General features: G+C 35.4%; 9 protein-coding genes and 2 pseudogenes across 10 annotated transcripts; 4 read left to right on the top strand and 7 right to left on the bottom strand.

Annotated features, from left to right (window-relative positions):
• The window catches only part of LOC120201497, a 5,746-nt pseudogene extending 535 nt beyond the window's left edge, over positions 1 to 5,211 (top strand).
• Positions 5,212 to 37,703: 32,492 nt separating this feature from the next.
• Positions 37,704 to 44,924, bottom strand: LOC120201498 (squamosa promoter-binding-like protein 8). Of its 2 annotated transcripts, none has more exons than XM_039202094.1 (4): positions 44,905 to 44,924; positions 38,669 to 39,349; positions 37,998 to 38,173; positions 37,704 to 37,899 (listed from the first exon to the last, which is right to left on the bottom strand). In XM_039202094.1, exons 2-4 carry the CDS (start codon positions 39,343 to 39,345, stop codon positions 37,733 to 37,735), a joined length of 1,020 nt encoding a protein of 339 aa, XP_039058025.1. In that variant the 5' UTR covers positions 39,346 to 39,349; positions 44,905 to 44,924; the 3' UTR covers positions 37,704 to 37,732. The 2 variants fall into 2 exon arrangements, with proteins under 2 accessions (XP_039058025.1, XP_039058024.1); XM_039202093.1 differs by having other exon boundaries at positions 37,704 to 37,905; positions 38,001 to 38,173.
• Positions 44,925 to 49,198: 4,274 nt separating this feature from the next.
• On the bottom strand, positions 49,199 to 51,023 carry LOC120201499 (malate dehydrogenase, cytoplasmic-like). The gene is made up of 7 exons (XM_039202095.1): positions 50,981 to 51,023; positions 50,429 to 50,587; positions 50,155 to 50,330; positions 49,798 to 50,078; positions 49,593 to 49,728; positions 49,388 to 49,499; positions 49,199 to 49,311 (listed from the first exon to the last, which is right to left on the bottom strand). Exons 1-7 carry the CDS (start codon positions 51,021 to 51,023, stop codon positions 49,217 to 49,219), a joined length of 1,002 nt encoding a protein of 333 aa, XP_039058026.1. The 3' UTR covers positions 49,199 to 49,216.
• A 16,512-nt stretch (positions 51,024 to 67,535) lies between these two features.
• Positions 67,536 to 68,514, top strand: LOC120201491 (homeobox-leucine zipper protein HAT3-like). Its single transcript, XM_039202089.1, has 2 exons — positions 67,536 to 67,747; positions 68,262 to 68,514. Exons 1-2 carry the CDS (start codon positions 67,683 to 67,685, stop codon positions 68,512 to 68,514), a joined length of 318 nt encoding a protein of 105 aa, XP_039058020.1. The 5' UTR covers positions 67,536 to 67,682.
• Positions 68,515 to 69,424: 910 nt separating this feature from the next.
• Positions 69,425 to 71,066, bottom strand: LOC120201480 (actin-related protein 2/3 complex subunit 5A-like). Its single transcript, XM_039202080.1, has 4 exons — positions 70,844 to 71,066; positions 70,685 to 70,757; positions 70,491 to 70,591; positions 69,425 to 69,695 (listed from the first exon to the last, which is right to left on the bottom strand). Exons 1-4 carry the CDS (start codon positions 71,002 to 71,004, stop codon positions 69,560 to 69,562), a joined length of 471 nt encoding a protein of 156 aa, XP_039058011.1. The 5' UTR covers positions 71,005 to 71,066; the 3' UTR covers positions 69,425 to 69,559.
• Positions 71,067 to 71,960: 894 nt separating this feature from the next.
• LOC120201490 (palmitoyl-protein thioesterase 3-like) lies at positions 71,961 to 81,131 on the bottom strand. The gene is made up of 11 exons (XM_039202088.1): positions 80,917 to 81,131; positions 80,166 to 80,250; positions 79,634 to 79,685; positions 79,370 to 79,537; positions 79,165 to 79,215; positions 79,038 to 79,120; positions 78,291 to 78,371; positions 77,869 to 77,955; positions 72,598 to 72,691; positions 72,422 to 72,538; positions 71,961 to 72,295 (listed from the first exon to the last, which is right to left on the bottom strand). The coding sequence occupies exons 1-11, from the start codon at positions 81,011 to 81,013 to the stop codon at positions 72,023 to 72,025; spliced, it is 1,188 nt and encodes a 395-aa protein (XP_039058019.1). The 5' UTR covers positions 81,014 to 81,131; the 3' UTR covers positions 71,961 to 72,022.
• A 5,992-nt stretch (positions 81,132 to 87,123) lies between these two features.
• Positions 87,124 to 92,387, top strand: LOC120201489 (ethylene-responsive transcription factor 13-like). The gene is made up of 2 exons (XM_039202087.1): positions 87,124 to 87,134; positions 91,589 to 92,387. The coding sequence occupies exons 1-2, from the start codon at positions 87,124 to 87,126 to the stop codon at positions 92,385 to 92,387; spliced, it is 810 nt and encodes a 269-aa protein (XP_039058018.1).
• An 11,490-nt stretch (positions 92,388 to 103,877) lies between these two features.
• Positions 103,878 to 124,153, bottom strand: LOC120201487 (COP9 signalosome complex subunit 7-like). Its single transcript, XM_039202084.1, has 10 exons — positions 124,060 to 124,153; positions 123,763 to 123,926; positions 122,800 to 122,875; positions 122,054 to 122,142; positions 121,677 to 121,766; positions 121,387 to 121,431; positions 121,230 to 121,300; positions 120,882 to 121,020; positions 120,500 to 120,597; positions 103,878 to 103,889 (listed from the first exon to the last, which is right to left on the bottom strand). The coding sequence occupies exons 1-9, from the start codon at positions 124,151 to 124,153 to the stop codon at positions 120,505 to 120,507; spliced, it is 861 nt and encodes a 286-aa protein (XP_039058015.1). The 3' UTR covers positions 103,878 to 103,889; positions 120,500 to 120,504.
• LOC120201488 (transcription factor TCP5-like) lies at positions 106,978 to 107,418 on the bottom strand. Its single transcript, XM_039202086.1, has one exon. The coding sequence runs from the start codon at positions 107,416 to 107,418 to the stop codon at positions 106,978 to 106,980; it is 441 nt and encodes a 146-aa protein (XP_039058017.1).
• Positions 124,154 to 134,482: 10,329 nt separating the features above from the next.
• LOC120201486 (phospholipase A(1) DAD1, chloroplastic-like) lies at positions 134,483 to 135,886 on the bottom strand. The gene is made up of 2 exons (XM_039202083.1): positions 135,769 to 135,886; positions 134,483 to 135,672 (listed from the first exon to the last, which is right to left on the bottom strand). The coding sequence occupies exons 1-2, from the start codon at positions 135,884 to 135,886 to the stop codon at positions 134,483 to 134,485; spliced, it is 1,308 nt and encodes a 435-aa protein (XP_039058014.1).
• Positions 135,887 to 143,393: 7,507 nt separating this feature from the next.
• LOC120201484 overlaps positions 143,394 to 144,179 on the top strand; it is a 1,726-nt pseudogene continuing 940 nt past the window's right edge.

Raw genomic sequence — 144,179 nt, 5'->3', positions numbered from 1 at the left:
AAGAAGCAAAGTCCTATAAGAGTAAGTTATAGTTCTTGTTTTTTGAGTGAGAGTGCTCTTAAATTTGTTTGAGTTTCAATAAAAGTTGTTTGTGTGAGTGTTTTATTTCCAACAAAGTGGCATCAGAGAGAGTTGGAAAGATCGAAGGTCTCGACGAGAGGAATCCGATGCCGCTAGAATTTTCTCAATCTGAGTTCTGACGCACCGCCACGCACCGCCGGAAGACTGCTGCCAGAAAATCGAGTTGACTCACCGAGTTGAGCCGAGTCAGCCGAGTTGGAGCCCTTGACCGAGTTGTCCAAGTCCCTCCAAGGTTTTTTTCAGCGTTCCGGATTTTACAAAATCTCATTATATTGAGAGATATGGCAAATGGTATGGCACCATTCCAAGTTCCGACACTCAACAACAACAACTACGACAATTGAGTATCAAATGAAGGCACTTCTTGGATCACAAGATGTGTGGGATATCATAGAAAGGCTATAACGAGGATGATGATGTTTTTGCTACTCTTACACCATATCAAAAGACAACTTTGAAGGATTCAAGAAAGAGAGACAAGAAGGCTCTCTACCTCATCTATCAAGCATTATATGATGATGGTTTTGAAAATATTTCAAGTGCAAGCTCTAGCAAGGAAGCGTGGGAGAAGCTGCAAACCTCTTACAAAGGATCCGAGCAAGTGAAGAAGGTTCGTCTCCAAACATTAAGAGGTGAATTCGAATCCTTAAACATGAAAGCATCTGAGTCTATTTCAGATTATTCTCAGAGTAGTAGCTGTTTCTAATCAATTAAAAAGAAATGGTGAAAAGTTAGACGATGTGAGGATAATAGAGAAGATACTCCGTTCGTTGGATCCCAAATTTGAGCACATCGTCGTGACGATTGAAGAAACTAAAGACTTGGAAGAAATGACAATCGAGCAACTCAAAGGATCATTGTAAGCATACAAAGAGAAGCATAAGAAGAAGCATAAGAAGAATCATGAGTTTACTGAGCAACTCCTCAAGCTGCAACTCAAAGATATGCATGAAAGCCAACGCAATGATAGAAACCAACGTGGCCAAGGCAGGTAGAGGCATGGACGAGGTGGAAGTCGAGTGGACGAGGCTGGAATTACAACAACAACATTCCAACACACTATGAGAAATGAGAAATCAACACGAGGCCGTGGAAGAATCAATCCGAACTCAAGGCATGACAAATCTCAAGTTCGATGTTATAATTGTTAAAAGTTTGGGCATTATGCTTCAGAATGTAGAGCTCCCAACAATAAAATTGAGGAGAAGGCTAACTACGTGGAGGAAAGACAGATGGCAAAGAACTCTTCTTCTAGCACGAAAGGAAACTGATGGTGGCCAAGCAAATTCCTGGTATCTTGACAGTGGTGCAAGCAATCACATGTGTGGAAGGAAATACATGTTCGTGGAGCTAGACGAGTCAGTAAGCGGAAATGTTTCGTTTGGAGATGATTCCACAGTAGCAGTGAAAGGGAGAGGTAACATTCTTATCCGTTTGAAAGATGGGAGGCATCAATTTATTTCAAATGTCTACTATGTGCCCAATATGAAAAGTAACATCTTAAGTTTAGGGCAACTGGTAGAGAATGTTATGATATTCACATGAAATTATAATCTTTCTATAAAGATGATAAATAACTTCATTACTAAAGTGCTGATGTCAAAGAATAGAATGTTCTTGATCAACATACAAAATGATGTTGCAAAGTGCCTGAAAGCTTGCTATAAAGATGCATCATGGCTTTGGCATATTCGATTTGGGCATCTCAATTTTGGAGGTCTAGAGCTGCTATCTAAGAAGGAGATGGTGAATGGACTACCTCGCATCAACCATCCTGACCAACTTTGTGAAGGGTGTCTAGCTGGGAAACAATTCAGGAAAAGCTTTCCAAAGGAGTCAGAGACAAGAGCCAAGAAGCCACTCGAGCTCATCCATACCGATGTGTGTGGACCGATCAAGCCGAGCTCTCTCAATAACTATTTTCTTCTCTTCATTGATGATTTTCAAGAAAAACCTGGGTATATTTCTTGAAACAGAAGTCAGAAGTTTTTGAAGTCTTCAAGAAGTTCAAAGCAGCAGTGGAGAGAGAAAACGGTAGAAAGATCAAAGCCATGAGATCTGATCGAGGTGGAGAATTTACTTCCAAGGAGTTTCAAGAGTTCTGTGAAGCAAATGGAATTCGTCGACCAATGACAGTTTCTAGATCCCCCCAGCAAAATGGTGTGGCAGAAAGAAAGAACAGAACAATCCTCGACATGGCACGAAGCATGCTCAAAAGCAAGAAACTACCTAAGGAATTTTGGGCAGAGGTAGTAGCGTGTGCAGTCTACTTGACAAACCGATCTCCAACAAGAAGTGTATGGGGAAAGACATCGCAAGAAGCATGGAGTGGAAGAAAGCCTTGCATTTCCCATTTGAGAACCTTTGGAAGTATAGCCCATGTTCACGTACCAGACGAGAGAAGAACGAAGCTTGATGATAAAAGCGAGAGTTTTATCTTCATCGGCTATGATGGCTAATTCGAAGGGTACAAGTTGTACATCCAAACAATAGAAGTTTGTGATTAGTCGAGATGTTGTCTTCAACGAAGAAGGAGAATGGGATTTTAACTCTCATACAGATGACTTCAATTTCTTTCCTCAGTTTGAAGAAGATGAGCAGACAATGAGGGAACAACTAGATGAATCTCAACAAGAGCTTGCAACTCCACCCACTTCACCAACATCAACCACTCAAGGAGACTCATCACCTTCGTCATCGTCAAGTAGGAGTCAAAATGAAAGAGTTTTGCAACGCACAATAAGCCTTAGAGATCTCTATGAGGTAACTAAACGACAAGATCTTACATTTTGTCTGTTTGCCGATTGTGAACCAGTGAGCTTTCAAGAAGCAGTACAAGAAAAGAAAGGAGAGATGCGATGGATGAAGAATCAAGGCCATCGAGAAGAATGACACATGGGAACTTACCTCACTTCCCAAGGGACATAAGGCGATAGGTGTCAAATGGGTGTACAAAACAAAGCAAAACGCCAAAGGAGAGATTGAAAGGCACAAGGCGAGGCTAGTTGCTAAAGGTTATAGTCAAAAGGCTAGAATTGACTATGATGAGGTATTTGCTCCTGTTGCTCGATTGGAGACTATCAGACTAATCATTTCTTTGGCAACTCAAAACAAGTGGAAGATACAACAGATGGATGTAAAGTCCGCCTTCCTAAATGGAGTTCTTGAAGAGGAAGTTTACATTCAGCAACCATCAGGCTATGAAGTCAATGGGAACGAAGACAAGGTGTTGAAGTTGAAGAAGGCTCTTTACGGGCTAAAACAAGCACCAAGGGCATGGAATAGCCGAATTGAAGTACTTCCAAGAATGGCTTCAACAAATGTCCCTACGAGCATGCTCTATATATCAAGATCAAAGATGAAGATATTTTGATCGTGTGTCTCTATGTGGACGATTTGATCTTCACTGGAAGCAACCCAAGCATGTTTAATGAATTCAAGGATGTGATGATAAAAGAATTCGAGATAACAGACATGGGGCTCATGGCGTACTACCTTGGCATTGAAGTTAAGCAACAAAATGATGGAATTTTCATTTCACAGGAAAGCTATGCAAAGGAGATACTGAAGAAGTTCAAGATGGAGAACTGTAAGCCAATAAGCACACCGGCACAATACGGGATCAAGATGACCAAACATGAAGAAGGCGAAAGTGTAGATCCAACATTCTTCAAAAGTTTGGTAGGAAGTCTACGCTATCTAACTTGCACGAGACCCGATATTCTTCACGCAGTTAGATTGGTTAATCGCTATATAGAATCTCCAACAACCACCCATTTTAAAGCCACAAAGAGAATTCTTCGCTATCTGAAAGGTACAATTGACTTTGGCTTGTTCTATTCAGTTTCTAACGATTACAAGCTTGTTGGATATAGCGACAGTGATTGGGGTGGAGACATAGATAATCGAAGGAGAACTACTGGATTCGTATTTTTCATGGGAGATATTGCGTTCACATGGATGTCAAAGAACAACCGATTGTCACATTATCCACTGTGAAGCGGAATGTTTGCTGCTACCTCATGCGTTTGTCATGCAATTTGGCTTAGAAATCTATTGAAGGAGATAGGTTTGATACAAGAAGAGCCTACCAAGGTTTGTGTCGACAACAAGTCAGCCATTGCCTTAGCGCGAATCCAGTATTCCATGATCGAAGCAAGCACATTGATATTCGCTACCACTATATATAAGGGAGTGTGTTGCAAGAAAAGATGTGGAAGTTGAATACGTGAAGTCACAAGATCAAGTTGTTGATATTTTTACCAAGCCACTGACCAGCGAAGACTTCTTAAGATTAAGGAACCTACTAGGGGTCACGAGATCAATTTAAGGGGGGTGTTGGATCATAAACTTGATCCATTATGGGAGCCTAAACCCAAACCCAAACTAAATTGATGTCATTACTTACATCATTTAATTAAAGATGTCATTGTTTACATCATTTAAGTAATGATATCATTGCTTACATCAATTTAGTTAGGTGAGAGTTAGATATTTGTTGAATTTGTAATGGTTTAAATTAGTTTATTTGTGTGGTGTAGGATTGTTCTTGAGTAGTATAAATACCCCTTCCCATTTTAGTTTTAAGCATCAAGAAAAATTAAGAGCTTCTAAGTGAGTGAAGAAACAAAGTCCTATAAGAGTAAGTTGTAGTTCTTGTTTTTGAGTGAGAGTGCTCTTGTAATATTTGTTTGAGTTTCAATAAAAGTTGTTTGTGTGAGTGTTTTATTTCCAGCAACATCATGGTTTCGTATAATATATAAATTTCATCATACCCCATATTCATAGTTTCTTCTTTTATTGTATTGCTTGAATTGAATGATTATCAACTTAAACAATTGATTGGTTTTGTTAGGTATTGCAACAACACCTACAGCGAGTTCGCGGAGCCAATTGAAGCGTGTAATTGGTGCCAAAGCGAAGAGAGAAATTCAAGAGTCAAGACACGGAAGCTTTTCAAAAAAATCATTGTCTAAAAGAGAAACTGGAATTATAAACCGATCCGAGTATACGGCTGAAAAAATCAAGCAACACCATAGTGGTGATCCTTATAAAGGAAAGACCAGCGGGACGCCCTCTCCAAGGTCTGCCACTCGCAGGTACAAGCTTCTCAAGGATGTCATGTGTTAAAAACACTTGTTTATAAGTTTTCATCCAATGTTTTCCTTTGAACATGTACAAGCTTCTCAATGTTTACAAGTTGTCATTAGGCTTTGTGATTATCCAATTAATGCATTACATGTTAGTTACATGGGTCCAATAAAACGCTTGTTAAATTTCTATTGATTGATGCCTCCTTTACAATCTATTCGCTGTGGTTCTTCTCGTCTTTAGGTTTTATTTATGTTTTTAATCTTTGGATTATTTCAACTCTTTCAGTAATAGTTTACTGCACAAAATCATCTTTCTTCCAATCATGTTATTGTTTATTTACCAGCAGATATAACTAAAAACTTTTATCTTTTTGTGCTATTAATGAGCTTTTCTAATTTAGATTATATTTATATTAATCAATATCAACTATGAATACACATTTCAAATAAATTGATTTGCTTATTTACTTATATATTCTCAGTGTCATTGATCATCTAACTAGGGTTTATTTCTTCGCAACTCAGAAAGGGTTATTGGGAGGTGTTTCAACTTCATTTGCATCCCGTTTGTACTTTGTACCTACTAGTATTGAATATATGTTCTTGGTCAATTACCTTTTAGCTGAAGAATTCATAGTACCTAAAGGCTAAAGATGCGATTGAAGCTCTTCAATTGCTAGACCCTCCCTTATCATTATTTTCAACAAAGAAATAATTAAATATGAATAACTGTGTGGGGAATGGGTATTTTTCTTTTAGGTCATTCATTCGAGTCATTATCCTTTGATAATCGATAATCATCCTTGAACGATTGTACTGCAATCTTGACCCTTACCCCATAGCTGACCATTTATGAGAAACCAACAAAACCCTTTCTTATTGGGGCTCTTGAAGTGCCAATGAAACCGTGACCTTGGTTAATTTTCAAATTTCACTTACCCTCTGTTGCTGGCACCCTCAATGATTTCGCTACCGAATATCTCACTCTGTCTGTTGTTTTTTCTTCTACTTTTCCTCCACAAGTTTGGTGTTAGCTAGCTAGTCTGACCTATTCATCTGAACAAGAAGGAAACTCACCAGATATAAACAAATCATTACTCATCTTACCTTATATGTATACTTCCCTTTCTTTCCAAACAATCACGAAGGGGATCACATGGTCGCTGGTCGTTAGTATTCATATTGCACGATCATTGCACATTACCAACGACCGAATATATATGATTCATTATCTGGGTATCTTAAAGCGTATCTTTGATATTATTTTCTTTTTCATTCATTTAAAAACAAGTTTGTCCTTAGGGTTGCATGTGAGCTCAAATTCAGTTAATTCAATTGTTTAGTCTCTTATTAGGCTCTCATCTTTATTTAATGTCTTAGAAAGATTTGACTATCTGGTTTTGTACTTTGATCATTTTTTATTTCTTTTTAGGGTTCAAAAAACCAAGAATTTTGTTTCCATCCATGTTTCTATATTTTATTTCACGTGTTCATAATTATGATCTAAGCATGCAGGAAAATAATGTTTTTTTTCAGAGTATCTGGGCCTTGAATGTTCCTCGTAGTATTCAGATCAGCTCATGCCACCAGGACACAGTACAATTGGGCCTTTTCCGAGTAAGTAAAAAGTCTGGGTTTCAAATGTTGGTCTAGAATAACAAAACACAAGTTAATCCCAGCTAGAGCCTAGAACGGTGCCCATGGATGTTTTTCTTTCAGTTATTCACTAGGGTTGTAGTTGGAACCCATCCTAGACCAATCTTGATGAAATATCTACATCAAAGTAGTAATAGTCGGGTAGCCCTGAATCTATACGTGCATGCTTTTGCTGTATGATAAAACTTTCGGCAGATGAAGTAGACTAAATGCAACAGTATTTGGGGGAAGGGGGGATTTTTTTGCATCCTTGGATTCTTTTACCCCGCATTGAGGAGATAAAAGCTTTTGGGCAACACCCGCTCCTTGCTGATCATAAGTGTGAAATACAATACAGGAGGAGATAAAAGCTTTTGGGCAACACCCGCTCCTTGCTGATCATAAGTGTGAAATACAATACAGATTTTAACTTGAATAGGAGGATCTTACCGCTTTGACTCAACAAACGTTAATATTTATTTCTATACTTGGGATCGGATCCAAATTCAAATAAGAGAATGTTCCCTCCATAGATTTTAAGGCCAACAATGTTATGATCAGGACTCAGACTATTTAAATGGTCCCCTCTTGCAACTTATATAGAAAAATGGGGCTGGTCCCCACTCCCCACCTCTTCTTTGATTGGGTTTCATGAAAACAAACATTAGTCTCAGACGATGGAATTTGGAGATATGGATCCTCCATCAACTTTGAATACCCCAATGCTTCCGTCTTTTTGACTATACATATCTTTATGACAAACCTGATGGGCGGTGGAACAGAACAAAACCCATTGCTGCTTTAGGTATTAAAAAGACGATAAATGAGATAGCTTAAGAAGTTGAGTTGGGAATTGGGTTTTGATATTGGGAAGTGGAATCAGTATCAAGTTGGCAGGAGGAGGACGCAATATGTTTAGCCATTTTTACCGAAATATCAGCCTTATACGTAGTAATTACCTATCAGGCATTTTTACTAAAAATATTATTGATCTAGCACCTTTTCTAACATGGCGCGGGTTCTGTCTGAGCTGGAGCCACGTAAGGAAAAGGTGCATATCGTCATCCGCGCCTTCGCAGGATTCTAACACGTACGAAAGGCGTAAATATGCACGTTGAATTATTGGCACTCCATTATTACCCGAGCCTGAAAACTCGGCTTTTAAACGCTCCCTCTCCCCTATAAATAATATTCCCTCTGAATGCAAACATCACCACACCAAAATTACTTGCTTATTCTCACTTTTATTAATTCCTTCTATCAAGTAGATTTTGTTATTGTTCTTAAAAGATAAAATTATTTTTGATTATATTATATTTATTTTATATTTAATTATTTAAACAAATTTTATTATACTAATTATTTTATATTATTTTTTACGATTGAAAAATTGAAAAGTATGATCATACCTCAAGACATTTTGTCGATACGATAACAATATGAAATTGTGTTATTTAAATTATTGTGAATTTTTTTAATTTTTTTGAATTAGTTTATATTTTAATTTATGTATTATTTATTTAATTAGGCATATTTCAGATATAAGACTCTCGCTCTTTCAAAGTCTAAAAATGACATGTATTTCTATTATTGTTTATTATAATGAATAAATTCAAGAAGATGAAACTGGTGTCGTCTTCGCATCAAATCATTATGTCAAAATATCTTTTGAGAGAAACATTACTCTTGAGGAGTTGATCACTAAAATTTCAAAGAATGTTCATGTTGGAAGTACTAGAAGACTGTCCTTACTTTAGTACAGATTTCCAACTGCGGTATTTCTATTAACTTATACAACATTCAAACTCTCCAAAGATAACGTTGTTGCTATGATGGTTGATTCTCATAATCAATATTCAGACGCTGATACACAGATGTATGCGATATTTATTGAAGTGTATGCGGTTCGTGGTATGTCATTATGCTCCCACTATGTACTGGCTCAACAAGCTGATCAAGTTGACATCCCAACTCAAGTAATGTGTAATGATTTTAACTCGTTAATGGGAAATCTACATCATGGGGCCATCCCATCAAGTTCAATGGGAGACTTTTATCAGCAACTTCTTACGATCTATACCGAGGGGGCTCCATAAATAATTCTTATGACAACATCACTTCCAGTTCAAGAGGAAGGTATTCATCTACAAATTTATTTGACCTGAATATGGAGATGCTCTCAACGCAACAATCTGTGCAGTACCCATGTTGAGATATCCGAGAGAACCAGGTTTGAATCCCCCTTCATACATTTCACCATTTTAACTTTGCACCAATCAGAGAGTGACACATGTTATTCTCTAATTGGTTCGATTTAATAATATAAAAATATAAATAATAATAATTGGATGACTTGGACGTCAATGTCAACTTTCTCATCTACGGCGCGCTACGTCAGCATCCGACGTTGACCTTCAGTTGACTGAAGATTTTCATACAGCGTGAGTTATTTTTTACCCAAAAATAAACGTTTGGTACCCAAATGATCCAAAAAACAATACAGGTAAATTTGACACTACTGTCAAACATTAGGGTTATTTTGTTGTATTATGCCTAAATAAAAACTTTACAATTACTGGTAAACAAAAAAAAATAAAAATATTACAAACTAAACAACTCTATCGATGTTTGCATCTTAAATGTGTTTCACATAGCGGTGTTTGTCTGTGTCAATGAGGATTTCTTCATATAACTTGTTCTTCTTCCTCACTCACATCATCATCATCATCATGAGCAGCTACATTTGGTTGATGAAGGACGGATGAGGGAGTAGCACCTCCATATAATGACTCTAGAGGTGTATGATTGTTTATCCCACAGCTCATAGAAAATTGTAAAAACTATGAAAACACTGAAATCGATGAGTGCGAAAACTACATCAGAGGTGTTTGTGTATGCGGTCCACCTTCACCAGCCAAATGAGCAGCATATTAACCCCACGTTGGATCTACAAGCATGGAAGTATAATATATGTCATGAGGGGTCACAAAACTATGCGGTGGTGGCATCTGATATGTATATGGTGGCATTTAATATGACTATGGTGGCATTTGATATGGAAGCGGTGACATCTGACTCGAATGCAGTGACATCTGAAATAGTTGTGGTATCATATGATACGGCTATAATACCATCTGAAATAGTTGCGGAATATACATTAGTGTAAACCGTAGCTGTTGTGATAGTCTGGTGCTACAGCTGAGGACAAGACGGAACCGTCTGCTCTCCATCCACAAGTCAGGGACGATGATGTTGTGACGGTAAGCGTCTTTGTTGGTATCGATGAATGCTCCCGCCTAGTGTTTTCTCAGAAAGTATGAACGATTTCTCGTTCGTGTTGAACCATTCATAATAATTATCTGCAACCAAATAATGATCCACATAAATGGGTTCCGTACGGGGAATGCGTCCACATCGGTCCTCTCATATCATTACCATATGATGTGCTTCAGGATCCAGTCGACTTATATTTTACCCCGTTTATCGATGATATGAATATCGTTGAGATTCTTAGGTGCTTTCGGATTAGATTGTAAGAAATCAAATTGGTGGAGCACGCGAATAGTAGGATGTCACTCGACGATAACATAATATATCAGATGGAACACCGTCATCCAGACATCTAATGGGTCTCTCAAGTGATGTGTAATGTAAATTCTCATTTCTTCAGTAGAATAAGTAGCTCATTGAAACTAAAACAAATATATATAATTCTTATCAAAATAATATTTTAATTATATAATGATAATTAAAAGTAAATAATAAAATTTAAATACATACATCTGTACCAGCCTTCTGATCAATGAATAGCCGAATTTCTTCCAATTCATCAGGTAAATCCCGATGATCTTTTCTTGCACTTGACTTTTCAATGAAAAAATTTCATTATATATTCAACAAAATTATTATTTATATATGAATTCATTATTAAAATTACCTCTACAATAGGGGGAAGACCAACGAGTTTTTCACGACCAGATATAAAAAAAACATGTGATACCACGCCCAAGACTGGAGAAGAATGAGACATCTGCTGATAGCAATTTTTTTTATAATCAATTGCTCGACACATTTCCCTATACAGAAATACCAAAACTGCATAGCCCTAACTGAGTGTGCCGACAACATGAAAATCTGCGAGGTGATGCAACCACATACAATGAACTTGGTTGCACGATTTGTCAGGCATCAAGATCCCTCCTATGAGCTGTAATATGCAAACTCGTGCATACATTTTAACATGTTCCTCGGAAGCGTCGCGACTCAAATGTATAAAAGTTGTATCCAACCAATTTAACGGTATTCGGCCACCGTTGAAATTAGGCGAGACACCTCCAAGATACTCCTCGCACAAGGAATGTCAGTCACCATCTGTTACCCCAGAAATCACATCCCCATTTACCAGAAACCACAAATGTATGAAAACATCCTTCAGCATAATCGTGCACTCTCCACACTGAAGATGAAATATGTGTGTATCTAGTCTCTACATCTCAACTAGTGTAGAAATAAGGTTGGATTCAAGGTTACAATGCCCTTCATATTTCGATACATAATCGAATCCAGCCTCGGCTAAATATGGTCAGACACAAGTAGGTATCTCTAACTTAACATTACGAATGAATAGATCTAATAAACGATATCTCTCCTAATTTAATATATAGTTTACAAATTAAAATATAAACTAATTCTAAAAATTAAATAAATAAAACATTCATAATAATTAAAATAACAACACAATTTAAAATTTTTACCGTATCGGTAAAATGCCTCGAGATATGATTCTCGTTTAAATGTAGCAACTCGTCTTCCATTTTATAATATCAAAAAGTAATAAAAACAAGACAATAAAATTTAATAAAATAATAAATTATTAAATAATTCTAATATAATATAAATTATGTTATCTTCTTAATATAAATATTAATAATAGGAATAATGAGATAATTTGATATTTGATGTGGTTTGAATATTGTTTTGGGTGTGATATTTATAGGTCGTAGATGGTAATTCACGCCTTCCCCTTACGTGACACCAGCTTAGACATTACCCACGAAAGTGCGAATAGTGATTCACACTTTATTGTCACCATGTGAGAATGATACTTGTAGACACCTAATTTCGCCCTCATATTATTACGATCATACTACTATAATATATTTATATATTGAATTATCTCATTATAATTATATTATATGGTATGTATAACACATGTTTTTACATGTTTTGTAACAGGTCCCATATTACAACAAGTGCTAAGCCCAATACACAACAAGCCTGTTTACAAAAGAGGTAGCCCAACGGTTCAGGGCCTGAACCAGCCTCCAAGCCCGGATTAGCTAGGGTTTTCGAACCCTAGCTCGCCCATCTTGCTCCAGCAGTCATCACCAACGCCGCAGGGAACCTCCCATGAACGAGTTTCACGGCCGCACGTCTCATCACCAGCAACCCCGTAACATCCGGCGCATGAAACAAGGACAACCACAAGCATTAGAATCCTAGTTCAAATAGGATGCTAAAAATAGGTTTTTTTTCAGATTATAAATAATACATGTAATCAACAGAGAGGGGGGGATCATAAAAATACCAGAAAAAACCATAGAGCACCATTCAAGATCAAGAGGAGCGAAATCAAAAATCGATACGCGAAAATAGAGAAGAATCAGAAAAAGCTAGAGAAAAAGTGTGAGGATTTTGTAAAAGAAAAAAGAGAGAAACCCTTAAAAAACCGAGGCTTTCGAAAAACCTCCCTCAGATCTTTGTATCGCCCCCGGCGAATTTTTTTTTCCCGATGAAATTTTTATTTATTTTCAGATCTACTGTTTTTGAGACTTCTTTGCAAGAACTAAGTTTATATTTGCACTCAGTGGAGAAAAAGGAATCGAAAAGTGTTTGGTTACCTTTTTAGTCGCCGACGAACGGCGGTCGGAGCTAACTTGCGGTGGTTGGTGGCAAAGTGACGGGCGGTTTCTGGAATTTTAGATGAACACGAAACACCAAGTGATGTTCAGAGAATTTTGAAAACAAAGGTTTAAGTCCAAGTTTTCTTATGAAAATGGAGTGAATTATATTGTTATAATTTAAGTTTTATAGTTTCATTAAAATACCCATCAAGGCTTTCGTGTTTTTAAATGACCAAGGGAAAATCATCGTGGTCCCCTGTGTTTTTCCATCATTTCATTGATCCTATTCTCATATTTTTTTTCTTTCTGATTTAGACATGTATTTCTTCTTCAATTTCATGTTAGTCCTCCTACAGCTCATGGTCTTTACTTGGAAAATTTTACTCGGGTCCCTGCAACTTTGTTTTCATCTCGATTCTGTTCATCATTCCATCGTTCGTTTCATTTCATCCCTGGGTCTACATGTGCATTTGTCGGTTGGTCTTGTCCCTTCCTACTTTTATTCCCTTGATATCTGTTCCAACCAAGAAAGAAAATTTGAATATTACATTTTGAATAATTAATTTTTCTTCTGCAAATTTAGATTTTTGATTCAATCCTTTAAATCCGAGATAGCTTCTATTACACTCCTAACTGTCAAACGTATGGCTATCTTCCCAGCTATTTGAATTTACGTGCTAGGCCATCATTGCTTTGTGCGTTTGTGCACATTTCATATGATTTTTTATTATTTTTTTTCATTTCTTTTTTATTTTGATTTACTTTCATTTCTATTATTATTATTTTTTTTCTCCTTTATTCCATTTGATTTGTTTAATATTTATTTATTATTTTTTATCTAACATTTTTATTTTTTTAGAAACTCTCAATCAATTAAAGATAGGTAATTTGAATCGGATTTTTAAATTTTAATTTCCGCAATTAAGACAATCAGAAAATTAATTGGTACCGAAAGGACAGTTCAAGGGTGCTAATCCTTCCTTGACCGTAACCGACTCCCGAACCCGACACGTTTCTGGTACAACGCAGATCATGTAAGATGGTGTCCGACCCACCTAAATCCGTTTTAAAATGGTCGGTGGCGACTCTAACCCAATTAATCCAAGTCGAAGCCCAATTCCGGGGCCCAACCGAAAGACGGTTGCGACAGCTTGGCGACTCCGCTGGGGACAGGTAAGTGAGTCAGGCCGAAATTAATTTTCGGTTGTCTTTTATGCGAAAATGGTAAATTTAAATTTATTTATTCGATTCTAGTTATTTACCTTGATTTTTTCAAATAATAGTTACTAACATTTTTTAACGATTTCAGATTTTTCAAAGTTTTCATCAGGCTCTATACCCGAGCTCCAAACCCTATTTAAGTGGGGTGAAAGCGACGCCTTCGTGTGAATTATTCACCGTGCGGGCCTAGCAGTAACCTTCGGGATTCATATACCTTATGTCTTCGTGTGGATTTATTCACCGTGCGGGCATAAGGGAATGTGTCCTCTCGAGTTTAACTTAGTTCACACAAGCCTGTGATGGGCTTAGGACTAAGGGTCTGGTAAGCCCAAGGGGGCACCAGTAAGGAGAACTCGAGTACCTTTTTAGAACCTAAATCGGGAAAGTACAGGGAATTAGAGCTCACCCCAAAACCTCATTCCAAACCCTAGGCTGTTTTGTTTCTTGCTTTATTTTCTGTTCAAAGCATGCGAACTAGACAAATATGCGTTTAGGATTTGTTTGAGTTAGCATACGGATAAATCATGTCCGGGTAGGAATATTAAGCATGTTCTGGTAGATACATGTGGGGTGGGATCTTTCTTTTTATTATTGTTTTGATTTACCTCACTAACTCTTTTATTTTTTATTTTTTTTGTTCTCTTTCATTTTGTTCTCATCATTCGCATCATTTAAAACGATGTGTTGATCCACCAAAAAATGTGTTTGTTAAACATGAATAATCTGCATTAATGGACAAAGGGATTATAATACAAAGAGATAAAAAGCTCAGAAGCCCAGCTGTGGTCAAAGAATACTCGGAGGCAAAGGGTGCAGGGGCAAGACGAGGAAAATGTTACTGACCCGGAGAGTCTTTTCGAAAACTGCGAGATCAAGATGGCGAAACCCTAGCTAAGCTGGAGATCATTATTGATAAATTCTAGAAACAAGTCGATAAACTTTGGGTGGAGGGCTCCGATGGCACTTTCGTTTGGAACAAGCTCGACATAGAGTGAAAGCCGGCGATGCAATCCTTCGAGACTTTTTGAGGGCAAGCAGCTCGTTATTTGCACATTTTAGCCAAAGGAGCAGGAACGGATTGACAGGGTATTCAACCGGTGACAGACGAAGGCAGAAGACTAGTCAACCTATCAGAAGTTGTTCGGGGTCTATGCCTTCAAAATATTTTTGTCTCTTAAGACGTAACACTTTTGCCCCAATAAGGATTATTTATAATAACAGGTACATTTTTTGGATCAATGCCTCGAACATTTCATGCATCATGCATTCAGACATATTGTGTATTTGATATTTTTCTTACATTCGCATTATTTCCCTTTTTTTACATTCACATGTCTCATCAAAAATGAGAACATTTTGATCCATGAAGCCCCGTACCCCAGTAGTATGATGAGAACGCTCATTGCGAAAATCATAGCGGAGTCCCAGGGCGCACTATCGAGATTACTCCACAATCAAGAGAATCATACATAAATACGTAACAAGAATCGGATCGCTTCAACAACTTGGGGGCATCCAAGTGAGGAAGACCATTTCATCATTTGAGACATTCGTTGAATTTTTTTTTTTTTTTTTTCATTTTTTTCTCAATTTTTTGTAAGGACTTTTAATAATTTATGTTACTTTAAAGAGTTAAACAACGAATCACATTTGCAAACTTGCAATTCTTTAATATCATCTGAATTAAAAAACTCTGAAATGGTTCAAAGTTACATATCTTTGACGAAGTAACATGATTTAAAACAAGGAATTTGACTTTACCCAGAATATACACCCAAACACCGTACCCTGCTCTTGTAATTAACCAATAAACATTTCCTTTCATAAGTGTGCGGACAACATGGGCATCCTTTTTTGCATATGACATTATTATACTTTTATTTAAGACGTTCAGTGATGATACGATCTTCACAGGAATAGTCGAGTAGTGAATCTAGCTTAGGTCAGGTTGCTTGAAATTGAACTCTAAAGATGAAATTTTTTACTTTCAACAAACACCTAGACTATAACAGGTTCTTCTTAACAATCTTAAGAAATTAAATCCGTAAAACTGAGCTATTCCACTAAGGCAATTGGTTACAGAGGAAACTCGAAAGCCCTGGCTTTATGAATAGATTGTATTCAAACCATGACATTGCTCGGACACTTGGCAATTCGGTGTTTGCTCCACTGCTCTTGTCAGGCTGAAAACTCTGTGATGAGATGAACCCTTCAGTGAACTTGATAAAACTAATTATAATGTTAAGTTGTCCCTCTAAAGCAATTGGTTAAACGCCCCGGCTTTATGGATCCAGCTTGCCAGATAACGACAAATTAAATCAAATTTATCTGAGCAAGAAATTTTCGGTAATGTTGAACTAATGGAGTTAAGGAACACCTGTTATAGTCGACTACACACGAGCACTCAAGAATTTCATTTTTAGACCGATTTTTCGCACTGCCTTTGTTGGAGGAGCCTACAAAGCTTGAACAAATGGAAGATTTCAGAGGACCGAAATAAAATGTCTAGTAATTGGTCATTCTAGTTGCGTCATTATGTCCGCACCCAAATGAAATGCCAAAGCATATTTCGATATTTAAAAAATAAATGACATTTTGGGTTACCAAAACCTTAGAAAGGAGGCTAACCTAAAGCCAACTCATCCATTTGAACATTTGTCAAAGATTTGTAACTCTGAAAGTATTAAAAGAGCTCTTGATTCCTTTGATATTTTTTTGAACTCATATTTACAATTTGTTCAATTGCGAACAATATTTTACAACATTTTTATCATGTCTCACCTAAAACAAGAAAAAGGAGAAAAACATTTTCAAGCAGAACAGTCTCAGATATGAAAGGTATGTAAAGCCAAAGCTCGGGAAGCAAATGGGGCACGATCCATTCCAAGAACTTGATTGACAGACAAAGCACGAGACTCCATCCAGAAGATAACACATAATTCATCCATATTGCATGCATCTTAAACATACTTAGGTGCATCACATTCATCATTTTAGCATACACGTTTTTGCAGCTTTTAGAGTCAAGTTTTGACTTCAGGATGAAGGATACTCGATTCTCAAGTGCCTTCAAAGAAGGATGGTGGTTGATTAACTCGACAGTAAGAAGCTACACCTCAACCGAATTGACATCTTAGAACCAATTTCAGATAGGTTCGAGAACCAGTTCAAAACAAATCCAGTTCAACTTCACGACGAAGGGACCGCTGGTTGTCAATAAACAATTTCCCAATATCAGAGCCAATTTCAACTTCACAGCGAAGGATATTGGACTCCAGACAACGCAAGTTCAACTTCACGACGAAGGGACCGCTGGTTTTCAACAAATAACTTCTTAATTTCAGAGCCAATTTCAACTTCACAACGAAGGATATTGGACTCCAGACAACGCAAGTTCAACTTCACGACGAAGGGACCGCTGGTTGTCAATAAACAATTTCCCAATATCATAGCCAATTTCAACTTCACAACGAAGGATATTGGACTCCAGACAATGCAAGTTCAACTTCACGACGAAGGGACCGCTGGTTGTCAATAAACAATTTCCCAATATCAGAGCCAATTTCAACTTCACAGCGAAGGATATTGGACTCCAGACAACGCAAGTTCAACTTCACGACGAAGGGACCGCTGGTTGTCAACAAACAACTTCTCAATTTCAGAGCCAATTTCAACTTCACAGCGAAGGATATTGGCCTCAAAACAACGCAGCTTGCATTGGATTTCAACCTCACGACGGGGGATATCCAATTCTCAGGCTCAACTTCACGACAAAGGATTTCGTTCCGACTCGACCTCACGACGAGGGAGTTATTTCATATTTCAGTTCAAATTGACAAATCAGTCTTCATATCGGATTTTAACTCTACGACAGAGGATATTCGATATGGACGAAATTTGTGTCTTGTAATCTTTGCTCTATTTTCGTTACACGATAATGAGCAAAGAGGGGCAGCTGTAGACACCTAATTTCGCCCTCATATTATTACGATCATACTACTATAATATATTTATATATTGAATTATCTCATTATAATTATATTATATGGTATGTATAACACATGTTTTTACATGTTTTGTAACAGGTCCCATATTACAACAAGTGCTAAGCCCAATACACAACAAGCCTGTTTACAAAAGAGGTAGCCCAACGGTTCAGGGCCTGAACCAGCCTCCAAGCCCGGATTAGCTAGGGTTTTCGAACCCTAGCTCGCCCATCTTGCTCCAGCAGTCATCACCAGCGCCGCAGGGAACCTCCCATGAACGAGTTTCACGGCCGCACGTCTCATCACCAGCAACCCCGTAACATCCGGCGCATGAAACAAGGACAACCACAAGCATTAGAATCCTAGTTCAAATAGGATGCTAAAAATAGGTTTTTTTTCAGATTATAAATAATACATGTAATCAACAGAGAGAGGGGGGGATCATACGAAAATACCAGAAAAAACCATAGAGCACCATTCAAAGATCAAGAGGAGCGAAATCAAAAATCGATACGCGAAAAATAGAGAAGAATCAGAAAAAGCTAGAGAAAAAGTGTGAGGATTTTGTAAAAGAAAAAAGAGAGAAACCCTTAAAAAACCGAGGCTTTCTTTCGAAAGAAACCTCCCTCAGATCTTTGTATCGCCCCCGGCGAATTTTTTTTCCCGATGAAATTTTTATTTATTTTTCAGATCTACTGTTTTTGAGACTTCTTTTGCAAGAACTAAGTTTATATTTGCACTCAGTGGAGAAAAAGGAATCGAAAAGTGTTTGGTTACCTTTTTAGTCGCCGACGAACGGCGGTCGGAGCTAACTTGCGGTGGTTAGTGGCAAAGTGACGGGCGGTTTCTGGAATTTTAGATGAACACGAAGAACACCAAGTGATGTTCAGAGAATTTTGAAAACAAAGGTTTAAGTCCAAGTTTTCTTATGAAAATGGAGTGAATTATATTGTTATAATTTAAGTTTTATAGTTTCATTAAAATACCCATCAAGGCTTTCGTGTTTTTAAATGACCAAGGGAAAATCATCATCGTGGTCCCCTGTGTTTTTCCATCATTTCATGTTGATCCTATTCTCATATTTTTTTTCTTTCTGATTTAGACATGTATTTCTTCTTCAATTTCATGTTAGTCCTCCTACAGCTCATGGTCTTTACTTGGAAAATTTTACTCGGGTCCCTGCAACTTTGTTTTCATCTCGATTCTGTTCATCATTCCATCGTTCGTTTCATTTTCATCCCTGGGTCTACATGTGCATTTGTCGGTTGGTCTTGTCCCTTCCTACTTTTATTCCCTTGATATCTGTTCCAACCAAGAAAGAAAATTTGAATATTTACATTTTGAATAATTAATTTTTCTTCTGCAAATTTAGATTTTTTGATTCAATCCTTTAAATCAATCCGAGATAGCTTCTATTACACTCCTAACTGTCAAACGTATGGCTATCTTCCCAGCTATTTGAATTTACGTGCTAGGCCATCATTGCTTTGTGCGTTTGTGCACATTTCATATGATATTTTATTTTATTATTTTTTTTCATTTCTTTTTTATTTTGATTTACTTTCATTTCTATTATTATTATTTTTTTTCTCCTTTATTCCATTTGATTTGTTTAATATTTATTTATTATTTTTTATCTAACATTTTTATTTTTTTAGAAACTCTCAATCAATTAAAGATAGGTAATTTGAATCGGATTTTTAAATTTTAATTTCCGCAATTAAGACAATCAGAAAATTAATTGGTACCGAAAGGACAGTTCAAGGGTGCTAATCCTTCCTTGACCGTAACCGACTCCCGAACCCGACACGTTTCTGGTACAACGCAGATCATGTAAGATGGTGTCCGACCCACCTAAATCCGTTTTAAAATGGTCGGTGGCGACTCTAACCCAATTAATCCAAGTCGAAGCCCAATTCCGGGGCCCAACCGAAAGACGGTTGCGACAATACTAAATCAGTAATATTTAAGAAAAAGATACCTTATAGGTAATTATTGCCTGTAAGATGATATTTAGGTAAAAACGCCATATGTTTAAGCTTCTAAATAAATACAAGACAGAGAAAACTGATAGAAAGCCCTCTCCTGGAATGACTAATGACTATGATGGAGACTGCTTTTTCCGTCGCAACATAAACAGGTAATCCTTTTTTATTTGCTTTTTGTATCATCTAATCTGGGTTTCCTTTTTCAAAACGAAGCGCCTACGCATGCCATTCCCAAGATGTGGTCGCAATCAAAGTTACCTAATGTATGGTGTATTTGGAGGAACATCTTTGACAGTCTCCCCTAATCCAATTTCTTGTGTGTGTTGCATTAAATGTAACTACACTTACCGACTTCAGTATTTCTCCAACCTATTATGACTTCACTTTTCAAGTTACAGTTGATCTGATTTTGTCGATTTAACCACTCTGTGGCGTTGCAGGTATCTCCTTTTTAACTTTTTGTCTAATGTGATACATCTATAAGGCTCTTTGCCTTTGTTTACATATAATTAAAATTATCTATTTAAACAATATTTATAACCATATAAAGTATGGATATAATTTTACCTACCTTGTAGATTAGATAGATCCACCCAAAGGAGTTTTAGAAGTGGCTTTACTTACTCTTTGCTTTTATTGTATTGTTGTTGTCATTTATTATACTAATACAATAGTTGCATCAGTCTTAATTATCTCATAAATTTACTCAGCATGCTTGTTTTCTAGGGTAAATATGCTTTTGTTTGATTGAATGAGAATGTGAATACAAATAGAAGATAGAAAAGACAGTTATTTTCTACGGTTATATATAAATACAAATTATTTTAAATTAAAACGAGAGAAAGTAAAAATAATACTCCATAAGTTAAGAATTAAAAATTATTGTATTTTGAAAAATAATACACTTTGTTTCCATTTTATAACGAGATATGAATAAAAAAAGTTCAAATATCATTATACTATATAACATTTTAGAAATTTCAACAAATATAATTTGGAATCAACGAGTGTCAGAAGCAGTCGACTCGCGTTCAAAAGACGCTCGATTAGTGCATAGTAGGCATGCACAAAGTCGGATAAAAAATTGATTTAGATCGGATAAAATTTGATCCGGTTTTTCACCTAGTAAAAAAATCAGATTTTAAAAAAATCGATTCGGATCTTAACCGGTTTGGAGGGTCGAATGGTGTAACCGATGTAACCAGTTTCAGTTTGAAAAAAATCGATTTTTAAAAAAATCGGTGGTGGTGAGCAGTACTACTCTTGTGCAATCTGTCTCTACTCATCCTCTTGAAGGTTTTGAGAGTAATGCTGAGCAACACTACTCTTGTTCTGTTTTATTTGTTCTTCATTCTTAAACACTCTCATCAAAGCACATTCATCACCATTTCTTACAAGCTTTCATTATCTTCCACTTAATCGCATTAGATCCTCATTTAAGCTCCATTTCAAACACACCTATCACAAATCAAAACTAATCAAAGCACAACTATTCTAGATAAATTATGTGTATTTATAAATATTTTATGCATGTGAAGAGCATATACACAAGACACTCATCAACGATAAATTAAAATACTTAAATATTACAATGTTAAAATTACATCGTCATCAATTGAAACAAAGTTTACGATAATTGAAATACTTAAATACTTCCAAGTTCGATAAATTCAAATACTTAAAAACTTTCAAGTTCGATAATTGAAAAAAGTTTACGATAATTGAAACAAAGTTTACGATAATTGAAACAAAGTTTAAAAATAAACTACATCGCCATTTCTTCTTCATCATCTTTGCCTTCTTCGTTTGGAGGGGATATTCCAAGTTCGACTTCTTCAATGTGTAAGTTTGCTTCCAAATCGGCATAAATTACATCTTCTAGGGTGGTGATATGTTGCTTCCGAGCCGCTCCATCCAAATAATTCTTCAAACAAATGCATACTTCCACCGACTCGGGACTCAGTCTTGATCTCCGTTGCGATATAACCCTGCCACTAACAGAAAAAGCGGATTTCGAAGCTACCGTAGAAGCTTGGACGGTTAGTAAATCAAGGGCCATGGCGGCTAGAATTGGAAATCGTGCTTCCTTTTCTTTCCACCAAGTCAAAATATTCAAACTTCCAAACTCTTCAAATGTCATTTTTGATAGAAAATCGCATGAAATGTAATTTCTCAACTCGCTACTTGGGGTAGTAGTACGTGATCGTTTGGATTGGGAATTTACTAGAGTGTTAAAAAGTGACAAATTTATGTTACTTGGACGTCTACTAGATGATTTCGCATTCGTTCTCATTTGATCATGTATTACACTACTTGATCTGTATTTAGTTAAATAAATTGCAAACATATCTCGAAAACATTTGTTAAAATAATTTATTTGGTTTTGGACAAAGTTGGGTTCATCATCGGTTAGATTAAAAGCAAACACAATTTGTTCGATTAGTGTTTCAACCCCGCCAACATTTAACGTTGGGTTTAAAGCGGCGACACAAGTAAAAATGGGGGGAATCTCCTTAAAATATTTTAAAAGTTTTTCCTTCATTGCAAAGTCAATTTCTTGAAAAACATCGGTTTCAAATTCAAAGTCATTTAGTCGGTTATCCAAAAAAAATTTGATTATAAACTAACGGGCTAGTAGGGTAATAAACACCAGATAAAAAAGTTGTTGCATTTTTAAAAACCCCAAGCAAATCGGTTATTTTGGCTATAGTTTCCCAGCTCGAATCCGGATAAATGTTTGAATATGGTCCCTCTCGAAAAGCCGATCGTGAAATGTTTGCAATGTTTCATTTGTCATAAGGCGGTATGCATCATCATCCAAGTTGAGTTCCAACGAGTTGGAGAATCCAAATTAGGACCCAAAGCTTTTTTATTAACCAACTTACAAAATCGTTTATAATCATTTAGTTTTTCGTTGTTGTTACAAAGAACCGATTTTATCATTGCTTTAAATTATAATCTAATCGGCTCAATAACCTCCAAACCGGCTTGCACGGATAAATTAATTATGTGTGCAACGCAACGGGTGTGAAAAAACGCAACCGGTATTATGAGAGGAACTCCAAACGTCGCATGTAAGCGACACAACATAACGGTATTCTTGGAATCCTAAAATCATTTTTTCCCTCGCCGTAAGCCACATTTTTATAGCATCTCTTCTAAGGGTAGTACGACTTACTTGAGTAAAACGTGGTTGCATTAGTTGTTAAATTGTTGCCGTGAAATCTTCATCATCAAAGTGGTCGAACGGCAATGCTTTTGTAATCACGAACTTTGTAAACGCTTCTCGTAATTTTTCGTTGTCGTAAACAAAAACACCACATTGTTGTGTAAGATTCGATTGACTTGGATCCGATCTTGAGCGAAGTGCCTTGCATGATTTTGTAAAATGGTTCTTCAACGTTGTGTTTCCTTCCAGTGCAAAAAACTTTAGACAAAGTTTACAACGCGCCTTCCTCAAGCCATTTGACATCTCACATAAATCGTAGTGATCCCAAATATATTTGTTTCGAGTGTGTTCAATCACTCTCACGACTTCAAGGTTTCCCCGGACGGAAGATTCAGCCGTGTTAGGGTAAGTATTTGTAGCCATGATGAACAAAAAATTACAAAAATAAGATTTGAGAGAAGTTTAGGTATTGTGTAATAAGATTTGAGAAAGTTATAATCAACCAAATACAACCCCAACCTATTTATATATATTTAGGGTGGTAAAATGGTGATTTGTTAAGAAAAAAATGTCACAAAAACTCCCCAACGGCTATATTTTAAAACCCCAGACTGAAGTTTTTATTATAAAAAACTAATTTTTATCCCGTTTTTAATCCGGAACCGATTATACTATCCAATTTTTAAATATCCGATCCGGTTTAAAAAAAACTAATTTTTACCAAATCTAATTTTAATTTTTTTACGCAAAATCGGATATTCAAGTGCAGAGTTAAGAAGAATGATCTCCGCTGAAGCATTGAGCTCCCATTCGAAGCTTACGTAGAAAATGCATGCAACTTAGCAGTAGTGACATTAACAGTGTAGCACACGATCTTTGGACCGTCCTTTACCTCTCAAGGAATTTTTTTTGGAATAATATACCTTCTCGTAGTTTGTATCCAAGAGCCAATTAAATTATATCCTATAGAATTTTAGAATTATACTTTTAAATAAAATTAAAAAAAATTAGATTATAAAATTATAAAACATAATTTTTTTAATTGGATCAATACTTCCAATTCAATAAATTTCTCTTAACAATAAAATTTTTCTCAATAAAATCAAGTTTGTTTGTTTTTTTTTGTTATAGAACACGGTATTCTATATTCTATAGTAGCAATATTCTATAGAGTTTTAAAGGATATTGTTGATTCTAGTCCATTCATTTTATTTCAGACGTAAAATTTGAATCCTTTTTCCCTTAAATTCTTGATAGACACGAGATTCGGATCCGATGAATTTTGATATGACCCTACCTTATAGAAATAGATTTTTCTTTTAAAATTCGGATTTAAGTCGGGTCAGTTGAGTTATAAGAGAGGGGTTAACGGGTTCAGGTTAGACATTAAAAATATTTGATGCAACCCGACTCAAAATATATTTATATATTTTTAACATATTTATGAGAATGTCGCTATATATATTTTAGGGTTTCTTCTTCTTTTTTATCTCATATGCTCCTATACTGCTGTTCCAACAATCTTCTCTAATATTTCTCTCAATTCTTTTTACTTTCCTATGCTATGTGTGTTTTTTCTCCTCTATTTATCTTCCATTTCCCATCTTCCTTTGCTCTTTTATTTCTTCTAATTTTTAATTATTTTTTCATTGAATCTGAAATTTTAAAAACTTAGAAACTAAAATCTTGAATTTCAAATCCAAATATACTGATTCGGTCAAAAGTGATACAGAATCTAACCAAAGTCGTAGATTCAAACATAAGGTATTTTTTTTTATAAAAATCATTTTCCGTTATATTTGAATTTAATATTTTGTGAATTTCTTTGGAGTATAAATTACTTATATTTCAATCCAATTTGATAAATGTTTAGGAATCATTTTTGAAATTCTGAATTTCTAATGGCTTGAATCTATTAAGCGGTTGATTGTTTTTTTTTTTCATTTTGAATGAACCCCATTTTTTGGGTTAAATCGCTTGATCTGGGTGTAATTGTTGAATGTCGGGTCGAATCGGACCAGATTAGGTTTTTACATAAAAAAGAGGTCAAATTCAGGTCAGATATATTCTTTTCAAAGATGGGTCGAATTTCAGGTGGAAGAGTATATTAATTATGTCGGAGTCGAGTGGTAAAAAATTCAACTCGACCCAACCTATGCTCATCCCTATCTAGAACCCCACTTGTATTCACTCCTACAATAGGGTGAGTAAAACTCGATTCGACTTGAAAAATATATTTTTTTCCAATTTTGAGTTATTCGAGTCGAGTTATTCAAGCTATTTGAGTCAACTCGGATTATCAATTCAATATTCGAGCTAGAGTCGAATTGAAATTTAAAAACTTCAAGTTACTTGAAAAACCAAAAAATTGGGTGACTATCTTAACAGTTTTACGATTCAGTCCCGAATTTCCTTATTCCTCATTCATTTTAAGCTCTTTTTTACCAAATTTGAACCACATGCTCCTAAACTATCGTACAATACGTATGTTCTTTCAATCCCTCTTTTTTATAAAATTTAAAAAAAATCAATTTAATCCCTCAAAATTTCATGATTTTCATATTTCCTCAATTCATCCTTCATTTTAAGTCCTTTTTTATACCAAATTTGAAGCTCATTCTCCTATACCACTATAGAAAACCTATGTAACTTCAATTCCTATTTTTTTAACTAAAAATATACTCTCCTTTTATTTAGTCCATTAACTTTCCATTTTACTTAATTTGGTATTTTGACTGTAATTATTTACAAATTCTTTCTTTCCATCAATTCTTTGTCTCTTTTATACTTTCATCAATACTTGACCCTCAAAATATATTCTTGAAAATATAATATTGTAAATATATTTATAATTTTAGATTGTATTTGATATATTAAATAACATTATAATGTGAAAAGAATATGAATAAAGATCTTATATGGTTAGAGAAATTCAAAAAATTGGAATCAATCCTTAGCATAATATTATAAATAATTATAATAAATTTTGTATAAAAACTCGAATAACTCAACCCAAATTTCTTAAAATCGACTCGACTTAAAAAAATTAAGTTAGTTCGAGTTAAAAAAATACGACTTGTCAACTTGAATAACTTAAAATTTGTTGACTCGACTCGATCAAATGCTCCCCTATCTACATATGAACTATATAGATTAAATATATTGGCCGAAATAAAATAATAAAATATACTTATAATAATCATGTGATGATTGTGCAACATTCATTATTATATAATATTTAGAATTAAAATTTATTATTAATTTTAAAATACATTTTAAAATCTTTTATAACAAAATTTTATAATATCAAAATTGCGATTAATAAATAATTCGATGTTTATAAAAAAATGTGTGATGTAGTAGTATATTTAGACTTTTAGTTTAAGATGAAAAGCTTAAATTTTGCTAACATAACAAATTTATGGATCTAAACACGACCAGAAATATAAGACTTGTCTATTTATCGATTGAAGTGATTGAACTATAAGTGAAATAACAAAGAATTTAGGATTAATATGCCACTTTAAGTACCAAAATCAACTATAATAGTGTTAAAATAATTCGTTAAGTAACATGTGTTACGTTATGATAATTTAGAATTTTTTATTTAATATAAAAACTTAAAAATATAATTTATTGTTTAAAAAACCCTAGATTTTTAAAAATCTTTAAAAAAACCAAAAACTTTGAAAATCTTTATTTTAATCCTTATACCAACATCGACCATTGTTGTGTCACTTAACTGAATCTTTTAACTGATTTAAAAAAAAATTTGGTTGTCCTCCAGGTTCCAAGGCTTCGCCTTGACTAATTTGGACCGATTCACATCGCTCACCTGTCATTGTTGGGTGAGTCTCATAATAGAGATTTTATGCATACACAAGAATAGAATACCAGGATAGGATACATGTTTTAAAGTTTTTTTTTAAATAAACTCTTTAAAATTACCAGGATACAATAAGTGTCACTTAATTGAAATTTTTAGGAAAATCGATAGAGTTTAGATATTTATTTTTATATTAAGTCGAGAATTTATAAATAAACTTGTATTTGACATCCATTTGATATTTTGTTATATTTTTATTTATATATTTGACTATTTTTAAATCATATTTAATTATATTTTATCGAGATCTGTTAAAAATTAATTATTAAATGTTCTTTTAAAATAATTATATGATTAAAATAAAAAAGTAGATTATATATCAAATTAATAATTGACCTTTAAATAAAATATCTTTAACATTTCTCCAATAAAAATCAGAAATAAATTAAAAAATAAAACATTTTTATAGGGTTGAAGGGTTTTGAGGGAGATGTTCTGTAGTAGTTATCAAACATCTCTAAAAAATCAGTTGCAAGCTTAATCAGCCTTGGATTGGCCCACCTTCAGTCGACTTCCCACGTGCTTCTTTCACCTTCTTTATCTGTTAAACTTGCAGCTTTTCTCAGTCTCCAGCTCCCATAACTCCCCATTGGAGGGGTACAATACATTAACGAAGAACCTAACTCTCCTCTTCTTAAAGCTTTTTTTTTTTTCAAAATAAATACATGTTTGGTGTAAAACTATCAGAGGATGCTTAAGTCCTCCCTGCTTACACAAAACAGGAAAAGGTAAGCCAAAAAAGCGGAAAAAAAACAAGTATGGCAAAGCCATCGACTGCTATGGCTTGATTAATAGTTACAGATTTGTTATATAGATAGCTAGGTAAAGGCACTACGGACACTGCGTTGGCTCCGTTAGGCTTTTAGAAGTATTCGTTGTTTTTATTTCTTATATTCTAAAAATGTTTGTATTTTCTATTTGTTGATAATTAAAAATATATATGTTCGGTAGCGTTCAAAAAATGTTCGGAAAAAGTAAAATTTTATTTTCAATAAGTAAAAACACACTTGGTCTTTACTCTCTCTTGAGTCATGATAGAAGCATAAGAAATAAAATAAAATAAGTTTTATATTTATGAGAATTCGAGCCAAGTAAAATATTTGATATTTAAGAATTACTAGAAAAATGAATATTTTTTTCTTTAAAAACAATTAAGGACTAGTCAATTCATAAGTTTCACTTTAAAAAAGAAAGAAAGAAAATATGTGTAAGATTTTTTTTTTCATATTTTATTTCTTAAAATTTAAAAGTGTTATGATTATGGTTCACTCCAAGTGCAGATAGAGTTGTTGTACTGCACTAGAGCTATCTGTTATGAGGTGTTGAGCTATTATGAGGTGTTAAGAGTTTGTTAGTGACCTCATCAATGCTTCACCATCACCGCTCCTCTTGTATATATGTGATCTGGTCCCCTTTGGGATATTACATGTTGTATCAATAAAGTCTTGAGAGTGTTGCCTCTCTTTCCTTAGTTTCTTTATTAACATGGTATCAGTTGCAGCAGGTTCGGTTTGGTGATTTCTTTGTGTTTCTGTAGCTAGTGCTTCTCCGGTGGCAGGTGAAGTTACAGACTCGTTAGGGAGTTCATCTTCTTCCACGACGGTTGTTCAACATCTACCGAAACTTGATATGCTCAAGCGTTCAGAGAATAACTACATTCTTTGGAAGCATCAGGTCTTGTTGATTGTGGATGACTTTGGTCTTTCGAAGTTTATTTTTGCTCAGTTTTTTACCTCAGAGCAGTTTTTGTCAACTACAGATGGTCTTTTGGTTGAACACCCTTAATACCTGGTCTACCGACAGCTGGATAAGCTCCTAGCATCGTGGTTGTTATTGACGGTGTCTTCTGAAGTGTTACCTCATCTGATCAGACTCACGACCGTCGGTGAGATCTAGAAAGCGACATCCAGGCTATTTGGAGCTCATTCAAGTGCAAAAGTTTCGACTCTACAACATTCTCTTCACTCTCAAAAGAAACGTGATCTGACGGTCAAAGAGTTTTTGGCAAAAATCAAGTTGAATTATGGTTTTTTTTTGTTGCTGGCACGGTGATTATAGAGCAGGAGTAGATTAGTATCATCCTTGCTGGATTGCGAGTGGAGTTTGAATTTATTATTGCTATTGCTTCGAAGGAGGTTGTTACTCTTTCATGTTTAACAACTATGCTTCTTAATTGTGAAGCTCGGCATAAAGAGTTTGTTACTGACAATCTAATTATTCAGGCGAATGTTACGTCTCATGGTGTGGCTTCGAAGGATGATGGTGGTACTGTGAAATTGTTACTGTTCCTGTTGGAAATGCTATTGCTTCTGATGGTTTTACTTGTCCTGCAAGAAGTTCTGCTAATTTAGATGCTTGTCCTGTTGGTAATTCTCTAGCTCTTGATTTTGGGTGACACTCTTAGTATCTTTTCTGGGGATTGTGAAAATTCTCTGTTAGATTCTATGAAGGATTTTGTTAATGATCTTTGTGGTAGGGGTACTGTTACTAGATGCTTGTCGAGTTCAATCCAAGAAACTGGAGATGATTTTGAAGATTCTCTTGATTAGGCTGTTAATTCCTCACCAACATATGTTCCTAGGGTCCCTCCTTATATGGTTTCAGTTGATGGAGGGCACTTTAGTTAGTAGGCTGTACATGAGCCTGACAATGATACTATACGTGGGGTGGTTAGAAATCTCGGTAATCATCACTCTATGGTCACCAGATGTAAAAATGGGATTTAAAAGCCAAATGGATTCTTTGCTACTTCAAAACACTCCAGTTCTGATTGTGAACCTCAGAACATAAAGGAAGTTTTTTGGTATCCTCACAGGAAGAAAGCCACCTATGAAAAATATGATGCTCTTTTAAGGAATAAGACTTGGTCTCTAGTTGAGTTACCAGCTTATCGGAAGATTGTGAGTAGCAAATGGATCTTCAGGTTGAAAAAGAATACTGATGGGATTGTTGCCCGGTGTAAAGCTAGGCTCGTTGCTAATGACTATTTGCAACGTGCTAGTCATGATTTTCATGAGACATTTATTCTTATTGTTAAGCCAGCCACTGTATGAACCATTTTGTCTGTTGTTGTGTCGAAGAAGTGGAGTCTTCGGTAAATTGACATAAACAATGCTTTTTTTAATGGTGATCTTGCTGAAAAGGTGTACATGACTCAACCTCCTGGGTATGAGTAAGGTGACAAGATTATGGTGGTTTGTAAATTGAAGAAAGCCATCTATGGTTTAAAGCATGCTCTAAGAGCCTGCTTTGAGAAACTTCGAGGTCATTTGGTGTCATAAAGGTTTATTTTGTCTAAATCTGATGCCTCCTTATTGTTGGATCATAAACTTGATCCATTATGGGAGCTTAAACCCAAACCCAAACTAAATTGATGTCATTACTTACATCATTTAATTAAAGATGTCATTGCTTACATCATTTAATTAATGATATCATTGCTTACATCAATTTAGTTAGGTGAGAGTTAGATATTTGTTGAATTTGTAATGGTTTAAATTAGTTTATTTGTGTGGTGTAGGATTGTTCTTGAGTAGTATAAATACCCCTTCCCATTTTAGTTTTAAGCATCAAGAAAAATTAAGAGCTTCTAAGTGAGTGAAGAAGCAAAGTCTTATAAGAGTGAGTTGTAGTTCTTGTTTTTGAGTGAGAGTACTCTTGTAATATTTGTTTGAGTTTCAATAAAAGTTGTTTGTGTGAGTGTTTTATTTCCAACAAAGTGGCATCAGAGAGAGTTGGAAAGATCGAAGGTCTCGACGAGAGGAATACGACGCCGCCAGAATTTTCTCAATCTGAGTTCTGACGCACCGCCACGCACCGCCGGAAGACTGCTGCCAGAAAATCGAGTTGACTCACCGAGTTGAGCCGAGTCAGCCGAGTTGGAGCCCTTGACCGAGTTGTCCAAGTCCCTCCAAAGTTTTTTTTTCATTGTTCCGGATTCATCCGTGCAATCGGATTTTACAAAATCTCATTATATTGAGAGATATGGCAAATGGTATGGCACCATTCCAAGTTCCGACACTCAACAACAACAACTACGACAATTGGAGTATCAAAATGAAGGCACTTCTTGGATCACAAGATGTGTGGGATATCATAGAGAAAGGCTATAACGAGCCTGCGGATGATGATGCTTTTGCTACTCTTACACCAGATCAAAAGACAACTTTGAAGGATTCAAGAAAGAGAGACAAGAAGGCTCTCTACCTCATCTATCAAGCATTAGATGATGATGGTTTTGAAAAGATTTCAAGTGCAAGCTCTAGCAAGGAAGCGTGGGAGAAGCTGCAAACCTCTTACAAAGGATCCGAGCAAGTGAAGAAGGTTCGTCTCCAAACATTAAGAGGTGAATTCGAATCCTTAAACATGAAAGCATCTGAGTCTATTTCAGATTATTTCTCAAGAGTAGTAGCTGTTTCTAATCAATTAAAAAGAAATGGTGAAAAGTTAGACGATGTGAGGATAATAGAGAAGATACTCCGTTCGTTGGATCCCAAATTTGAGCACATCGTCGTGACGATTGAAGAAACTAAAGACTTGGAAGAAATGAAGATCGAACAGCTCCAAGGATCATTGCAAGCATACGAAGAGAAGCATAAAAGAAGCATGAGTTTACTGAGCAACTCCTCAAGCTGCAACTCAAGGATATGCATGAGAGCCAACGCAATGATAGAAACCAACGTGGCCAAGGCAGAGGTAGAGGCCATGGACGAGGTGGAAGTCGAGGTCGTGGACGAGGCTGGAATTACAACAATAACAATTCCAACAATAACTATGAGAAAGGAGAAAGCTCAACACGAGGCCGTGGAAGAATTAATCCAAACTCAAAGTATGATAAATCTCAAATTCGATGTTATAATTGTCAAAATTTTGGGCATTATGCTTCAGAATGTAGAGCTCCCAACAACAAAATTGAGGAGAAGGCCAATTACGTGGAGGAAAAGACAGATGGCAAAGAAACTCTTCTTCTAGCACGAAAGGAAACTGATGGTGGCCAAGCAAATTCCTGGTATCTTGACAGTGGTGCAAGCAATCACATGTGTGGAAGGAAAGACATGTTTGTGGAGCTAGACGAGTCAGTAAGTGGAAATGTTTCGTTTGGAGATGATTCCACAATAGCAGTGAAAGGGAGAGGTAACATTCTTATCCGTTTGAAAGATGGGAGACATCAATTTATTTCAAATGTCTACTATGTGCCCAATATGAAAAGTAACATTTTAAGTTTAGGGCAACTGGTAGAGAAAGGTTATGATATTCATATGAATAATTATAATCTTTCTATAAAAGATGATAAGAATAACTTCATTGCTAAAGTGCCGATGTCAAAGAATAGAATGTTCTTGATCAACATACAAAATGATGTTGCAAAGTGCCTGAAAGCTTGCTACAAAGATGCATCATGGCTTTGGCATCTTCGATTTGGGCATCTCAATTTTGGAGGTCTAGAGCTATTATCTAAGAAGGAGATGGTGAAAGGACTACCTCACATCAACCATCCTGACCAGCTCTGTGAAGGGTGTCTAGTCGGGAAACAATTCAGGAAAAGCTTTCCAAAGGAGTCAGAGACAAGAGCTAAGAAGCCACTTGAGCTCATCCATACCGATGTGTGTGGACCGATCAAGCCAAGCTCTCTCGGTAACAATAACTATTTTCTTCTCTTCATTGATGATTTTTCAAGAAAAAACCTGGGTATATTTCTTGAAACAGAAGTCAGAAGTTTTTGAAGTCTTCAAGAAGTTCAAAGCAGCAGTGGAGAGAGAAAGCGGTAGAAAGATCAAAGCCATGAGATCCGATCGAGGTGGAGAATTTACTTCCAGGGAGTTTCAAGAGTTCTGTGAAGTAAATGGAATTCGTCGACCAATGACAGTTCCTAGATCCCCCCAGCAAAATGGTGTGGCAGAAAGAAAGAATAGAACAATCCTCGACATGGCACGAAGCATGCTCAAAAGCAAGAAACTACCCAAAGAATTTTGGGCGGAAGCAGTATCGTGTGCAGTCTACTTGTCAAATCGATCTCCAACAAGAAGTGTATGGGGAAAGACACCGCAAGAGGCATGGAGTGGAAGAAAGCCTGGCATTTCCCACTTGAGAACCTTTGGAAGTATAGCCCATGTTCACGTACCAGACGAGAGAAGAACGAAGCTTGATGATAAAAGCGAGAGTTTTATCTTCATCGGCTATGATGCTAATTCGAAGGGCTACAAGTTATACAATCCAGACAATAAGAAGTTTGTGATTAGTCGAGATGTTGTCTTCAACGAAGAAGGAGAATGGGATTTTAACTCTCATACAGATGACTTCAATTTCTTTCCTCAGTTTGAAGAAGATGAGCAGACAATGAGGGAGCAACTAGATGAATCTCAACAAGAGCTTGCAACTCCACCCACTTCACCAACATCAACCACTCAAGGAGACTCATCACCTTCATCATCGTCAAGTGGGAGTCAAAGTGAAAGAGTTGTGCAACGCACAAGAAGCCTTAGAGATCTCTATGAGGTAACTGAACGACAAGATAATCTTACATTATTTTGTTTGTTTGTCGATTGTGAACCAGTGAGCTTTCAAGAAGCGGTAAGGGAAAAGAAATGGAGAGATGCGATGGACGAAGAAATCAAGGCCATCGAGAAGAATGACACATGGGAACTTACCTCACTTCCCAAGGGACATAAGGCGATAGGTGTCAAATGGGTGTACAAAACAAAGCAAAATGCCAAAGGAGAGATTGAAAGGAACAAGGCGAGATTAGTTGCTAAAGGCTATAGTCAAAAGGCTGGAATTGACTATGATGAGGTATTTGCTCCTGTTGCTCGATTGGAGACTATCAGACTAATCATTTCTTTGGCAGCTCAAAACAAGTGGAAGATACAACAGATGGATGTAAAGTCCGCCTTCCTAAATGGAGTTCTTGAAGAGGAACTTTACATTCAGCAACCATCAGGCTATGAAGTCAAAGGGCATGAAGACAAGGTGTTGAAGTTGAAGAAGGCTCTTTACGGGCTAAAACAAGCACCAAGGGCATGGAATAGCCGAATCGACAAGTACTTCCAAGAGAATGGTTTCAACAAATGTCCCTACGAGCATGCTCTATATATCAAGATCAAAGATGAAGATATTTTGATCGTGTGCCTCTACGTGGACGATTTGATCTTCACTGGAAGCAACCCAAGCATGTTTAATGAATTCAAGGATGTGATGATGAAAGAATTCGAGATGACAGACATGGGGCTCATGGCGTACTACCTTGGCATTGAAGTTAAGCAACAAAATGATGGAATTTTCATTTCACAGGAAAGCTATGCAAAGGAGATACTGAAGAAGTTCAAGATGGAGAACTGTAAGCCAATAAGCACACCGGCAGAATACGGGATCAAGATGACCAAACATGAAGAAGGCGAAAGTGTAGATCCAACATTCTTCAAAAGTTTGGTAGGAAGTCTACGCTATCTAACTTGCACGAGACCCGATATTCTTCACGCAGTTGGATTGGTTAGTCGCTACATGGAATCCCCAACAACCACCCATTTTAAAGCCGCAAAGAGAATTCTTCGCTATCTGAAAGGTACAATTGACTTTGGCTTGTTCTATTCAGTTTCTAATGATTACAAGCTTGTTGGATATAGCGACAGTGATTGGGGTGGAGACATAGATAATCGAAGGAGCACTACTGGATTCGTATTTTTCATGGGAGATATTGCATTCACATGGATGTCAAAGAAACAACCGATTGTCACATTATCCACTTGTGAAGCGGAATATGTTGCTGCTACCTCATGTGTTTGTCATGCAATTTGGCTTAGAAATCTATTGAAGGAGGTTGGTTTGATACAAGAAGAGCCTACCAAGGTTTGTGTCGACAACAAGTCAGCCATTGCCTTAGCAAAGAATCCAGTATTCCATGATCGAAGCAAGCACATTGATATTCGCTACCACTATATAAGGGAGTGTGTTGCAAGAAAAGATGTGGAAGTTGAATATGTGAAGTCACAAGATCAAGTTGCTGATATTTTTACCAAGCCACTGACCAGCGAAGACTTCTTAAGATTAAGGAACCTACTAGGGGTCACGAGATCAAGTTTAAGGGAGGGTGTTGGATCATAAACTTGATCCATTATGGGAGCTTAAACCCAAACCCAAACTAAATTGATGTCATTACTTACATCATTTAATTAAAGATGTCATTGCTTACATCATTTAATTAATGATATCATTGCTTACATCAATTTAGTTAGGTGAGAGTTAGATATTTGTTGAATTTGTAATGGTTTAAATTAGTTTATTTGTGTGGTGTAGGATTGTTCTTGAGTAGTATAAATACCCCTTCCCATTTTAGTTTTAAGCATCAAGAAAAATTAAGAGCTTCTAAGTGAGTGAAGAAGCAAAGTCTTATAAGAGTGAGTTGTAGTTCTTGTTTTTGAGTGAGAGTACTCTTGTAATATTTGTTTGAGTTTCAATAAAAGTTGTTTGTGTGAGTGTTTTATTTCCAACACTTATTTGTAAAAAATGTGGTGATAGCTTGCTTTATTTTATTGTTTATGTTAATGTCAACATTCCCATAGAGAATGATAATGCTGAAATTCAAAGGATTGTTTCTGATCTTGATAAGGTTTTTTCTTCTAAAAGATTTTTGTAAACTAAATCATTTCTTGAGTTTGCAAGTGTCATATAATTCAGAAGGGATTTTCTTGAATCAACGTAAGTATATTGAAGAACTTATCTGTCGGTGTGGTTTAGATAGAACAAAGAGCTTGTCCACTCCAATGGTGTCAAACTGCAAGTTGTCTGTCCATAATGAGACTCATATTGTTAACCCCACTGATTATAGGGGCATTGTAGGTTCCTTGCAATATATTATCGTTAGGAGACCTGATATTGCTTTTGCTGTGAATAAAGTCTGTCAATTTATGCAGTATCCTCTGGATGAGCATTTTTATGCTGTGAAACGTATTCTAAGGTATGTTCAGGGAACTTTAGATTATGGTCTCAGATTTACTAAGTCTTCTCGGTTGTCAATCACAGATTTTGCTGATGCTGATTAGGGATATGATGTTGATGATCATCAGTCAACAACGGGGTTCTATATTCCTTTAGGGGCGAATCATGTTTCTTAGGTATCGCGAAAACAAGTTGTTTCTCATTCCATTGCTGAAGTAGAGTATCGAAGTGTAGTCTGTGGTGCTACGACTGAGGTATTATGGTTAGAATTCTTACTTAAAGAGTTGCATGTTATTTCGGAGGTCAAGCCAGTCTTATGGTGTGATAATTATAGTGTTGTGGCAGTTTCTGCTAATCTGGATATGCATTCAATGTTTAAACACGTTGAGATGGATCTATTTTTTTGTTAGAGAGAAAGTTACATCAGGTCAACTGATGATGGTTAATGAAGTGCCTGCTTATGAGCAAGTTGCTAACATTTTGACAAAACTATAATGAGGGGTTTTGTTTAATCATTTTTCTAGGGAAGTTAAAGGTTCGGGCCATAGTGTGAATGGTTTTGTTGAGGTATTATAGTTGGCTTGTTTGTTGTTTTTCCTGTTGTTTTGTAGTGGTATTTTTCTGTGCGGTTGTTTTTCCTTGAAGGATTTCTTGATCTTAGGAAGTAGGGTGAATGTTATGAGTATGGTTCACTCCAAGTGCAAATAGGATTGTTGTACTGTACTGGAGCTTTTTGTTATGAGGCGGTTGAGCTATTAGGAGTTCGTTAGTGATCTCAGCAGTGCTTCATCATCACCTCTCCTCTTGTATATATATGACCTCGTCTCTTTTGGGATATTAGAGGTTTTATCAATAAAGTCTTGAGAGTGCTACATCCCATTCCTTAGTTTCTTTCTTAACCAAAACAAAAAAATGTTTTACAAAATCTTGGTACTTTAAGATGCATGTGATATCTCTCTTCTAGGTCTAAACCAGCCGCTTGGTTACAAAAATCATGTAAACACGATATAGTGGTGTGTTTTATCAATTTATTTCAGTGGAAAAGGAATTCGTGAAGTAGCCGGCGCTGTCCACAACTATATGTGCATTATCAGCTTACAGCTCTTTGATTTGTTGTTTTCACTTGAGAAAATTCCTTAGGACTGAAGCCATCATTTTAGAATTACGTATTCTCATTGCGTGTAAAGCGAAAACCCACCATCATCAACATTCAACATGCATACATTATTCATTCTCGGGCTTTCTCTTCCATCACTTACAATTTCAATTTATGTAATTCATTTCTACATAGCTAAAATTCTCATTTACATCATAACTTTGTTAACCATTAATCATATGTCATGACTGCACACTGCATTTTCATTTACATCATAACTTTGCTTTTTGTTCTTTTCTTTTCTTTGCATATATCATGACTGCACACTGCAATTTCAGCCAAAATTCTAGTACCTAACAATCACGTTCCAATAACGCAACAAGTAAACCTGACACGTGCGCGCTAACTTGGCATACTGTTCCTTGCTAAATTATAATTCTACTAAACTACACAAAGTCTACCATGCACAAAATTAACATAAACACTGCAAATTGCAATTCAAGCTACACATAATGTAACTACGAGTTTACGAATATATTTTCAGCCAAAAAAATTATATCTTCCATTGGTCCAAAGTCGTTGATGTTTATAGTACAATCAAACACCGACAAATATTTTTGACACAAAACACTGAAATTTCAGAAAGAAAGAAAGAAAAAGTTTATTAAAAAAAGCTAATTATTTGGCTTATTTCAAATCTCGATATGCAACTTCAATGGCATCTCACCTATCACTAGTACTAATCATCCATTTGAGAAAAAAAATGTGCTTGGTGGCGATGATGATGATGAAGATACCGTTGCATTATAAGGACTTTGCCTGAAATAATCCAATGACATTCGCGGCGGCGAAACTGCCTCTGTTACCGATGAGGAAGACTGAACCCCAGCATCCGACGGCTGCGGTGACCCTATTAATATCACCAAAACGAAACAACACGTTTAATACCAAGAACAAACCTCAAAAAAAGTATATTTACAGAGAGAAGCTTTCTGAAAACGACTTTACTTTGGTGGTTATCAGAGGAATTCCGACCGTTTTCAAGCTTCACCTGGTTTTCCTGATTATTGGGTTCTTGTTGGTTCTGCTGCTGTTGTTGAGATTTTCTCCTTCGACGATTATGACCTGCTAATCTCTTTCGACAGCTACGCTTCCCGTTGTCGAACTCTGAGAGGAGATGGAATCTGTACGAACCGACCAACGTTAATCAAGCTAAGCACTGATTGTGGTAATTATTAACTATTTTTAATTCTAGACCAATGAAAATCATTAGTCTGAGAATATGATTGATGGGGCACTATTGTCAGCTCAATCATCATCCATAAAATAACTGGAGATACAAATACTAGCAGCAGGAAAAAAAGGATTTTGGGAAAACTGATAGAGAGTGAAAATATGAATGCATGCAGAGGGTGTTTCTGTATTTTAACGCTCACAGCTAATACACTAACATGATAGCATCCTACTATAATAAGTGCACTGCAAACGATACGTAGATGGAAAGAACATGGAGCTCTTAGGGAAGTGTATAGTATATACCCTCGGGATCACCCTATGTACGGGTAGCCGATCATTGGCCTTCACAGACATCTACAGGGGCAGTTCCATCATTCTGAGCATACATCGCTATGATTATAACTGCAAAAATGGGAAATGGCATATTGGTTAAATTTTCCAACCTGCTGCACTGCTGGCAGAATCGTTGAGTCAAGCCGGCGGCGATGACTGTGGAGGCTTTTGAATGGAACTCGCACACTTTATGTCGTCGATAGTGCTTGGCGTTGCTAAGATCAGCATTGCAACCCTCGGCTTGGCATCTGGGGGAGTTGATCAAACTGGGATCTCCCGGTCTAGACCTGCGATAAAGCCGGCTCACAAAGTCATCCTCTGTAGATGAAAAATACGTACGGCCACCTAAGTTGAGACCAATCCTCGCATTAAAGTCAACAGGTCTAGACACTGGCTCGGTCTTAGGAACCAGAAAGTAACCGCCTCCACACTCTCCGGTTCCGGAAACAGGGTTGAGAGAGAGCAATGAAGGGTGGGGAGCGTGGGGTGTGGAGTGAGCAGATGCGCCGGAGTAGGTGCGTGGGTCGTATAGGGAGTGTAGATTGGCGTGGGGTTGGGAATGAGTGTCATGATGAGTTTGATCTTGGTTAGGGTTGTGGAATGGGTTTTGGTTTGCAAAAACAGCGTTGTGTTGATGGGAAAGGATAGTTTCGTTGAAAGATTGCTGCCTGGTCGCTACGTTTGTAGCATAGTGATCGAAAATCTGACGATTTGGGTCGGGTTCTTGGTTAGGGTCTTCACGCGATAATATTAGCGTTGTGGGGTTTCCCCATTCATATTCCAACATCTTTATGTCATGGCCTTGGAGGAAAAATTAGGGATTGGGGGTCAAGAATTAGGGATTACGAGTCAGGAAATTGGGAATTTGGAAGGAGAATTAGGGATTTGTAATTATAAAAGAGGGGAAATGAAGAAATTACCTGATGCAGTTAAAATTGAAGAAGAAATGGAGTTACAGCAGCCAGCAAGGATTCAGGAAGGATGAGTCACGGCTGAAGAAGCAAGGACAACGGTTAGAGTTGTTAGGGAATATCATAGCTGTCAATAAATAATTGAACAGTCTAAAATATATATTTGGATTATAATCAAAATGGAGGTTTTATGAATGAAAATTGAGAATCTTTTTCTATAAACCTACCTCTTCTTCTGTTTCTACAACCCTTTCTCACAAATTTCAGGTGCAACCTTGACAATTGGTAATCAGAGCTAAGTTAGTGATTAGTGATCCCAAACAAATTTACACGCTGGGTAGGATTAAAAAAATGCAAAAGACTAGAACCGTGGAGGTACCAGAATAATCAATGGAGGTTAAGGATGAAGAGGCCTTATCATCTTGGTGGGCTGGACAGAAAGCAGAGCTAGAGGGAAGGATACAAACATTGGAAGAAGGAATGATTGAAAACAGAGGTTATTTGCAGAGAATCCTATAGCTGGTTAATCAGGCAGCTGAGGAAAAAGATTCACCTCGATCAGAAAGGAGTCAACCACCAGCAGCTGCAAAGCAAAACAAAAATGAAGGTAAGCTTCCATGTTTGGTTACAGTTTTAAATGAGCATGAGAAGTATACTTTTACGACTGGTGAACCTGGAATATTAGCACCTAAACCTCTTAATACACCTCCACTTTGTGAAAATCAACCTCATGCTACTTTAGATATACAAAAAGTGAAAATGGGAGGAAATACAACAGAAATGGAAGAATCATCCATTGGGGAAGATGTTCATTCAAGCTATGTTTTCAGACCAAAAATAGAACTCCAAATGTTTGATGGAACAAATCCTAGAAGCTGGGTAAAAAATGTCAGAAGTGTTTCTCGATTTTTAGAGTACCTGAAGGTCAGAAAGTAGAATTAGCTACAATGTATTTGACAGGGAAGGCTGAGACCTGGTTTGATGGTTATATAGCTCAAAAACATAAGGTGAACTGGCATGAATTTACAACAGATATATGTCACAGATTATGTGATCAAAATTGTAATGACATTGTGGAAGAGTTTAACAAGCTGATTCAAAAGAATTCTGTAGAAGATTATCATGAAAAGTTTGAGGAGTTGAGGTCTTACATGCTGCAGTATAGCCCATTCTTGGAGGAAGGGTATTTTGTTTCTAGTTTCATGAGTGGATTGAAAGAAGAAATTAAGCACATGGTTAAAGTTCATAATCCCACAACTTTAACCACTACTTTTAGATTGGCTAAATTGGTTGAATTAACCTGGGATGTGGAAAATAGGAAACTGAGGTTCCAGCCTAGAGTAGTATCTACAGGACAGAGCCTCAATTACAAGGGTCCTCAAACTACCTTGAATCAATCACAAAAAGGAACTGCCCAGAATTTAATCCAGAGTAAACCATCATTGGTGGAATATAGGAGGACACATGGACTGTGTTATAAATGTGGAGAGAAGTTCAGTCCAGGACACCAATGTAATGTTAAGCAGTTACATTTAATGGAGGAGTTAGATGATATAGGAGAGATGGAAAATCTGGAAACAGGAAATAATGAGGTAATGACAACAGATCCTGTGGAAGGAGAATTGGAAATTTCTATTAATGCCATAACAGGCCAGACAGGCTACAACACATTGAGAATAAAGGGGCACATAGCAGGAAAACCTTTAAATATTCTCATAAATAGTGGAAGCACACACAACTTTATAACTGATCAATGGTCCAAGGAAGGAGTGAAATTGGAGCAAACTCATCGCTTGACTATTACAATTGCTAATGGTGAGAAGTTATACAGTTCAACCATGAGTAAAAAGTTAAAATGAGGAATGCAGGGTTCTCAATTTGAATATGATTTTAGAGTTCTAACTCTAGAAGGGAGTGACATGGTCCTAGGAGTAGACTAGATGAAAACGTATAGTCTCTTATTGATGGATTTCAATCATATGACCTTGAGCTTTCAAAAAGATGAGGAAAAAATTAATTTAAGAGGAGGGCAGAATTCACCTACTGTTAAACTGATATCAGACAATAAGTTGCAGAAGTTGATGGAGAAGAACAGTGACATATCAGGGGAAATTTTTATGTTAAGTGGGGAAGTTAGTACTGATATGGTACCTGTTGAACTACAAGGTTTATTAGAAGAATATTCAGTCATTTTTGAAGAACCAAAAGGGATGCCACCCCCAAGAGAATATGATCATTCCATTACACTAAAAGAAGGTACAGAAGCAGTGAACATTAGACCCTACAGAATGCCCTATCATCATAAGTCAGAAGTGTAAAAACAAATTAAAGAAATGTTGTCTTCTTCCATAATTCAGACCAGTAAAAGGCCTTTTGCCTCACCTTGTTTGTTGGTGAAAAAGAAGGATGGAAGTTGGAGGATGTGCATAGATTATAGGCAATTGAATGCCTTGACTGTAAAAAACAAGTTCCCAATTCCTGTGGTGGAAGATTTGCTGGATGAGTTGACTGGAGCAACCTACTTTTCTAAATTAGATTTAAGGTCAGGGTACTGGCAAATTAGAGTCACTCCTGAAGACATTACTAAAACAACCTTTAGGACCCACCATGGTCACTTTGAGTTTAAGGTTATGCCCTTTGGATTAACAAATGCCCCAGCCACCTTTCAGGCATTAATAAACAAGTTGTTTGGACCTTATTTAAGAAAATTTGTACTGGTTTTCTTTGATGACATACTCATTTACAGTTCTGATCTGAAGAGCCATGTTAGGCATCTTAAGACTGTTTTAGAAGTTCTCAAATAGAATCAGTTGTTTGCAAAAAGAACAAAATGTTTCTTTGGCCAAAAAGAGGTGGAATATTTGGGCTATATTATTTCTAAGCAAGGAGTGGCTACTGATCCAGCAAAGATACAGGCAATGCAGCAGTGGAAGTTGCCAAAAACTCTCAAATCCTTAAGGGGTTTCTTGGGGTTGACATGATACTACAGAAGATTTATAAAAGGCTATGGGGAGATTGCCAAACCCTTGACTATCATGCTTAAGAAGGATCAGTTTCAATGGACTGAAGAGAGTACAACTGCCTTTGAACTTTTAAAGAATGCAATGTGTCAAGCTCCTGTCTTAGCACTATATGATTCAGTAAAAGCTTCTGTTTGGAAACAGATGCAAGTTCTAGAAGAATAGGGGCAGTGTTATCTCAAGAGGGTAGACCAGTGGCTTATCTCAGCAAGGCTTTGGGACTTAAACAAGTGGATTTATCCATTTATGAAAAAGAATCTTTAGCCATACTCATGGCTATTTCTAAATGGAGACATTACTTGGAGGGAGGGCCTTTCATTATTAAGGCAGACCATGAAGCTCTTAAGCATTTGTTGGAACAAAAGCTAACCACTTCAATACAGAAAAAAGGGCTTACAAAATTGTTGGGACTGGATTATGTTATTCAGTACAGAAAGGGCAAACACAATTTGGCTGCAGATGCATTATCTAGGAGAGATGAGGATGAAGTAGAATTACAGCAAATGACTGCTACTGTTGTCATTCCTACTTGGGTTCAGGAGGTTGAACAGAGTTACATAAATGATCCTATGGTGACAGAATTGGTCACTAAATTAGCTATCTATAACCAGGATACAGCAGACTGGACTTACTCTAAAAGTATCCTAAGATACAAGGGTAAGGTTTATATTGGAAAGACTGGTCCCTTAAGACAACAGATCTTACAAGCTCTACATGACTCACCCCAAGGTGGTCATTCAGGGGTACAAGCTACCTACCACAGGGTGAAATCCTATTTCTATTGGAAAGGGATGAAAAACATGGTTAAGAGTTATGTGCAGCGGTGTGATGTCTGCCAAAGAATTAAAGATGAACATGTGTTGAAACCAGGGCTACTACAACCTCTCCCAATTCCCCAACAAGCTTGGGAATTTGTTACAATGGATTTTATTGAGGGTCTTCCCACTTCTAACAGGTACAATTGTATCCTAGTTATTATTGATAAGTTTACCAAGTATGCACATTTCCTACCCTTGGTACATCCTTTTACTGCAGCAGATGTTGCTAAAATTTATTTGGATCAGATTTATAAACTACATGGGCAACCAAAGATAGCTTTATCAGATAGGGACAAGATTTTTACCAGCCTATTTTGGACAGAATTAATGAAGTTACTAGGAACACAGGCCCTATTCACTACAGCCTACCATCCAGAAACTGATGGCCAAACAGAAAGATTGAATCAGTGTTTGGAATAGTATTTGCGTGGGATGTGTTTTATGAAGCCTAGCAATTGGAGTAAGTGGTTATCACAAGCTGAATGGTGGTATAATACAAGTTTCCATACTGTCTTGGGAACAACCCCATTTACAGCTTTATATGGATATACTCCCCCTACTATGACATGGTTAACAGACTCTAGAGTGGCAGATGTACAACAGTTATTACAAGAAAGGGATAAAATGAATACTGTCCTACAAGACCAACTAGACAGAGCACAACAACGCATGAAACACTATGCTGATAAAAAGAGAAGTGATAAAGAGTTTCAGGTTGGTGATGAAGTTTACCTCAAGCTACAGCCTTATAGGCAAACATCAGTAGCCCTCAAGAAAAATTTGAAGTTGTCTGCAAGGTATTATGGGCCCTACAAAGTCATAGAAAGAATTGGTTCAGTGGCTTACAAATTACAACTACCTGATAACTCCAAAATACACCCTGTTTTCCATATTAGTTTGTTGAAGAAGAAAATTGAGAACAAGATAGTTACCTCTCGAGACCCACCCGAGGTCAATACGGATGGTCAGCTTCGTGTTTATCCACTCCTGGTATTAGACAAACGAATGGTGAAGAAAGACAAAAAAGCAATAACTCAATTATTAATCCAGTGGGTGAATTTGGGACCAGAAAATGCTATATGGGAAGACTTTACGGTGTTAAAATCACAGTTCCATGACTTTGATCCTTGGGGACAAGCATCGACTGCAGGAAGAGGTATTATCATTGCCCTGGAGGAAAAATTAGGGATTGGGGGTCAAGAATTAGGGATTACGAGTCAGGAAATTGGGAATTTGGAAGGAGAATTAGGGATTTGTAATTATAAAAGAGGGGAAATGAAGAAATTACCTGATGCAGTTAAAATTGAAGAAGAAATGGAGTTACAACAGCCAGCAAGGATTCAGGAAGGATGAGTCATGGCTGAAGAAGCAAGGACAACAGTTAGAGTTGTTAAAGAATATCATAGCTGTCAATAAATAATTGAACAGTCTAAAATATATTTGGATTGTAATCAAAATGAAGGTTTTATGAATGAAAATTGAGAATCTTTTTTTGTAAACCTACCTCTTCTTCTGTTTCTGCAACCCTTTCTCATAAATTTCAGGTGCAACCATGACACTTTATTTTGATTTTGCAAAGATAAGGAAACCCTCTGTCTTCCCTTATTCCGGCGAGGTTATGGTGACGTTTTTTTTGTCAGTATGATTGCAGCTAATGGTCAGTCAACAAGAAAGAATAAAAAGAGAAAGATGGAAATGTGTCAGCATTCATATACATAATACTATAATAGATAAGCAATTCAAAAGAAAAAAAAGTGGTTTGGGGTGGGGTAGGTTTTTTGAGTTGCATGAGGAGACTAGTGTCAAAGCTTTTGTGGGTGTTGAAGGTGGTTTTAGAGATAACCTTACATTGTTACAGGCAGTGGATGAAATCAACTCCCAATGACGGAGCTCAACTATTCAGGCCTCCACCGCTCTTTTGGGAACGTTCATGAAGCCTCCCATTAGTGTTTTAAAGCTCGCTCATATCACCTCCTCTTAAAACCGCACCTTTCCGACGTACGTTTTGTGTCTTTTTGTCTCTAAAATGACAAGTTTGGTTTAGCCCTTTCTGCCTCTCTCTTTCTCTACAGTCAGAATGCAAGAAACTGGGTAATGAGTCGGCTTGTGCAGGGGTGATTAATGAGGAAATTACGTTTTAAGGCAGATGATGTTGATGGCTACTTGTTGGTGGGGACACCAATGAAATTCAGTGTAAAAAAAAAGTAGGGAAATGGGGTAGTTATGATGATAAGGAAATACTATACAAAAATGTTAATATTTTTTTAATATTTTTGATAATATTATATAAAATATTATTTTTTATCAAAAATATTAATTTTATTATCTAAAATAAATATTTTTGATAAAAAAATAATATTTTAAGTAACGTTTATTGAAAATATTTAAAAAAATTTACTATTTCTAATAACGTCTTTTATTAATCTTATATTAAAATGTCTTTCCTTAGACATTTGGTTGTCATAAGCCGTAGTGATTTCCTTTCCTAGTCCAACTAGTTAGGAAATATGGGGCATCTCTTGGGTTTCAGTCTGGATACAGTAATGCGTGACCGTGTGGACGGCTTCCTTTTCTGCAGTGTAAAACTTATGCTCCGAATTACCTCTTGATCAGAAATACCATAATAGGATCATCATTCACTACTTGTTAATTTAATCCCTCCCTGTCTTTATGTGTGTGACGCATTTCTATATAGTTGAAGTAGTATTCACTAGGACCACATTCTTATATAATATTTTGAGTTAAAACAAAATACACATAAGAATCAAACATCCAACCAAGTGGTGGAATGTAATTACTATACTTTTCAACTCAACCCTTTTTTTATATAGAGAGAGTAGTTTCGTGGTTTGTTTGGGTCCCTCCTTGTGGGGCTCTTAATGCAGCTGATGTTGAATTAGATAACGAAAAACCGTGCTTTGTTTGGTATTATAAAGATGTGAGGAAAGCCAAGAAATTGACATGCTGTGTTTAGCTAGGTTAAAATAGGAACACTTTCTACTAGCTCAAGTGTAATTAAAATGAAGATAACAATATTGGTAGGCGCTTAAACCCACTTCCACTTTAGTTTGCATGTACGGGACTCTCTCGTCTAATCAATCAAAAGTAAGTGAATGTAGGGATATAGCATTTGGTGTAAGAGAGGGAGCCTTTCGCATGTTAATCATTCTTTCAACTGCAATTCCATATCATGTCACTTAAACGTCATCCTGATGCATTTGTTTTTAGTCTTCAATATAAGCAGAGATTCAGCTGTATAATAGCATATGATGGATATCTACGAGACCAGATAAATCGTGTGTTATTTGAGATTAATTCAATTAAAGTTTGATATTTATTTAATTTGAGTTTTTAACGAGTCAAAACGAGCTATTTAATATTCGACTCAAAAAATTCGTGAGTAACTCAAAAATATAATAAATTAAAATTTTATTTAAAAAAATTAATTTATCAATAATATTAATATTTATGTGTTGATTTTTTTTAAAAAAATACAGTATAAAATTTTTATGTACTTATAGTTAAAGTTTGAATTTGAGTTTTAACTAAGTTAAGTTGAAGTTTTTTTTATATTTCGAATTTTTACGAGTTTAAATTCATAATTTTGAGTTCAAATCGAACTTAAAATTTTAAAATCATAATTTTTTTAATCGAATTAAATTTTATTTTAAATTTTTTTAATCGAATTGAACATGGGTAATATTGTGAGTTCCATTTTACAGCCTCAAGGCCAACAATAAGTACAAAACCCAAGTATATAAGCATAACAACCAATCAGGCACAGCCATTAATGAATATATACTTAAAAATAATAAGATTAGAAGATTAAAAAAGAAAAAGAAAATTCACAGAGAAAAAAATTTAATGCATAGAGAGAGAGAGAGAGAGATGACAGTCCAAAAGAAAAGAGTACAATAATCGTCTGGTAGCATTTGGTGAAAGCCGACATTGACTCTCTTGTACGGAATGTCACATGACACTATTTTATAGGTTTAATATAAAAATAAATGTTTAAACCATAATAATTTTTCCTCATTTTGAGTGTTTCAATTTTTTTTTTTCGGTTGCGTAACATTATAAAAATTACATTTTAAGTAGGATTGTAAACAAGGTAAGTTGAGCTTGAATATCATTAAACTCCACTCTAAAATTTTAAATTGAAGCTCTATTTTATTTTAAAATTCATGAGTTTAAAATTTTTAAGTTAGATTTAAACTCGAAATCATAAATTGAAGCTCATAAAGGTTCGGGATAAAAAAATTAAATTTAACTCGGTTAAAGCTAAAACTCGAACATAAACATTAAGTAAATAAAAACTTTATACTCCATTTGAAAAAAATCAACATATAAATATTAATATTATTAATAATTGAATTTTCTAAAAAATAAAATTTTAATATATTATTTCTTTTGAGTTGCTTGCGAGTTTTTCAAGTTAAGTATCAAGTAGCTCGTTAAGAACTCGAACTCCAGTCGAGTTTATTCGATTTAAGTATTTATCGAGATTTGATCGAGTCGATCTCGAATAACTCATAATCTGTCTCGTTTCATTTACAATCCTAATTTTAAGTGTCTACGTCGTAATAGCCGTTAAAATATTCTGTTAAGTAATATGTGTCACATTTATATAATTTTTCAAAATTTCATTCTATTTTTTTTAAAAATATTATTATATTTATAAAAAAAATCAAAGTTTTTAAAATAAAATAAAAACTCAAATTTAAATTATCAACTTCATTGTCGGCCATCTGCCGTTGCCGTTGCCGTTGTCATCAACGTCTATCATCGATTATCGAATTCCAGTACCAATTATACCCTGGCCGTTACCCCTAACTGTCCAAATCCCCATTCAATTTTCTAAACACGTTTTAATAGCTATCGACGACAAATCCTTGAAAATTAAAAGAAAATTTGATTTTGCAATTGAACCTGCAATTGAAGGAAGGGGACGAGTGAATTTCTTTTTAAACATAATATTTTATTTAAAGTTTTTTAAATAAAACTTTAAAATTACCTAAACATATCATTTAACGAAATTTTTTAACGATCGGAATACTTAAAATAATAATATTTATAACGTTAGACATATGAATTGATCTAAAAATAGTTTAGACATCTAAATAGAAAAAACGATATAATTTAAAGAGTTATTTTTATATTAAACCTATTTTTAATGATAATAATTATGAATTAGTCATTACTTTTTTTTCTGTTTCTTACTAAAGTTGGATAACCTGAAACCTCAACTAATTCTTTTTGAAAAAGTTGCATGTATGCCACTGCCGTTTAAGATTAATGTTGGTTGCAATGGGTGACATTAATGTCTCACCTGTCTACCGACAAACGTTCACAAGGAAGAGAAATTAAGCAATTGAAAAAGTAGCAATTTGGATCGTCTCAAAGCCCGTCTAATTACATGCATAGGAAAAAAAACCAGAAAGTAAAAACAGTAATGCAAATACATGAATCATGCTGTGGTGAGAGCCAATCAGATTATCACACACAATGAATCATTATGCAAACATTGCTACACCATTTTCAAACTTGCAGAACAAGAAGCAATGATAGTTGCAAATTAGGCGAAATTGAGTGGTACTACAAAGAAAATGACCAGTAGATGTGAGGTAAATCGCAACCACAACAAAATCCTTAAACCCTTCATTGCTTAAACATATTTAGTATAATTTAAGCATATTTTCTAATCGAGGGAATGCCCTTTGTGTGGATCTTCTTTGAGCATTCACAGGCTCCATAAACCAAGTTATCCAGTATAATTTATTTAATATGAATAATTTCAAAAAAATAAATAAACATAAACTGGCCTGGATAGGAGAAGATATCCTCCATTTATTTTTCATGGATTTATTTGGTAATATTCTCCCCTCCCTCCGACTTCTTCTTCTTCTTCATCAGTTAAGACAGGAATAAGCCAGCGTTTTCTCCTCCACAAGCTCTTTCGCTGTTGCATCCATCTTTTCTCTTGAGAAATCGTCTACCTTCAGCCCTGCAAATTATTCTCAATCAAGCCTTCATTTAGATGGGAGAAAGAAAAGAAATTGTCAATCTCATGTAAAGCGTACCCTGAACAATTGACCATTGTCCTTTATCACATGTGACTGGGTAAGAGTAAATAATTCCAGCCTGAATTCCGTAAGATCCATCCGAATGCACTCCCATGGATACCCATGTTCCCTGATTCATCACCCAAACTTATCTAATTGAGTTACACTATGTAGACTAGTTTATGGTGATTGGTGAATCATAAATAATTGAGATTGAAACGACCTTAGGAGTCCCAAGAACCCAATCACGAATATGATCACAAGCAGCACTTGCTGCAGATAATGCACTCGATAGCTTTCGAGCTTTGATAATGGCTGCACCACGCTGCTGCACCGTGGTAATGAACTCGGTGTTCAACCTATGAGCATGCCATCAACAATTATCAACATATATTACGCAAAACAATTCTGAAAAGAGTTTATGCTACCAATTTTCATCTGCTACAACACTTCTGACAGGCTTCTCTTCACCATTGGCGGTTGTGACAGTTGCATGATTCGCATCTGGGTATTGAGTTGAGGAGTGATTGCCCCATATGATTACGTTCTTCACCTCACCCACATGAATCTTTAGCCTCTCCGAGAGTTGGCCTAGTGCTCTGTTATGATCAAGACGGGTAAGGCAAGTGATGTTTTTCTCTGGGATCGAAGGTGCAAATTCTTTCAAGATAAGTGCATTTGTGTTTGCTGGATTGGCAACTACTAGTACCTGAATTGTAAACACAAACAACTATTAATGCGTCAACCTGATAAAAGGAAGCAGTGGCACTGGCAGACACTCTCACCTTGCAGTCTGGAGCAGCTTGCTTCTCCAAAGCTGAAGCTTGAGCCTTGTAGATTGATACGTTTTTCGACATCACATCCTTCCTTTCCATACCTTCCTTCCGTGGGAATCCACCCACCATCACTGCTACATTCACACTTTTACACGCCACGGTGACATCGGTGGTGGCAACAACATCTTGCAAAATAGATTAAACCAGAAAGAAAATCATTAAGGAAATATCCAAGGATATGATTTTCAAATCACTGAAACAAGTGTGAACCATGAGGGCATACCCCCTAGAAGAGGAAAGGCAGCATCGACTAGTTCCATTCTGACTCCATTCAAGGCCTCTGCTGCTGGCTCGATATCAAGCATGTGAAGAATTATAGGCTGATCAGGGCCTAACATTGCCCCCCTCGCAATCATAGGAACAAGAGCATACCCAATTTGCCCTGTTCAACAAAATCAACCTTTTCAACTAACAATGAAAAAGTACATTACAAAATCAAATCTATAATTTTTTTTTGAATTTTGTGATTATATAAACACAAAATCACACACACACACACACACATATATATATATATATATATATATATATATATATGTTTAAAAAAACATTTTGAGGCAAATAAAATCATATTCCTTTCTTGTTAAATGAATAGGAGAAGAGTATCCAATGGAATTACATTTTATAAAATCAACAAATGCAGTTTCAATCCTTGTATTGGACCGATCCACGATCTGGATGCATAATCTAATCATATTTAAGTGTACTCATTAAGGTTATACTGATATAAAGAAAGTGCACGTCGGCACTGATAAAGAAGGAGAACATCACATACCAGCGGCACCAGTTACTAAAACTCTAACTGGGTCTTTGGCCATTGAATCAAAGAGCAATTCGGCCGGAGACTCGTTAAAACTATATTGGTAATGTTGACGATCTGAAGCTGGCTACTGCACAATTACTTTGGGTGATTCAGATTGTGAAGTTATGGAAACAGAAATATTTTTAAGAGAAAAGAGAAGCCACCCTTTTTGTTTATTTACATATCATCTTCACAACCGAAAGATCTGCAGTGAGGTTGGTATTCACTTGTTAGTTTGCAGAAAACATGGGATCATCCAAAACCTGACACCTGTCATTTGACTTTTTCAATTCATAATTCTCGCTCTCCGTTTGAATTTTGAACTTTGAAGGGAGCTGTAGATAAGAGTTTGAATCCTAACAGGCAATAAGAAGTGCACGGTTTGTGAAGACTCTCCAACAAACATCCCTCATTCCTCGACGGTGGTACCAATAATCTTCATTATATTGCATCCAAAGACCAACCAGTTTCAGTTTATTTGATGGGAATTTATTGCTTAAACATAACACGCCTTAATGGAGTTAGGAAATTCATGCATTTCTTAAAAGAAGGTACAAGCAAATGATCATATAGTGTTCATCTTTAATATACCACCGTTTACATATTTACAATTTAGGTATTGTCCCAGAAACCATGAAAGCCGAGAGGGAAGATCAAGTGCTTGGGGACTTCAAGTCTTGCTACAACCGCATCAGTTTCTCCTATCCTCTTAGGGTTCAAAATGACAAGATCATCTCTGTATTGAAACTGCATACTGGCAAAGTGAAACAAAACATTATTATCTAAAGAAGAAAAATAGAGGGAGGAGAGTTTATTGTGTAGGTTTCTGACCTCGACCACAAGAATGTACCCATCTTCTTCTTCTTCAGTTCCTTTGGGGACAAAAATAGGCTCACCAATGAATCTACGAGCCCCTGCAGACCATGTACTGGCTGTTTTGGTTGACAAGTTTATCTTAACTACCATATCAAACGGAAAATGAGGCAACGCTTGCCTTGACCCTGATGAAGTTGATGCATAAATGCATGCATTCTTTTTGCCTGAAACCTCTGGGTAGATAACAGGAAAATCCGATGGTTTGTTCCATGCATTCAACCTCTCCATTAAACATTCTTGTCAGTTGCCATTAGAGTCCAAGTTTATTGATATCTGAACAAGGTGTGGTAGCTCATCACCTTGTTTTACATTCATAATTGAGGGATCGAGTTGACCACTTTGCCAATTATATCCTGTCACAATAACAGCATATAACATGCTCCAATATTATGTAAGATGTCAAAGTATTGTCCATAATCTATGCAAAAACCCACTTACCAAATAATTTTTGGAAATTGAACCATTGATAAGAACAAGCACAAGCTTGGATTTTGATCTCTGAATTACCATCAACATCCTTAACCTCAAAAGCATTGCCAACATGTAGCAGCCATTTCTGAGAGGGAGCTTCCAGTGGCACTCTCCAATTTCGCTGTGTGGCAGATTTATGGGCTTGAAAGCGAGGAAGCAAGTAAATGGGAGATGTGGACTTGCTTGGGTTAACTGACAATGCCGATATCATTGGTGATAACCCAGATACTGCAGTAATTGATCCTGCACTTAGATATAACACATTAACATGTAGTTGTTCTTTTCTGTTTACACCATTCTAAATATGGTCTGCAGTTAATTATTACCAATAACATCAAGCTTGATGCGGTTTCCAAACAGTACACACACTACCACAAATAGCCATCAGTTTTCTGATTGATGCAACGAATTTTGTGATTCCCAAGAAATGCATGCAGATGCACACTTGGATACAAGATCATTTCTAAAAGGAATGGATGTGGCAACAGCTGATTGCGAGGAGGAAGGTGGGATGTCGTCCCCCAACAGCACTGTCTCTAGTTTAAGTGGAAAGAAAAACGAGAGAGAGAGCATGTGGGTGATGAAACTGAGGCCGAGAGAGATTCACGCTCTCGTGCCAGCGATGATGAAGATGGCGCTGCTGCATCAAGAATGAAGCTTAGGATTTCAAATGGCCAGTTTGTTGGGAAATAAACGAGAAACAAGTAATTTTCTTATAACCAGATTAGTGAGAATGTGAAATAAAAGCGGAAATATTGTTGAGTTAATCGATCAACGGAGTCGGCCAAGAGGGGGTTGAATTGACAATTAAAATTTTGGTGGAAGTTTTTGCAGAAAATTGAAAAGATTTGCACAACGATTTAGAGTGGTTCAACTTTCTCAACCAAAGTCTACGTCCACTACCTTAGCTATCCACACTAAGGATTTTCCAACAAATTCACTAATTTGTTCTTTCTTTTGAGGATAAATAGTAACCTTACAACTCCCTCAAGAATTATACCCTAATTCTTGAGCACACTCTTTTTCAAAAAGAAATACACAAATTTGCAAACTTACAAGGAAAACCTCACAAGACAATATGTTTGCACAATTCTAGAACACGATAAGAACACTCAAAGATAATTACAATTGAGCACAAATTGTGTTCTTAAAAGCAAAATGAATATTGAAAGGAAATTTGACTTGATTTGCACAAACTTGATGTTTGATGCTTTCTCTCTTGTTTCTCTATGATTTCTTCTTTCTTGTTGTTGATCAATGGCTTCAGAACTTGTTTAAATACAGATTCAAATGATTCTGAACGTTGGGGATGCTTAGTGGAGTCAATAGAGCCGTTTAAGTGTGAAAACAATTAATAAATTCAGTTGGGAGCGTCAGTGCATCGATGCATACTCATGGTGCATCGGTGTAAAATTCAAATATTTTGACCGTTGGACCCTTAGTGCATCGGTGAACTAAGAGTGCATTGATGCATCAAGTGCATTCGATGTTTCAAAATAGCCAGAGTGCATCGATGCATCAAATGCATTCGATGTTTTCATAAAATCCTCAGTGCATCGATGCATGGTATGTGCATCGATGCATGAAATGCATTCGATGTTCAATTTAATTCATGGTGCATCGATGCATGGATTGGTGCATCGGTGCATCACTCTAAAAAATTGATTTTAGGCTTGATTTTGGTTCAAAATACTTTGTGAAAATTGTTTCAAAAATATATTAAGTATAAAACACAATTTTATACATTTAGTAATGTTTGAATTTGAACTTGAAAGACTTGGAGTGATAATTTGATATTCGATTAATTAAATCAAATATACTTAGAAAATCATTTGTAAAATCTTAAAATTCATTTAAATTTAATTTGTTATATCGAAACACAAAAATGTTTTCAACAATCTCCTCCTTTTGATATAACAAAACATTTGTGTTATTTTAAGATTTTCTAAAAATTTGAAATCAATTTTGAAAAATTACTCCCCCTTACTATAGCACTTCTCCCTTTTAAAACATTTTAACACTTAACATTTCTCCCCCTTTTTGTTAAATCAAAAAGATTTTAAAACGTTTGTAAACAAGGTTTTGAAAAACATAGCCAATTGATTAAATACATATATAGCTTAAGCTGCTAAGATCACAATCAAAAGAGATATTAGCCATTAGTTTCATAATCAATATTCACAAACAAATGTGAAATGGCATAATTGGTCATATATATCTAATAATGCAAAAAGTAAGAAAATTCAACCAAACCAAATATATATATATATATATATATATATATATATATTATATTAAGTTCAAATTCCAATCATCCAAACCATAACAAATTCAAACATTAAACAATCCAGAAACATCAAAATCAATCCAAGTTTTAAGTTTTAATCCCAAATACAATCAAAATAAAACAAGTCTAGTCATCCATAGAAGGATCGGGAGGCGGAGGAGGAAATCGGGCTTGCATCTCAAGAGAGAGAACATCCATGCGTGCAAGCATCTCCCTTTGAAACTCCATCTGACGAGCTTCCAAAGTGTCTAAGCCTTGATTTACTGCTTCGTGAGTAGCAGTCAAGTGGGATTCGATGGAAGCATACCGTAGATCAAATGTCTCCAAAAACGAACGAAAATATGAAGGCATTTGATCCTCTTGTGGAGCTGGTTCCGGTGCAGGCTCGTCGTCTGGAACGTGATCATCGATATCTTGCATAAGTTGTTGAAACTCAGGATCATCGTCAGCAGTCGGTGCCAGAGGATGAGGAGCACGAGAAGAGCTAGCTCCCGGGGTTTTCTTACTGGGTCGAAATACCCAAAGATCGGTTTCCTCGTCTTGTTTCCAATCCGTTTTCTTTAAGGAAGTAAGATTGGGATAGGATTGTCGAGAGAGATGTCTAGACCAAGTTTGATAAAGAGGTTACTAAGAAGACATCCATAAACTAATGTTTTAACATGTTTTGAAGGAACAATGTTTATGACATCAACTAGTTGACTGAAGATAATATGGGGTAGATTGATTTTGATCTTATTCTTGAGACAGTGCATCCACCATAAATCCCTAATACGAAGAGTGGAGTACCTATCTCCGGATGGTCTAAACCACTAAGAGATTAAGAAAACGATCGTGATGATATCGTAGAGTACTAACACTAGTATTTGGAACATAGTGATAATCTACAGTTTCATTCTCATTATATAACCCATCATCATCTAATCCAAAACGTGAAGCTATAATCGTGGGGTTAATATTAATATATTGGCCTAAAAGATATGATCTAATGGCTATAGTCTCACATTGAGTTTTGTTTTGAATACATGCCGCATTGGAATAGAAAATGCGGACTAACTGTTGATAAACGATAGGTTTGAGCTGAAACATTTTATCAAACTTCCAAGCATTAAGAATCGGAAGGTATTCAAAGTTAATATCTATCATAGCTTGAAGAGAAGGAATACGCTCTTCCCGGATTCTATAAGTTTGAAAAGAATTTCTGTACCTAGAGTACAATTCGTCTCTACGACGCTCAGGCATGTTAAAACAAGATCCTAATAGAGATGAAGGTGGAAGAGGAACGTGATTAGGAGGTTGGTTTGAACGAGAACGACTCGATGAAGTCCTAGGGCGTTTGGGATTTAACATGGTTTAGGAATCGAAAAAATGAATATAACCTGCAATTTGAAACACATGTATGCAATTTAATCAATCTAAAAACTCAATTGAGTCCTCAATAATTCAAGGTTCGCTAAATCAATCATAATAGGCAAGGTTTTGAAAACTGTTTGAAAATAATCATAATATGTATAGTTTTCATGAAAACAACATAATCAAAAACATCAACTTTAAAAATTAAATTCAGATTTTCGATATAATAATATATTTTTTTATTTCGAAAAATTTAGAAAAATCTTTGAAAATTTGTTAGTTTTTAATGAAATTAGTTATAAAAACTAGTTTGTAATCATTAAACATTCAATGCCTGATATAATGTTCATCCTAGAACTAATTAAAACTAATCCTAAGATCAAAAATCAATAAAATTGAAGTTTTTGAAATATTACCTTGAAAATTTCAGATTTGAGAGGAATGTGATGTTGTTTTGCATGATTTGATGATTAAAGCAGGATTAGGAGTTGAAAAGCTCGAAGATTCTGACAAAATTACGTTGATTTTGAGCAAAAGGAGGATTTAGAGAGTGAGAGGGGCCTACAGCTGATGAGGATATAGTTTTAGGGTTTAAAACAAATAAGAAAAATATGATTTTTAAACCCAAAACCCGACGGATGCATCGATGCATGACCCCGTGCATCGATGCACATTCAAGGCGTGCATCGGTGCATTAACATGATGAATCGATGCGCATTCAAAGGGATGCATCGATGCACTGTTAAGTGAATCGATGCATGAAGCACAAAAATGTCAAAAATCTATTTCAAACACTTAAAATGCTAAATTAATTAGCTCTAGTGGTATTGGCAACTCATATATTGAAAATTAATCATGTTCAATTAATCAAATTAATCCTTAAGCTTCATTTGAACATAAAATTAATTTTCTCTAAAGAACATAAACTCCCCCTAACTAATAGCAATGAATGCAATCAAAAATTATCATTATATGCATTTTTCATTTTATTTTTAAAATGCTAAAATCATTTTAAACGCTAAGTGAAGATAGGTCAGTTAAACCTAATTCTCTCCTAAGTGTCCAAAATCTTTCTTTGACTAAAGGTTTTGTAAAGATATCTACTAATTGGTGCAAAGTATCAACAAATTCTAGAACTACATCTTCCTTAGCGACATTGTCTCTAATGAAGTGATGTCTAATTTCAATATGCTTAGTTCTAGAGTGTTGGATGGGATTTTTAGTGAGACAAATAACACTAGTATTGTCACACTTTATAAGAATGGTACCTACTTCATTTTCATAATAAAAAAGTTGTTGTTTCATCCATAAAACTTGTGCACAACAACTACCGGCTGAAATATATTCCGCTTCAGTGGTAGATAATGCGACACAATTTTGTTTCTTTGAAAACCAAGAAATCAACATATTTCCAAGGAATTGGCAAGTACCGGAGGTGCTTTTCCTATCTAATTTGCATCCTCCATAATCTGCATCAGAGAATGCATGCAAGCTAAAGCTAGAGTCTCTAGGATACCAAAGTCCTAAACTAGGAGTGTCCTTAAGGTATCTAAAGATCCTCTTAACAGTTAGTAAATGTGATTCCTTAGGGCATGATTGAAATATAGCATATAAGCAAACACTAAACATAATGTCCGATCTACTTGCAGTTAGATAAAGCAAAGAACTAATCATTGACCTATATAATTTAATATCCACACATTTACCTCCTTCATCTATGTCAAGCTTTGTCGATGAGCTCATTGGAGTGTTATGTGGCTTCCCATTTTCTAGTCCAAACTTGTTGAGCATATCTTTAACTTACTTAGCTTGATTGATGAAGATGCCATCTTTTCTTTGCTTGATTTGGATTTCCAAGAAAAATGAGAGCTCCCCCATCATGCTCATCTCGAATTCACTTTGCATTAGCTTAGAAAATTCTTGGCAAAGAACATCATTAGTAGAACCAAATATTATATCATCAACATAAATTTGAACTACTAATAAATCTTTAATTTTATGCTTTAAAAAAATGTAGTGTCAACCTTCCCTTTTGAAAAACCTTTTTCAATTAAAAAATTTGACAATCTTTCATACCAAGCTCTAGGAGCTTGTTTTAAACCATAAAGTGCTTTTGTCAATTTAAGAACATAATTTGGAAATTTTAAATCTTAAAAACCTGGAGGTTGTTCCACATACACTTATTCCTTTATAAAACCATTTAAAAATGCACTTTTAACATCCATTTGATATAATTTAAATTCATGAAAATATGTAAATGCTAATAACATTCTAATTGCTTCCATCCTAGCTACGGGAGCGTATGTTTCATCATAGTCTATGCCTTCTTCTTGAGTATAGCCTTGAGCAACAAGTCTAGCCTTGTTTCTCACTATATTACCACTTTCATCAAGCTTATTCCTAAACACCCATCTAGTACCTACAATAGATTTATTATTAGGCCTTTCAACTAATGTCAATACTTTACTTCTCTAAAATTGATTTAACTCTTCTTGCATAGCCATAATCCAATGTTCATATTTTAATGCTTCTTTAATATTCTTAGGCTCTACGCATGAGATAAATGCAACATAATTACAAATATTTCTAAGAGAAGATCGAGTTGTTACCCCTTTGAATGGATCACCTATGATTTCACCATCCTTGACATAGTTGTACTCTCTTGGGTAAGATACTTCCCTTTCTTCAATGGTTGGATTCTCGAGAGGATCATGAGATTCCTTATCTTTCGTTTCTTCCTTTGATGATGATTCTCCAACGTCATGTCTAACGTCATTTGTATTTATAATACCTACATCATCATTCAAACAAGAATCCTTCCTCGGAAAGAAATTATCATCGAAAACATGTATAAACTCTTCTACAACTAAAGTTCTTTTATTAAATACTCGATAAGCTTTAGAACTTAAGGAATAACCCAGAAAAATTTATTCATCCTTTTAACATCAAATTTGCCAAGATTGTCTTTACCATTGTTCAAAACAAAACATTTACACCCAAAAGGATGAAAATAGCTAATGTTAGGCTTTTATTTTTGAAAAGTTCATATGGAGTTTTCTTTAAAATTGGCCTAATCATTACTCGATTTACAATATAACAAGCGGTATTTGTGTATTTCGCCCAAAAATATTTTGACAAATTGTTTTCACAAAGCATGGTTCTAGCCATTTCTTCTAAAGTTCGATTTTTCCTCTCAACAACTCCATTTTGTTGAGGGGTTCTAGGTGCTGAAAAATTATGGCTAATATCATTAGAATTACAAAAATCAGTAAATCCAAGATTTTCAAATTCAGTTCCATGATCACTCCTAATACTAGTTATAGAATAACCTTTTTCGTTTTGGATTATTTTTGAAAACGTGATGAATTTTTCTAATGCTTCATCTTTAGTAATTAAGAATAGAACCCAAGTATATCTAGAATAGTCATCTACCAAGACAAATGCATATTGTTTTCCACCCAAGCTAGTAGTCCTAGTTGGCCCAAAAAGATCTATATAGATCAATTGTAATACTCTACTAGTTGATACATCATTAATGGATTTAAAAGAAATTCACTTTTGTTTTCCTTTAGCACAAGCATCACAGATTTCATTATTATCAAATTTAAGCTTAGGCAACCCTCGAACTAAATTTCCTTGAATTAGTCGTTGCAAAACACTCATACTAACATGTCCTAGTCTTCTATGCCATAACCAACTATCATGCTTATCCTTAGCAACTAGGCATAAATTAGTCATATCAATAGAGTCTAAATGCACCATGTATATTTTTCATATTCTATGACCAACAAGCATAATCAAAGTAGATGCGATGTCAATCAATTTTGCAAACACTTAATTCAAAAATAAGACATTGTATCTTTTGTCAAATTCACCTATTCGGATTATGCTTTAATCCATTCACATACAAAACATTATGCAATGTTGATTATTGAGATTAAGAGCACATGCATAAAGTTTTTGAAAATGTTATGCATTAAAGCTTTATAATATTTAAACAAAAATCTATGCATAAACATTAAGAAAAAAATTAAGGTCAAAATTTTGGAAAACCAAAGTTCTTGAAAAATCGATATCAATTGTTAAAGAGATATCAATTATATTTTAAAAACAATTTTGACCAAAAATTAATATGATGAATTAGAGTTTATAGAACATTGTCAAAAATTACTATGTTCATCATACAATATTTTTCAACATACATGAGATAAAACATAATTATTCAACATTTAAAACCTCATGCATGCATAAACTAAATGAACAACCAAATAGAATAATTACATTAAGTTTAGAGATTACCCATTTCTTTTTCATGTGTGGCAAGAGCATCTTGAATATCATCATCTTGATCACCATTGCTCCCACACACCTACAAGAGACATTTAAGTAGATTTTGGTATCCAAATTTCTTTGGATCCTTGAATATTAGTTTCAATGCCCCTTGTTCCTTTTGGAACCCATACTTGTCTAATTTTAAACATTTTTCATTTCTTTAAAGGACAAGTATGTTCCTTATGAACATGATAATGAAAATGTGAACATATTGTCATTATTGAACTAGATACATTATTTAAAATGATCTATTTTTCTTTTGTTAAGCATTCAAGCTTAACTTTTAAATTAAAATTTTCTTTTTCAATATTTTCAAATTTCATTTTTGAAAGTTCTAAATCCTTCTTCAAGAGTTCATTTTGATTTTCAAAATATATTTTTGTTTCTAGAAGAAGTTTGTTTAATTTGAAATTTTCTTTTTCAAAGTTTTCAGATTTTAGTTTTGAAAGCTCTAACTCATTTTTCAACATTTCATTTTATTTTTCCAAGTCTGTTTTAGCTTTCAAAAGAAGATCATTTTTAGCTATAAGTTTAGAAATCAAATTCCTATATGTGGAGTTCATGGTCTCAAATTCCGAAAATAATTCATCATAAGCATCTTGTAACTCATTAAAATATTTTGAATTTAATTTATTTGAGTTAGAAGATACTTTTGACTCTGTGAGAGCTAATAGAGACATCACCTTTATTGGTTCTTCTTCTTCCTTATCTCCATAGATCTCCTTAAGCTTATCCCAGATTTCCTTGGCACTTGAACAAGAAGAAACTCCTTCATATACATTAGGATCAATTACACAATATAACATGTGCATAGCCTTTGTGTTTTGTTGAGTTTTCTTCCGTTCTTGATCACTCCACTTCTTTGCCTTCTTCGTAGGAGAGGAATATCCTTTCTCGATTATCATCCAAGCTTCCATATCAAATGCTTGGATAAATATCATCATAAACCTCTTCCAAAGACAATAATTTGTCCCGTTGAAGTATGGAGGCACGTCAATTGGTCTGGATTCTTCCATAGAGAATGAACCGGAAGTGGATGACATCTTTATCGATTTAACTCTTCCCGAATCGACTCAAGAGGTGGTTAAACCTTCAAATCGATCGACGGAATTGGCCAAGAGGGGGGTGAATTGGTAATTAAAATTTTGGTGGAAGCTTTTGCAGAAAATTGAAAAGATTTGCACAACGATTTAGAGTGGTTCGACTTTCTCAACCAAAGTCTACGTCCACTACCTTATCTATCCACACTAAGGATTTTCCAACAAATTCACTAATTTGTTCTTTCTTTAGAGGACAAAGAGTAACCTTACAACTCCCTCAAGAATTATACCCCAATTCTTGAGCACACTCTTTTTCAAAGAGAAATACACAAATTTGCAAACTTACAAGGAAAACCTTACAAGGCAATATGTTTGCACAATTCTAGAACAAGATAAGAACACTCAAAGATAATTACAATTGAGCACAAATTGTGTTCTTAAAAGTAAAATGAATATTGAAAGGAAATTTGGCTTGATTTGCACAAACTTGATGTTTGATGCTTTCTCTCTTGTTTCTCTATGATTTCTTCTTTCTTGTTGTTGATCAATGGCTTCAGAACTTGTTTAAATACACCTTCAAATGATTTTGAATGTTGGGGATGCTTAGTGGAGTCAATAGAGCCGTTTACGTGAGAAAACAATTAATAAATTCAGTTGGGAGCGTCAGTGCATCGATGCATACTCATGGTGCATCGGTGCATCAGTGTAAAATTGAAATATTTTGACAGTTGGACCCTTAGTGCATCAGTGCACTAAGAGTGCATCGATGCATCAAGTGCATTCGATGTTTCAAAATAGCCAGAGTGCATCGATGCATGTCTGGTGCATCGATACATCAAATGCATTCGATGGTTTCATAAAATCCTCAGTGCATCGATGCATGGTATGTGCATCGATGCATGAAATGCATTCGATGTTCAATTTAATTCATGGTGCATCGATGCATGTATTGGTGCATCGGTGCATCACTCTAAAAAATTGATTTTAGGCTTGATTTTGGTTCAAAATACTTTGTGAAAATTGTTTCAAAAATATATTAAGTATAAAACACAATTTTACACATTTAGTAAGGTTTGAATTTGAACTTGAAAGACTTGGAGTGATAATTTGATATTCGATTAATTAAATCAAATATACTTAGAAAATCATTTGTAAAATCTTAAAATTCATTTAAACTTAATTTCTTATATCGAAACACAAAAATATTTTCAACAAAAATAATACCCGAAAATTTGATAACGGAGTTCAACCAATTGTGCTTACGTCTCCGGACTGCTGCAGATCTTTTACTAAGAGAGAAAATTTATAGGTGTTTATAAAACACTCACTACTCACAAGAAAGCTCTCTAGTATTAGGAGAAAGAAAAATGATTTGGGATGATTTTGAAGCTAAATGGGCTAGGGTATTTATAGTTGAAGCTTAGGAACTAATCTTATAAATACCCTAAAGTGTGTAGTGGCTAAAATATAATTAACCCAAAAATATTTTAATTAAAAAATTGGGGCACCAAATTCGATGCTTGTTGAAAACCCATGCATGCCTGCCCCATTTTTTTGACTTTTCACGTTCAACAATCTCCTACTTTAAGACTAATTTTAATCTTTCTTAACACCTCGATCAATGCAGCAACTTTTCTAGTCTTGTTACTCTAGCATGCCAATTGAAGCTGAACACAACTTCAGTTTTTCTATGGTCACCGTCTTTGTCAACATGTCTACCGGATTTTGAGCTCCACTAATCTTTTCAAGTTTCAAAATCCCATCTTCCAGAAGAGACCAGATAAAATGATATCGCAATTGTATGTGCTTCATCCTGGAATGAAAAGACGGATTCTTTGCTAGATGGATAGCACTTTGATTGTCGCAATACAAGACATTGTTTTCTTATTTCTTACCTAACTCTTCCAAGAAACTTTGGAGCCAAACCATCTCCTTGCTGGCTTTCGTAACAGCGACATATTCTGCTTCAGTTGTGGAGAGAGCAACTATCTTCTGTAGTTGAGAAACCCGAGAGAGCAACTATCTTCTGTAGTTGAGAAACCCAACTTACTGCAGTACCTCCTAGAGTATCGACATACCCTGTAGTGCTCTTTCTGATGTCAACATTTCAGACTAAGTCAGCATCTACATAGCCTGTCAGTATCGTATCTCCACCTTTGAAACAAAGTGCTTTATTTGTAGTACCCCGCAGATATCTAAGGATCCATTTGACAGCTTCCCAGTGTACCTTGCCTGGATTATTCATGTACCTGCTAACAGCTCCCACTGCATGAGCAATATCTGGTCTGGTACAAACCATGACATACATCAGACTTCCAATTGCTAAGAAATACGGTACATTCACCATGCGTGCACGTTCTTCCTCCGTCTTTGGTGATTGTTCTTTGGAGAGTCTAAAATGTATACCTAAAGGTGTACTTACTGGTTTAACATCTTGCATGTTGAACATGGAGAGTATTTTGTTGATGTACTCAGCCTGTGATAACATCAACGTCCACGACTTTGTGTCTCTCTTGATCCTCATCCCAAGAATCTACTTTGCAGCGCCCATATCTTTCATAGCAAACTGATTCGACATTTTTTGCTTCAAGTTTATAATCTCTTGCATGTCTGAGCCTGCAACGAACATGTCATCAACATACAACAATAAAATAATGAAGTTGTTGTCAAACCTCTTGATGTAGCAACAATGATCTGCTTGGCATCTGGTAAAACCACTGCTACTCATGAAGCTATCGAACTTCTTGTACCACTGTCTAGGAGCTTGTTTTAAACCATACAAGCTCTTCTTCAACCTGCATACCAGGTTTTTGTTTCCTGCCTCTATGAAGCCTTCTGGCTGCCTCATATAGATATCTTCCTCCAAATCACCATGAAGGAAAGCTGTCTTTACATCTAACTGCTCAAGATGTAAATTTTCTGCAGCTACAATTTTCAACACCAGTCTGATTGTAGACAGTTTTACAACTGGAGAGAAAATTTCATTGTAGTCAATACATTCCTTTTGCTGAAAACCTTTGACAACCAATCTTGCTTTGTAGCGTTTGCTCCCATCGTGCTCTTCTTTGATCCTGTAGATCCACTTGTTATGGAGCGCTTTCTTGCCTGGTGGTAATTCAGCTAATTCCCACGTCTGATTTGACATAAGCGAGTCCATCTCATCTTTCATGGAAGACTCCCACTTGACTGAATCCTCAACCTGCATTGCTTCATCATAGAACTCTGGTTCACCATTGTCAGTCAGCAACAAGTAGTGCAAAGAAGACGAATAACGCTGGGTTGGTTTAGGAATTCTGGATGAGCGTCTTAGTTCCGGTGTGCCTGGTTCTTCTTGAACTGCTTCAGGACTGATCTGAACATCATTTCCAGAAATCTCTTCGAACTCAACAAATTTCTTTGTTTCAGCTTTGGTATTGGAGCTGCTTGATTCTACAGTTGACCTATCTTTGTACATCACATTTTCATTGAAAATGACATCTCTGCTTTTGATGATCTTCCAATTTTCATAGTCCCAAAATTGGTAGCCGAACTCATAACCGCCATAACCAACAAAGGCACATTTGTTAGACTTAGCATCAAGTTTACTTCTTTCAGCAGAGTCTATGTGTACATAAGAAATACAACTAAACACTCTTAAGTGTGAAAGATTTATTTATTTCTTTCTCCAAACTTCCTCTGGTATTCTGCCATCCAAAGGAACTGAGGGCCCATGGTTGATCAGGTAAGCTGCAGTGTTGATAGCTTCAGCCCATAGAAATTTGGGTAATCCGACATGTATCCTCATGCTTCTGGCACGTTCATTCAGAGTTTTTTTCATGCGCTCTGCTATGCCATTCTGCTGCGGTGTCATGGGAACTATTGTCTCCACCTTGATCCCATTGTTTGCGCAAAAATCTCTGAATCTCCTATTTCTGTACTCTCCTCCATTGGCAGACCTTAACCGCTTGACTTTCAGATCAGTCTCATTTTCTACCATGGCCTTCCATTTTTTGAAGGTATCAAAGACTTCTGATTTCTTCTTCAAAAAATAAACCCACACCTTCCTTGTAGAATCATCAATGAATGTGACATAATATAATGAGCCTGTAAGAGATGGAACTGGAGATAGTCCCCATACATCAGTATGAACCAACTCTAACTTTTCAGCCTTGGGTGTCTTACCAATCTTTGCAAAGCTGACTTTCTTTTGCCAAAGATGCAATCCTTACATAGTCCGACATCTACATTCTTTAGATCTGGCAGCTTCCCTTTTGACAAAAGTGTCTTCATACCTTTCTCGCTCATATGACCAAGCCTTTGGTGCCATAGGTTTGATTTTCCATCAGCATCTGCTGCAATAATGATATTCTCTAAGTTTGAGGTTACATAGAGAGTACCAATCTTCTTACCATGAGCAATGACGAGTGCTCTTTTGGTAATCTTCTATTCACAGCCTGAAAAGGTTGTACTATATCCTTCTCCATCAAGCTGTCCTACAGAAATCAAATTCCTTTTGAGGCCAGTAATATGTCTAACTCCTGTCAACTTCCAGGTGGTCTGGTTTGGCAGCTTTAGTCGGATGTCTCCTTTCCGGACGATCTTCAAGGTTTCATCATCAGCTAGATGAACCTTTCCAAAATCACCACTGACATAGTTCTCCATGATTTCTCGGCATGGGGTGAAGTGAAAAGATGCTCCTGAATCCAAGATCCATGATTCAATCGGACTATTGACGCTTAGAATCATGGTATCACATGTCTCCTCTGTTATGTTGGCATATTCCTGTCCGCCGGTATCTTTCTTCGGTGCTCGACAATCTTTTTTAAAGTGACCCTTATTGCCACAATTATAACATGTATAATTTTTCTTTCCCGTTCTTGATTTTCCCCTTCTGGATTTGGATCTGCCATGATTTGAATTTATTTCTGAAGTTCTCCCTCTAGACTCATGTACAAGGCTGAGGAGGTTGATGCTTCACCCAATTCTCTTCGTCGAATTTCTTCACTCAATACCAGATCCTGAACATCGTCGAATTTCAATTTGTTATTTCCCGACGAGCTGCTGACTGTTGTAACAGTAGCATTCCAACTGTCTGGTAGAGATGATAAGAGAATTAAAGCTCGAACTTCATCATTGAATTCAATTTCCACGGAACTCAACTGTGTTGTGATTGTGTTGAGTTCATTTAGGTGTTATGCCACCGATGCCTTTTCTGCCATCCGTAAATTGAATAATCGCCTCATCAAATGAACTTTGTTTGAGGCTGATGACTTCTCATACATACTGGAGAGAGATGCCATAAGACCCGATGTGGTCTTTTCCTTTGCTATGTTGAAAGCAACATTGTGGGATAACGTTAGTCGGATAACTCCTAGGGCTTGTCTGTCGAGAAGAGCACAGTCTTCATTCTTCATGCCCTCTGGTTGTTTTCCTGAGAGGGGTTGATATATATTTTTCTGGTACAGAAAATCTTCAATCTGCATCTTCCAAAAGCCAAAGTCCGCACCATCGAACTTTTCAATTTTCACATTCCCTTCATCTGCAGTCATCGCTCCCACTTGAATCTGGCTTCGTTTGGATCGTTTCTGACAATTCTTGCGAATCACCGTGTATTAGAACACCTCCGTCGACAAATTCGTATCGTCGATAATTTTTTTTACTATTCACAAAATTCACTATTTACGTGAATAGTGATTAATAGTAACCTCACAAAAATTGACAAAATTCACAACCAAAAGCTCTGATTACCAGTTGTTAGGAAATAAACGAGTAACAAGTAATTTTCCTATAACCAGATTAGTGAGAATGCGAAATAAAAGTGGAAAAATAATTCCCGAAAAATTGATAACGGAGTTCAGCCAATCGTGCTTACGTCTCCGGACTGTTGCAGATCTTTTACTAAGAGGGAAAATTACAGGTGTTTATAAAACACTCACTACTCACAAGAAAGCTCTCTAGTATTAGGAGAAAGAAAAATGATTTGAGATGATTTTGAAGCTAAATGGACTAGGATATTTATAGTTGAAGCTTAGGGACTAATCTTATAAATACTCTAAAATATGCAATGACTAAAATATAATTAAATCAAAAATATTTTAATTAAAAAATTAAGACACGAATTCGATGCCCCCAATTATTGAAAACCCATGCATGCTTGCCTCCTTTTTCTGACTTTTCACGTTCAACACAGTCCTTAGTGCTTAAAGAAACTTTCAAGGAACATAGCACTCTTAATCCGGTCAGTGGCATTTCAGTTGTTGATTTGACTTTCTAAGGGTACTTTTGGAATTTGGTTTTTGATGTGAAATGTTGGTGTTAAACTGCAGAAGCAAAAGTTGGCATGGTAAATCAATTGAATCCAAGGCCTAGGCAAGTGGAGGTTTGGTTCCAGAATAGAAGGGCAAGGTGAATTATTTTTAATAGGTTCGAGTGATTATAAGGTAATATTTACCTATAATATTTTTTTTAGTTATTGATAATGTACATACAACTCATAGACGTAATTGTTTGAACTCAAAATCTAATATTTTCTTTAATCACTTAGGTTCTTTTTTAGGGTATTTTTGGGTGTAATAAAATTGTAATTAAAAGTTTCCACAAGTTTTAAACACTTATTAATGTGTTGTTAAGACTAGAGTTGTCCCTCCCAGCTATAAAGAAGATTTTAGGGATTTTGTGGGTGCTTTCAAGTTTCATGGTCATTAATTAGAATAAAAGCCTATGGAGTTAAAGGTATCAGCCTATTAGCAGTAGTCAAATCTTCTAAATTTTCAGGTTTTGTCCATCCAACTTGGGTTGCTCATTAAATGAAAAGAAAATTAAAATATTTGCTTATGGATATTTACAAGTAGCAGCAGTAGTCGATGGGGGCTTGAAGCATAAAGATAAAATCTGAATGCATGGAATTGAATTGGTGCAGGACAAAGTTGAAGCAGACGGAAGTCGGCTGCGAGTATCTAAAGAGATGTTGCGAAAATCTAACAGAGGAGAACCGAAGGCTGCATAAGGAAGTCCAAGAGCTTAGAGCATTGAAACTCTTCCCACAGCTTTACATGCACATGAACCCTCCTACAACCCTCTCCATGTGCCCTTCTTGCAAACGTGTGGCTGTTTCTTCCTCTGCGGCTGCCACCCGTCCCTCACTTCAACAGCTCCAAACTGTCGTCAGATGAGCCCCAACCATCAACGGCCTGCGCCTGTTAGCCCTTGGGCTGCAATGCCAATTAGTAGTAGTAGACCCTTCAATGCCGCTGCATCTAGATCATAATATCTCAATTGGGAGAATATTTTTGGGAGGTCAGACAATCAACGACCAAACGGATATTTTTTCTTCTTAAAAGTTTGGAGTAGATAAAGAGGAGGTGTAAAGGGTGGAGCAGTAAAATAATTTTCTATTGAAAGCCGGGGTGTTAAGGTTTAGCCATATAACAAAAGCATCTGAATTTTGTATTGTGATGTGTTGGAGGCAAATTAAGAAAGGGGCATCATATACCTACAGAATCTAATGAAAGGACTAATAACTATATGGATTGGGAAGATGGATTTTGTTTCACTATTTATAACTTGTTTGGAATAGATGGACCCAATTAACTATCATCACATTCCAAACTGCTGTCTGCGTTTCAGATTTTTTGTCTAAACTTGATCTTATAAACAATCAACTAATCTGACTTTTATGTTGTCATTCTATCAGCCAAGTAACAAAGGACTTCAGGTTTTTGGCCAACTTAATCTTAAGGGCAATCAGCTACTACGATTTTTATGTTGTCACTATATCAAATTAAGCTTTATTGAGTTCTAATAGGGACGTACGAAAAAAGTTTCTAGAAATTTAACTAGGAATTACAAAAATTAAATCATCAATAGAAAATATGAAAAATTTAAAATAGTCAAGAAACATCCTAATATCCCTATATCCATCCCTAATTGTCAGACCTCTAACATTCCAAAAAAATCTTCATAGTTATGAATATGCACGAAGCCAACAAATATAACCAAGTAAAAAACAAAATAAGAAACAGGACACAGAGATAAAAACAGAAAACCTCCAATTATCCCAAGTAGAAATGCCACATGAGATTATAACCCAAATGATCGTGACTCTAATATGGAAATCCAAATTATGGGGAAAAGCTGTCACAGGAAAGCTTCTCAAGCAATTCAATTATTTAGGAACAACACTTAACAACATAATTCAAAGGAAAACGCCTATTAGAGTCAAACTGTATTCACAGTGTCTGCAAGGGAACGAAGTATGCATCCCAAGCCAGCTCTCTCCGTCAGCTTCTCATGGATCCTAAGGCACTGATCACATGTAGGGCGATCTCCTGTTGACAATCCTCTATATAAATACCTGGAAATAACACAACAGTCCTCACTTGTTATTAATTTGCAATATAAATACACAAATACTGAGGATATGCTTCTCAAGAAAAACACTTCGCTAGCGGGACTTAACAACCTACCTAGTGAAGTTTTCACATTCGAAACGTATTCAATTTGGATTTTCTTTTAAAAGAAAAAGAAGTATCAGATAAAGTTTTGCAAGTGTTATCAGCTGGAGGAACTTCTAGACGTTCCTTTGCCACTATTTGATATTGATATTGATATTGATATTGATCAGAGTAACTATCAATCAGAAGTTCAAAATGTCATCAAAAAGTAAACTGCAGAACTCAAATCAGATTTTTTTTTCAACCTCCATAGTTCCTAACATTCTAGCCAAATTGAGATATCTTGTCACCAACACTCAACTCGAGTTTGCAGCAAAGATCAAACTCAAACAAAAAGGCCTTAAACCCAATACACTTATAGTAAAATATAAACGAAGTAACATGGTTTCCTATCAAACAAATTATCAGACATCAGTACAATTATAGTAAAATATAAAACCAGAGCCAAATATGAAAATTCTGGAAATTCAGCTAGAAAATAGATGGAGCTGTAGAGGGTAGGGAATTGGACTCATTATCAGCAATAAGAATGAAGATAACATAAAGCTACAAACAAGGAATAGAAAATAATCTAATATGAAGAGATCTTTAACCTAACAAGCATAATTGGGAATAAAACTAGCATGCCCTAATTTCCAATTACTAATTTTGAGATACAATACAATCAAAATTAGGAATACCAAAAAGCAGCTCACTTCATAAGAATATCATAGTACTCGGGATCCAAAGAAGAGAACATTCCTTCGACATCTTTTATAGTCATTAGTGCTCTATGCACAACTATCCAATTCGCCGACTGCAAATGCCCAAATCGGTGAATAAAAGGATTACTTATTTGTATAATTCAATAAAAAATTGAACAAGAAATAAAATATTTTGGATCCAAAACCTTGCATCGCTCGTCACGTGTCATAGGAGGAGATCCTTCGAGCGCAGTTTTAAGAGCTTCAACGGGCTTATTCCTGAGAGATAGGAAGAAACGAATCCCGTTTAATTAGGGTTTATTTTTTTGGAAAAAAATAGATTTGATTCGATAAGAAATCCTCACTGTTTAAGTAAGCTCTCGATCTTTCTCGATTTGTGCTCGATTCTTGTTATTATAGCCTCCGCGTTATCAGCATCCACGAATTTCTCTGCTCCTGCCATCATCGCTGATTCACTCACATCCGATCCAACACTCCGCGTTCGAGGAAGAAAACCGTTTTTCATCCAAAACAGCGTCGTTTGGCCTTCGACTCAAATGTAAATATTTTTATATTTTGAACTAATCAAGCTACGTGGAGAATGAAGGTGGCGGGTAGTCTATACCGAGGAAAGTCGATCTTAAAGACATTACAGTAATGGCAAAACTACGCCATTAGTTGATGATTTTTTACGGTATTTTTGTTTTGCCACTAAACTATCAAAACTTAGTAATTATAGCACTAATATTTTTAAATTCGTTTTTTAGTCATTAGATTATTAATTATTTAACGTCGTTATAATATCAGTATATTTCACTTTTGAGAAATATGTATACATTTAATCTCATTCCTACGTGGCATTTGATTAAATAAATTGTGAGCTGAATCCAAATCACTTAATACATTTATCGATTCAGAATCCGCTTTCTTTTTCTTAAATAAAATATCTAAAGAATGCAACAAACCGCTACACGAGATTTAGTATCCTCTTTCTCATAAATCTAATCCAAAAATTTCTTTGCCGCCTCCATATTCCCATGGCTCCACCCCATATTACAGATGTCCGTGAAATTAAACTTCTCTCCGACATCTATTTACAAACCTTTTTTGGTGAATGATTCGTGCAAGGCCTTTGAAACATACAATTCCAAGTAAAACCCGTTTTCCATAATGTCTGCAAACCCTCCCAGATTTCGATGCATCCAGCAAGGACTTTGCCAGGGTTAAAACTGGTGGACTCCCACCCAACTTTGAGTATGACATTGCAAAGAACCACGTCACTTTAATGAGATCTAACATCGTACATTTTTTTCTTTTATTTAAAAAAAAACACCACAGAATTACACATCTTGAGAGGGAGTTTCTAACACAAGAATATCATCTTCACCGACCACACATACGGTGATAGCTTTTATCATAATCATAAAATCAAAAGACTGAGCCAATCTCCACATATATAGTAGTAGTAACAGAGGCAAAAAAAACCAAAAATAACGTGGACTGTATTTTACTTCATCTTATTCAAAGAGTGTCACACTTGGGTTTTAGTACATGGTATGCAGCAAAGGTTGATTCTCGTTCAAGCCAATTAGATCCTTAAAAAAGTACCCAACTCTTGAAATCCATTCATAAGATGAAGATTCTGTCAATGCGTGCCCTGTTGGTGCAGCTGTTTGGTCCGCCAAATATGGTACCATGTACTTCTTCATGTCGCTTCTTGGGATCTGTAGATCATTACCCAACACATTTACGAATTTAACTTTTCCAGCTTCATCTAAGGTTTTCAAACCAATCCAGTCTTCCTTATAGAGCTTGGTCTGCAGAGAAGTAAACACATTCATATCAAAGATGTTCATCAAATAATACCGAACTAAAGGTTTTAGTTGTAAGCCTATTCGTCGAAAAATAATCTTTAGTTATCAACTGTGACGTAGTTTGTTCACCTCTTGTACAGTCAATACAGGATTAAAGGCCACGTCAGGATAATAACCAAACCAGGCTGTTTCCTTCGGTATCATCCTCAAACTAGTCCAAACATTGAAGAGATTAGCACGACAGCACTTGCAGATTACTAATACAAAGTTTCAGGAAAGAGTAATAACGGGACACTTCAACTTACCTTTACAAGAACCAGATTCTGCAAACTGGCAAACCGCTCCTTGTAAGTAGAATTTCTCAAACCATCAATTTCGTTGTTGAGTTTTGGAAGGAATCTACATCCTTAAGATAGTCGGTCATGTCCTGGTGAACCAACAAAAAGGGAAAAATACAACTGAAATGGGGAGTCAAAGAAGCTTAGCATGTATCTTAATGTAAAGGGTGAATGGGAACAGAGTCCCATGTAAATACTTAAATGCCAAACTGTTAATTATATAACATGATATTGGTATAACTAAAGATAATGGACCAGAGTTGGGAAATATACTCACAGAATTTTAAGATAACCACTAGGAACCAAGTGTTCCTGCAATTATTGATGACATGTATTTAAGATGGTGTCAAATTATCTTTTAGATATACAAACAAGATAGAACGAGAACCATATTGAGACAGAAGCACCATTTGTATTTATCAGTTTCTTGCCCTACCAACAAACCTAACAACTGTTTGAAGAACAGAAAGTACAAAAGAATCTTATACCTGGCAATAGTTTGTCACGATCGGGAGAGAAGAGAGAAGCGAAGGAGACGAAGAGGAAATTGGGGGAAATGGAAATCAAGGGTTAGGGATTGATAGTGAATTGGGGATGAGTTACCTGATTAATGATCACGTGAGGAGCACGAGGAGCGATTGACCCATCAGGAGAGCTGAGTCCACGAGCAAGCAGTCAGCCCAGTTGGTGGCCCAATATATGAGGAAATAACAAGACGGTTATTCAAGAATCTACAGCTGGCATTTAGTTAGATTTGTTGGTACCTTGTAAACAAATAAAACGAAGTACTGTGTAAAGAACAATCAAGCATATTTTGAATGAAATCATATTTTTGTATCTCTATTCTACTCTTTTCTCTATGCTTTCTTCTTCTCTAATTCCCTAAACTATCTCAATTCATCACAAATTGGTATCGAGAGCCTCGATTTCTGGCAAGTTGGTGGCATGCCCAAGAAAAATCAGAACATGGCAGAAGACTTAGCTGGGTTGCAGAAACAGATGGAGGAATTGACAGCACTGGTGAAACAAGGACAAGATGAGTCTAATCCTCCTAAATGGTGGGAGACTCAGGACAACAGGATTTCTGCATTGGAGTCTAGGATGGTTACGAATCATGGATATGTTGAGGAAATCTTGAAGATTTTGACTGGTAGGAAGGAGGACCAAAATCAGTTTGAGGATCAGGTGCAGACCCCTGATTCATCTAATATGAGTAACAACCAACCTGTTAAGATGACAGTAATCAATGATAAGACCTGGTATTCTTTAGTCTAAACCAAACGTTTTGCCTGTTCATCTAGCTAGCTTAAAAAATGATAACCAAATGGGGGAGAACAGTGCTGCTAGAACTCAGTTGATGGCTTTAGAAGTGGATAAAAGAGGCACTGGGGGGTCTTCTAGTATGTCAGGGATTATGCTGCATAGACCAAAAATTGAGCTACCTTTTTTTGATGGAAGTAATCCAAGAGGTTGGCTACAGAAATGTTTAAAATATTTTTCATTATGTAGTATTGCTGATGAACAAAGATTGGAAGTAACTACAATGTACTTAACAGGTAAAGCAGAGATTTGGTTTGATGGTTATATTATGCAAAAACATCATGTGACCTGCCATGAGTTTGAGGCAGATTTATGTCATAGGTTTTGTGATAAAACCTTTGTTGATATAGTGGAGGAATTTACAAAACTAGTCCAGAAAGGGTCTGTAGAGGAGTATCAAGACAGATTTGAAGAATTACAACCTCACATGCTTTTACAGAATCATACTTTAGGTGAGAAATTTTTTGTCTCTTTGTTCATTAGTGGATTAAAGGATGACATTAAACATAGAGTTAAAGCTCTAGACCCTAAAACACTGTCTGAGGCAAGCAGGCAAGCTAAATTATATGAGCTATCTGTGGAATTTGAGAGCAAGAGATTCAGACCTTTTGTAAAAAACCCAGTTTATTCAAACCCTCTATCTAGTTCTAAGCCTAACCAGCTGACATTACCACAGAAGAATGCAACCAATAGTCCACAAAAACAGAACCTGATAGACTATAGAAGACATAACAATTTATGCTTTAAGTGTGGTGAAAAATTTAGTCCAGGCCATCAGTGTAAGGTTAAACAGTTGAATATGATGATTGAGAATGACACTGTTATACCTTCATAAATTTTACCTACTGATATGGAACAACATAATCTACAGGAGGAGGAGAGCCTAAAAATATCAATGAATGCTATCACTGGATGTATTGGCCATAATACATTAAGGATTCAGGGCACTATTCAAGGGGGACCCTTGAATATTTTGATTGACAGTGGTAGTACCCACAGTTTCCTAACACCTCAATGGGTTGATGCTGGTATTCTAGTAAACACACCTTATCCTTTGGCTATTACAATGGCTAATGGACAACAACTTTATAGTTCAGCTAGGTGCAATAAGGTTGAATGGCAAATGCAAGGACATTCTTTTGTTCATGACTTTAGACTCCTAAAATGAAGTTATTCAGTCCAATTTTGATAGACTTCAATAAATTGACTCTCAGTTTTGTCCATCAAGATGAAAACATTATTATACATGGCCAGCAACCCTCAAATGTTTTGCAACAAATTTCAGGGGCTACCCTGTTAAAAATGACAGCCTCTGATTTTGCTATTTTGGGCCATATGGTACTGTTATCTATGTATGAGGATTCAAAGACTGTTCCTGCAGCTCTACAACCTCTCTTAGACAAATTTCAGTATGTTTTTGCTGAATTTACAGGTCTACCACCTACAAGGAATCATGATCATGCAATTCCTCTAAAACCTGAGTCTGCTCCTATAAATTTAAGACCTTACAGATTTCCACATAATCAAAAAGAGGAAGTGAAAAAACAGATAGCTATCATGCTCTCCTCTTCTATTATTCAACCTAGCAAAAGTCCTTTTGCTTCTCCTTGTCTTCTTATAAAGAAGAAGGATGGGACTTGGAGATTCTGTGTTGATTACAGAAAGCTAAATAGTATGACTGTGAAGGACAACTTTCCTATTCCTGTTGTGGAGGATCTCTTAGATGAATTACATGGAGCAGTTTATTTTTCAAAAATTGACCACAGGTCTGGTTATTGGCAAATCAGAATTAAGGCTAAGGATATTTACAAGACAGCTCTCAGAACTCATCAGGGTCATTATGAATTCAAGATAATGTCTTTTGGGCTTACTAATGCCCCTGCTACATTTCAAGCTCTAATGAATGACTTGTTTAGTTCATTTCTTAGAAAATTTGTCTTGGTATTTTTTGATGATATCCTAGTCTACAACACCTCTATGAAGGATCATATTACTCATTTAGAACTGGTTTTGGAGATATTGCAAACTAACCAGTTATTTGCCAAGATGTCCAAATGTTTCTTTGGACAGACTCAGGTAGAGTATTTGGGTCATATTATATCAGTTGATGGAGTTTCAACTGATCCTACTAAGGTGGAGTCTATGAGGAATTGGCCTATTCCTAAATCTTTAAAGTCTTTGCGTGGATTTTTGGGATTAACAGGATATTACAGACGATTTATAAGGGATTATGGAACAATCAGTAAACCCTTGACACAAATGCTTAAGAAGGATAATTTTAAATGGAGCAGTGAAGCTTTACATGCTTTTGAAGACTTGAAGCAAGCCATGTGTGTTGCTCCAGTCCTAGCTTTACCAGATTTTGGTAAGCAGTTTTATTTGGAAACATATGCAAGTTCAGGAGGTATTGGGGCAGTTTTAACTCAGGATGGCAGACCTATTGCCTACTTTAGTAAGGCTCTTAGCCCTAGACATGTTGCCCTCTCCATATATGAAAGAGAGTACTTGGCTATTCTACTAGCAGTCTCTAAATGGAGGCATTATCTAGAGAGCACTCCTTTTATAATTAAAACAGATCATGAACCTCTCAAATATCTGTTGGAGCAGAAGTTAACCATTGACATTCAAAAGAGGGGGTTAACTAAATTATTGGGCTTGGATTATACTATTCAATATAGAAAAGGTAAGTCCAACATAGTAGCTGATGCACTCTCTAGACAATGGGAAGATCAAGCTCACTGTTTTGCAATGGGTACTACCTTGATTGTTCCTAGTTGGGTTCAGCAGATTGAGGAAAGCTATAAGGAAGATGCAGTAGCTACTGAATGGATTTCTGTATTAACTGTTAATCCTAATGCAGATTCTAGATGGAAATACTCTAGAGGTATCCTTAGATTTAAGGATAGAGTTTATATTGGGGTTGCTGGAGCTTTAAAATTGCAGATTCTTCAAACCCTACATGATTCACCTCATGGGGGTCATTCAGGAATTCAGGCTACTTATCAGAGGATTAGAGCTTGTTTATACTGGCCCAAGTTGAAATCTATGGTGGCAACTTATATCAGGTCTTGTTCTATATGTCAACAGACTAAAGTAGAGCATGTTCCTAAACCAGGACTTTTACAGCCATTACCTATTCCTCAGCAGGCTTGGGAGGTAATCACTATGGATTTTATAGAGGGTTTACCTAAATCCTTACGAAAGAATCGCATTCTGGTAGTAGATAAATTTACCAAATATAGCCATTTTTTAGCATTATCACATCCTTATTCTGCAGCTGATGTGGCTAAACTATATTTGGATAATGTCTACAAGCTTCATGGGCAGCCTAAATTAGCTATTTCTGACAGAGACAAAACATTCACTAGTCTCTTTTGGAGAGAGCTAATGAAATAATTAGGGTCTAAAACCATATTTAGTACTGCTTACCATCCAGAGACGGATGGTCAGACAGAGAGGGTTAACCAGTGCTTGGAGCAATACCTAAGGAGCTTATGTTTTTTTCAACCAAAACACTGGGCTAAATGGTTACCTCATGCAGAATGGTGGTATAATACTACCTACCATTCTGCCCTAAAGATTACACCCTTTCAAGCACTTTATGGTAACAAACCACCTACTATGGTTTGGTACACAGAAACTAAAGTGCAGTCTGTCAATGAACTAATGCGCAACAGAGAAGATATTCGGATGTTAGTTAAAGAACAACTCGAGATTGCAAGTAACAGAATGAAACAAAAAGCAGACAAGCACAGATCAAAAGAGTTTTTGAAGTTGGGGATTATGTTTACCTGAAGCTGCAACCTTATCGCCAGACGACACTAGCCCTGCGAAAGAATTTAAAATTAGCAGTGAAATGTTATGGGCCATATAAGATTACAGAGAGAATCGGGGAAGTTGCCTATCGATTGAGCTTACCTGAGACATCGAGGTTGCATCATGTCTTTCATGTAAGTCTTTTGAAGAAACATATTGGAGACTCTGTCGTTTCCTCTACGGATCCTCCTGCCATGGATACAGACAATCAGTTTCGAATAGAACCATATAAAATTTTGGGACGATGAATCATTAATCGCCAAAACAGACCTGTTACTTAGTTGTTGGTGCGATGGACAAACCTTGACGAAACACACGATACTTGGGAGGATTATACTGTCCTTCGAGGTCAATTTCCAGGCTTTGATCCTTGGGGACAAGGATCGTCTCCAGCGGCGGGTATTGTCACGATTGGGAGATAAGAGAGAAGAAGCGAAGGAGACGAAGAGGAAATTGGAGGAAATAGGAATCAAGGGTTAGAGATTGATAGTGAATTGGAGATGAGTTACCTGATTAATGATCACGTGAGGAGCACGAGGAGCGAATGACCCATCAGGAGAGCTGAGTCCACGAGCAAGCAGTCATCCCAGTTGATGGCCCAATATCTGAGGAAATAACAAGACGATTATTCAAGAATCTACAGCTGGCATTTAGTTAGATTTGTTGGTACCTTGTAAACAAATAAAACGAAGTACTGTGTAAAGAACAATCAAGCATATTTTGAATGAAATCATATTTCTGTATCTCTATTCTACTCTTTTCTCTACGCTTTCTTCTTCTCTAATTCCCTAAACTATCTCAATTCATCACATAGTTGCTATAGATTCCAAACTTGATTATGCTATCCAGAAGTATGCATATCAGAGCAGATGGCACAATGAATATTTAAAACCAGGGAACAGTTACTCACTCCACAAAAGGGAATTGATGCCGTACCAGCATGGGGCCCTCCCATTGATATGAAATTCTTGACCTACACAAGTAGACGTAAAAATAAGTTATATTTCAGTTTGAATACAAAAGTATATAACAATAGTGCAAGAAGAGAAAAGCACAGGAGAACTACAAGCATGCAAAAAAGCTGATAAAGAAAATAATAAAGCAACATCGAAAGCTGAAAGGAATTTCCAGATATGGAAGCTCAATACCAATATGCAGCCAAAAACTCCACATAATTATCTCATATCTCATGAATTTGACAATTGACAAAATGAAATTTGTTGCTACAAAATATCTGAACCAGTGGACTAATGGATCGGTGGAGGTCATACAGCTTAGGTATGCTAGTGGATTTGATTGAATTGACTGCTTCATATTGAAGACGAATACAGAGTTTCTTCGTAGAATTAGTTGGCTAAATAAAATGCAATATCAAATATTTTAAGAATAAGCTCTTACAGAGAGCCCTCCATCACAAAATTCAATAACCCCTTGACCAATCAAATTACCCTGTGTAAAAGAAAAGGATTATATGAAATGTTAATGCTGAAAACCATAAAAGAGAAAAGTTTGCAAGAATGTCAGCATACATTTGTGGGAATGTGCACACATATAACAGGTATAAATTACAGAAATAAGCAAAACTTCCACTTGTATTAATCACCTGAGAGAGTCCAACTATGCTGCAACCCTTGCTAAGTTCACTCATTTTTTCACCTGTAAGATGGAATGAAGATCCATTCGGGAAAAAAAATTCAAACTTCAACCATAATACAACAAAGTAATAAACGTTACCAAATGGTTTTACTACCTTCTCACAAACAGTTGATGTCTGTAGGAAAAAGTAACACATGTCAGAGTTATATGACTTATAAGGAATTAAGGATTATAAGTGATGAGAAACCTCAAACTCAATTCGAAATGTCACCTGTTCAGAGAGGGGCATTGTCCATGAATCCCAAGATCCATCTCCAATTTCACTAGTGCCAAGGAAAAGATGTCAGGTTAGTAGGATAAGAAAAAAAGAAGTCTTGGTCCAGGGAATAGCAGAACCAAAAGAACAAATTTACATACTCACACGAAGATAAATATGTATAAAGAAGAGTGCTACTCACATACTGCAAAGTGCATGCGTGGATTACTAATGTAGCTGCATGAGTTTGCTAACATACGCAAAAATGGTAATAGAGTCTGATAATACGCTGAAGTAAATTTTATTTATTGTTCTTATTGCCTTCCCCTAAGTTTATTAGAAATTATACAATAAAGATCGTTGCAGTAAAAAAAAAAAGATCTACAGTGAAAGTAGCTAAGGAAGCCTTTATGACCAAAATTTGCATATACACATAAATCATATTTCTGATTTGGTAAGGTTACCGAAGAATAACTTCTATACTTTCAGGCTTCATCCATAGAAAATTAAAAATGAACAATGAATAATAAAAGAATATTGATCATACACACAGTAGCCTTGAGAATTAGACCACTTGCTTAAAACCTCAGTGAATTCAGAGATTCCTCCGTTAGTGCATTTATCACCAATGCCTGCCATTAAATGTGTTAGTATTGAATAACGTAGTTTGTCTCCAAACTACCTCCAAAAGTAAAACTCTTGCTGTTATAAAGAAGATAAATAGTTGAGGTTCTACATAAGAAGATAAATTTTATAAAGGAACATTTTAGAACACATTTTCCATCAAATTTGTTCAAGAAGCAAGTACAGACTAAATACTCATAGAGAGTAGTTTATCATAGGTTTTTATGAATTTTACAATGCATACCTGAGACAAAATTTTAGCTCACAATTAAAACCTGTTGGTCTGTTTTCTTTTCCATAATGTTAGACCATTTCTAATGGAGCTCCATAGCAAATTATTGGTTCCAAGAATTCCACCAATCAACTGCATAAGAAATATAATTTTCTTCTGGCATTGTTCTACTCATTGCAGTTTTATAAATCAAAAGTATATCTCCAATAGAAATTTTGATTATTCAAACGCAAATTAGTTTATGTTTTCCTAGGCAATTATTCAAGATGTGATTCTCAAAGAAAATGGTCGTGCAAATTAATTTAAATAGAATAAAAAAATAACTTGAGCTATTCCTCAACATAAAAAAACTGGTCTTGAAAACAGATAGAGCAAGCAGGTAAATAATGCCGCCATTGAAATTTATAAGAATTGCAGAGCAAGATTGAAATAAGAACATTACCGTGCAATACAATGAAAGGAAAGGCGCGTGTGACTGGGATAAGAATCAATGTGATAAGGGAGAAGAAGAAAGTCGTTGACTGCAAACCAGATGCCATTGCTGGTAAAATAGAAATGAAGTGGCTCACTTGTGAGTTGAGAGTTCTAGGGGAGTAGCATACGGAGTTTGCAAGAATCCAACAAGGATCTGCTTCCTGGGATTTTGCAAGAAAACTTAAATTCTGGGGGGTTTGAGATCAACAACAAATCTATATAAAGGATAATAACAAAAGCAAAAATTTCTATAAAAAGCTAAACGAAAACTAGTTTGACAGGAAAAAGACGAGGATCCAACTACCTACCGTCTGTACACCAAATACAGCTAAAATAGTTCCATGTGAGATTAGATAAATGAATCGTGAAGAAGACCCATGCCTCCATTGCTTTTCTGAATTCTGTCTGGTATATCCGTGGCCACACGCACTGTCACAACGATCCCGACGAGGCAAGCTCTAGTTGGGGGCCCTAAGGATAATCCAAACCATTAAGCCCAATTAATCCATCAATATCCAATTTTGAACCGATCCCCCTTCGGTCGAGTCATAAAGTTTCAATTTTTTTAATGTTTTAGGTAGACAAAGAAAAACTAAAGCTCCACCATCAACTCCCACTACAAAAATCACGAAAGGCTTCAATCAAAGCACCTTCCAATTCATTCACCTCTAACAAAAAACGTCATATTTCTTGGACTGTTTCCAAATATGGCGCGGTTATTCATGATGTAGTAAATCAAAGGGACTTCTTTTTATTGAAATATACAGAAAAAATAATTTATTATTATCATAAGATTCTTTCCCAATTAATTTTCAATATGACACCTTTTAACAGAGATATTTTCTGTATTCAACGTTTTTTTAGAAAATGATTTATACTAGGAGTGCCTTATGGGGGATGTAACAACTCTTATGTGAATGTGGCTAAACCCTTGAAAGGTGTTTTTAACCAAAATCAGAATATATATATATATATATATATATATATATATATAATTAAATAACTAATTAATGATTTTTTCGTGAACTAAACTTAGAGGTGGCAAACGGGTCATTCAGTTTGGGTTTTGATCGGGTCATTTCGGGTCAAAATTATATTAGGTTTAATTTTATTCAGGTCAGTTCGGATTTGGTTCGAATTTAGTTCGAGTGTATGGTAAATTAGGTCGGGTTAGGTCAATTTTCGGGTTGGGTGATTATCGGATTAGTTAGATTTCAGATATAGTCAATATCTGTTTGGGTCAAACTTTCGATTAGATCAATACGAGTTGAATTGATTATAAGTCTAATCAAGTATATATAGAATTCTTAATATATTACTATAAAAAATATGTTTTCTTGTTCATTAATCTTATCATTTAGACATAATTTCAATTCTAAATCGTTCAATATTTTGAATTAAACCATCATTTAGAGATGAAAAATTAATAATTTGACACAAATACGACCTTACAATGCGTGTTAGAGCTTGTTACCAAAATTTTATATTAATCTTTATACGGAAAGTTTATAATGACAACTATTTAATAAAGAAATAAAATTTTATTTTCAATTATAAATTTAATATTTTTATTAAATTTTAATATAACATAAATAAACTTTCTATTATTTTTATTAAAAATACAATATTACTTCCTTTGTTTCCTATTATTTTTTATTATAAATATAATATTTTTATTATAAGTAACATAAGTAAACTTTATTTGTTACTGTTTTCAATCTTACTTTTTTTTATGTTGTTATGTAACATAAGTAAATTTTTGATTTGGATTAATTTCGGTTCGGGTTATTTTTGGATCGAGTTAAATTTGGTTTGGATTGCTTTGATTTGGATTATTTTTCGGTTCGGAATAAATTAAATATGAGTCTATATTGGTTTAACTAAATTTTGGATCATGTATGGTTCGAGTTTCGGATCAAATTTAATCTTAATATTTAGATTAATATTAAGCATTGATTCGAATAAATCAATTCGATTAATTGAAGTCGGATAAGTTTGCGAGCTCTAACTAAATCCCTAAAAGTCCAACCAAAGAGGAAATTACAGCATATCCCATTTGAAATTTGAAAGGGGTGGCTTTCTTTTGATTATTTTATTGCCGCTTTCTCCATCTACGCGAAATTTCATATTTTTCTTTTGTTATGATTTGTTATTAGGTTTTTGGAAACGTAATTATGTAATCTATTTATTTATTAATTGTCACCCCTAAGATTGATACGGATAGTTTGATCTGATCTAGAGTGTCACATTAGGGTCATCGGAGCGATCCACCGTAAAAATAGCAGAAATTTTAAAACTTTTATTTAAACATGTAACTCATAATTGCTTTATCAGCATTTAAAAAATAAAACAGATTTTCATACTCAAATATAAAACAAAATATAATTACATGCCCCCTAATTACATGTACCATACTCTGCAACCAACTCCGAAAGAACTTATTTACTGATGTTGATATATGAACTGGTACGATTCTTTTAACCTGAAAATGTGAGTAACAGAGTGAGCTTTGAAAAGCTCAGTAATACAGAACTATCAGGTGATGCTGAAGAACGTGCAGATACAGATAAACAAATATTTCCTTATTGGTTTTGAACATCCATAGATTTTTATGTTGAGCGGAGATCCTACTGGTATTTCAGGTAGTAACAGACAGTGAGCTTTCAGTTCAGAGAAATATCTCGGATGACTGAGTTCAGGAGATCATAATAGGTTATTTAGTGTGTTCCCGCAAAAATAGTAAAAAGATATAGATCTTTTAAAACATATATATATACCCTCATCCGTCACGAACAAAATGTGTAGGTTCCCCAGAACCATACAACCCCGTCACGTCCAGTAAGGCCCTGAGCACAAAGCCGAGGAGCCTGCAGGTATTCTTCCTCCAACAATATCCCCCAAATAAAACATGTTCCGTTCGTAAACGGATATATAAAAAATTAAAACATAATTCATGTCAATTATCATGTCAAAATCCAGGTCAAGTATCAGATTAGAATCCAAGTCAAGTATCAGATCAGAATACATGTCATATATCAGATCAGAATCCATGTCAAGTATCAAATCAGAATTCAAATCGAAAATCAGATAAAATATTCATATGAGTAGGGAACACACCAGAATTTACAGATATTATTCAAAGATATTGGATAATCTTAACAGGTAGAGGAACACGGATCTTTAGTATACCAATAGAATATCGGAATTCAGAATCACTATTAGAAGAGTTCAATAACTAACGGAATCATTAGTTATTCATAATATGACTTGAGCTGGTAAGGAAGAAATGAAGGTTCAAGACAGTTACAGTCTATGTCGATTGATTCCATTATCAACAACTTCAGATGAATATCTCCCAAAATTAATGCTTGTCAACTGGTCAATTCATTATCCTTACAGGGTATTTACACTTTAATACCACAAATTCTAGTACATATATCATCTTCGGAATCATCGCTGAATAAATCTTCCAATGTCTTTATTTCATGTTCACACTACCACTCTATCATGAAATGTTGACGTGCTTGATTTGTAGTTAATGATCCATAAGAACATTTCATCATGAATGTTCATTAACGTTTCCAGACTCATCCAAATCACTTATTTAATCCTTAGTTATTGAGGTTACTTATTTCACTTAGTAGTCAAGTTTATCCCAATTACTTCAAAGTTTTCCAGGTTAATCCATGTAACATCCTCAATATCGAGTTAGTAACTAAATTGAAATATTTCAGAATTTGTTGGTCAAAGTATATAAATTGAAAGTTTGGGGACTCACAGGAAAAATTGTTGTGTATGATTTAAATATTAAAGAAGGAATTATGGAAGGGTAAAATGGTAGTTTGATGGAAAAATATTTGTTAAGTGGAGATATATATGGGTTACACGTGGGAATGAAGGAGAAAAATAAAGCTTTCTAGAGTTCTCTTCTTCATCCTCTTCCAACCGTGAGCTCAAGCTTGATAAGTTGAGTTTTCTAGACAATTAATTATTCAGTGAATTTAAGTTGGGTTTATGATTCTTAAGTGATATACTTAAGCCTAAGGAAGGCTTAAGATAGCATTAAAACAAAGAATAGAGGAATTGGGAGGAATTAAAGTTAAGGAGTTTTTAAGTGAAATTTTGATGATGAGTTAATAAGCTAACGTGGAGGCCAAATTTAACTTGTCATCAATCTAGTTAAGACAAACAAAGTGTTAAAAGTGGAATTAAATCATGTTGCAAAGTTGGAGAAATTCTTGAATTTCATGAGGGGGCTAGGATTTTGAGGTTTAAGATGAATAAATTAGTATAGATTGGTTTAAGTATGTGTAATGGAGTTAAGAATATAAAAGGGGATGAAACATGAAGGATTTAAACTAGAATGGATGAGTTTTCGGGTTCAAGAAGTGAATTCTGGGCAGAGTGAATCGGTACACATTGAATGTGTACTGATACATCAAGGGTAAAATCTCAGAAATTGTTCAAGGTATATCGATGCACATGAAGTGTATTGATGCATTCCTTTAAAATAAAAACATCGAATGCCATCAGTGTATCGATGCACAAGCAGTGCATCGATGCACCCCCTTAAAATACAAACATCGAATGAGATTTATGTACCGATGCATAGATAGTGCATCGATGCATACCTTCATTAAAAGATGAAAATAGCTTTCTTTTTAGCCTAGGGAGTAATAGTTTAGAATATATCAATTAGTATACTTATGTGTATCAATGTATTACTATGTAGATTTATAGTGTAATATTGTTCCGGAACAATCGAGGGATTAGTATCAAATCAAAGCAAGCAAGGCTAAGGTGAGTGCATAATATATGTATAAGGTACTGGAAATAAGACTTGTGATAAGTCTATTTACGAGATAAAAGTCATATTATAATAGTATGAACATGCATATATTATAGTTTGGATTAAATGTGTGTAAGTTATATATGTTTACATATGAATGTACTCAAATGCTTTTGTGGTAGAATATGAGATGGATGAATATCTGCATATGTGTTTATATGTTATAGTGAATGTTACATGATATAGATATGTATATAAATTTATGAACTTATATGACAATGAAATATATGATAAAGAAACAGGGAACTCTATAAGAGTATTACATGATGTGTGATAAAAAGCTATAAGTTTGTGCTTATGTGATAGAAATAAATGATAAATACAATAATAATGCTCATGTTATGTGATGTGAGAACCATAGGTATAGTTGGCATGCCAAGAGTCGAGGGTTCATAGGTCTTTCGAGACATACAGAGATCTTTCGGGATATACATAGGTCCTTCGGGACAACTTTCACATGCCCCTAGTGGGACCCCATACGAGCTGTGGTGACAGCATAGTGCACAACCTCAATGTACTCGCATACCTTAAGTTCTCAGTAATGTACACGGGCCTATAAAAGATATGAAAAGAGTTTGTATGATTGTATTTTATCATGTTACCATTTTTTGCTTTGAATCACGTATGCACATGAATTAATAAGGAAATTAATAATGATCTACGCATATGTATTTATTTATTGATACGCAATTTGAGATGATTATGTCTGAAAGGATGAAATGAAATGAGGTTGGATAATATGATGGAATATAGTATGCATATAATGTTACCTATTATAAGTGTATTATATATTTTAGTATGACTCACTAAGTCTATGACTTAGAGTGTAAGTGATTTACACGTAGGTACAGAAAAACAAAAAGACTGGTCTTGGGAACAGCATATCTTCATTTAAAGATCATATCAGAAGCACCTGACATAGTATGTTGGTTTATATTTTATATGTGTTGGCATATAAATAGAGTGATATAGTATATACGCTCTGATCGAGGTGTAATGATTTGAAGTGGTAATGTAAACATAGTTTTATATTAATGAAAGTTTTAAATTTATGTTGGTTTTATAAATACACAAGCTTTGAAAAGTTAATGTGACACCTCAGATTCGTATTCGGGTCGGATACGGGTTGGGGGTGTTACAATCCAGACCTTTCTGAATTTCAGATACACATTGTACTTCCGTTCAATTCAATTTGGTCTTCGTGGTTGATTTGTCTAACTAATATTCATTTCTTATTACCGAATGCGATCTAGAAATGAGCTGAGTACTTTCAAAATTATCATCGAACCACACTTGAGAAGACGAACATGCATTCAAGTAACATCTATGTCAATCAGGTACTGAAATATCATTAAGATTGATCAACTCACTTAAGATGTGTTTCATAACTTCTAAAGGTAGTCCAACACCTTTGCTTATTTGGATTCCTTAATTAATCCAAGACATTTACTTAGTATAGACCATAAGGGTATTTTGATCATTTTGGTGTTCAGTTTTATTCCATTCATTTCAGAGCTCGAGGATATCCACTCATTCTTGAGCTTGGTGATATTCTTGGTCATTTGCATTCTAAGGGTATTCTGGTCATTTTATAGATCCATTGTAGTCCAATAATTCCTTCCGTCCGATCTTATTATTAAATTCAAACTTATCATTTATGTCAGTCTTATCGAACTATTCTAACAGATCCGATGTATTTCAATCATTTCCATCCATGTGATCTTATTATTTAATTCAAACGTATCATCTTTTCCAGACCTTTCAAACAATTCTGACAAAAGAGCACCCTCGATAATTTATTCTTAACTCAGAGATTTTCTGGTCAATTGTCTTCCCAAAAGTTACCAACAGGTTATCAGGAATTTTCTATACAAAGACATGATCTTAACAATTAAATATGTACTTTATCGAGTTAAGTACGAACTCTCAAAGTACTTTCTCATTCAGGGTCAACTAAGATTATTTTTACATTTCAAGGGCATTTTCATAATTTCTTAAACAAATAGTTTCGGTATTAACTCTTAACGAAAAATAACTATAATTTAGAGATCATATAGTTAATTATTAATTGCTTTCCTGAACATTCTATTATCTTGAAATGATTCCTTAACATACTTCTAGTATCTTGCACAAACCCTCATGGGGTTAACAACCGGTTATCCAAAATTTTCCAAGCAAAACTAACATTTCTTATACACATCTGTAGTTTTATCAGATCAATAAGTATTTTCAAAGTTATTAATCAACTTCCAGGGACAATTCTTGTCATTTTACAACATAAGGGTATTTTCGTAAATTTACCCTATCGGAATATTCTCATAATTTTCCATCCAAATACCTTTGATGAAATAAATTATATGATACAGATCTAAACTGATTCCTTTATCACTAAACACAGAACTTGAAATTTTTAATTCTAACAGTCCCTCAATTTCTTATAAAAGTCATCTAAACCATAATCAATTACCGAATTTTTATCTTATTCGGATCGAGTGTAGAAATTAATTAACTACACATATGAGACCAATATTATCTTATTCATGCATTTACCAATATCAACATATTCCAATAAGCATAAAGAGATAGTAAAGTATTACCTCGATTTTCATGCCATACTGATCGACCATATAAATTCCATTTGAACACTTTTGGTCTTTAATTTAACTTCAATATTTTCTCGGATCCATATTAACAGAAATTACATAAAAAACGGAGCTTAATTCCGAAAAACATATTGAATCAGGTGATAAATCAGTCAAAAATAGCTTGTCGGGTCCGAGTTTGGCGAAACGGGCCCAGAAAACGGATTCAGAACGTCGAAAAACGTTAGAATAGGTATACACAGTCAAAGTCAAAGGTCGTTTAACGTCCGGTCAAGGCCGGTCAAGGTCAACAGTCGACCATTTTACACAAATATCACCCTAACCGAAATTAATTACAAAATTAGTCACCTTCTGCAAATATTTACAAAACTAACACCCTAATTTTACACAAATAACACTCAAACATAAATTAATTACAAGATTAACATCTTGCGGCCAGACGATGCCCACTCTCGGAGGGTGGCGCGTGGGGCGCGTGAAAAGTGATACGATGTCGAAAAATTCCTAAAAATTATTTTAAATGATTTTGAGGCACTTAAAAAGCTCGGTTCACAATTTTAAACTGTAGAGAGCTCGATTTCAACAAATCCGAAACTTTGACCGCTTCACCTCCTCACGCGCCGCCGTCGACGGAGACAATGAGGACACCGACAAACTCGAAATGACACAAGAAACACGATGGTGCAGGGGGTGTCGAAAACGGATGCCGGATCGTCGTGAATTGACGGAAAACCAATGAAAATCGAGTTATAACCGGCGATACTTCCAACTGAAATTAACGACGAACGACGACGATTCACGACGAAAGGTTGGAGGGTTTTTGTTCCTCGGTCGACAACGAACACGATAGTAGTTTCGGTTCATCGATCGAAGGTCGGACGACGAGTAGATCGGAGTTAAAAGGAGGGTTGTTGGAGGGGGAAAACTGGGAAATAATCTTGAAACTGGGCACGGGAAGGGGTTATAATTCATCCTAAAAAAAATAGGTAAATCATGAGTTAAGTCACTGAACTTCCTGCACTTCTTAAAATGGACTGTCAACTTTACGATTTTAAAATTTAATCCTCAATTTCTTCCAAAATATCAAATTAAATTTACCACTTTAAAATTCTTAAAATTTAACCCCTAAATTGGGCTGTTACATTAATAATAACGAAAAAAATTGAGCTACCCCTTTATTCTTTTTTATTATTTCTTTCTTCAAGATACCATATCTTGCTGATGAATATGAACTCTGACTTCTCTCGTCGATTAATTCAGAATCAAGACTTGATAAGTCTTTGTTAATTGCGTTTTTCATCAAATTCTTAATTTTGTTGAGACGACTTTCATAAATTTTAACCAATTTTCAGAAAAATCAATATCTTTTTCGTAAATAAAAAGAAAGTAATAAATGTGCATTCTTGCAACGAAGATTATTCTTTCAACTATGTACTTATCAACTTAATAGTAAGTCTAATGTATTGGTAATTTATTTCATATTTTTTAAGAAGAATGTTTTTATCATTTTAATCTTGATTAACATTAAATTTCATATATGATTTTTAACAATCCACTTCTTTCTTTATCAAAAAAGTAAATATGATATATATAAATTTATATCTTAAAACTTTAGGTCTTCAATAAAAAAAATAACAGTGAATTCAACAAGTTGTTTCAGTAGTAAAAAAATTATTTTCTTTAGGAGTCATAGGTTCAAACAGTTACGTTTACAAGATGTGTGTGCATTATCAATTAAATAATAAAGTTCTAAACATATATTATCTTATAATCATACTAAACTATTAAATTAAAGGGGGATATGTGATAGTTTAATTTGTATTGCTCGATAAGGAACATCCCTAACTAATAAATTATGTAATTTGAAAGTTTGCTTGAAGAATAACATCTACAATCCTCAATGTTTTAGTTTTTGTAATTTTTAATGAGTACATTTTGAAGTCAACAGAATGATGCTTTTATAATAATAAAAAGGAAAACCATGATTTCCACATGCTACATATAAAAAAATAAAAGCTTATTATAAAAGTCTCAGCAGTCCTTCCAGGGGCTTTAAATAAAATAATTAAAATATAAATTGAAGCCATTCCAATGCCTTGAATTTTGGAAATAACACGGTAGCATCTTGGGCCTTTTTCCATTTAAAAATTAAAACTCTCAACTCCCTTCGCTTTCTCATCATTCAATCAATATTCTAATAAAAGAAATACTTTTTTTTTAATATTATCCTTAATTTCCATGGAAGAGGGAAACTTGAAAAAGCTTCATTTCTAAATCATGTTGAAAAACCTTTGCATTCATATGAAAAATTCTGTACGGGTCAGACTTCCTTTGGAGGAGTTTCATTAACTTTTGTACGAAATGACAGACACAATACCTTGAAACAGTAATCAGTGTTTCCAGAAGATGTTTTTTTCTTCAAATCCGAGTTACAGAAATGTCAACACCAACTCTCCCATTTATGTGTCAGACAAGCCTTTGTTTTTATTATCATTCCCACGTATATTAAGAAAATTTTCGTTTTACACATTTTTATAATGCTTTGCATGTATATTGAAATTTAAATACATAAATAAAGCATTTAATTCTTTAAATATAAAAAATTTCATCTTCCAAATATATAATAATAAAAATATGATATAATTATTAGATTAATTTAAAATTATGTGCATAATAACTACAACTATATTGTTAGAAAAATCAATAACTCGTATATAAAATTATTTTAATTTGACACTAATATATGTATATTGATACATGTATTTTTTTTCTTATATTTCTATATAAAGCTTAACTTAAAAAAATAATTAAGAGTTAGTTAAAATTTGAAAAAAGAAATGGGGCCCGCATATAGATGTAGGGTTTAGGCATGGGGACATTAAAAACATAAAAAATATTCCAAAACCCTATTGTGTCATACATTTACAAATAAATAACCATACGTTCTGGAGCATTATGATTATATATACAAGTTGTGATCAAATATCAAAATCATGCTCATCCTCCCCCACTTCAATATTAACTAGTAGTATAAAATAATGCCACAAGGCGCTGGGGGAACTCTCACATAAATGTCTTTAAAAGGAAAACATCATATTTTCCCTTCCTATATAAACCACATTACCCTTCGCAAACTCTTCACTGACACTCACTAAATCTCTCATTTTTCTGTATTTTTTTTATAAAAGCTTTGCTTCTTTAAGCTCACTCATTTTTATTTATTTATTGCATATGGGGATTGTTTCAGAATCAGAGTTCAACATCCTTGAATATTTTCAACGCTATCTTGTTGATGATTTTGAGGAATCTCAAGCAACAATCACTTGCAGCAGCAATAATGTTGTTCTTCAGCCTTCGTATAGCAGGAGTTTAAGCTTCACTAGTATTTTTTTGAATGAAGGTTGGGGTGATTTACCCTTAAAGATGGATGACTCGGAGGATATGCTGGTTTACAGTGCTTTGCGCAACGCGGCAAACTTCGGGTGGACTCCTTTGAACCAGGTTGATTTAACAACTAGTACGGTGGCAGTGGCAGTAGAAGAGAAGGGAGAGTCCGTCAAGGTAGAACGTCCTGAAAGCAATGCGGTGCCACGGAGGGGGATGAATTTCAGAGGAGTGAGAAGGCGGCCGTGGGGAAAGTACGCAGCTGAGATAAGGGAGCCTAAAAGGAATGGAGCAAGGATTTGGCTTGGAACCTACGAGACTCCCCAAGATGCTGCTTTGGCTTACGATAGAGCCGCTTTCCAAATGCGCGGAGCTAAGGCTAAGCTCAATTTTCCTCACTTGATTGGCTCTAATACTTGGGAACCAATCAGAGTTGGCACAAGGCGCCGGTCACTGGAATCTTCTTCAGCTTCAACCACATCATCTGCAAAGCCCAAGAGGAGGAAAAGTGCAAGTAACTCGGAGGCCAAAGCCATCCTACAGGGAAATACAAGTTTTGGTGCGGAGGTGGGTAGTTGGTCAGACAAGTTTTGGGTTATTTGAGTCCAACCAATTTTTCTTTGGATTCAAAACTGACGAATTATTACTTACATATTTTTGGAGTCAAATGATGAATACTCATTTTTTTGTGACCATGTGGTCATTTCTCGTTTGGTTCTATCTTCTTTTATGTACAATCACTCTATGTTTTTCTTTCTGTTCAATCAAAATAATTTTATTAAAATAAAATGGACAAAGTCCAAGTCTGAAAATAAGGCAAAAGAGACACCAAACAAAGCAAAGTACATCTGCTGTCTCCAAAACCCAAGGTTAGCTTAAAGATTGGCACCTCTTTTAACAATGGACATGATGCATGGCACTTGCACTGGCCTAGAAAACTTAATAATATGCCATGAATCAGGACAACACTTCCAATGACAGCTTGTCTCACGCTCGACCGACACACACCGTCAACATTTAACTTTAGGTAAGAAGAAGGCGGAGCCATACAGTCAATACGCTCAGCCATAGGAGAAGAACCACCAAGTCTCTGTGTGTTGTCTAAAATTTCAGTTCCAGTGACCAGCATTCTTTTAAATTCTCTTATTACGTCCACTCTCTAAATCTAAATCATGTAAATGAAACCTGTAACAACCCGATTTTCAAAATAATATTTAATTGAAATTGGAGGTAAATTGTGAAAATGGGTGAAATTAAGTGACTAAAGTATAATTTATGAAAACTTGTATGCCATTTTTAAAGTAAAGGAAATTTAGGGACCAAGCCCTGAATTTCCCCTAAATTCTTCAATTTTCTTCCTCTCACACCTCCATTTTAAAGTCCGATCCAAACGCCGTCCGAATTCCGATCGTTGTTTTGAAACCACCGTTGTGTTCATCATCGAGCGAGGAACAAACCCTTCAAATTAATTGAAGCGAAACGCGGCCAAACGTCGGGAATTTCCAGTCAAAGTAGCGACGGTTTTGTTAGCTCTATCGCCGAGGAAATCTTAAATTCACCGCTGATCGTTGCTCCGTTTACGACACCTCCCGCACCATCGTGTTCCTTGTGTCGTTCCGAGTTCACCGGTGTCAACCTTGTCCGCCGTAGACGGCGGCGCGTGAGGAGGTGGTGCAGTCAAAGATTCGGCCGATTTGAAATCGAGCTCTCCGCCGTTCAAAAATTTGAACCGATCGTTGTAAGTATCTTGAAATCGCTCAAAATAATTTTTAGAAAATTTTTCGGGATTTTTAGGGCCCCGGAGGACGCCTCACGCGCCGCCGCAGGGCGAGTGGCTGCTGGAAACCGGTTTAACCGGTTTTCAACCGGCTCTGACCGGTTTGACCGGTTTCAACCGGTTCGAACCGGTTTGACCGGTCTGAACCGGTTTGACCGGTCTGACCCGACCCGACCGTTGACCCGACCCGACCCGACCGTTGACCCGACCCTACCGTTGACCGTTGACCGTTGACTTTCTTTGCCAAAACTTAAAATGGCTTTGACCGAGCATTAAACGACCGTTAATCTTTTCCGAGTATACCTATCCTGATAGTTTTCGACGTGCCGAATCCGTTTCCGTGGTCCGTTTTGTCAAATTCTAATCTGAAGGTCTCCAAATCTACGGTAAAAGTGGTTGACTTTGACTTTGACCAAGAATTTAAATTTTTGAAAAGTCATACTTTATGTTTTTCGACGCCCTGATTCCGATTCCGCAATCCGTTTGGCCAAATTCAGACTCAAAATACCTCAAATTGATAGTCAAACCCGAAAAATGCGTATATACTTAAGAAGTTTAGCTTTGAACAATTAAATAGGATTTGAGACTGATAAATATTATTGTTTGAAGGTACAAGAGACTCTCCGGATCGTTCGACAGCTCGACCCAGCTCTTCTAGATCAGTTAAACCACGTGTGCCAGTATTCACCCGTTCGAAAACTGTAGCAGAGCGTGGTGAAACCAGCAATCAGTAGATTTGTTATTTGAATCTATTGTCGAGGTGTGTTCCCTACTTATTATTGAACTGTTTTATTGGTTTTAATATGTGGTACACCGAATTCATTGGTTATTGTTTTATGGATGCACCAATTTAATGTGACAATTTATGGAATATGGCTGCTATCTAATTTTTGTTTTGAAATGGTATATGATTACCATGTTTTTGGATTTATGGAATTTATGTCACGGTGCAATTGAATTTTGGAATTGAATTACGATGGAATAGCTCTGATCAAGCTAACTGGGCCTAATGTGACTCTTGAGGGCCCCAAGATGTTTCATTAGGCCGGCTTTCCTTTGCTGTGTGCTTAGGGTAAGCTATATGGACTTATTGACTTGGGCTTAAGGATACAAGCTTCAGAGCCTATCCTTAAGTCGGCTTTCTTTTTGCTATGTGCATAAAGTAAGCTATATGGAAAATAATTTTGGGAACTACTGATGGTGTACCAGAAAAGGGTTTAAACTATGATTTTCAAAAAGTTAAACTCTTTTACGAATTTGTGAGATTACTGGACTATGATTTGTACCTATTGTGATTTTATGGAAATGTTGGGACACACTGAGCCTAGCTCACCTTTTGAAAATGTTTTCCCCCTTTCAGATACTGTTGGTTAGATACCTTGGTTCGAGCACTTGGAGGATCAACATATCTCTTGAAGTAAATCAGATTGTAATGTTTTTATCTGGCAAGTTGACTTTATTTTGGTGACATGGACCTTATTTTAAAATATCGGATTTTATAATGATAACTCTTTTGCTAATAATGCTCGGTTTATTGTGATTTTGAATTTGAAGACATGTTTTAAATTAAATTATTATTTATTTGTACTATATTTACGAGTTGGATTTTGATAGTATAATTTATTTATAATTTCATGTTATTTATAATGTGATTTTATATTGATGGAATAACGGTTGCGAAAAATGTCTTTAATAATCATAATGCGATCCACTAGACTTAGTCGAAACGCATAGGCCGGGTCTAGGGGGTTACATTTATTGGTATCAGAGCTTTTGGTTTTTAACCCTCGGACTGTGTATGAGTCCACATTGAAAATACGGTTTTGAAATATTTTACAAAACGAGTTACTAAGGCCATGTCACAAAGTTATTAAGATTTTAACTATGTTTGAGACTCCAAGTGCTTATCTAACCCTAAGTTTTATCTTCTGTAGTAAACTTGAGATCCATCAAAATGAATGCTAGACGTAGTCGTCGAACTAGCCGTGGACGAGGTCGAGTGGCTAGATTCACAGATCCGATCGATGAGATACGGGTAGATCCCCCACCTCCGATAGGTGATCATGCTCCTACGACCCCAACAGATCTGCCTCCTGCCGCTGGTATTGGCATGACTACACCGATAATAGGAGCGACCGATATTGAGTCAGAGTCTACCGGAGTTGCTTTGGATGAGAATTTTGGTAGACAATTTCTGCAATTAATACAGGGAGCAGTCAGAGCTACTGGTGTTGTATCTGAGGTTCCTATTTCGCAGCTTTGATTGCCAATGGAGTTAGAACTTTTGGGGGACAGATAGGTGGAGCTCCTACTGAAGCTGAGGATTGGCTCCAGGATACAGAGAGACGCATGGATCAGTTGGGTTTGGACTCAACTAAGAGATATCAGGGTGCTGTGGCGATGTTAGATGGCAATGCCTACACTTGGTGGGAGTCAGTGACCAGTAGTGTTCCTACCGATCGTTTGACCTGGAATTTCTTTAAGGATCGCTTTCGGAGCCGTTTTCTGGGAGAGCGCTACTTAGCTCAGAGACGACAACAGTTTCAAGACCTGGTTCAGGGAGACATGACTGTTTCTGAATATGAGATCGAGTTCCTGAAGTTGCTGAAGTATGGATTCAGTATGGTACCTATGGAGAGAGATCGATGTCGTAAATTTGCCCTTGGACTCAGATACGAGCTGCGTAGGCAAGTTGTAACCCATCAGGATGAGATATTTGATGTGTTGGTGGGCAGAGCCAAAGATGCGGAAGAGGTAGAGGTTTTAGCTTCTGGTAGAGAGCGTGTTGATCAAGATCGATCTAAGAAATTTTCAGGCCCGATGGAGTCATCAGCACAGTCCGGGAAGAGGACTCGTACTTCAGCCCCTCAGAGAAACAATACACGTTTCAGGCCTGCAGCATCCTCACCTTTAGCTGTCAGTCGAGGCGGTTCCTCGTCGTATTATAATGGGCCCCTTTGTGAGTATTGTGGTAAACATCACTCAGGAGAGTGTCATAAGAAGATGGGTCTTTGCTATCAGTGTGGATCTAGTGGTCATTATCGGAGGGATTGTCCTCAGTTAGTTTCGTTTGAGCAGACCACTACCCAAACTCCTGTGCGTTCGCAGACTACAGTACAGACCCAATTAGAGATCGTAGTCAAGGAAAGACTCGAGGATCAGCGTCCAGGACAGACAGTAGAGCCCGACCTCAGCAAAATAGAGGGCCAACAGCTTCTGAGGCTACACAGTCAGCTTTAGTTTATGCAACTAGACGTCGTGATGACAGAGATGAGCCTGAGGTTATTGCAGGTACATTTACTATTTATTCTACCCCATACTTTGCATTATTGGACAATGGCTCCACTCACTCCTATGTATCGAGCTCAGTATCTCGAAACCTTCAGATTCCGATCGAGAACACTAAAAATACTGTTACAGTTACAAGTCCAGTAGGACAAGCGGTATTAGTGAATAAAGTATTTCGGCGTTGTCCTCTCGAGGTTCAGGGAGAAATTTTTCTCGCTGATCTTATGGAACTTCCTTTAGGGGAGTTCGATCTAATTCTTGGAATGGATTGGTTGAATAAACACAAGGTAAAGCTGGATTGCGAATACAAGCGGGCTACTCTGAAGACTTCAGATGGTCGGACTGTTGTGTTAATTGGTGAACGGCGTGGTTATCTCTCCAATATAGTTTCAGCGATGGAAATTGATCATATGATCCGGAAGGGATATGAGACCTTCATTGCTTGTATTTTGAACACCAAAGGTGCATTATCCACGATCGAGGAGATTCGTACAGTTAGCGAGTTTCCTGATGTTTTTCCGGAGGAGTTGCCTGGGTTACCTCCTGATAGAGAGGTAGAGTTCGAGATTGAGACTTATCCAGGATCTTCACCTATTTCTATGGCACCTTATCGTATGGCTCCAAAGGAACTTAAGGAGTTGAAAGTCCAATTGCAAGAATTATTCGATCGAGGATTTATCCGACATAGTACTTCACCATGGGGAGCTCCAGTTCTATTCGTGGAAAAGAAGGATGGGTCGCTAAGATTATGTATTGACTATCGGAAATTGAACAAGATGACGGTCAAGAATAAATACCCATTACCCAGGATTGATGACTTATTTGATCAATTGCGAGGAGCTACTGTATTCTCTAAGATTGATCTTCGTTCGGGGTATTATCAATTGAAAGTTAAAGGATCTGATGTTGCAAAAACGGCCATTCGCACTAGATATGGTCATTATGAATTTTTAGTGATGCCTTTTGGTTTGACGAACGCTCCTGCAGCTTTTATGGATTTGATGAATCGGGTGTTCCGACCATATTTGGATCAATTTGTGGTGGTCTTCATTGACGATATTCTGATCTATTCTCGTACTGAGGCAGAGCATGACGAGCATTTGAAGATCGTTCTGCGGACTTTGAGAGAGCATCGTCTATATGCCAAACTAAGAAAGTGTGAGTTTTGGCTTCAAGAAGTGTCATTTCTGGGGCATATTATTTCTGCGCGAGGTGTTCAGGTTGATCCCAGCAAGATAGAGGATATTATAAATTGGAAACGACCTAAGAACGTATCTGAAATCCGCAGTTTCTTGGGCTTGGCTGGTTATTATCGACGTTTTGTTGAGGGCTTCTCGATCATTGCTTCTCCTTTGACAAAGTTGTTAAGGAAGAATGTGTTGTTTGACTGGGGCGAGGCACAACAGGAGAGCTTTGAGAAATTAAAGGCGGTTTTGACTCAAGCACCGGTGTTGATTCAACCAGAGTCCGGGAAGGATTTTACAGTGTATAGTGATGCTTCACATTCAAGACTTGGTTGTGTTTTAATGCAGGAAAGTAAGGTGGTGGCTTATGCATCCCGTCAGCTGCGGCCGCATGAGAGTAACTATCCTACTCATGATTTAGAGTTGGCAGCAGTAATTTTTGCCTTGAAGATTTGGAGACACTATCTTTATGGAGAGAATTGTTACATTTTCACAGATCATAAGAGCTTAAAGTATCTTCTGACCCAGAAGGAACTTAATTTGAGACAGCGTCGCTGGTTAGAGCTCCTAAAGGATTATGATTGCGTGATTGATTACCACCCTGGTAAAGCTAACATTGTAGCAGATGCTTTGAGTCGAAAGACAATATCAGAGTTGAGGTCTTTAATGGCCAAGATGAATTTATATGACGATGGCACTTTGTTAGCAGAATTGCAAGTTAAGCCGACCTTAGTTGATGAGATCAAAGCTAAGCAGCCCCTTGATAGCTCCTTGCTTTCCATCTTTGAGCAAGTAGAGCAGGGGACAAACACAGATTACGCAATTGACCAGGATGAAGTTTTATGCTTTAAAGGTAGATATTGTGTGCCTGATGATGCTGAGTTGAGGCAGACTATCCTTACTGAGGCTCATAGTAGTCCATATGCTATGCACCCCGGAGGAGATAAGATGTATCGGAATTTGAGAGAGAGGTATTATTGGATTGGTATGAAGAAAGACATATCTGACTTTGTGGCTAGGTGTTTGACTTGTCAGCAAGTTAAGGCAGAACATCAACATCCATCAGGTTTGTTACAGCCTATCAAGATTCCTGAATGGAAATGGGAGCGTATTACTATGGATTTTGTTACTGGCTTGCCGATGACTCCTTCGAAAAAAGATTCAGTTTGGGTGATTGTTGACAGACTTACAAAGTCATCTCACTTCATTCTTGTGCGAGTAAATTATACTTTGGATAAGCTGGCAAGATTGTATATTTCAGAGATTGTCAGATTGCATGGTGTTCCATTGTCTATTATTTCTGATCAAGATCCGAGATTTACTTCGTGATTTTGGAAGGCGTTACATACGGCTTTGGGAACAAGATTGTATTATAGTACATCCTTTCATCCACAAACTGATGGTCAATCTGAGAGAGTAATTCAGATTCTGGAGGATATGTTGCGGGGTTGCGTAATCGATTTTCATGGTAGTTGGGAGAACTTTTTGCCGTTGGCTGAATTTGCTTACAATAACAGTTATCAGACCAACATTCGTATGACACCCTATAAAGCGCTCTATGGGCGTAAATGTCGCACTCCGATCTGTTGGACCGAGTTGCGTGATAGGAAAACGTTGGGACCTGAGTTAGTGCGAGAGACGGAGGACACAGTCAGATTAATCCGTGACCGTCTGAAAGAGGCATTTGATAGGCAGAAATCTTATGCAGATCAAAGAAGGAAGGATATACAGTTTGAAGTGGGAGATCGGGTCTTTTTGAAAGTTTCACCCTGGAAGAAAGTATTGAGATTCGGGCGTAAGGGTAAATTGAGTCCAAGATTTATTGGACCATTTCGTATCTTGAAGAGGGTAGGACCTGTTGCATATCAGCTTGAGTTGCCTTCTGAGCTAAGTCGTATTCATGATGTCTTTCATGTATCAATGTTGAGGAGATACCGTCCAGATCCAGGTCACATTATTCAGGTTGAAGAAGTAGAGTTGAGACCTGATTTGTCATATGAAGAGGAGCCCATTCAGATCTTGGAGAAAGATGAACGAGTTCTTCGGAATAGACGAATTCTAATGGTCAAAGTTTAGTGGAGTAATCGAGGCCCCTCAGAAGCTACTTGGGAGACATTGGAGTCAATGGAGGCTCAGTTTCCTCAAATTTTCTCATAAGGTAAATTTCGAGGACGAAATTTCTTGTAGAGGGGGAGAATTGTAACAACCCGATTTTCAAAATAATATTTAATTGAAATTGGAGGTAAATTGTGAAAATGGGTGAAATTAAGTGACTAAAGTATAATTTATGAAAACTTGTATGCCATTTTTAAAGTAAAGAAAATTCAGGGACCAAGCCCTGAATTTCCCCTAAAAGTGTCAGCAAGTTTGTTATAACTAACGTGTTTTCTGATTTCAATCAGAAAACACAAAAGCTTTTCTTCAATTTTCTTCCTCTCACACCTCCATTTTCAAGTCCGATCCAAACGCCGTCCGAATTCCGATCGTTGTTTTGAAACCACCGTTGTGTTCATCATCGAGTGAGGAACAAACCCTTCAAATTAATTGAAGCGAAAAGCGGCCAAACGTCGGGAATTTCCAGTCAAAGTAGCGACGGTTTTGTTAGCTCTATCGCCGAGGAAATCTTAAATTCACCGCTGATCGTTGCTCCGTTTACGACACCTCCCGCACCATCGTGTTCCTTGTGTCGTTCCGAGTTCACCGGTGTCAACCTTGTCCGCCGTAGACGGCGGCGCGTGAGGAGGTGGTGCAGTCAAAGATTCGGCCGATTTGAAATCGAGCTCTCCGCCGTTCAAAAATTTGAACCGATCGTTGTAAGTATCTTGAAATCGCTCAAAATAATTTTTAGAAATTTTTTCGGGATTTTTAGGGCCCCGGAAGACGCCTCACGCGCCACACGCGCCGCCGCAGGGCGAGTGGCTGCTGGAAACCGGTTTAACCGGTTTTCAACCGGTTCGACCGATCTGAACCGGTTCGACCGGTCTGAACCGGTTTGACCGGTCTGAACCGGTTTGACCGGTCTGAACCGACCCGACCGTTGACCCAACCCGACCCGTCCGTTGACCCGACCCGACCGTTGACCGTTGACCGTTGACCATTGACCGTTGACTTTCTTTGACCAAAACTTAAAATGGCTTTGACCGAGCATTAAACGACCGTTAATCATTTCCGAGTATACCTATCCTGATAGGTTCTGACGTGCCGAATCCGTTTCCGTGGTCCGTTTTGTCAAATTCGAATCCGAAGGTCTCCAAATCTACGGTCAAAATGGTTGACTTTGACTTTGACCAAGAATTTGAATTTTCGAAAAGTCATACTTTATGTTTTTCGACGCCCTGATTCCGATTCCGCAATCCGTTTGGCCAAATTCAGACTCAAAATACCTCAAATTGATAGTCAAACCCGAAAAATGCGTATATACTTAAGAAGTTTAGATTTGAACAATTAAATAGGATTTGAGACTGATAAATATTATTGTTTGAAGGTACAAGAGACTCTCCGGATCGTTCGACAGCTCGACCCAGCTCTTCTAGATCAGTTAAACCACGTGTGCCAGTATTCACCCGTTCGAAAACTGTAGCAGAGCGTGGTGAAACCAGCAATCAGTAGATTTGTTATTTGAATCTATTGTCGAGGTGTGTTCCCTACTTATTATTGAACTGTTTTATTGGTTTTAATATGTGGTACACCGAATTCATTGGTTATTGTTTTATGGATGCACCAATTTAATGTGACAATTTATGGAATATGGCTGCTATCTAATTTTTGTTTTGAAATGGTATATGATTACCATGTTTTTGGATTTATGGAATTTATGTCACGGTGCAATTGAATTTTGGAATTGAATTACGATGGAATAGCTCTGATCAAGCTAACTGGGCCTAATGTGACTCTTGAGGGCCCCAAGATGTTTCATTAGGCCGGCTTTCCTTTGCTGTGTGCTTAGGGTAAGCTATATGGACTTATTGACTTGGGCTTAAGGATACAAGCTTCAGAGCCTATCCTTAAGTCGGCTTTCTTTTTGCTATGTGCATAAAGTAAGCTATATGGAAAATAATTTTGGGAACTACTGATGGTGTACCAGAAAAGGGTTTAAACTATGATTTTCAAAAAGTTAACTCTTTTACGAATTTGTGAGATTACTGGACTATGATTTGTACCTATTGTGATTTTATGGAAATGTTGGGACACACTGAGCCTAGCTCACCTTTTGAAAATGTTTTCCCCCTTTCAGATACTGTTGGTTAGATACCTTGGTTCGAGCACTTAGAGGATCAACATATCTCTTGAAGTAAATCAGATTGTAATGTTTTTATCTGGCAAGTTGACTTTATTTTGGTGACATGGACCTTATTTTAAAATATCAGATTTTATAATGATAACTCTTTTGCTAATACTGCTCGGTTTATTGTGATTTTGAATTTGAAGACATGTTTTAAATTAAATTATTATTTATTTGTACTATATTTACGAGTTGGATTTTGATAGTATAATTTGTTTATAATTTCATGTTATTTATAATGTGATTTTATATTGATGGAATAACGGTTGCGAAAAATGTCTTTAATAATCATAATGTGATCCACTAGACTTAGTCGAAACGCATAGGCCGGGTCTAGAGGGTTACAAAACCATTCTAAGCTATGTTCAAGATAAGGGTGATTAAGACCTTACCTTTTGTTTGGGAATGTTGCACAATAATTCTTCTGAATACATCAGTTTACTGAATTATCACAACTCTGATAACTAAAATATGGTAATAGAAATTGATGCACGGATCATGTCATTATTTGGAAATGATACACGCCCTTTCGATTAATGCGAGGAGGTTTTCATTGCACAGAGCAGGGTTTCAAAAAAAAGGTCCGCGACCGCGATTTCGTCCGCGATATATCGGTTTTGTCTCTGTTTGAGTTACCCGCGACGGCCGCAATCACGATAAATCCAAAATAACCGAAAACACGAATGCGACCGCGATTTAAAACAATTTAGTATTTGTTAAATAAAACTTGAGCATTATTATTGCACTATGTTTTTTTACACGTTTTTGAGCATTCTTTTACCGTTGTTTGGTTGTTTTTCTCTTCTTCTTTTTTCAAGATTAAATTTGACATCTTTGCTATTGATCAAGATAGTGATAATTTGTTATCCCATTGATCTTCCATGTTTTGGATCATTGAATTGGATTTGGATATGCAACTTACGTTCGTAGATAGTTTTCTCACGATATTTAAATCTGATTTGCGTTTTTCGGTGGTGTTTTACTAGTTTAATATATTATTGTGGTTCATTTGTCGTAGTAATCAAATTTGTTTATATATAGCTATTGTTAGAGTTTTTCATTTTTTTTTTCTTATATAATCGTAGGTGACTAATTCCTTATATTAATGGTGATAGAAGAATATATAATTATGCCTTTAGTTTAGGATTAAAAAAAAGCTATATATAAATGTTAAGCTTAAATTAGATGAAATATTAACGGTTATGGTTAGAGTTAGAAAAAAGAAAAGAGGCCCCTGTAGATGGATTAATTAAAAGCGCGTGTTACTTTCAGCATTTAAATAAAGAAATTGGTTAATGGGAAGTAACAAAGAAATAAAATTATTACATGCATTTAGAAATAAATAACTAATATACGTTTTGGAGCCTTATGATTGTTTAACAAAAGAAAGACAACGTGTGATTAAAAAATTAAAATGGGGCACTTGAATAAAATAATGATTGGAGGCGCAGTGTGAATAAGAATGGCCACTGGGCACGTCGGGTCGGGTTTCCAGATGTCTCAACCCGACTCGAAAATATTTTATTAATACCAGATCTCACCCTGTCACGATAATTTTTAGGTTTTTCCATGGCCTAAATCAGTCTCGATTTTTATACTATAAACTCGATCTCGACCCAAATATATCAATATTTTAAATAATTTAAATAATATATTTTATAATAATATATTTATAATCATTTATTATATTTTAAATGATTAAAATAATATATTTTTATAATAATTTACTATATTTTAATAATTAAATAATATATTTTAACATTATAAAAATAAAAATATTTAAACTCTTAAATATATTATATATTTTATACTAGGTCGGGTCGGGTCAATAATTTTTTATCTTAAATCCTGTCTCGTCCCCCTCCAAACGTACTTAGTATATAATAGGGGTGTGCAAAATTACCCGACCCTGTTGACCCGACACGTTGACCTGCCGACCCGGATTTAAAAAAACCGGGTAATTCTCTAAAAAAAAATTACCCGGCCGGGTTGGGTACCCGGCCCGACATTTCCCGGGTCGGGCCCGGGTCACAAAATCTAGTTTTTCCGGGTACCCGGTTACCCGAGTACCCGGTTAGTTTTTATTTTTATTTTTATTTTTTATATATAATTATATAAAATATAATGAGTTATTTATATTATGGATTATTAGATTTTGTATTTCGAACTTTTAAATTTTATGCTCGGATATTAGAGTATGTAATTCGAAGTTTCGAACATTTAAATTTGTGTATATTTTTTTAAAATTAATATTTTGAAAATAAAAATAAAAAAATCAGGTACCAGGTACCTGATTACCTAGTACCCGTAAAATCCGGGTCGGGACACGGGCCGAGAAATCGTCGAACCGAAAGTTCTGGTACCCAAAAATTATGTACCCGGATTTACACACCCCTAGCATATAACATGTATTGTCTCAATCCGTATCCCAAAATTAAAAAAAAAAAATCATCTTTATAAAATAAGATCGAGTCGAAACCTTTCAAATTCGTGTATTTTAAGTATCCCTAAGTGTGAACATTCATTGAAATATCCTGTAAAGTACAGCATCAGGTTTTTAGATTGAAAAGGTGGATAATTGCAGACCATTTCTGAGTCCAACCAATGTTTTGTTTGATGGAGTTTATACTTCTGTTTAGGGGCAAGCCGTGGAGGGTTGATGTTTATTTTAAAATTTATTTTTTAATTAATTAATTATTTTATTGATGATTTATACATTAAAATTTATTTATTTTTTCAATTGAATATCTGAAAGATGGCTCACACGTTGATTTTCTATAATTAGTTCATAATTCCACATGTTACTCCAAGTTCCCAAATCTTATATAGTATTAAATGCGCCGTTACCCCACGTGAGGTGGGTATATGGGCTAAGGCCCGCGAGCTACCCGTTTAACCCGCGATCTATGTAAGTTTTAGACATCAAAAACTAAAGCTCGTTTAAATTACAGGTTTTTTAGCCCGGACCGTTAAACCCACGGGTTTAATGGGTATAACCGTGGGTAACCCGCGAAGCCCGCAATAGCCCGCTTAATTTAAAATTTATAAAATGTTAGAGAAAATAAACTTAAAGAATTTTATAGAAAAAGAAAATAAATTACCTATAAATATGATGTTACTTATAACCATTGTAGTTCTTAAATTTATTAGGACATTTGTCATAATTCTACAGGTGCTTGATATTTTTTTTTTCATTTACAATGTATCAAAATATTATTCATTTTAAAAAATAAAAATTAAAAGATTTATATAGTATTTTAGTTTTAAAAAATTTACATCATTATCACTTTGGTATTTAAAGATTTTTAATTTAATTTTGACCTTTATTTTTTTCATGAAGTGTTATTCATTTCGTTCTTTAATTATAAAAAATCACATGATATTCTAATAATATATCACATGACATGTAATATTTGGATTAAAAATAAGAAAGAAAAGTAAAAGAAAAAATTGAAAACATACTTTTCAACTTTTAAAGGCTTTTACAAAAGAAAATTTGTTAGATTTGTATAATGTTTTACTTTGTTGAATTTTTCTGTTTGAATTTTTTTTGTTTGAATTTATGCTTCCAGGCACTTCTGTGTCTTCATATTATAGCATTAAATAATCGTATTTTATAAAAGTATAATGTAGTTATTGTTTTATTTGTTTTCAATTTGGTGATATAAGTGAATATTGTTTTTTTTTAATTTGAGTTTAAGTAATTATATCGTTATATATATATTAATGATTAAAAAATTTAAAAAAATATTATTTTATAATCATTTTCGGCTATTTAAAATAAAATTTAAATATTATTTATTTTTTGACGGTGCTATCTTCCTTTTCAAGTTATTGGATCATTTTTAAATGTGTAACAAGTTAGAACATTATTTTTATTACATTTAAAACATTTAAAATTATTTTTATTTAACGGGCCGCAGGTAAGCCCGTTTAACCCGAGAGTTAAATGGACGGGCCGCGGCCTTAGAATTCAAACCGTTTATAATTACGGCCTTTTTAAACCGCTCCGTTTAAGCCCGCACCACTAAAACCCACAAACTGAACGGACGGATAATTCGTATACCCATCTCTACTCACGTATACCACGTGTACCAAATTGCCCTTTCTTTAAAATGATTTACCCCTTAACAGTTAAATTGTTATCTCCTTTCCTTAAATAGTTAACTCTGGTAAAAAGCGTAAATTACAAATGTAGTCACTCAATTATATTTATGGTTCTATTTTGGCCACTGAATTATTTTTTAATTTCAAAATCATCACTAACCTTAAGTTTTTATTTCATTTTGATCACTCAATTTGATTCGATTTATTTTTCATGTAAATGTTGTGATGTTTTGAGTTCAATAATGTGAAATGATTTATTATCACCTATAATCGTCCTCCCATAAGAAGGGTATGTCAGAAAAAGTGACGGTGCACTGAAGTAATTTTCAGGTTGGTGATGGAATCCATGACTTCCGAACTGAAACGACGACAAAGATATATTCAAAGAAGCTCCCAATAATAGTTATTGTAAGTGTTGTAAGGCATGGAATTGGAATCCCCGTTGTTGAACAACTGGACCATGATTGTTTAATGGGAAATTAGCTTTTCTTGCTCTTTGATCCATTTTCCCTTCGTGTCTGTAATATTTTCCCTTTCAACCTGCATTTTTTCTCTTCAAATCCCATGCATTGATATCAAATTTGGATCCAAAAAAGGTGCAAAAGAAGATGATTGAGATGGATTGTTTTCCATCAATGGCGGATGAAACTGAAGTGATGGGAACTTATCAATATCATCTTTTGTTGCTTCAAGCAACCAATCGGAAACTTTGCTAGGCTTAAGGCCTAGCTGAGTTTGCCAATCGTATAGTTGAATTGTGGTCGGCACTGAAAGCCTAATCCGACGGTCCCTTATTAATCGCCTTATCACCATACAATCTTTGCTATGTCGATCCTTCCCGCCGAAAGAATGCGGCAATCGGACGATCCTCGGATTCCAAAACCCTGACCACCGAGTCGAACTCGATGGAACCTTGGAGACCTTGCTGCCATCACTGTTGATTTCGCCTTCTTGCTTTGATTGAAAACAACCCTTTTCTCTTGAATTTGAAATCATCCTCTTCCTCTAATCATCATTCCACAGTCATATATATTGTGTGTTCAAACTGAAACAAGGAATAAATTAGCCTGTAATTTGACAGCAAATGATTTCAAGATTCAAATAAGAGCATGAAAATACAGTTCACGAGAATTCAAGGATGTTTCTCCATTTCAAGTGACATACATGCAAAATTTCAAGATATTAGATTATAAATTTCAAAGTATACATACAAAAATAGATACATACATATACATACATGAATCAAATAGAGCTTGTTGCAAAATAAACTTACATAACTGACATATCAAAATGTTGCAGAAATTGCAGAAGATCAGTGATCAAATTGATTTTAACTGTGAAGCTTGTCTTAGGTATTCTCTCGGTGCTTACAGTTGAAGGACTTAAAGCTTATTGAAACAATAAAAATATAAACCTAGCAAAAGGAAATCACAACTTCAGGAATGGAAAAAAGATGCTAGTATCAAATATTGATTATAGTATGGGTCTTGGCCAAGAATTTGCTATTATTACCTTTTTTGTTATTATTTTAAACTTCAAAATGTAAAATTAAAGATTGAATTTGGTGGAATTGGAATGGCAACAAAGAACTGAGAGTGGTGTATTTTAATATTATAATATTTTATATGTTAAAAGATAAAACTGAACTCTTATATATTAATTTTATTCTTATATATAATCAATTAAAAAAATAAATTTATAAAATTAGGTGACTAAAATGAAACAAAACCCTAAGTCTACTTATATTTTTTTAAAAAATAATTGGATGACCAAAACAGAACCGCGAGAATAATGGAGTGGCTAAATATATAATTTGCCCTTTCTTTTTTTTTAATAACGTTAACGGTTTGGAGCAAACGAGGTAACGATTTAAATTTTAGAGGACAAAATATCTCAAAAATACTTTAGGAGGTAACTCGGTTCAAATAATATACTTTACGGGACAATGGTGTATTTAAACTTAAATAATATAATAAAATCTCACATGTGAACATTTATGATTTCTAAAATAAAATTATATTTTTCAGAGAAAATTAAGACTAACGAAACATCAAATTAAGTTTTTTTTATATATAAATATGGATAAATATAAAATAGTATTTATTTAAGGACTTTTAACTTTTTGACAATAAAAGTTTATACCTACAAACGTGATATTCGAACCTAGAATATAAAAAACAGTAACAAGTCTCTAATTACTGAGGTGGTTTGTTTCATGTTAAGTTTAATGGTCGTTTTTTTGGAAAATGTCATGCAGGAGACAATGTAGTTTTAAAATTAGATTAGATTAATGGGGTTTTGGTTGTGAAATATTTCAAAAAGAGGATATTTGAGACAACCTGGTCAATTCTGGAATAATATTGTTGAATGCAAAGGCAAAGCATCGAAGAAACACTTCAAAAACGTGATAAAATTATGTGTTTTTCAAATATATCTCCTAACAGGAAATATATCTGAAGTATAACTCCTAACTATATTATATATATAGGCATAATGCAAACAAATACCCCTAACATTTGACAGTATATACAAATTTTCCCCTATTGTTTTTTTGGGGAATATTTAACCCCTCAACATTTTATTTTGATTCAAAAGTCACTCGTTGGATGGAAACAGTTAGTCAACTGACAGTAAACGCCTTCAGCTGACTAAGCAAGCACATGTGGACACAAATGATGACGTGACGTGTCCATGTCACTAATGTATGCTGACATGGAATTGATACGTTAGATTTTTTGTTAAAAAATTAATATTGGTGTGAATTTAGAAGAATGAATAAAAATTATCTTGTCTGGAAGGGGACTCAAACCTGGGCAAGGGCGTGAAATGGTATGTTTCTTGCCACCATGTAACATCCTCAATACCGGGTTAGTGATCAAATTGTAAAATTTTAGAATTTAGTAATTAAAGTAGAATAGTTGAATAGTGCAATGATTTATTTCGAAATATTTCCTTAAAGTTGTTAGTAATTATCAAAGGAATTAAAAGGCAAAATGGTCATTTGACAAGAAAGATATTTCTCCCTTTATATAAATGATTCACGTGGGGGGAAGAGAGTTATCTTCTTCCTTTTGCTTTCTTCTTCTCCAACGTGCCCAAGCTAGAGCAAATGTGAGTTTTCTATTTTGTTGATTATTTGTTAATTTTAAGAGTGAGTTTTGATCATTAGATGATAACTAAGCTTAAGGAAAGCTTAAGTTATCTTAAAATCAAAAGATGAAGAAGTTATGAAAGATTAAAGAAAATGAGTTTTTAAGTGAATTTTTAGAAAAGAGTTGATAAGTTGAATTTGAAACTAAATTTGACTTGTCATAGGTGTGAATAAGAAGTTATAAGTGTTAAATCAAAGATTGGAAAACATGGAAATTTTGGTATGATTCTTAGCCTTAAGAATTTGGATGAAATATGGAAGATTATAAGGTGTTGGAATGATAGGAAATTGTTAAAGTTGTTATAGATGAATTTAGTAGCACAACAAGGATTTTATACATGAAAATTTGGATGAAGTGTTGATGATTTTCGGATGAAATAACCTATTCTGGGCAGATGCATCGATGCACTATGAGTGTGTACCGATGCACTAAGACAATATTGAAGGTGTATCGATGCATTAAGGGGTGCATCGATGCATGGGAATTTCGAAGCTATTTTGTGTACCGATGCACCCATAGAGCATCGATACACCCCTAAAGGAAAAAGTGAATATGGGTATATTAAATTCGTTTAGGCTATTAGTATCAAATTACAAGGTGTAGATATCTGATAATTACCTTAAAATGTATGGTTATGTAGACATTAAACCTGAACAAGTTCCGGAACAATCAAAAAATTAGGATTGAATCAAAGCAAGGCTAAGGTGAGTGCAATTTAATTGTACTAATATTATCAATCAAACATTGGCTTGCAATGAGTCAGTGACAAAGTTATTATGGTAAGTAGTAATCTCTAAAATGTTATGTGATATTTATGTGTGCATGAGTACATGAAAATGTGTATAGGTGTCATATGTTATTATATGCAATATGTGATATTGAACTACATGAATTTATATATATATATATATATATATATATATATATATATATATATATATATATATATATGAAAAATATGTTAGCAACTATGTGATATACATGATATGTTATCTTATGTGCTATGTGATGTATATATGACATGTATATGAACAAAGGAGAAATGATATAAGCCATATGAAATAACCTACGTGATTCCATGAAAAGTGATATGAAATATGTGACATGTGAAAGTGAATCATATGAAAATGTTCTACGTATAAGTGAACTATGTGCATATATAAATATGTGAAATGACATAAATGATAATGCACATGTTATATGATACGAGAGCTATAGGCATAGTTGGCATGCCAAGAGTAGAGGGTCTACGCGGTCCTTCGGGACAATTCTACATGGTCCTTCGGGACATATATGTAATTCCGTGGAACATGTATGTGGTACTTCGGTACACTTATTTGGTTCATTGTATTATGTATACGGTTCTTAAGGAGTGGTCCTTTGGGAGATATGCGATATATGGTCCTTTGAGACATAGTGGTCCTTCGGGACATTTCTACGTGGACCTTCGGGATAAATATCCAGTGCCCCTAGTGGGAATTTATACGAGCTGTGGTGACAACATTAGTGCACAACCTCAATGTACTCACATACCTTCAATTCTCACCAGTGTACCATGGGCTAATAAAGAGATAATATCAAATACAATATATATATATATATATATGATGTATATGTTTTGATGATACGAAATGCGTTAAATGAATTATATGATGTTATGTGTGTTTTGTTATGAGATGATATATGTGTTCTATAATGTATATGGAAATGTTCAACATATGCTTATATGATAAAAAAGAATTAATGATAATGAATATGAAATGTTAAATGTGTTGATAAGGATATATGTGTATGTAGGTATATGTTACAGAAATGATATATGATTTTATATGATATGATCGTAATAAATTCTCATACATTTGATATGAATTATGTGATGTTTAGTGTATTTCTTTATGAAATGTTTTATGGTTTCCATTATATGTTATATGCCTCACTAAGTAAACGACTTAGCGTGTGATTGTTTCACGCGTAGGTTTTGAGCAGAGGAAGATTGATAAAAGTTATGCAAGACATGTCAGTTTCTCCTTTCCAAAGATCATATTAGAAAAGAAACGTATATTATGTATTTTGTAATAAAGAAAGTGGTTGGCATGTAAATAAAGGATTAAATCCGATATGTTCTAATCGGTTTTGAAAAGTCATACGATTGAGTTTTGTAATGTTTTAAATGCGTATATGTAATTGATAAATTTTATAGGAATAAAGCATAGATTTTTACGAGTGTATACATATTTTTACGAAATTACTGTAGCAGTGCATCGATACACAATTTATATTAAAAAAATTTCACTGTTCACGGTACTGTTCATATCGTATAGTATTGTTCATAAATACATATTTGACTTAAATTTTATAATGAAGCATAATTTAATAGTATATTATTGTATTTTCTTAATATAAGTTCAAATGTTTTGATATTTTGTAAGAATATTGTTTTAAAAAGTCAATGTGACATCTTGGACTTGTATCCGAGTCGAGTACGGGTTGGGGGTGTTACACACCAGGCCAAGTATACTTAGGGATGGCAAAAAAACCCGAACCCGACGGGGAAAACCGAAAACCGAATTAAACGGGTCGGGTTCGGGGATGATAAACGGGGACGGGGATGGGGAAAACCCATTTATTTTAAACGGGGACGGGGACGGGGACGGGTTTGGTAATCCCCGCCCCGATTACCCGATTACCCGCCCCGATTACCCGCCCCGATACCCGACCCGATAAATATTAAAAATAATTATATATATATATATATATATATATATATAATATTAATAAATTTAATTTAAATAAAAAATATATATTTATATATTTAATTTAAATATATATATATATATACCCGGCCCGATTCTAGGCCCAATACCCGTTTAAATAACCGTTTATGCTAAACGGGGATACCCGTTTCCCCGCGGTTTTCCCCGATTACCCGACGGGGATCACCGTTTAAATCCCCGCGGTTTTTTAAACGGGGACGGGTACCGGTTTTTTAAACGGGGACGGGGACGGGGGGACCAATACCCGGCCCGAACCCGTCCCGTTGCCATCCCTAAGTATACTACTCGGTTTTGTAATAAAACAAAACCATATTTAACCCATAGTAAATGTTCATTTTAATTAAACAAAATAAAATATGCGTTTCAAATATCCCACAGACATCTACGTTTAATCTTATTTTCCCCTAAACCCAAGTATTCCCAAATTCAAATCGATTTGAAACCCTAATCTCATATCCCCTTTCAATTTCATCTCCATCAAATTCGAATCAATAACAAATTCCGAATCTTTTCCCCTTTCAATCTTTCCATCTCAGATGCAATAGAAGGTGAGTTTAGTTTTTAAAGAAAAACCTCGAATATTTGGGTTTGTTTAGGATCAATGGGTTTGGTTAAATGTTTTGGTTTCTACCTTTGTCTCGAATCATTTGTTAAATATTTGGGTTTGCTAACTTGTAGGTTGTTAATAACCGTACAAATTGATGTAAAATCTGTTAGGGTTTTTTTCGAATTGGGTTTTGCACAAAACGATATATATTTGGGTTTGTGCCTTTATTATTTGGGTTTCCAGTAATGAATCGAAGATGGAAATCAAAATTTCATGAATATATCATCGGTGGGGACTGCATTTTGTAGGGTATATCAGTTGTGGGGACTGCATGTTTGGTTTTTTACTGGGAAAATGGTCCCTCCATATGCATGCATCCATTGTTTGTTTTTTATTGCTTTGGGTCCCTCAATGTGCATGCTAACATTCATATTTTTTTATTAAAATACAAATGACGAGGATAAGGAGTATTACATGAATTTGCATGTTGGTGGAAAATTTGTTCGTGATCCATACGTACGATATGTAGGTGGTGAGTTGATTAGGTTGAAAGAGGATCAAGATAAAATTTCGTACTTTGAAGTTTGTAAAATTATTCAAAATGCGTTACATTTAATACTATCCAAATTATATACTTCTATGAACCATTTAGTGGTCGTTTACAAGATAATCTTAGGGTGCTTTGGGATGATACAAATATAATTGCCATGTTGAATTATTGGGTAATATATGGGTTTGAAGACATATATGTTGAACATGAAGTAGACACCCCTATTATTGTTGATGATATTTTACGAATAACTACCGGTGAGGGTGTTGATGATTGTGCTGCTGAGAGGGTTGTTGAAAATGTAATTGATGCTGATGGTCTTGATGATATTGGAGATGCTACAGAACAAGGTGGTTTTGAGTGTGATGGGGGTAGTGTTGAGGATACTACTGCATGAGAGGGTGGTGTTCAGGATGTTGCTGCTGAAGGAGAGGGTGGTATTGATGCTGGTGGTGGTGGTGAGGGTGTCTATTTAACTGAGAATACAAGTGAAGATGATGAAGATAATGATAGTGAGGAAAAAATACATATATTATGGATGTACCATATTTATCTGACGGTGAAGATGATGATGAACTACAATCTGGAAAAGAGAAGATTAAAGGTAAAAAACATGATAAGGAAAATGATAGTGGTTCAATAGAAAATGACACTGAGATCCATGATGAGACAGTAGATGGAGAAGGAAATAATGGAGTTACAGAAGGTGTAGGCGGGAATGATACTGATTACTATAACAATGATGACCATGGGAGTTTGATTAGGTCAGATGATGATGAACATGAAGAATGTGCTAGGAAAAGAGGAAGATATCCTATTTACAACCCAAATAAATAGAGTTCTCATTTCTGTTTGGGGATGTTATTTATAAATGGCAAACAATTCTTAAGATGCAGTAGAAGAGAGTTGAGAATTGTACATTCTGAAACTAATAGGACTGGTTACAAATGTATTACATCTAAAAGTTATCCATGGAGAATCTATGTGAGTAAAAATAAGATGGCAGAGAGTCTACAGATTAAGACTTTCATTGATGAACACAACTTCCCTGCTAGTTTTAGTAACGGGATGGTGACTGCTAAGGTAATTACTGAACATTTTGAAGATACTATTCAAGACCACCCAAAAATTAAGCTTAAAGAGATACAAAAAAGGATGTAATATGAAATACATGTGAATGTTAAGTTGAGTAAATGTCGACGGGCAAAGAATTTGGTGACATCAAGGTTGGGTTAAAACATGAAGGAAGAATTTGCTAACTTGTGGGACTATGCAGATGAGTTACGGGCAAAGAATCCAAGGAGTACAATAAAGATGACAGTAAATAGGGTGTCAAATAATTCTCCACCTCACTTTAAATGATTTTATGTATGCTTTGATGTTATGAAGAGAGGTTGGAAAGAAGATTGTAGGCCTATAACCGGTCTAGATGGTTATTTCCTTAAGGGTCCATTCAAAGGCATACTTTTGTCTATTGTTGGGAGAGATGGCAATGAACAGATGTACCCTATTGCATGGGCTGTTGTCGAGGGTGAAAGCATATATTCTTGGTCTTGTTTTATAAGTATAGTGGCAGTAGACTTAGGATTAGATGATGGATTTGGCTACACCATCATCAATGACCAACATAAGGTAATTAAATTTATTAAATTTACTTGATGCTAGTTGTTGGTTTACTGTTAATAGTTTGACTGGGTGATGTTATATCACTTGCTGATATATCTCAATTGCCACTGTAGTATTAATTGCTAATTGCAATTGGTCTACAAAAAAAACTTGTTTGTTTATTTCTAATGCAATATTTTAGATCAATTGAAAAGGATATTTGTCTGGAAACTAAAATTAGTTACACGCAGTGTTTAGATATTGTTATATGATAATTGAATAAAATCTTAAATTAAGTAAAATTTTGTTTGACAGTGTATTAAGATTGTTGTAAATGATGTTCTACCATTAGTAGAACATCAGAATTGTACTCGACATGTGTTTGCAAATTGGATTAGAAAGAAGATAGCAAAAGCATATCAGTTTGCCTTTTGGAAAATTGTGAAGTCCACGACTGAGAGAGAATGGGAGGAGAACAAAGATGCACTATCAAAGATTGATAGCATACTTGCTACTGAATTGTTTAGCAAAAAAGAGAAAATATGGATCAAGGCCTTTCAAATGATGCATGCCAAGTCAGATATAATGGACAATAATTTATGTGAGGCTTTTAATTCGAGCATTGTTGATGCAAGGTACAAGAGCATCATTACAATGCTTGAAGAGATTCGAGTCGAGATAATGACAAGAATAGTTGAAAAACGAAAATTCTTGACTACATGGAAGTACAATTTTGGGCCATTAATCAAGAAAAAATTTAACATCATGAAGAAAAACAACATTAAGTGGAGAATGATTTGGAATGGAGGTAATGTATGTGAGATGATGAGTGTTCTAAATCGATAATATTTGCTCGTTAATTCTTCGATCTTGTGGATTTATTGTTTTTGATTTGGTTGTATTATGCATATTTTCGTGCATGATCTTACTTTCAAGAATTAGTAGTAAAAAATGCGCATTCTACATTTTTTTTATTATTTGGCCACGGCTGGAGACATGGGCATGACATGGTATGACGTGGCAATTTCTATAAGGTCCAGTCAATAATAGGTTTCTAGAAGATCTAGCCAACACCTTCTGGAAAAGTGGACGTGCAGAGATATCTTAGGAGATTTAAAGTTTGAATTTGAATAAAACAATTGGAATTATATTTAGGATTATTTTTATTCCATGTTTATCTCTTGGATTTTAGTTTTAATATTTTAAGAGTTATATTTTATTTTATCTTTATTTTTAGTATTTTATTTTAAATAGTTTTAAATATTTTCATTAGGAATTATCTCTTTATTTTAGGAATCATATTTTTCTTATTTTTAGGATTTGGAAGACTATAAATACATTCTCAGGGTAAACCTAAATAGACATTCAAAAATTATTCTTCTTCTTTCTCTAATTTTTAATAAAAAAATTTCTTTTCTTTTTCAAAGTTCTTCTTTGTTTTATTTTTTTTATTTTCAAAGAGTCTAAGTATGATTTCCATACTTAGCTAATTTCTCCATAGACAAGGGCTGAAGCGATGACTCAATCCATATTTTGAGGATTGAAAAGAACTAAACAACTTTGAGTTATTTTCTTAATTTTCTGGAGGAATAAGATTGGTAATTGACCTATCTTTTTAAAATCAAAACGTTTTCAAATAAAAAAGAGCTTGTTGGTTCGAAAGTTGTTCTGATTTACAGTTGGGATGGAGAATCAGCTGGCAGCAAGTTCGACTTCTTGTAAACACACTTAACGGAGTCCGCTAAGGGAAATTGAGATCGGGCTAGATACTCATTGAGGCGACATAGCCCGAGTCGGGTTTTTCCAGATCTATAAAACAGGTTGGTGCTAACGACGATAGTCGTATTTAGTTAGTCTTTGTAAAGGACTAATATCCAAAAATAGATTTTGGTTTATCGGTTCATGAGAGAGAAAAACAAGTTACAGGGATTGGGCCTATAAACTGTAGCCGACAAATAACCGAAGCAAAAATCTATTCCGAGGATCAACATGAATTTGAGGTAAAGCTGAAGTCCATGGCTAATTTTAATATAAGTTTCTCTTTATCTCAATATCTTTAAATTATTTATTTAATTATTTTCTTTTATTTAATTCTTATTTTTTATTTTAAAAACAACTTTTAAACCCCCTTATTTAATCTCATCCAAAACTCTACCTTATCTCATCATTTTCTAAATCAAAAAGTCCACTTCATCATAAACACCAGAGTCCCTGTGAACCGAACCTGCTTCCCTACTCTACTCTATCTCTTTATTTATTTATTTATTTATTTTTAAGAAGTCTGAATTATTTTGACAGTAAAACGACACGTGTCAGAGGTAAAGAAAGGGAATAAACAATACATTGTAGACTTGAATGAAAGAACATGTATTTGTAGAAGGTGCCAACTATGTGGGATTTCGTGTCCCAATGCTTGTTGAGCAATATGGCATACTGGTGGGGACCCAAATGAGTTTTTACATTCCTATTATCACAAAGACACATACAATAAAGCATATAAATATGTTTTGTAATCTATTAATGGGCCTCAAGATTGGAAGAAATTTGGAATTGGCCTTGTTCTTCCATCGGTTGATAGAGATATGCCTGGAAGGCCTAAGAAAAATCGAAGGAACAAAAAAAATTCAAGCATGAACATATTAGTAGGATTGGTCTTATTATGACTTGTAAAAATTGTGGAGGACAAGGTCATAATAAAATATCATGTACTCAATCTAAAACTACAAACCAAGTATTTAGAGTTAATGTGTTGAGTTTGGTGTAAAACTTAAAGTTATGTTAGATTTCTAAAGTAAACTTTTTTTGTTGCAGGAGAGCAATAGGGATGTGAATTCTTCGACAAGATCATCAAGAATGATTGTATCAAACCCAACACATGTATCAAGGAAAGGAAAGAAGAAACAAAAGACCTGTGTTACTTTTGATAGATCAATGAGGAAAAAAAGATATGAAGGGATATGCCTTTACACAAATTTGAGGATTGGAGAACATACATTCTATGTAAGAACATATTAAATAAGAATTTCAATTCTTTGACAAATTAAATAATGTTTTAATTTTCTGATATGTTATCAGTTTGGTACAAGTGCACTAAAGACGAGGAGAGGAGCTGAGGAACCTATGGGCACTCAAGAATCAATAGCACCAAAGAAGAATAAATGAATTGTCTGATCGAATGGGTCTTTTGGTTGTGCTACTTTTTGTTAGGGTATATGTTTGGGTTGTAATGTTTTTTGTGTATGGAAAATATCTGCCTAACTTGATATGAGATACCTTTTAACACAAATATCTGCATGTGAACTATTAAATAGGCAAGGGTTTGCCCCTTAAAATGATCACATTACTTTTCCAGCTTGTTCGATTAGGCCAATCCAATTTTGTTGGTTTCTTCAGTTTAAGCAATGGTTAAATAATCGAATACCTTTGAGCTTCCCGCAAGCATGTGAAATGACACAAAAGGTTGAGTTTAATCTTAAGTATTAAATAAGGAAAACTTTAAACCTGTAAGTAAAAAAATTCATTTTGGGTATTCCTCTACGAGTATGTGGTGATGCATATTAGTGTTCATTGTGCTCTAAGAACATTTTGGAAATAGGAGAATGTGAAGGTAAGTTTTATATATATATGAAGAAAATAAAATTTTCAAATTAACTCGCCCATGGCTTGCAGTTGCAGCAATCGTTGACCCAAAAAATTATTGAGTAAAAACTGATGACATTTGTGTTATTGGTGAATCATGATTTTCTTTTTGATTAATTAATGAACCCAAAGATCAACCGAAAATTTTTAAAGGATAAATGAAAAATGATTCTCACATAATTTTTCACATATTTCCCTTTAACTTCAAGCAACTTTGGAGAAATAACAATTTGTTTTAGTGAACTGGAGGTGACATTGTCAAGCTTTCTTAGGTTAAGGAAGTACATGTACAAGAAGAATCGATTGTGGTAGGTAGGGACTTCAATCAAAACATAAGCCAAGAGAATAGAAAACACTAAGCTTAGTCATTTGTTCTTAATAAGTAATAGTCAAACACTTAATAATAGATATACATAAACACTTAATCTTTAACAAAACACCTAAAGTCCTATTGCAAGTACAATTACCACAAAGATACATATGACACACACCATTGAGCAAATACACATTGTCTTATAAAATTCATTTTCTTTCTTCATTGTTTTAGATTTTCCCTTCAAGCTCTTAATCTTTTGCTTTAATTCATTGTCATTGTCTTCACTTTGCACACTTCCAATCTCTTTCACTTTGCTTTGAACACTTTCACTTTCACTCTCTTCCAACAACACACTATTCATTTGAGCAGTAGAAGTAAGGGAACAACTTGTAATCTGCCCTCTAAATCTTGCATTCTCTTTCATTAAATTTCGCTCACTATCACATAATTATCGTAGGAAATGATTTGCTCGCTCTGGCATGCTAACATCATACCATTCAAAATACCTACAACCGTGCTACAATAAGGGGAAAAACATATTCCCTTATCAATCGATATATGTAATAACACTTTATCGTACATACATTCTTTATCTCAAGCTAACTAATACAAGGTCATTATAAACATATTCTTACCGAAAAATTTGAGCAACCGTAATACCTTTTTCCGGGGTTTAAATCGCTCCATGAAATTTCCCTAGGTGCCAATTTATTGCAATAACACTTTTTTGGTTCACCATCGTACACGAAATATCGTCAAGAAGAACTAATGATGGTTGGAGATTCGAACCTGTCCATTAGACAATTTCTACTAAAACCCAAAACATACAAACAAGATTAATTATTAAATTAAATGAATTCACAAAACAATGTTCATTTCGAACTAAACCAAATAAAAACAAAAAAAATTATGCGTAAAATACAACCCCATAGAATAAATCATTTTGAACAAAACTATGCAACAATGTTCAAGGGTTCTGAACAACCCATTCATACAATCTACAAAACCCATTCAAAACCCACACAAACCCAAAACATTTAACAAAAATTAGTTGAAAACCCATTCGAAATTAAGGAAATAATTGATTATTTGATTAAAAAAAATCAACTCACCTTCGAAATATATGATTGTGTAATCGGTTGGAAGTTGCTAGTTGAAGGAAAATGAAGAATTTGAGAGGAGAAACAATTTGAAATATTGGGGTTTCTAAACCCTAATATTTTGGGAATAATCGAGTCTCTCTCATTTCATCCACCTGTAAGATATTTGAAATGTATGCTTTATTTTGTTTAACTAAACTGAACATTTATTATGGGTTAAATAAATTTTATTTCATTACAAAATCGAGTAGTCCACTTGGCCTGGTAGCAAGAGGCATACCATTTCACACCCTTGCCCCAAGTTCGATGACTTAAAAAACATGAAAACCATTACACCTCCCCAGTAAAGATCAATATTTGCGCATATCAAAAGAATACTAAATGAAGCAGATACACAAATCACCTCTTGGAACGGATTCGGTCTTCCTCATAGTCCATCACTCCACCAGGTTCAGAGTAGATCTCCTCGAGCCCTCGAAAGTCGTCATCTGTCTGCTTAAAGTGTGTAACTTCTGTCACAACGTAAGTAAGCCACATCTACCAACATATCTTGATATTGAATGAGCGAATTCATGGCAAGCTAATTCTTGATACAGTTAAAAGTCATGCATTTTACTTAGACCTTTGTTGTGTATAATAATTATATGCAATTTTGCAAGAATTAAAAAAAAAACTACCTTAACCAGCATCACCAAGAAAAAAATATATATATATTCTAAAACTGAATTACAGCAAAAGGGAAATCAACGTTAACAGGAAAACTGGATTCAACCGACCTTGACAGAAATGGACTTCTTTACTTCTTCCACCCTATCGTCAACCTCCTTCCGATGTTTCTTGTCCAACTCACTCATAGAATCAGCCCATTTTATCTTCTCTTGAATTGAAATAAGTAAGTTGTATGGTGTACCCAACCTAGGTTCACACCCATAGACAGATGTTAGATATATAAGCTGATATTTGATCAAATGTAACATTGCATTTCCATTGAGCTAATTTAACTAGCTAGCTCTAATGAACAAAGCCAGAAACTAATCTAACAGCAGACAATAAAAAGTACCAACTAAGACATCAGTATGGACGGAGACCTTAAAGGCATGCCTTACTAGAACTAGAGATTTTACCAGTTTGATGGTGTTTGTATCATGCTCCCAAGTTGTCCTGGCCTCAAATCCCTCCCAGCATCAAATTGGACCTTCCATAACAAATGTTGGAGACTTCAAAAAGCAAGAACAGAAAAGAAATGAAAAGACAAAAGCCTTGAAAGGTAATGACTCGTACCTCAAAACATCTTCGCATCTGATCCAGCTTTCCTCTCACAATACCCTAACAAAAAGGATGAAAAGAATGAACAATCAGCACACTCAGTCTAACAGTGGTCCAATTTTTGCTTCCCTTAAAAGTCAACCCTCCCTCTTACAAAGCACATGTCATGTTGAACAAAATCAAAGCATCAAATCCGCAAGGCCTTCAAGGCTGCTATACAGACTTCCAGTAGCTAAAGAACGTTGTGTTGGAGTAAAATCTTTGGATTAAAAAGGACTAAAGAATCATGCTAGCAAACTACATACCGCATATATGCATTCATTGATAATAAAGTCTTCAAGTTCACGGACATTTGTGACATCTAACTCCAGCATTAGTTGATAATATGGTAGAACCTGGAGAAGATATCAAATAAAAGTGAACAAACTTGAAGCAGCCAAGGAAAAACTATAGAATTAATATCATAAAAATATTCCCCACAAATAGGAAGGGGAAACAACATTCCGAAAATAAAATAATTTTTTTTTCAGGAGAGTCTAAAGAACCGGTTCCATCAAGTCAAGCAGTAAATTATATAAACGAGTCATTAATGAGCATCAAAATGCACTATAACCACTATAACGAAAATAGACCAGAAAATAGCATATTTACATGAGAAAATCCTACATATATCAGAGAATACCTTGTTTGCCTCAGAAAGTGTGAGGACAGTCAATTGCTTTAGCTTCAAAACTTGATCCGGGTGCAATTGAGGAAGACTACTGCTATTACCTGCTTAATCGCATTATGAAGAGCAGGAGAAAAATAGGAATAATCAAGACAGAAATATATAAAGTAGTTTAAGTAAGTAAAAGGCATTCCACTGCCTACTGTGCCTGGAACAATAAACATAACAGACGAACACTGTCTGAGTGAAGATAATAGAAGCAAGAGGGAGAATAGCGGGAAAAAAAGAAGCCAAAGCACTAAGCCAGACAATTCATTTAAATGTAATGCCTTTTGAATTACTTCTCAATGAAATTGCCATTTGGATAATCACATTAGTGTAATATTTTCTTTCATGAGATTATCCGAATAAAACTATATATTATGATCATTTTCAGTAGCTTTTCTCATTAACAATCAATGTAACAGTAAGTTTCCACTTTAGCCACAAGAAAAAAACAAAATTAAGATATTAAACATTTACAAGAGGCAAAACATCTTTAAATGACCACTTTTCATGCTCAAATCAACTATCAAGTAGAATAACACATTCAGACTCCTTACTGCCCAACATAGGCCTTAACATACACAGTGGCAACAATTTTTTACAACTAATAATCTTCAAGTTTTCTTAAAAGGAAAACTTATGGTACAGAAAGGAAACAAGTGTATTGAATTCAATACGAAGTTCTAACCAAACAATAAATATAGGTTACAACTTACTCTTGTAATCACTCCATGTTCCATGTGCAAACAACAGAAGAACCTCAAGGTACACTGAATTTTCAGTGCCTTCAAGCTGCAAGGTACATTGATTTCACATGGCTATAAGTAAACTAATTCATAACGCCAAAAAGAACTGATCAACAAGCAAACTAAAACACCATGCTGTAGACAAAAACAACAATCTAATAGCAGACTAACCATTTAATTGCTTGGAAAGTGCAACTCGCTTTTACAATTAATATATATAATTCCCCATACATCTGGTAAAGTTGAGCCAAATTCGAACATCATTGACTAATGAACAACCCCAACAATCATCATTAATGACAATGATAGGAAACCAGTTAAGCAGTTTGCCAGAAATTTAAAATAAAACCAAAAAATTCCTCAAATGTCAAACCTAGTTTTTCACTCAATTTCCCAATCAACCAAATAGGGTGCTGCTATGACTAGTATCTATTAAACAGTTTAGTTTATGTTTCAATTTGATACTCATCGTTAAAAAATTAACAGAACTGCTGACATATAATTTTTAATTTTTTTAATGATGACATGACATTATCTTATGGTTACACGTCAATATCAAAGTTAAGTTTTTAATGGAAGGTATCAAAATGAGACATAAACTAAACGTTAGGTATGATTTTGAAATAAAATAAAGTTTGAGTACTAAAACGGAACATAAGTAATAGTTTAGGTACTAAACATGTGATTTACCCGTTTAACGGTTACCATTTTTTTAGGAGAAAGATTGCAAATTGCTGATGTTTTTCTGTATTGGCAAGTATAAAATCACAGGTTCCATGAGGCTTTGACATTTCAAGGGTTTGATGAAACCATATATTAAACTAATCCATAGGATGTATTTAGTAAGCACATAAAAATTTTATGAATCAAGTTAACAATGAGAAACATTTTTTTTCTGGTACAAATGAGAGACACAAAAAGTTAAACAAGAACCGAATCCTGCACAGAGGCATCTGCACGGCAGCAGAGTTCCTTTAGCCATATTGCTAACGAATCAACGCAGTTGCGAAAGATATTTCTAATCTCAACCACCCACCGATCTTGTAGCAGGGCTAGACAGTTATAGATCAAGGTGACTAACGGATGATGTACCGCATCTGATCGAGAGAGCATTTGCATTTTTGCACCACAAGCAGTTCATCTAGTTAATCTCGAAGACCCTCTTGCACACCCCATAACTCCGCCATAAAAAAAAATCCTTGCATCAAATCGCCATGTTCATTCCTTAACAGGCATCCGTCCAGTGCAACGCATTCATGGGCTCATGGCCCCATCGGTATGGATAACTGCGGTTCCAGGTGGTGGTTTCTGCCAAGCTACCCATCCTGGACCACGAACAAGTCTCGCGACTTCCTACTGCATTGCCTAGTGAATATCAGTAGCAAGACTGTGACATGAGATAGAACTTGCGAACACATTACCCCCAAAAACCTTGGCATTCTATTCTTCTAGTAGCATAATATTTACCTCCGGGCACTTGGCAAATAATGTGTTGTGTAACCTTCAATTTCTCTCAAACCAGTCATTGAATGGGAGCTCGAAAAGGTCAGAAAACATGAGTGCAACACGGAGTTCAGCCTAGATCGCTTTAGCTATTATACAACCATGGAATATATGATCCAAAATCTACATCCATCCTGAATTGGAATGTCACGTTTTGCCCACACAAGGGATATGGGACTGCTCGAATTTCTTTAAGTAATTCATCATTGATCCCGCACAGGCTCAGCTCCCAATATAGTTTGGAACTCGATTTGGTAGTGACTAATTCTTTTATGTTGATATTATCAATTGTGGAAAGTCCAATATAAAGTTTTGCCATGACCAAGGACAAGGGGGATTGACGAGTTTGGACTCAATGACCTAACTATGAAATATTAAGCCCAACACTAATCTTTGTTAGCAAGGCCCTAAATAGGGGGAGAAAAATAAAATACTATAAGCTAGCTACACCCACTATTTTTGCTCCAGTCCTCCAAAGCTTTTTTTATCCACTCAGTGTAAAACTCCTTGAGACTTGGCGCCCACTGCATGCCCGTTCACTTCCAGTCTCTTATCGTCAAATCGCTTTACGCTTCCATCTCTACTGCTTATTAAATATTTACTCCTCGCTGTCCGCCATTGGTCCTTCTTCCTTTTATTCCCATGTCTTTTCTGAATCTTCAAGTTCATGCTTCGTTTCCTTCAACTCATTACTGATGGATGGGTGCAGCATTGTATCTAATATTTAAAGATTATCCATCCAAAAATAAATATTCACAACTTAGTATCATTGAAGAGGATGTACATTTTAACTTAGATGATTCATTGCAGTCAATTCTCACTAGATCCTTTCACACACATCTTGGATGTGAATTTTTTCACCACATTTGCTTTATTTAGAGAGTATTTTGTTCTTTTCTATAGTATATTGGAAACTATTATTGAACGGGTATGAGACAACTATACCAAAACAGTGTCATTTTGATGTGAGTGTTTAGATACTAAAAATGAACCAAAACGACCTCATTTAAACTTTATATTGAATTGCATTTTACAGAATCAAACTAGGGCCTCTTCGAATCAGTTGCTTACACTTGACCACTAAGACAAAATGGATTTATAAAATAATTCTAACACAAATAATATATATCTTAAACTTCACTTTATATTAAATCTAAAATCCTTAATAATCTAGGGATTAAGTCCAAAATTGCCCATTATATATTTTTTCGTTCTACACTTCGTCTTCACCGCAGTCATGCGAGGGAGAAGAAAACAGCCCGAACCGGGATGGTTCCTCAGCGTCTGAAGGTGGCTTTGGGGCCGATATGTTGTCGATATTAGGGACCCCACGACGAAAGAACATCATTGGTTTAGATGTTATCTATAGGAGGATGATGATTATCATTTATCAGTGTTAGGCATAACTGAGCTGCTCAAGTAGTTGTAACTGAAGTGATTCTTAGTACTGTTAGTAGTTAAGGTTGGTAATGCTGTTAGGCAGTTTCTTGATTCTGTTAGCTTTGTTAGTAGCAGTTAGTGTAGTCCATCAAGCTGTATATATATAACATCATACAAGGTCATGTAAAAAAATGAAAGTTTTTCACATATTGATTGCAATTTATGAAGTTTCATAATATTACAACATGGTATCAATCGTCGGAGATCCTGGTGACCTTTTCTTGAGTCTTGTGGTGTGATAATGTCACTTAGTGAAGTGGTTTCCTTTCCCCCCAATAGAGTCAAGATGTTTACAAATAAAAAGATCAACGTGGTGCTCGATAAAGTCGACTTCTTGCTATGGAAACATCAAGTTTTACTTACTGTTCACAGTCATCGAATTGAACGGTTGCTCACTGGTGCGTTGAAGCCTCCACCAGAGATGGTGGCTGATGAAAGTGGTGCGATGATCCCAAATGAAGCATACGAGGACTTTGTGGCCCAAGACAGCGCGTTGGCTTCTTGGCTGTTGTCAACAATTAGCAACCATTTACTGTCTCAGTTTGTTGGAGCAGAGACTGCTTCTGCAGTGTGGAGTACTGTTCTACAGTTTTTTGCTACAAGATCATCAACAGCAGTGATGAATCTGCACTATAAACTGCAATCTCTCAAGAAGGGTGACGAGACTATGCGAGTGTATTTGTCACGAGTCAAAGAAACGTGTGATGCTTTGGCGTCTTATGGTAGTGCTGTTTCTATCGTTGGTCAGGTGGCAAGTATTCTAAAAGGTCTGCCCAGGGAGTATCAACCCTTCATGGCAGTGATCACCACCAGTGGAGAAGCTTTGTCTTTGGAAAAAGTATGTACAATTCTTATTGATGCTGAAACACAGTTAGTAGGATTCACTGCTCAAGAAGAGGTGGTGTTAGCAAGTGCGAATATTGCTCGTGGTTTTGAGTCTACAAAGGATGACTCTAATACATATTCGTATTATCATCGATCGCATCAACCTGCATATTCTGGTGGGAGATCTAATGGCAGGACTGGTCGTGGACGTGGCAGGTCTCGAGTTCAATGCCAGCTGTGTGGGAAGCCAGGCCATCTTGTTGACCGATGTTGGCATCGGTATGATGAGAACTTTCAGATTGTGTCATCTAATGCAAATCAGTCTCAGCTTACAACTAACTCAGTAGGGCTAATATTGTATCTTATGACAATGTTGCTTGTGAATGTTGTTCAAATAAGTCTCGATCTCAGTCGATGACAGAGGGTACTTCTCGAGATCATATGGCTTCTACATCTAGTCAATATGATTGGGTAGTGGATTCAGGTGCCACTCATCACGTGACACCAAATGCATGTAATATTACTAATCGGGTAGAGCGTGGTGGCCCAGGTAAGCTAATGGTTGGTGATGGTCTCTCTTTACATGTTAATATGACTGGTGATGCTACATTAGAAACGTCAACCAGATCATTTTTGTTAAATGGTTTGCTTCATGTACCTCAAATAACACAAAATCTTCTCTCGGTGTCTAAGTTTGCTAGGGACAATGGGGTGTTCTTTGAATTTCATGCCCAAGGATGTTGTGTTCGTGATGTTGTTACTAAGAACATTTTGCTGCGTGGCCGTGTTCAGGATGGGTTGTACGTTTTCTCAGGAGATCGAGTTGCAAGTATTTGTCAAAATGCTGCTGCACACACTGCTGTTGCTACAAATAGCTTAGAACTTTGGCACCGTCGGTTAGGACATGCAACATATAATATTGTTGCTCGTGTTTGTAAATCACCGGATGTACTAATTTCTAAAGATATGAATAATATGTGTGAAGCGTGCTGCATTGGCAAAAGCCATAAATTACCGTTTCCTGACTCTACTACTGTTTATACTGCACCATTTCAACTTGTTTTCACTGACATTTGGGGACCAGCACATGTGGTGTCCAATGGCTTTCGTTATTACTTGTCATTTGTAGATGCGTATTCAAGGCATTCTTGGGTATATTTTCTAAAGGATAGGTCACAAGCTGTGGTTGTCTTCAAACAATTTTAAAAGATGGTGTTGACTCAATTTGGTGTGCCTATTAAAGCTGTCCAAAGTGACTGGGGTGGTGAGTATAGGAGCCTCTCGTCTGTTTTAGCTAAGGAAGGGGTTCTTCATCTTGTAGCCTGTCCTCATACCTCTGAACAGAATGGAGTAGTAGAGAGGAAGCATAGACATATTATGGAATTGGCCTTGGTACTTCTGGCTCAAGCTGGAATGCCACTGCGTTTCTGGTACTATGCTACTGTCACCGCTGTGTACATCATCAATCAGTTGCCAACAAAAGTACTGGATTGTGTATCTTCACTTGAGAAGTTGTTAGGAAAGAAGCCTGAGTATGAGTTGATGAGAGTGTTTGGGTGTAGATACTATCTTCACTTGAGGATGTTTCAGAAACACAAGCTGAATTTCAGGTCACAGTCATGCACATTTTTAGGATACAATCCACAACATAAAGGGTATACGTGTTTAGCTACTGATGGAAGAATTTACATATCCAGGAATGTAATTTTTGATGAGGCTATCTTTCCATTCGTGAGTGCTCCTGTCTCTTCTACAACACCTTCTGTTGCGAGTTTGAAATCGAGCTCACTTGAACTTGTTGCTGATGTTGGAAAATTAAGAGCCGGTGATACTGCGGTTCGTGTTAAATCGGAAACTACCTCTTCGAGTGATGTTTTAGCACATGAAGATGCGATTGGGTTAGCTGCGGATGAAGTTTCAAACTTAAATAGTGAGGGTGGTCAGCATGATGAAGCTGACATTGGTGATGTTGAGCAAGGTGGTGATGAGCTAAGTACGCATAATGAGTCTGATGCAGTGGCAGGTACAACTGTTGAGACTGTCACAAATTATTATCCCATGCTCACGAGAAGCAAATGCGGCGTTTTCAAGCCGAAAACATTTTCTGTTGTTGGTAACTCAATGGAGCCAGTAAATGTTCATGAGGCTCTTCAATCACCACATTGGAGGAATGTTATGCATGCATAACTTGAAGCGTTGAAGGTGAATGGCACGTGGTCTCTGGTTTCACTGCCTGAAGGAAGATCTGTGGTAGGTTGCAAGTGGTTGTTCAAGGTGAAAAAAAATTCAGATGGGTCAATTAGTCGATACAAAGCTCGACTTGTAGCAAGGGGATATTCCCAGGTGCCAGGCTATGATTTTAATGAAACTTTTAGCCCTGTTGTCAAGTTTGCTACACTTAATATAATACTGTCGTTGGCTGTAACAAGAGGCTGGCAGCTACGACAGGTTGATGTAAACAATGTTTTCCTACATGGGGATTTGCATGAAGAGGTTTTCATGCAGCAGCCACCCGGATTTGAGCAAAAGGCAGTTGATGGCACTATGTTGGTATGTAAGCTTCAAAAGGCCTTGTATGGCCTGAAACAAGCCCCGCGTAGCTGGCATACAAAGTTGAAGGAATGTTTACTGCAAATTGGTTTTAAAGAATCCAAGGCAAATACATCACTGTTTATACGATGTGTTCAAGGGATGCGTGTGTATATGTTAGTTTATGTTTATGACATAGTGCTAACAGGTGACTCAAGTGCTCAAATTGAAGAAGTTGTTAGGTTGTTGAGTGATAAGTTTGCTCTAAAGGACCTTGGTGAACTCAGTTTTTTTCTTGGCATTGAGGTTAAACGATGTGGTGAGACTTTGATTCTTAGTCAACACAAATTTATATTAGAACTGTTGATGAAAACTAAGATGCAGGATGCGAGTGCTGTAGCTACACCCATGCTGGTTACATCGAAGCTTGCAGAGGATGCTGGTGAGTTGTTGTCTGATGCATATGAATATCTTAGTGTGGTAGGTACATTATTGTATGCTTGCCATACGCGCCCGGATATTTAGTTTAGCGTAAATAGGGTGGCACAGTATATGCATGAGCCTAGACATGAACACTTTGTGGCTGTTAAGCGAATTTTAAGGTACTTGATCGGTACACTTAATCATGGACTCGTTATAGCACCAGCGGTTGCAGGGCTTCATGTTGTAGCCTTTGCGGATGCAAATTGGGGTGGCAATACCGAAGATAGAAAGTTCATCACAGGCAATTGTATCTTTGTTGGCGATAATTTAGTTATGTGGAGTTCCAAGAAGCAAAAATCTGTGTCTCGATCCACCATGGAGGCTGAGTATAGGAGTGTTGCTGATGCTACTGCTGAGACAACATGGGTGAGTACACTGCTTGCAGACATGGGGGTTCAACAGCTGAAGGCTCCTGTGGTGTGGTGTGACAATAACAGTGTTATTTCCATAACAACAAATCCAGTTTATCATGCCAAGACAAAGCACGTGGAACTTGATGTTCACTTTGTAAGAGAAAAGTTTGCAGCTAAGCATGTAATGGTAAACTATGTGCCTGCTAGTCATCAAGTAGCCGATGGTCTCACCAAGCCTTTGCCAACAGCACAGTTTGAGGTGTTTCGCGCAAAGCTTAATGTTCAGTCGTTTCTTGGGGGAGAAGAAAAAAGTAGGGGGAATGTTAGGCATAGCTGAGCTGCTCAAGTAGTTGTAACTGAAGTGATTCTTAGTACTGTTAGTAGTTAAGGTTGGTAATGCTGTTAGGCAGTTTCTTGATTCTGTTAGCTTTGTTAGTAGCAGTTAGTGTAGTCCATCATGCTGTATATAACAACATACAAGGCCATGTAAAAAAATGAAAGTTTTTCACATATTGATTGCAATTCATGAAGTTTTATAATATTACAACAATCAGCAAACAAAATCAAACATGTTTGGGGGATTGAACAAGGAATCAAAATGATGAAGTACAGTACTCACGATTGTCTGGAAAGATGGTGGTGTGGGGTTTCTAGCCGGTGAGCTTGTTTTGGACCCAGCTGATTATCTCCAAACAAAAACAAGACAACATATAAGTAAGTTTAACCAAAAGAAATCGAGTGTCTTGATTCGTTTATCTAATCTGGTCTATGTTCTCACCTTCATTTGAGAAATGGTGTGACATTGAAAGCTTAGCTTATCTACAATGGAGAGTAGAGTGGGAGAGATTCCATTGTTGGCCTCCTCTAGCGAAAGTTCAACCTTGCCATCCATCACCCATAACCCTCCAAACGTAGCCACCCCGTGTTGGACCTTGCCTCTTTCGTGATTTCTTATCTATGACTATTGGTAAACGAAAGAAAGAAATACACGCTGGTGCAGAACGCCACGACACAGAGCAACAAGTTTTGGCAAACCTCGGTTTTGCATCGACCGTAAGTAGAAGCTTGGGCAGAATGGTGGTTCCTTTGAAGGTCTTTCTTACGATCTTTTGTTTCTTGGTTGCCTAAATATTGAATGTAACAATGGATATTCTGACACAATTTGTGGCTCTTCCCGGACCGTCTCTCCAGATTCCGTCTCCATGTTCTTCAAGAGAGGTTGAAGATGAGAGATGAAATGAAATGCAGAAAGAGACAAGTGTAATGGGAAAATTTAGGCTTACTCCTTGGATTATTTATAATTTCAAAATTAATCTCAAATTGCACAGTTTAAGATATATATATGACTCGTGTTAGAATTATTTCAAAGCCTCATGTTGCCTTAGTGGTTATGTGTAAGCAGTAGATTCCAAGGGGTCTTATTCGATATCCTAATGATAAAGTTTAATTGTATTTTTTATTTAACAAAATACTACTGTTTTGATTCGTTTGGAGTATCAATGTAACATCCCAAACTAGGGGTTAGTGACTAAATTGTAAAGTTTAAGAATTTGGTGATTAAAGTAGAAGAATGGATTAGTTCAATGATTTATCTGGAAATAAATCATAAAAGATATTAGTAATTATAAAAGGTATTAAAGGGCAAAAGGGGTCATTTGACCAAGAGATGTATTAAATAATGATATATATATAGGGATAAGGATGAGAGATTTTCCAGAAATCTCTTCTCTCTTTTCTTCTTCATTTTCTTTTTCCTCCCGTGAAAGCTCCAAGGCAAAGGTAAGATTCCTTGTTAGCTGATGATTTGTTGATTTTAAGAGTGGGTTTTGATCCTTAGGTAATACTTAAGATTATGGAAAGCTTAGGTTGTCCTAAAATCAAAAGATAAAGGAGATAGAGAAGATTAAAGATTAGTGGTTCTTGAATGAAATCTTGAAATAGAGTTTATAATAAGAATTGAAAGTTGGATTTGACTTGTCATCAATCTAAGTAAGAGATATGAAGTGATATAATTGGATTTGAAACATGTTGCAAAATTGATGTAATTATTGAATTACATATGGATGATAGGATTTGAAGGTTTAAGATGAAATAAATGAGTATAAATAGGTTTAAGGATGTGTACTAGAGTTAAGAATGAAAAAGGGGATGAAACATGAAGGATTTAATCCAAAATGAATGATTTTCGGGTTCAAAAAGAGGATTCTGGGCAGAGTGCATCGATGCATATTCATTGTGCATCGATGCATCAAGGTTAAAACCCAGAATTTTGTTTGAAGGTGTATCGATGCATAGGTAGTGCATCGATGCACTCTTTTAAATAGAAAACATCGAATAGGATTTATGCATCGATGCATAATTCGTGCATCGATGCATCCCCATTAAATAAAAACATCGAATGTAATTCGTGCATCGATGCATAAGTAGTGCATCGATGCATAAGTAGTGCATCGATGCATCCCGTTATTAATGAAACATCGAATGCATTTTATGCATCGATGCACAAGTAGTGCATCGATGCATACCTTCATTAAAAGAGGAAATTGGCTTTTCTCTTAGCCTAAGAAGTGACAGTTTAGAATATATCAATTGGAATATTGATATGAATCTGTGTATTGTTATGTAGAGATAGAACGTGATCCGTTTCAGGACAATTGAGGAATTAGAATCGAATCAAAGCAAAGCTAAGGTGAGTGCAATTTATTTTGTACTTATTTTATTGAATTAACATTGGCTTGTGATGAGCCAGTGATGGAGTTACTATGGTAAGAAGAAACTTCTAAATTGTTATGTGATTACCATGTATGCATTAATACATAGAAATAGATGGATGCTATGTTATATGATTTATATGCTTAAGTGAAAATGCAACATATGATATATGTTATTTGACATGACATGCATGGTTACATGAAAGAAAGCTATGTGACTACATGTATATGTGAAAGAAGCTATAAGCTTATATGCACATGTGATATATGTGATATGAACTGCATGAAATGATTTACGTGAATACATGTATATATAATACATGTGATATGATATGAGATATATGGTTACACATACATGTGGTATGTGACAGAAGAGAAAAAACAAGTGATACGAAATGTATAAATAAATGCCCATAGTATATGATACGAGAGCTATAGGTATAGTTGGCATGCCAAGAGTCGAGGGTTTACCTATGTTGAAAGGAACATATGGATAGTTGCCGAGGATCTTTATGACCTCTGGATAGTTACCGGGGTTCTTTGTAACCTCTGGACAGGTCCTTCGGGACGAATACTGAACAAATGTTCGGTGCCCCATGAGGGAATTTATACGAGCTGTGGTGACAGCATTAGTGCACAACCTCAATGTACTCACATACCTCTATTCTCAATAATATACATGGGCAATGAAATTGAAAGACAAATGAAAGTGAAAGTGATACAAGAAGGTAAGTTGCATGTGTGCATGACCTGATTGTATATTGTTATCATACAATAGATTCATGCATATTGATATGTCATGATTCAATGATATGAATGCATATACATGAATTATAGGATGTTATGTGTGTTTCTGGGTATAGTGATATATGTGTTATATGATGAGTATATGGTAAGTGGAAAGGATTATTGATAGTGTTTGCATATGTATGTCTTTTATTTATATGAAATGATATATGGTTATATTATATGTTTTATATGCCTCACTAAGTCAACGACTTAGCGTGTGATTATTTCACACGTAGGTTACAGAAGTGAAAAGAGTAAAGAGCTAAGAGGAGTAAGACAGGTCAGTTCTCCTTACCCAATTGTCAGATCAGAAAATATATGTACGGTATATAGAGTGTAGTTGGCATGTAGTCTAAAGATATAAATTGTATGAACTCTGATATATTTTGTAAACGTTTTGAATAAGTTAAATGTTATCCAAGTTTTTGAATTACTCACTATTTTATACGAATAAAGGATTGAAAAGTCAATGTGACACGTCGGACTCGTATCCGGGTCGGGTACGGGTTGGGGGTGTTACAATCAAAACACTCACATCAAAACGACGTTATTTTGATATGACTATCACGTCGATAATCATAAATCACGTCACCGTAATATGTCGTTAGTGATTTAATGATAGAGTGACATAATTAAAGCTGAAATCAAAGTTTAATGTTATAATTAAAAAATTGAAAGTTTAAAAGTATAAAAGCGTCAACGAACAAAATTCAATGGTATTTAACGTAGTTTTTCCTATATTAATATAAGGGGAACATTTTAAATAACATAAAAAATTGTATAAAAAGTTTTTGATTCATTACCATCTCTAATTCTATGAAAAAAATTATAAATCCAAAAAGGTAAGATATTGTGAAATGGATTTCTTTTATGAATTAGTTAGTCAAGATCTTTTTCTTAAAATAATAATAATAGCAATACTACTTTCATCTACAGAAGTGCAAGGTTAATTTTTATCTTCATATAGAAATTATAATTACACAGTTTTGGGCTATCGAGAGATCTTGTCGAAAAAGAAAATCAATCTACAAACTTCGCCAGCTTTTGGCGATGGTGCTTATATAAAACTGTCATGGCGGTTGCCCCGAAGGGACAATTTGAACTAACGAAACCATTTACCAAGTGGAGATAAGTGCTGAGATCGTGACAAGTCACCACTCCTTCCTTGCAGAGATGCGGGCACTCTTTGCTGCTCAGTCTCAGCTCTTGTCCTACTTCTGCATAAATCAGCGCCGTCTGTCGCACGCGCTTTTCGACCCATCCCGGCAAAGCTTCCTTGTTTGCCTCTCCTATCTCATTCTCATTGTTGTCAATTATAAAGCCTGGTACTTTTGTGATCACGTCGTCCGAGTTTACTATTCGTAGAATCTTCGTCCCGCTTTTCTCTAGCTCACATCTGAAGCTTTGATTTCCGACACGTGGTCCGCCGAACGAGATGACCGTCACCATCGGCGCATTGTCGAAGGTGGATTTTATATCGTACGCTGCAAGCGTAGCGAGTGCAGCGCCGAGGCTGTGGCCGGTGATGGTGATGCTGAGGGGTTCATCGCCGTACAGTTGGAGTACTCTTTCCACCTCTTCCCTCACCATGTATCGCAAGCTAGGACACGTGTCACTATAGGAAGTGAAAAGGCTCAAAAACCCACTCTCAACCATGGGCACCGCCCCGCCGCCTTTAGGATCCACACTGGACACGTCATCATGCAGACAAGTGAGCGTGGCGCGTAAATTCTCGAACCACTCCAAGCAAGTGGTAGTGCCTCTGAAGGCAATGACCACGTCGCGGCGGCCTAGCCTGGCGATCTCATCCTTGTCATGGCAAACTGCCACGTAACCAATCCAACTGGACCGGGTGGAAAGCCAGGTTGGTCCCTTATCAATCCAAGTGGGCAGCTGAATCCCACAGGAGGCACGCAGGTGCTTGGTGGGTTTATAACCTGTATGTCCAATGCAAGATCGGGTGAGTATGGAGTTCTTGGGGAACTTAGAGGTGGCATAAGTGGGTGAAGAAGGGTCAAAATCGAAACAACGATACGTAGCTTCGACGAATCTCCCATATCTTAGAATCTCACTCCTTAGAATATCATCAAGAGGATCAAGCAAGCCTTGCCATTTATCTATTCCCTGATACTCCGTCCAGTTCTTGGCGAGTTTTGCTGAGTTGGGAAGTGAGGCATATTGTTTCAATGGAGCCCAGGAAAACTCAGGGGGTGGACTGGCGTTGACGGTGGAAGGAGTGGGTTTAGGGATAGAAGGTGTCGGAATGACAATGGAAGGAGTGAGTTTAGGGATAGAAGGTGTCGGAATGACGGTGGAAGGAGTGAGTTTCGGGATAGAAGGTGTCGGAATGATGGTGGAAGGAGTGAGTTTAGGGATAGAAGGTGTGCATGGCTTGACAGTAACACCAATTGCAGCAACCCTCATAATTTTGCTTTATTATGTAGGCATAGTTAGCGATGGAGGTGGAGAGATGGTTACATGACAATGGCCAAATGGAGGAAGAAAAACAATGGGGTTTTTATATACAAGGTGAGAGTGAGAGCGTGGACGGCGGTGCATGAGAAGTAGTATATGCACTGCTAAACCAAAAGCTTAATTATATGTAGGTGAGTTTTGGAAAAGTAAAATAAACAAAAGCTTAATTGTATTTGCAAATAACTAATCTAAGTTAAAAGTTCATCAAAACCACGATTTGACAAGAGTCAGCACGGAACAGTTATCTACCTAAGCTTGATAATGTTCCCCAAAGCATAACTAATTTTGTACTTAATTAGGGGAGTAGTAGTAATTCTGTTGGAATGATCTTGATTGGAGCCTAAGTAGGCCTGTGAGAAATGAACAAAAAGGACATCTTTTGAAAATAACTAGTTGGATATATTGTTCCAACCAAAGCATTCAAAATCTTTTTAATTGGTTTTATCCAAACATGGATCAAACTCTATTCTTAGCTTTATTCGCCCCCAATAATCCATAAAAACCATGTGATGAATTATATCATTCATAGGAAATGACGACCATCCATTATTCAACTTAATGGGATTTCAATCATTACCATATCCATTACAATGCACAAGTTATTTGATATATATATACTTAGGTATGTTTCTTACGATTAATGATTATAATTAGAATATATAATATTTTTTAATAGTATAAATATTACAAGATAGTACATGTTTAATTTTTTTAAAATTATTTGACAATGCACATTTATATTGCAAGCACATCCATTTAAACTTAAAACTTTTAAAAAGGATAATATTCTGCCTTACCCTTATATATTCACAATATATAATAATTATTTATGCTTTTTGCCAACAAAAGACATTGACCAATCGACTTCTTTGTCAAATTAGACTACCAACGCTATGTAATGAGCAAAAGAAATGATGCAGTGGGCTGTGGATGGATTAATTCAATGTATAAATTTTCTGGCCTGGATGTTAATCCAAATACTGTCTAAGATGGGATAGCAACCATTAAAAGAGGATTATTTTTATTATATATTTGCATATATTAATTTAAAGGAAATAACGAAAGATGCTACAACTAAAGACTAGGAACCACAGAAAATCAGTTGTTTATACCTTAGATTATACACAAACCTTCATTTACATGATCAGTTCTATTTATGAATTTTTCATGAAATTTAACTCTAACCACTTCACGAATAGAATCAAGGACACAATATCCGATCTAGCTTTATTTATATATATAAAAAAAAGTATTATTCCTTTTCACTCACACCATGTATAAAAAAACCACTCCATGTTAACTTTAAGAAGAGAGCAAGTAGGGACTTATCCTTCAAGCGTGTAACAGCCCGATCAACTTCTTACTCCCACGACTCATTCACACGAGAAAGGCACGACTCATTCACACGAGAAAGGCTTCAAGACGTAGACACTTTTCCAAACATCCATCGAAAAAGAACATTCAAAGAAAAGATGCTCTTTAGATTCGGTCGTATTAACACATAAAACAGAAAAACTATCTACATTAATCCTCGTCCGGATGAGACTATCCTTAATTGATAATCTTTCTAAAACAACAATCCAAGTTATAGAACCAAATTAAATTCTACCATGCCATCTAATCCTTCTTAGGCCTAAACTCCTCCCAAAATATTTGTGTTAAACATCCTTTCATCGGGAGCAGTAGTAAAGAGATCCTCCTTTCCAACATCAAACTATTTTTTAATAAATTATTTTTTTATCGCATTTAGCTATACATTTTTTCATATAAATCAAATTATGTAGACTTGTTTTATAAGCATGCAAAATATGCGGAGTTTCAGCCGAAGCAGTGGTGGGTCCTCTACTTAATAATTAGTGGGTTTTATTATTATTATTATTATTATTATGAATATAGAGTGATTATAAAATAATACATATTTTAAAGATTCTCAACTAATAATGAAAATTCAACTTTTTTAGTCTCTTGTACTCGAATCTAGGATCTTTATAAATAATAATCATCTCTTTAACCATTAAAGTAGTTTGATTCGTGCATAATTCGTAGGTCTTGTTATTCTATCCCAACTCTAAATCCTACGACCTTTCTCAAATAACTAAATAACTCTAAAATTTATATCCTATACTAAAATATCATTTTATTGTTATGAATGTTTGGATCAATTATAATGCATGTAAGATATTGTATTGAGGGAAAGTATTCATTAAAACTAAATTTATCTTTATCGTCCAATGAAGAATATATTAATATTTTAAACAGATACTACCTTATATTTATCCCATATCAATAAAAAATATTGATATAAATTTATTCATGTTTTAATAACCTCCTTTGAGAGAAAATAAAAACAGTAGGTGTGAAACCGGAAACTTTGTTGTTAGGAATAATAGCCCAAAGCACATTTTGAAAGTTGGCCCAAACAAGTGTTAAAGACATGGGAAAAACCAGCTTTCAAAGGGTGAGTGATTAGTCCAAAGAGAAAGACAATGCCAACTGGTTTGCCCTTTCCAGCTCACTAAACATCCTGAATTTGATCTTCACCAAACATTCATTGACGTTTGAACTTAAGAATGTGGTGCACCATTTTCAACTTATTCTTTTTCTGATTTCTCTCATTCCAAGAGTCAGCCTATTTCATTTGCTGTGTTCCTGTTCCAGGGAAATCATAAATGGTCAAAAAGATGCCACCGCACAACTTCTAATTAGAATCTAAATCATTGAAAATATTTCAGATAAAAACCTATAATCACCTGCTTAATTAACATCCCAATTACCTGGAATTCCCTATATAAAAGTTATTACATATACGGAATTTGGTAAAAACACATATCCTTTTGCGGTGTGACAACAAAGGGGCACATGAAGGACAATAATTTCCGATATCTCAACAAACTAAGTCTGGGGTTTTTGCAGCTTCACGAGCCCCATTACATCGCTGCTTGCCCAGCATTTTAATCAATGTTCCCGACCAACCTTACTTATTCCACACGGTTTGAACATTTTGCTTTGTTTGAACCATTAGTTATGACATAATATAATATATCTCTTTGATATAGGATGATAAATCATCCATCTTAATATTCTCAATAAATTATTAAATATATATAAGGACCAACACAAAAAAAAATTGAGTGTAAACTTTTAAAGATGTATATTAAAAAATTTTATAGATGTAAAATTAAATTATCAATATAAAAAATATTTGAATCATATAAGATTTTAAAATTTTAAGTGACATAATCATTTTTATACCTTTAATCCATCCATGGATATATATGTATGATTAAAATTAGACATGCATCAAGTGTGAGGCCAATGATGGACCGAGGGTAGATGAGAACATTCGTCTCTCCTGAAATTTTCAAATTTTCTTATATTTTAGATTTTTATTTGTGTATTGTTTTTATTAATAATATGCTTTTGTCAATTTAAATTTTATAAACTCGTTCTCCTGTAAAATTTTATAAATTCATCTATAACATTAAATTTTTATTTGCACTTGTGCGAGAAAAAACCCTAGGAGCAACTTTTACATCTTATTTAAGAAAAAAAATTATTAATGAAGGTTTTCTATAATAATTGAAAAGGAATAGAAGAACTTGATTACACCAATTATATAGAAAATACCACCGCCAATAGGAAAAATCGGTGCATGCATTACAAGTCAAGATACCATTGCAGCAGTATAAATTGCATTAAATTAGTGCCTTGGATAACTATATATATATATATATAATTAGGGTTTGATTGTTAAGTAAAACTTTGGACCAAATTTCATTTGCAGAGAAAAACCACTCTTATTTTTGTTTTGAAATTTTCCGGACGACAAACAATATTTTTTGTGTTTTCAACCATAGAGGTGAATTAAATAGTCTTACATCTTATTCTTCACTGATGTTGTGGGCATGAGAAACATGCTGCTCTTTCTTAATTGGACAGTAAATTAAGGGGGGAATTGAATCTTTATGAAGTAGAATTCAATTATGTCAAACAAGGTCGATAATGAAAGTCAGAAATTACTATAATGAAAGGATAGCTTATTGACACATTTTCAAACTTAAAAGTTGTTTTCTACTAACTAGGAAGATATTAAATACCATATTCACTTGTTAACATTAATTGTTGCTTTTCATTTTCCAACTGCTAATCCCTTCATTGGGATGAACAATTAGCTAAGTTATATATGTTTTGCCGTAATTTAAAAAGCTGGAATTAAACCCCATGTCCACTGGTCACTGTGGAAGCGGACACTTAGAGATTAAGATTTAAATTTTGATAGTTAGAATCGGATCAGATCCGTAAGTTTATTTAAAAATTGTTGGGATAAAATTAAAGATGGTATAAATAATTGAAAATTAACTTATTTATTTATTTATCATTGAAGTGATAATAAAATCAGTTGAATATGAAATCAGTGATATGATCAATTCAACGATCAAATTTACTGTTAAAATATTGATTTAAGCTATTATTAATCTTATCTAAATTCATAATCTAAAATATAAACTTGTAATAATAGTAATAAAATTTATGTTAAATAATAATGTATGAAGGCCTTCTTTTTTAACGTCGTTTTCTAAAGATATCTCTATCATGTTATGCTGTTGTGGGAAGATGATTTGATATCTCGAAAAACTCCAAGTTCCAAGTCCAAGTTTGGTGGCGCGTAATGTAGATTAAATCAGGGAGTACTAGTCTTTTAGAAATTTTAATTTCTTTTATGATTTCTTTTTATATTTTTATTAATCATCTAATTTCATATTCTTTAAAATCTAATTACGTTATATTTTTTTAGTATAATATTTTATATTTTTGAGCCAACATCGTAGGCATGCATGCTTTGGTTTTGTCAAAGCGGATGATATGTTGTCAGAGCCATTCACTTTCTGCTCACTGCTCTACCCTTTTAAGGAAACCAAATTTCCAAACATTCACCTATTATATTTTGGCTGAACACTTTTTCCTACGGTACAGTCAATTATATATACGTATGAACATAGTTCAAGTAGTACAATCTTTTTTTTTTAAATAAAGTAGATACAATCAATGCACACAACTCTTACATAAAGAGCATATTCTTATTTATGATTGTTACATTAATTTTTAAATAGACAAGATGTTTATTTCACGGGTTATTTTGTAAACAAATGCGGTCAAAGTCGGGGCAAACGAATCTTTGGTTTCAATGATCACCGACGTAGGACCATATATATATGGGTGGTTAAAAAAGGTATAAAGTCCACGTTTTCGAAACTGCCTAACTCACCGCTTACCGTCATCTGCATTCATCACCTTCTCTGGCTTGGATAACTGGATATTGATCTCTGACCATCCCCATCAACGCCTATTGATCTCTGTCTTACACAAAATGCTATGTGGAAAAATGTTGTCTGCTTGTTCCTTTGTCACAGGGTAACCACTGAGATGAATGCTCATACAAATTTTATTTCACTTTAAAATTGGGCAACGAAAAGCGGAAAGTGCATGTGCACCTACAATTCACGTTGTTCAACATTTGATTACCTTTGTGCATTCGTGCTGAAAACATAAATACAAACTACTCAACTTTTATCTACTGTTTAAGATAAAACAGTAGCTACGAAATGTTAGTAATAAACTCAGGTACATAAACAGATTCTGAGACACCCATTAATCTTCCCCTTGATTTTTCTCACTATAGCTTCAAAGTGCTGTGTAACACTTTATAAACGAAAGATTCTAGTACCAGAATGATAGTGCAATCTTTTTTGGACGGCAGCAGCGCAGAAGAAAAAACGTGTGGATTATCACGCCATGTATGCTGATTGTGTACGGTGTATCTGTACACTTTATAAACTATGAATTATATTATTGGGTTAGAATTGTTGGATTTCGTTTCACAATTTCGGACACTGGAAATGTAATATATTTTTAGGTCCCCGGAAAATTATATTATAACTAAGATCATAAATGAGTGACGAGGCTATTTCTTTGAAGTATCTTCACATAATATGTGCTTTTTTTCTTTAACACTGGTATATTTCCAATTTGGTTCTTCAAGCATACTACTTTTAAGCATGAAAGAATTATATACTAATATTTATGAAAAGGTTAAAATATTATCTATTATATTAGAATCTTAATGTTGATTGGGCGAAACAAGTCTCGCAATTTTATTATATATTAAATTATAATTAATAATTAAATTAAATTTTAATGTAATTCTAATAATTGAAGATTGCTTAGTATTTAAATTTATTTAATAAATAAATACTTATTTTAATAAATAAATCTTGTGGAATAAGAATTTTGATCAAATATTTGCTTTTATAAATATAGAGTATTTCTTAACTTCTAAAATTGCAAGAGAATTATTTTTGGAGAGCTGTAATCATTCTATAATCTCTCTAGTTTTTTAGATTTATATTGTATAAATATTGAGAAAGTGATTTGTGATACTCCAGATTTTGGTATAGATATCGAATTTTAAAATACATTTATTTGTATCATTCATGATCTTTACATTTATAATAAATTATTATTATTTTCATTCGTACAGAGAGATAATATCAAATTACGTTAAATCTCATCTCTTATATATGTCATATTATATGTATTTTTCTGCTTACTAATTCATAACACAAGCATTTTTATTTTATTTTTTTATCAACTTCTTTTTTCTCTCGATTTTTTTATTTTATAAATTCGAGATATCTTTTCAACTACTTTAACATCGTCAGACGTCGCTTAATCTCTTTCGACCACTAATTTCACTTTCAACTCCCCTTGTCATTTTGATTTGGAAGATGTCTTCTTATCATTTTTGTCATACAAAGAGGACTTTGGGTCTGGTCATTGAGAGATTTCGTCTCTTAGCATCTTCTGAATCCCGCTCAAGGATCATTGTGTTGTGGGTCTGTTATAAACAAGAGAGAGCAACCAAGTCAACAATCATAATCACTATAGCTGTGCAAGGTAACACGTGTCAAGAAAGAGCCAAGTACGTTGGATGAATTCGTGCATTGAGTTGGTTGTTTAGCTTTACAAGGAAAAGAGGTGCAACATAATGGACATTGCAAATTGTTGATCAAAATACTTCTTCCCTCTTATTCTTCCTTCTTATCTTTCTTTCTCTACTTATTTTGCTTCTTTTATCTGAAATTACAGAGTTGTTTCTAACATTGGTACTTTCGTTGAGAGACTAAGCTATTGTGAATGATACAGAGGCCATTAAAATTCTGCAGCAGACCGTCGCTCGCCACGAACAGTTGTTGAGTTCTTTGCAAGAGCATACCGAAAAGAAAAACAAGTGAACAAAAAGATCCAATGGACACTTCAAGATGTGAAATGTCAACTAGCAATTATATCATCACAGTTGCGATTGACGTCTAAGGCACAACCTAAAATTGATGAATTGAGGAGAATGATTATTAAGTAAGACTATTCAAGCGCAAATCTCCACCAGGTGTTTGATAAAATGTCAACATCAAACGACGTTAAAACTTTCGATCAACCGATTCTGAATAATGAGAGACTTAATTCTCCAATTCATCAATCCAACGATTACGAGCTCTCTAAACCAGCAATCCGTGGTGAGAAGATGAAGGGTGAAGAATTGTTAAACATGACTGTTGGATTAGGTATGATGACTGCATTTGATAATCATTTTCATGTTGAACAATTTTTAAATACTTGACAGAGGCATCGTGAGGAACATAATATCAATCTTTTATTTAAATTGACATATCTTTTAACTGTTGAAGAAGATTATAATTGTAAAATTGACAAGTTGAGTGATGTTTCACATGTTATAAGTTTTAAAGATGGAATTGCCCCAGGCAAGACATAAATAAGTTTTTTTTGGACTGTTCATACTTGCACTAACCGACACGGGAAACGAATGTTGATAATTTTTAATGAGTTTATGGGCGTACCATACCCTTATGGATTTAGGTTGTTGCTAATGGATAAAGAAATATTTTTATTCAATGAAATTATGAGAGTTGTAGTGACAGATGTATCTCTAAACACTAAGAGAGACATGGTTCAAAAAGGGCTTTTTGAGACAACATTTCATATTCATAATTACATGGTGTTAGGATCATTAGTTGTTGTTGAAAGAATGGTTGGTGCTGTCATTTATGAACTAGTTCATGTTGAACATGTGAAGATGAGAACAAATGAACCTTATTTGTATGTTGGTACTAATGTTGAGGAAATTAAAAGCACCTACCAGAAAATGGCTCTAAATTGACCCGAATGA

Source organism: Hibiscus syriacus, unplaced genomic scaffold, assembly GCF_006381635.1.
Source record: "Hibiscus syriacus cultivar Baekdansim isolate YM2019G1 unplaced genomic scaffold, ASM638163v2 tig00007387_pilon, whole genome shotgun sequence".
In the NCBI taxonomy this organism is placed as follows: domain Eukaryota; kingdom Viridiplantae; phylum Streptophyta; class Magnoliopsida; order Malvales; family Malvaceae; genus Hibiscus; species Hibiscus syriacus.
This window is presented reverse-complemented; position numbering and strand designations above follow the sequence as displayed.

Coding starts and splice junctions, on each gene's coding strand:
- LOC120201498 (XM_039202093.1), bottom strand. CDS start 39,345: ATGTTGGAATATGAATGGGGAAACCCCACAACGCTAATATTATCGCGT. Junction 38,174..38,668: donor TTCTGCCAGCAGTGCAGCAG/GTTGGAAAATTT, acceptor CGGTTCGTACAG/ATTCCATCTCCTCTCAGAGT. Junction 37,906..38,000: donor GAATTCCTCTGATAACCACC/AAAGTAAAGTCG, acceptor TTTTGGTGATAT/TAATAGGGTCACCGCAGCCG.
- LOC120201499 (XM_039202095.1), bottom strand. CDS start 51,023: ATGGCCAAAGACCCAGTTAGAGTTTTAGTAACTGGTGCCGCTG. Junction 50,331..50,428: donor TGCCTTTCCTCTTCTAGGGG/GTATGCCCTCAT, acceptor CTATTTTGCAAG/ATGTTGTTGCCACCACCGAT. Junction 49,729..49,797: donor GTTGTAGCAGATGAAAATTG/GTAGCATAAACT, acceptor GCATGCTCATAG/GTTGAACACCGAGTTCATTA.
- LOC120201491 (XM_039202089.1), top strand. CDS start 67,683: ATGGTAAATCAATTGAATCCAAGGCCTAGGCAAGTGGAGGTTTGGTTC. Junction 67,748..68,261: donor TTCCAGAATAGAAGGGCAAG/GTGAATTATTTT, acceptor GAATTGGTGCAG/GACAAAGTTGAAGCAGACGG.
- LOC120201480 (XM_039202080.1), bottom strand. CDS start 71,004: ATGAAAAACGGTTTTCTTCCTCGAACGCGGAGTGTTGGATCGGATGTG. Junction 70,592..70,684: donor CACGTGACGAGCGATGCAAG/GTTTTGGATCCA, acceptor GGGCATTTGCAG/TCGGCGAATTGGATAGTTGT. Junction 69,696..70,490: donor TACTATGATATTCTTATGAA/GTGAGCTGCTTT, acceptor TGTTATTTCCAG/GTATTTATATAGAGGATTGT.
- LOC120201490 (XM_039202088.1), bottom strand. CDS start 81,013: ATGGCATCTGGTTTGCAGTCAACGACTTTCTTCTTCTCCCTTATCACA. Junction 79,538..79,633: donor CAATGCCCCTCTCTGAACAG/GTGACATTTCGA, acceptor TTTTTCCTACAG/ACATCAACTGTTTGTGAGAA. Junction 72,692..77,868: donor ATGCAACCTCGATGTCTCAG/GTAAGCTCAATC, acceptor TTAAGGATGTAG/ATTCCTTCCAAAACTCAACA.
- LOC120201488 (XM_039202086.1), bottom strand. CDS start 107,418: ATGATTTCAAATTCAAGAGAAAAGGGTTGTTTTCAATCAAAGCAAGAA.
- LOC120201487 (XM_039202084.1), bottom strand. CDS start 124,153: ATGGGTAGCTTGGCAGAAACCACCACCTGGAACCGCAGTTATCCATAC. Junction 122,876..123,762: donor ATGCCTCTGTGCAGGATTCG/GTTCTTGTTTAA, acceptor TGTACCTTGCAG/CTTGAAGGCACTGAAAATTC. Junction 120,598..120,881: donor AGAAGTCCATTTCTGTCAAG/GTCGGTTGAATC, acceptor CACTTTAAGCAG/ACAGATGACGACTTTCGAGG.
- LOC120201486 (XM_039202083.1), bottom strand. CDS start 135,886: ATGAGGGTTGCTGCAATTGGTGTTACTGTCAAGCCATGCACACCTTCT. Junction 135,673..135,768: donor ACTCACTCCTTCCACCGTCA/TTCCGACACCTT, acceptor ACGCCAGTCCAC/CCCCTGAGTTTTCCTGGGCT.